This window comes from Aristolochia californica, unplaced genomic scaffold, assembly GCF_029961685.1.
Source record: "Aristolochia californica isolate CCGP_79_NKW_82.1479 unplaced genomic scaffold, dmAriCali1.0.hap1 SCAF_14, whole genome shotgun sequence".
Classification (NCBI taxonomy): Eukaryota; Viridiplantae; Streptophyta; class Magnoliopsida; order Piperales; family Aristolochiaceae; genus Aristolochia; species Aristolochia californica.
The window spans coordinates 8,606,391-8,743,786 of record NW_027181815.1 but is presented as its reverse complement, the minus strand read 5'-3'; the positions used below and the strand labels follow the sequence as shown (position 1 = coordinate 8,743,786).

At 37.5% G+C, this 137,396-nt stretch overlaps 14 protein-coding genes, 1 long non-coding RNA gene and 1 pseudogene across 36 annotated transcripts; 5 read left to right on the top strand and 11 right to left on the bottom strand.

Annotated features, from left to right (window-relative positions):
- Window positions 1-3,156: 3,156 nt before the first annotated feature.
- Window positions 3,157-9,161, bottom strand: LOC137950484 (pentatricopeptide repeat-containing protein At1g73400, mitochondrial). Its single transcript, XM_068796968.1, has 2 exons — window positions 6,969-9,161; window positions 3,157-3,842 (listed from the first exon to the last, which is right to left on the bottom strand). The coding sequence occupies exon 1, from the start codon at window positions 8,940-8,942 to the stop codon at window positions 7,065-7,067; it is 1,878 nt and encodes a 625-aa protein (XP_068653069.1). The 5' UTR covers window positions 8,943-9,161; the 3' UTR covers window positions 3,157-3,842; window positions 6,969-7,064.
- Window positions 9,162-9,518: 357 nt separating this feature from the next.
- LOC137950010 (nudix hydrolase 20, chloroplastic-like) lies at window positions 9,519-16,605 on the top strand. 3 transcript variants are annotated; one of them, XM_068796338.1, is made up of 9 exons: window positions 9,519-9,828; window positions 10,060-10,124; window positions 10,274-10,460; window positions 10,704-10,784; window positions 12,026-12,151; window positions 14,357-14,436; window positions 15,146-15,261; window positions 15,944-16,064; window positions 16,247-16,605. In XM_068796338.1, exons 1-9 carry the CDS (start codon window positions 9,601-9,603, stop codon window positions 16,314-16,316), a joined length of 1,074 nt encoding a protein of 357 aa, XP_068652439.1. In that variant the 5' UTR covers window positions 9,519-9,600; the 3' UTR covers window positions 16,317-16,605. The 3 variants fall into 3 exon arrangements, with proteins under 3 accessions (XP_068652439.1, XP_068652440.1, XP_068652441.1); XM_068796340.1 differs by having other exon boundaries at window positions 9,740-9,828; window positions 10,243-10,460; window positions 16,247-16,604; XM_068796339.1 differs by lacking the exon at window positions 12,026-12,151.
- A 3,135-nt stretch (window positions 16,606-19,740) lies between these two features.
- Window positions 19,741-26,415, bottom strand: LOC137949621 (3-hydroxyisobutyryl-CoA hydrolase-like protein 3, mitochondrial). Of its 3 annotated transcripts, XM_068795726.1 has the most exons (11): window positions 26,157-26,415; window positions 25,734-25,835; window positions 25,493-25,537; window positions 25,277-25,329; window positions 23,632-23,766; window positions 23,440-23,536; window positions 22,835-22,964; window positions 22,260-22,438; window positions 21,137-21,264; window positions 20,936-21,037; window positions 19,741-20,279 (listed from the first exon to the last, which is right to left on the bottom strand). In XM_068795726.1, exons 1-11 carry the CDS (start codon window positions 26,404-26,406, stop codon window positions 20,178-20,180), a joined length of 1,323 nt encoding a protein of 440 aa, XP_068651827.1. In that variant the 5' UTR covers window positions 26,407-26,415; the 3' UTR covers window positions 19,741-20,177. The 3 variants fall into 3 exon arrangements, with proteins under 3 accessions (XP_068651827.1, XP_068651825.1, XP_068651826.1); XM_068795724.1 differs by lacking the exon at window positions 25,277-25,329 and having other exon boundaries at window positions 25,473-25,537; XM_068795725.1 differs by lacking the exon at window positions 25,493-25,537.
- A 459-nt stretch (window positions 26,416-26,874) lies between these two features.
- On the bottom strand, window positions 26,875-29,394 carry LOC137949356 (syntaxin-132-like). Its single transcript, XM_068795430.1, has 13 exons — window positions 29,377-29,394; window positions 29,172-29,276; window positions 28,545-28,601; window positions 28,414-28,462; window positions 28,247-28,335; window positions 28,094-28,167; window positions 27,938-27,980; window positions 27,790-27,850; window positions 27,679-27,704; window positions 27,520-27,597; window positions 27,349-27,429; window positions 27,210-27,275; window positions 26,875-27,039 (listed from the first exon to the last, which is right to left on the bottom strand). Exons 1-13 carry the CDS (start codon window positions 29,392-29,394, stop codon window positions 26,875-26,877), a joined length of 912 nt encoding a protein of 303 aa, XP_068651531.1.
- A 9,300-nt stretch (window positions 29,395-38,694) lies between these two features.
- On the top strand, window positions 38,695-47,181 carry LOC137950760 (uncharacterized). 2 transcript variants are annotated; one of them, XM_068797368.1, is made up of 5 exons: window positions 38,695-38,885; window positions 39,081-41,559; window positions 42,104-43,786; window positions 45,208-45,448; window positions 45,737-47,181. In XM_068797368.1, the coding sequence occupies exons 2-5, from the start codon at window positions 39,145-39,147 to the stop codon at window positions 46,315-46,317; spliced, it is 4,920 nt and encodes a 1,639-aa protein (XP_068653469.1). In that variant the 5' UTR covers window positions 38,695-38,885; window positions 39,081-39,144; the 3' UTR covers window positions 46,318-47,181. The 2 variants fall into 2 exon arrangements, with proteins under 2 accessions (XP_068653469.1, XP_068653470.1); XM_068797369.1 differs by having other exon boundaries at window positions 38,695-41,559.
- A 1,921-nt stretch (window positions 47,182-49,102) lies between these two features.
- LOC137949966 (uncharacterized) lies at window positions 49,103-54,239 on the bottom strand. 3 transcript variants are annotated; one of them, XM_068796257.1, is made up of 5 exons: window positions 54,186-54,239; window positions 52,696-53,876; window positions 51,227-52,122; window positions 49,993-50,049; window positions 49,103-49,526 (listed from the first exon to the last, which is right to left on the bottom strand). In XM_068796257.1, the coding sequence occupies exons 2-5, from the start codon at window positions 53,690-53,692 to the stop codon at window positions 49,281-49,283; spliced, it is 2,196 nt and encodes a 731-aa protein (XP_068652358.1). In that variant the 5' UTR covers window positions 53,693-53,876; window positions 54,186-54,239; the 3' UTR covers window positions 49,103-49,280. The 3 variants fall into 3 exon arrangements, with proteins under 3 accessions (XP_068652358.1, XP_068652357.1, XP_068652359.1); XM_068796256.1 differs by having other exon boundaries at window positions 54,093-54,205; XM_068796258.1 differs by lacking the exon at window positions 54,186-54,239 and adding an exon at window positions 53,976-54,017.
- A 2,216-nt stretch (window positions 54,240-56,455) lies between these two features.
- On the bottom strand, window positions 56,456-58,960 carry LOC137950699 (probable esterase KAI2). Its single transcript, XM_068797298.1, has 2 exons — window positions 58,513-58,960; window positions 56,456-57,146 (listed from the first exon to the last, which is right to left on the bottom strand). The coding sequence occupies exons 1-2, from the start codon at window positions 58,893-58,895 to the stop codon at window positions 56,723-56,725; spliced, it is 807 nt and encodes a 268-aa protein (XP_068653399.1). The 5' UTR covers window positions 58,896-58,960; the 3' UTR covers window positions 56,456-56,722.
- A 5,314-nt stretch (window positions 58,961-64,274) lies between these two features.
- On the bottom strand, window positions 64,275-69,644 carry LOC137950197 (fe-S cluster assembly factor HCF101, chloroplastic-like). Its single transcript, XM_068796582.1, has 15 exons — window positions 69,485-69,644; window positions 69,283-69,405; window positions 68,495-68,637; window positions 68,357-68,407; window positions 68,089-68,244; window positions 67,367-67,510; window positions 67,146-67,288; window positions 66,950-67,019; window positions 66,712-66,807; window positions 66,508-66,597; window positions 66,362-66,415; window positions 65,567-65,690; window positions 65,199-65,323; window positions 64,915-65,037; window positions 64,275-64,756 (listed from the first exon to the last, which is right to left on the bottom strand). Exons 1-15 carry the CDS (start codon window positions 69,552-69,554, stop codon window positions 64,697-64,699), a joined length of 1,572 nt encoding a protein of 523 aa, XP_068652683.1. The 5' UTR covers window positions 69,555-69,644; the 3' UTR covers window positions 64,275-64,696.
- Window positions 69,645-72,641: 2,997 nt separating this feature from the next.
- LOC137949813 (VIN3-like protein 1) lies at window positions 72,642-77,878 on the bottom strand. 2 transcript variants are annotated; one of them, XM_068796004.1, is made up of 5 exons: window positions 77,761-77,878; window positions 77,189-77,254; window positions 74,742-75,357; window positions 74,316-74,626; window positions 72,642-74,181 (listed from the first exon to the last, which is right to left on the bottom strand). In XM_068796004.1, exons 2-5 carry the CDS (start codon window positions 77,217-77,219, stop codon window positions 73,010-73,012), a joined length of 2,130 nt encoding a protein of 709 aa, XP_068652105.1. In that variant the 5' UTR covers window positions 77,220-77,254; window positions 77,761-77,878; the 3' UTR covers window positions 72,642-73,009. The 2 variants fall into 2 exon arrangements, with proteins under 2 accessions (XP_068652105.1, XP_068652106.1); XM_068796005.1 differs by having other exon boundaries at window positions 72,642-74,178.
- Window positions 77,879-79,526: 1,648 nt separating this feature from the next.
- LOC137950534 (uncharacterized) lies at window positions 79,527-81,448 on the bottom strand. Its single transcript, XM_068797064.1, has 2 exons — window positions 80,771-81,448; window positions 79,527-79,947 (listed from the first exon to the last, which is right to left on the bottom strand). Exon 1 carries the CDS (start codon window positions 81,249-81,251, stop codon window positions 80,781-80,783), a length of 471 nt encoding a protein of 156 aa, XP_068653165.1. The 5' UTR covers window positions 81,252-81,448; the 3' UTR covers window positions 79,527-79,947; window positions 80,771-80,780.
- Window positions 81,449-81,897: 449 nt separating this feature from the next.
- LOC137950833 (heavy metal-associated isoprenylated plant protein 36-like) lies at window positions 81,898-84,090 on the bottom strand. Of its 3 annotated transcripts, none has more exons than XM_068797462.1 (4): window positions 83,538-84,090; window positions 83,053-83,128; window positions 82,464-82,628; window positions 81,898-82,250 (listed from the first exon to the last, which is right to left on the bottom strand). In XM_068797462.1, exons 1-3 carry the CDS (start codon window positions 83,739-83,741, stop codon window positions 82,501-82,503), a joined length of 408 nt encoding a protein of 135 aa, XP_068653563.1. In that variant the 5' UTR covers window positions 83,742-84,090; the 3' UTR covers window positions 81,898-82,250; window positions 82,464-82,500. The 3 variants fall into 3 exon arrangements, with proteins under 3 accessions (XP_068653563.1, XP_068653564.1, XP_068653562.1); XM_068797463.1 differs by having other exon boundaries at window positions 81,898-82,132; XM_068797461.1 differs by lacking the exon at window positions 81,898-82,250 and having other exon boundaries at window positions 82,334-82,628.
- Window positions 84,091-86,124: 2,034 nt separating this feature from the next.
- Window positions 86,125-95,326, bottom strand: LOC137950761 (protein MLN51 homolog). 6 transcript variants are annotated; one of them, XM_068797372.1, is made up of 13 exons: window positions 95,153-95,326; window positions 94,472-95,009; window positions 92,785-92,887; window positions 92,416-92,624; window positions 91,417-92,252; window positions 91,140-91,254; window positions 88,440-88,565; window positions 88,160-88,215; window positions 87,988-88,033; window positions 87,828-87,899; window positions 87,660-87,742; window positions 86,818-86,911; window positions 86,125-86,728 (listed from the first exon to the last, which is right to left on the bottom strand). In XM_068797372.1, exons 2-10 carry the CDS (start codon window positions 94,981-94,983, stop codon window positions 87,872-87,874), a joined length of 2,031 nt encoding a protein of 676 aa, XP_068653473.1. In that variant the 5' UTR covers window positions 94,984-95,009; window positions 95,153-95,326; the 3' UTR covers window positions 86,125-86,728; window positions 86,818-86,911; window positions 87,660-87,742; window positions 87,828-87,871. The 6 variants fall into 6 exon arrangements, with proteins under 6 accessions (XP_068653473.1, XP_068653474.1, XP_068653471.1 ...); XM_068797373.1 differs by having other exon boundaries at window positions 86,125-86,736; window positions 94,472-95,326; XM_068797370.1 differs by having other exon boundaries at window positions 94,472-95,326.
- A 1,891-nt stretch (window positions 95,327-97,217) lies between these two features.
- LOC137949750 (probable ADP-ribosylation factor GTPase-activating protein AGD14) lies at window positions 97,218-112,037 on the top strand. Of its 6 annotated transcripts, none has more exons than XM_068795926.1 (15): window positions 97,218-97,431; window positions 97,698-97,818; window positions 105,953-106,014; window positions 106,152-106,239; window positions 106,400-106,461; window positions 106,537-106,624; window positions 106,716-107,156; window positions 107,603-108,157; window positions 108,243-108,293; window positions 109,119-109,289; window positions 109,371-109,475; window positions 109,580-109,669; window positions 110,409-110,550; window positions 110,632-110,677; window positions 111,433-112,037. In XM_068795926.1, the coding sequence occupies exons 2-15, from the start codon at window positions 97,720-97,722 to the stop codon at window positions 111,566-111,568; spliced, it is 2,136 nt and encodes a 711-aa protein (XP_068652027.1). In that variant the 5' UTR covers window positions 97,218-97,431; window positions 97,698-97,719; the 3' UTR covers window positions 111,569-112,037. The 6 variants fall into 6 exon arrangements, with proteins under 6 accessions (XP_068652027.1, XP_068652026.1, XP_068652029.1 ...); XM_068795925.1 differs by having other exon boundaries at window positions 106,537-106,633; window positions 109,586-109,669; XM_068795928.1 differs by having other exon boundaries at window positions 97,219-97,431; window positions 106,537-106,633; window positions 108,255-108,293; window positions 109,122-109,289.
- A 1,031-nt stretch (window positions 112,038-113,068) lies between these two features.
- On the top strand, window positions 113,069-122,817 carry LOC137950612 (uncharacterized). Its single transcript, XR_011111978.1, has 3 exons — window positions 113,069-113,225; window positions 122,153-122,375; window positions 122,486-122,817. It is a non-coding gene; the product is annotated as an uncharacterized lncRNA (long non-coding RNA).
- LOC137950110 (pentatricopeptide repeat-containing protein At4g04370-like) lies at window positions 113,294-116,411 on the top strand (annotated as a pseudogene).
- A 4,898-nt stretch (window positions 122,818-127,715) lies between the features above and the next one.
- Window positions 127,716-134,118, bottom strand: LOC137950341 (uncharacterized). 2 transcript variants are annotated; one of them, XM_068796746.1, is made up of 15 exons: window positions 133,888-134,118; window positions 133,586-133,673; window positions 132,106-132,457; window positions 130,989-131,062; window positions 130,264-130,423; window positions 130,132-130,156; window positions 129,911-130,000; window positions 129,654-129,825; window positions 129,492-129,565; window positions 129,326-129,395; window positions 128,849-128,920; window positions 128,638-128,771; window positions 128,440-128,513; window positions 128,131-128,192; window positions 127,716-128,044 (listed from the first exon to the last, which is right to left on the bottom strand). In XM_068796746.1, exons 3-14 carry the CDS (start codon window positions 132,323-132,325, stop codon window positions 128,134-128,136), a joined length of 1,224 nt encoding a protein of 407 aa, XP_068652847.1. In that variant the 5' UTR covers window positions 132,326-132,457; window positions 133,586-133,673; window positions 133,888-134,118; the 3' UTR covers window positions 127,716-128,044; window positions 128,131-128,133. The 2 variants fall into 2 exon arrangements, with proteins under 2 accessions (XP_068652847.1, XP_068652848.1); XM_068796747.1 differs by lacking the exons at window positions 127,716-128,044; window positions 128,131-128,192; window positions 128,440-128,513 and having other exon boundaries at window positions 128,660-128,766.
- Window positions 134,119-137,396: the final 3,278 nt, after the last annotated feature.

Here is a 137,396-nt window from a genome sequence, read left to right as displayed (position 1 = left end):
AGGGGCTCTGGCCTCCCGTGCTCTGCGACGGAGGTCGAGAGAGGGAGGAAGGAAGGCCGACGGGGGGGAGAGGCGGAAAGAGAGGGAGGCCGAGGGGCTCTGGCCTCCCGTGCTCTGCGACGGAGGTCGAGAGAGGGAGGAAGGAAGGCCGACGGGGGGGCGGAAAGAGAGGGAGGCCGAGGGGCTCTGCGACAGAGCCTCTCGTGCTCTGCGACGGAGGTGGGGGCAGAGGGAGGACGGCCGACGGGGGTGGGGGCAGAGGGAGGAAAAAAAATCGCGGAGGGGGGGAAGAGAGGGAGGCCGAGGGGGCTCTGCGTCTGGAGAGGCTGAGGGGGGGGGGGGGGGGGGGGGGGGGGGGGAGAAGCAACGCGCGTCGCGCGTGGAAAGCTGATGATTCGCAAAATAGGTAGGAAACAGCTTTCCCCCGTTTTTGCCTGAGCGAATGAAATGGTGTTATCTCACTTCAATTCAAGTCATTCTGGACTAACGCCATAAATGGGATGAACTAAGTAATGCGGGGGGAATTTATTCCACTTCATATTGGACTAACCCCCCCTTTGTAACACTTGACCCAAAGGTGCACTAACATGCCCTAGGTTTAGGTTGTATTATGACATCTACAAAAGATCACTTTTAAGGTCAATTATAATGCTTACACGGACTTCTTCTACTCATTTGACCACAACAACTAATTTACAATGGCATACACTCACTTTGATTTACAACAACAACTAGATTATCCAACTAAACCTACGAATGGATTTTCCAGTTAACTAGGTTTCACAAGTCTAAATCCTACATAGGGAGTTTTGCCTCTTCGACTTCATAGGTTTCTCACAATTAAAGTGAGGTATAGACAATCTTGCCTTACCAAGGCTTGACCCAACAGTGTAAGAGAAACTATACTTACAATTTAGCCATTTACAGTAATTTCTAAATTAGGCAGATTTTGCAATTCATGTACAAAAAATAAACAAAATCAATCTAAGCTTAATAGTTCTTAATAGCTTGATTTCAAAATATAAGGTCAAAATAAATCTCAAATTGATTTTTTTTAAATCAAAGGGATACTAAACTAGAGTAGAATCTAAGCTTTAATAAAAGATCACAAAGAGCAACTGTATTAGTTTAATGTACCCGTTCAAGTATGATAAATAGATTTGGACGTAGGTGCATGTAAATACTTCGATTTTTGAAATTTTGCCCCCAAATGTTAGTATATAAAAGCTCCTTCAAATTCAAATACTAGAGTAAATACTAAGACTTCAAAATACAAGACAATTATCTCTAGCGTAGGATGTTTAATAAATAAAGATTTTAAATTAGAAGCTAAGAAATACTTAGCTCAAGGGGAAAACCTTTAAATTTATTACTCCCTTTGATGTTTTGAAGGTAACACAAATTCTCAATAACAATGTGTGAGGGATTAAGAGACTTGGGGTTCATTCTAGCAAAAGTTTTAGGTTGTTTTAAACAGATTTTGGTTAAATAGAAAACTCTCCTAATAAAAAAAACCTAGTGGTCACGACTAAAAAAATAATCTTTTTTGTCATTTAGGAAAGCTAGGTCCAAAAAATTATAAAAAACATGTATTAAATCCTATTTTTGTTGTTGAACGTAACGGTACGTCTACAATTTTTAGAGACCTATAACTCCTAGATCAAAGCTTGGAAGATTATAAAAAAATGAATTTCTAGACAAATGTGTTGACTCCTTTCACTATGTTTGATACTTTCAAGCTTCAGTTCTTGATTCCTTTCTCTTGAAGAGGTCAATTCCTTTGCAAAGAAACTCCTTTTTTTTTGTGTCAAAACCCGTTGTTTCTAGTGGTTGACTCTTTTCTCTGACCTCCAGTTTGAGGGAGAGTGTTGGAAGATGAGCTCAAACCCACACAACCAAGGAACACCCACATATCCAAGTGTATTGGAAGATGGGTCCAAGGCTAAAAGACCAAGGACGGCCCACACATTCAAGAGATGTAGAAGATGGGCTCAAGGCCCATAGACTAAGGAGAAGGCCCATATGCCCATACAAAAGTGGCATGATGGTAAATAAGGAGTCATCTCATAGAAATAGTATTGATGTAATTAAGTTAAAATTCCAGGGCTATAATTATAATATTGTAGTTTGATTAATCTATAAATTGAGCTTTAGGGGAAGGGTTAGGAAATAAAGTCCATAACCTCTCTTCCTCTTGTTTTCTCCCAATGGGTGTCTTTCTCTTTTTCTCCATGAGCTAAATTCATGCAATCCTAAAAATCAACATACTCTTCCTAGTTTTTTGCTCTTTTTGGGCTAAACATTTTGACATATGAGCAAATGATCTTCAACATAGATTTTTCTTCGTCCTCTCAAATCCAATAAGCTTGTCTTACTTGTTGTGTTGAGAGTTTCATACTTTTGCCAAAATTTTCCCTTAAGTATTTATTATCATCAAAATTACCGTTGATATAGATCTTAAGACTAACATCTTAATACCTAAAGTTTTATTTAAGATTTTTACACATGGTCTTTCCTCCACTGAAGAAGTCATTCAATTACAAAGGGGTGTTAATGTATTTAAAATTGTTAGACTAGAATTCTTTTATTTGAAATCTATTATTGGCATATGAGATTTTAGAATAAATATTTTAATAATATTAAATTCCAAAGTTAGAATCATAGCTAGAATTCTTATATATAAAATTTTAAATACTATAAATATAATGTTATTATATTTAATTAAATCAATCAAAATAATTAAGATAAACTTGGTAAAATAAAAAAAATTATTGTAGATATTTAATTAATTTTATTATTACTAAATAATTTATAATTTAAAGTTATTAAGAAGGTATTCATTTAAATATCTTAAATTTAATAATATCTAAGATTTGATCAAATGAGTAAAATAATTAAATAGATTAGATAATATAAAGTAAACCAAACATATTTTCATTTAATCTTAAATTAGTGTATTTATTAATAAAATAATAATATATTTTATGATAAAATAATTTTTACCATATTACTTCATATTTTGATCATGAATAAATATTATTAATTATATATTTAAAATTTTCTATTAACTGTAATTTTAAAGATATTTTTAAAATAATTTAATCATTTAATCTCCTCTCCTCAAAGCAGCACAAACACAGGAAATATTTGGTCAAATGGAAAAAGAATTCCTGCCACCTAATTTACCCATTGATTCCAAATTTGTACAAACATTCCCTTAGACATGAATATTTGTAAGTGCCACAGGTTTCCTGAATTTGGAAGAACTAGCATATGTCCCACTAGATGTTCTAAGTGAATCTCACTAACCCCTTCAACTACAACACCTTCTAATAGAAGGAACCAGAACCAACTTATTTGGATTATTGTCTACTGAGATTCAAGACCTTGAATGTGTTGTCATACACAATGGTTCTATTTCCAAATCTGTAGGATTAGAGAAGATTTAGACATTAATGGCCAGCCATCTTCCACATCTAATCTTGCTGATCCTGTCCTGCTATATCCAAGCTTATAAAGTAATCAAACTGAAATTACCCATAACCACACCAAACCAATCTACAAACACATGGTTAAACTTAAGTAAAACGAAGACTACCTCAGGTGCATGACATCGAAACTATGTTTTGTAGCGGAAATCATGATGCCTGTCTAGCACTCTTTAGTGCACAAGAACCCAGGTAAAGATTGCAGCACATTGAGACATGCCCCAGTGGATTAGCACAAATACATTGATCAATTCTCTGCAATCTGATATTTCAGATTAAGCCCCTCCTAACCTCCCACATCTCCAGTAGCAAGGTTGCTGCCAGTATCAAACTGGATTGCATATATGATATTTCCTGCAAAATAGATGCATAAGTTTGTAAATAAGCCTGGCAATAGTTTTCAGGATAGCTCATTGTAGTTACTAAGGAAAATGAGAAACACAAAAATACCATCTTGTCCAGTCTGGGAATATCCAAATTACCCACCCTTGTTATTTCAAACATCCATTTTATAAGTAAACGAGAGAGACCAAGAGGAAAGAGAGAGATAATAATCAGGATAACTCATGGTAAATAAGCCTAGCAATAGTCACCATCACAACCCAATCCACAGAAAGGGAATCTCCTGAGTATCCACCCTTATCATTTCAAACAGTCAAGTTCATAAGCAAATGAGAGAGAGAGAGAGAGAGAGGACTAATAAGCTTCAATTATCAAATAAGACGGTGTAAGGAAACAGTACATTGCACAAGATGGCTTTAATAACTTTTAACCTCACAGTACCATTTTATATAGCACAATTTACTTACACAATCCGCCTCCATAATTTCCATCCTATGATCCATTAAGTCATCTCAAACACATGACTACGATGTTCTGTGGCTACCCACATACAATCACAGATATCAATGCCTACACATACATTTTCATCGATCTGCTCTAAAGACAAGTAGTTCACCGTTAGATGGCAATTAATTGGATCTTTCTTCTCTCTTGATCTGCTTTAAAGACAAGTGGCTCGCTGTTAGATGGCAATTTATTGGATCTCTCTTCTCGTTTCTTTTCAGGTTTCTTCCCCATACCAACTCAAGCACTAGGGTACCACATAACAAGAGGAATGTTCTTTCCTTTCTACTGTCATCTATTTCTCAGTTGAAGGAGTTGCTCGCCTTTTTATGACTACCATATTATGCTGTTGCACACACTGAAAGCCAATACAAACTACTTAAAACTATGGTTAGATGACTCACCAGGTCCATTAGTGACTTGGTAAGGTTCACTCAGATTTGGGAGGGAGCTGATTGAGTTGGTGGGTTACACTTGCCCCTTCTTTCTCAGCGAGTCCCCTCTATCTCACTCCGAGTCCAGCTCTTCAACTCGGTTGACCAGACTCAACTCACACAAACTGACCTGGACTTCACCAGCCCGAGCCGTGTAACCCTGCTTAAAACTAGCAAATATTTAATATTCACTCTAATTGACTTGCAGTGATGCTGCTTACCGGCATTGTGTCACAAAGTGAACTAGGTTCCAGTTTCACGATCCAACTAGTAATTTGGATCTTAATAGTCTGAGTGACACAGCTATAGAGGATGAATCAAGACTGGAACAGCATAGACTACCAAAGGAAGGGGAAAAACAAATCGAAAAAGATCATCCTCATGCAAAACAATTTAGAAGATCTGCTAGGATATTAAAAAAGCAATTGTAACAAAAAATACAGTTCTCAGAACCCTAGGAGTTTCCTTATGTAGTTTAGTTTTGTTAAAATTGGAGGCCTCTTTCCAACTAATAAACATAGGCTTCTTCAGAGCCCAAACTAAGTCGACTTGTTTTCCCACACATAACAATTCATTCTAAAAAAACTAGCCTACGATTTAAAGCACATGAATATCTGTAGCATAGTGGACTTCTGTACCATAATAAGCCCCTTCATGTCCAGGCCTAAACTGATAGCTTGACTCAACACATGGAAAACATATACACATGCGCCAAACATACAAACATGAGCTTGGATTCGATTTAATATCATGTTAAAACTAGGCCAGTTCTTCCCAAAATAACTAGTCAAAGTTACAAGACTCTTCCCAACTAATAAATATAGGATCTTTTCTCCCAAACTAATGTGGGCCAACTCTCCCATGTACATCAACTTGTGCTTTTAGACAAATAGCCTAGGATGTGGAGCACATGGACAGCCAGACTTTTGGACATCACTCACCAAAAAGTTTTAATTCTTGAGTTTCTTTGTTTCATAAAGTTGTCTTTTGTTGTTAGAAATTTTCTATATTAGAAAGCATCTTTGCTAGAGAGTCTCTTCTTCAACAAGAATGTCTTTTCTTTTCACTATAATAGTTTCTTATTCACATCAGTTTCTTTTAGATTGTTGGAAGGGCCCAAGCTCACACGACCAAGGAAGACTCACATATCAAAGTATATTAGAAGATGGGCCCAAACCCATAAGACCAAGGATGACCCGTGGAACCAAGAGAAATAGAAGATGGACCCAAGGCCCACATATCAAGGATAAGGCCTATAGGCCCATATACATTGATAGCAGGATGGTAAATAAAGGGTCATCTCATAGAGATGGCATTGGTGTAATTAAGCTAAAGTTCCAGGGTTAAAACCCTAAACCCTTAAGTTCAGGGGTATTATTGTAATATAGTAGTTTCATAAATCAATAAATAGAGTTTCGGGGGGAGGGTAAGGAATAATCAATTCCATAACCCTTCTTCCTCCTGTTTTCTCCCAATGGGTTTCTTTCCCTTTTTTCTCCATGAGCTAAATTCATGGAGTCCTGAAAATCAACATAGATAATTCTTTTGTATTTTACAATAGCTTCTTGAGTGAGGCGTTTCCTAGTTGTACTACTCCTTTTTGTCATAGAGGCAGGTCAGACTTTTATTTTAGCAATCTTGTATGCAAATTTTCAAAAGGAAGAGACTGTTATAAGCTTTCACCGGTCCTTTGACAGGATATCTTATTTTTTGTCTGCAATGAATAGAGTTCTTCTAAGTTATCCTTTTATTCATTGTAAATTATATTGCATATAATTTTACAAATCCCATCAAAGGCTAAGTTATAAACCTAGAGCCAACAGATTTCAAACTTAAATTCAATAGTTCTGTGTAAAAACGTAGCACAGTTGTTTTGTTCATCAATTGTTGCACCACCGATTATGGTTACATTATGATTAAGTAAATGTCTATCAGAGTGTGGAGATATGGCAAGTCCAGCTACTTGCAAAGATGGTTTGTTAGATAACCAGAAACCCAAGAAGAACAGCATGATCTCCAATTAATAAACTTGTAACAATCACCTAGAGTCTGTAGGTTTGGGAATAATCTTGCCACAATTCTAAGAGAAGACATGATGAAAGCACTGCAGACCTGAGTGCGAGCTGACTTTGACTGTCTTCAATTGTAAATAACCAAAAATATTTGGTACTATTAACATCAGGCTTAAGGTTCAACTTACAGATTTCAAGAAGATAGGCTGAGTTTTGTCAAGGATTAACTCGTGTAGTCAAAACAACCATGTGCCATGCTTGGCCAAACACAATAGAATTCAGGACTACTTCCTTCTCAAGCTCATACTCTTTCGCTTCTGGCTGACAGCAAATCGTCTTGCCATAGCAGTGTTGTAGAACTTTCTCATATACTCTGAAAGAGTATGTATGGCACGGAGATTACCCAATTCTGAAAGGTGCATGAGAAATGAATCAAACCTCTGGTAGGGTAGTTTAATTTCCTGATTCACGACATCTTCCAAAAGAAGACATGCATCTTCTACCTTACTGCTCCCAAACAATCCCTCAATCATCACACAGTAAGTGTCGACATCTCGTGCACATCCTCTTTTATCCATCTCGTGCCATGCATCAAATGCCCCATCAGGTATCCCCATCGTGAAAAACATACTGATCAGCATATTGTAAGTATGAACACTAGGTTCACAACCAACTTCAACCATTCTATGGAAGAGCCTCATTGCTTCATTAGCCTCCTTAAGGTCACAAAGAACCTTCAGGAAACAATTGTAAGTAACAATATCAGGAGGATAACCATTACTTCCCATCTCTTCCAAGAACCTGTAAGCTTCATCAACTTTTCCTGCCAAAAACATCCCTTCTATGAGCTCCTTGTACGTTGAAACATCAGGAACACAGCCACTAGTCCTCATTTCAGACAGAAGCTTGAAACATTCTTCCATTCTATCACACTTTGCAAGTGCTACTATCATAATACAATATGTCTTTGCAGTGGGAGATGACATGGTAGACCCCTTATTTTTCATGAATTGGAAAAGGTCGAGTGCCTCAGATACCATCCCAGTCTTGCAGAATGAATCCATTGCAGCATTGTAAGTAAAATTGTCAGGAGTGTGGCCCATTTCAACCATTTTCTCCAAAACCTTCAATGCTTTACCTGGGATTCTCACTCTGCACCACCCAAAGAATAATATATTGTATGTGTTTCCATCTGGGATGACCTTATTCTTAACTTTGTAAAACATGGCCTCTGCTTCCTCAACAAGACTGCACTTGCATAGAGACTCCAAAAGTAAATTAAATGCATTAATTTCAGGCTGCTTCTTTACCCTTATTCTCTTCTTCTTAGTGACCTTTGAAACCTCAGTCAAATGTGTTTCAGTGTATTTTCTCAAGATTGTAAGCACAGCATCCATAGGAATGGATGTCTTAGTCCTTCTCTTCATGTAGTCCAAGATCTCGCACACAACACCAAATTGTTTTGCCTTGTACCTTGTACAAGATAGTATGTCAATCATATTGCTATAAGCCTGAGGTTGGTGACTATAACACTCTTGCCGACCAGCCCATGTAAAAAACCTGAAGGCCAACTTTTCCTCATAACGAAATCTCTGAAGAACATTATCTACTATTTCAGTAGTCAATACCACACCAGTTTGTGAAAGAGCTTTCTCCAGTCTCCAGTCAGAAGTAGTGTTATCTATGATAACTTGGCATAACTTATCGGAATCAGTAGTACAACAGAGTGAATCACTTAAAGTACAATATTTAGTTTGGCCCAACGACGGATTTTTGAAAGAGAAAGCGTATATGAAAACGGTGTTCTGAGGAAATGTAAATGGCAACGTCAACAAACTCACTTTTTTACTCAAAGAACAATATGGGACGGAGAAGAAAGACTTCGGTGACTTGACTAAACATAAGTCCCAGGGATAGGGGTGAAATAGAATCGAAGATAGTGACTGCGAAGAAAATGAATACGAAAATGCTTTGTAAAACCCAAATGAAATTAATGTATTTGACATTCTGTAACTTGAAAGAGAATGAAGAAACGGTGGCCAAGGCCCAGAAAAACAGGAGCTTGCGAATCCCCTAACAGCAGAAACTGGTTCATGTAAAACTGGTGAAATCAGCCACGATGAATTTCTAGCAAAGAATATGACATTGTTTTTTATTTTCATTCCTCAAATTCCACAGTTTGAATGAGGAAAGGAAGGGTTTTGCAGTAGGAAGTCCAGATTACCTAAATATGGCCGAAATTATAGATAAACAGCAACGGAGAGAGGAAAACTCGATTGGAAAAATTGTCTTCATCTTTTCCCCCAGAAAGGGAATAGCCAAAGAACCAAGTTCATTGTCTTGTACTTGCATTCAATCTTCATTTGGCAATGGCGCAGACATGGGATTTCCGCTCCGGCGCAGAACCAGGTTTCTGAAAATGAACGTCGAGTAGAAAGCTCCGATCGGGTAGACCCATGTTGATAAATATCGACTCGGTTACTGACCCGGTGATGTCACTGGTCCGATTGAACTCAGATGGTTCTGATTTAACCAACTTTTGACCCATAATATAATTAAAATAAAACAAGATTAAGTAAGAACTAATCTTTTCTGACTCGACTCGTTCATTCCGAACTAAACCTTTCTGATTCGCTCGGAGTCCAGTCGGGTGCTGAGTCCGAGTTGGGAAACAGTGTTCACCCTTATATCAACCAGGCACGAAGCGGACCGGCAATTGCCGGGCTTCCAAATTTGAAGGTAGGACTCGAACCTCTCGGCTCTCACTCTGGCATAGTCCGTCCTGCGGTCGGCGTATAGAGGCACTTTCATGCTCGACTCATGGCGGCTGTCGTTCCTTCTTTCGCTCAGCGATTTCCCCTATCTTTCTTCACTTCGAGTAGAACAGTAACCCGTTTTCCCAGAATCTCCAATTTCAGAAATATAAATGTCCACTCTCTCGCCGCAAATGGCTTCAGTTGGGACGATGTGTTTTCAGTGTCTAAAATCGACGATTCCCTCCATCTCCAGGGATACTTGGAGAAAGTCAAAATCTGCAATCGTGGATCTGTAAGTTCGGTTCAGATTGAATGTCTTTTTTCTACTTCGAAGTTTGGCCTGCGTTGAATTCGGCCTTTGGCTCAATGACCACACGGGGGAGTTTGCAGTGTGAGGTCTTGGATAAGTATCACCGGAGGAAAGGGGTGCTGTGTCCCTGTGTACTCAACATTTGCTAAAGAAAAAGTTCAGCTTGCATTTGAAATTTGTGTTCGGTCTGATTGTTGATGGGTTTCATTGCAGGAGAAAAAGTCTGAGTTCGTTCCGTTTTTGGTTGGGAGTCAGATTGTAGGATATGTTCACAAGGGGTAAATAAGATGAATTGGCCATTTTCTTTTGTTGAGATGATTTTATCCAATTCTGGTTCAAGTAACACTAGGTTACCTTTGTTTTCGCATTTAATACCGGTTAATTTTCGTTTCTAAGATATTGATGCTTCCCGCAAAATCAAGTACAGCTTCCTGGACCATCTAAAGAAGTTTCAGGATGTATTTACGTTTCCAAAGGATGACCATCAGCGCAACTTTGCTGGTGACTTTATCGCCCTTCATCCATCACTTGATAGGCCTGATGTCAGGACAGAGGCTGTTGGAGACGTAATTAAAGAATTAGGTAAAGAAGTGATTCCAGGCATCCGTAATGAGGTAGTCTTTCTAACCTTATTGTATGCTGGGTGTCGTTTTTTTCTCGTTGTCTTGAATTTGTACTTATCCTAATTCGAGCTCATAACCTGTGGTTGCTTACTGTTAATTTTAGAGTTACTTTGATGAAAGAAACCTATTTTCATTGATAAAGGTTTCTTGAAATGGTTGTAGTTACTGTTGCTGTTTCGGTTGAGTTCCATTATTTCACTGACTACCTTCATTTCGTTCCTTTCCTTCTATCAGCTATACCCCGTGACTTCTTCATTTGGAATGCCAATATTTTTCTCTCTAGAACGTGCAGCTGCTCCATACTTTGGCATAAAGGTCAGTATGGTTTTTAAAATCTCCATAAAAACTTGTTACTTTATAAATTTGTCTTTTGAGTTACTTTGAGCCAATGGTCACATTTGGGTGGTTTTCTTAATTTAAAAATCCTACTTCTAGTCTCTCTAGTTATTTCTCTCAAATATGCATTCCTGCTTGTGTACATGTCATATTTTTTTGAGGCTTTTCAAATAGGAAAAGATCAATGTTCTGAAAATATGGAGTACATAGAGTAAAGACCTTTTGATATTGTTTTGCACTTGATTAATGTCTTGCCATTTTACTTCGTTGTGACTGATGGGATTTTATAATAGAAGCACCTAGCTTTGAAGATTGATATGTTGACTACGTTTACGAAGATCAGTTAATTTATTCCCTTACTAAGTATTGATAATGCTATAAGTTTTGTCCACTTAGTGAATTCTGTAATCTTTGTGAGCAGTTTAAATGGCCCTATGGGCTATATTGGATCAAATTCGGAAAATAGAAGTGTCTCTGTGTGTAAGGTCCTTCTCACCTTAATGTAGATTCAGAAGAGATGATCACTGACTGTAGAGACGTTAGTAGGCAGACAGTATGTGACATGTAGAAAAAGTTGTGGCCAGTTTGGGGTGACTTGTTTTTGGGTAAGCCAGTAGACTGGAAAAAACAAGATATAATAGCAAAGGACAAAATAGTAATTTCAAAAAGAGGTTAAGTTTTTTACTTGATAACTTTTATAAGGGACACTTCCTTTGTAAGGGATCAGCTTAATTAGTTGAACGGTTTCACTCCTAGGTATAGTTAATGCAGATAGCCGTAACTTTCTTTTTCCCTGGATCAAGAAACTTTGGCTCTTGGTGCTTTGGATATTTTGAAAAAAATTAGAAGGATAATAAGGTGTTATAGTTTCTAAAAAATACTTTATATTTGTTCATTGTGGGGATTGTGAATGAATTGCTACAAAAAAAATCTGGTTTAAAATTTCAATTGGGTTATTCATATTTATGTGAGATGCGAAAAATTAGCATTTGATAAGATCTGCTGAACAAGTATGTCTACTTAGTCAAAAGTAGTGTCTTCCTACTAAATGGTGAGCAATCTAATAAATAAATATTCTTGTATTTTTTGCCTTATAGATGCAGACACATATAACTAATTTATGAAGTTGCAAACCCTTTTGCATTTTCATCTTGGTATTTTGTTTTATTTACTGATGACACTGCTCTTTTTTAATATATAGATATTTTTTTTAAGGTTAGGCATATGGTGTTCATATGAATGGCTATGTGAGAAGAGGCAGCCAGAAGTTTCTGTGGGTAGGGAAAAGGAGCAATTTGAAGCCCACATTTCCAGGGTTGCTTGATCATCTTGTTGCTGGTGGACTTGTCAGTAATTCCTCTTCTGCCTTATTTACTGTTGCATGACCATCTCTGACGACTTGGAAAACTCCGACATAACATTGATGTGTTGCATGCATACTCTTAACACATACCATCACAGCTGATGCATATTCTTCTACTGTTTTATTTACCTGTTACATGACTGCTTTGGATGCATGGACTTTGATGCTTTAGTAGTCATGTACCATCAGAGCTGATGCAAAAAGAATGCCATTAGTGGCAGAACCAGAAATTTAGAGCCAGTTGGGTGAGGTGCTGCATGTCTTATTATGCAAATGGAACCCACCATAAAATAGGTGTTTATTTATTTATCCTTATTATTTCTTCTTTTTTCGTATTTCACTCTTTTTTTATTCCTTGGGGGGGAGGGGATTGTTTGAGGGGACATTACACCTTTTTGACTTTTGAACTTTGTGAATTTGTGAGAGATTAATGACGTTTCCCAATTCCTGCTGATGACATGTTTAGTAATCTGAACTTACCTGGAAGTTTCATGATAAGTGCTCCCTCTACAAAAAGTCTTTTGTTGAGGTTGAGGAACCGTGACTTCACTCAAGTACAGTTGACAATAGGCATGCTGAGGGATGTTTATTCAGATTGTGCTTTTTATTTCCTAATAGTTAAGTATTTGGTTGTGATTTTGGAAAGTTGTCTGTAGGTCCAAAAAAAAAATCTTCATTGATGACATTTTTGTATATATTCCCATTTGTGCTTTGATTTGGAAGCTTTCTTTCATTAGGGGTTTTATCTGTTAATACTTACCTAGGGTGTTCTATATTTTCTTTCTGAATTTTGCATGATGTGATTGACATGATTCCTCCGAGGTTGTTCTTTCCTAAGAAGGAACTGCTCTTGACTCTGCTGAGTATATATGACTTATTTGTGCCTGTTCATCGTTGAGAAGCAATTTCCCTTCACTTGGTGAGTATCTAGGTCTTCTAATTCGTCCAATTAGTGTCAAAATTGTTGGTCACTGTCTATTTAATTCAGCAGTCAGCTTTGAGACATGGTTATATGTTGTTGACCCACTGGGTGGAGCCGCCACCCTTTTTCATGGGTTGAGACTTTGCCTCAATTCATTTTTCAGTCTGCTTGTTGTTGAGGGTGATTAGGTGGTGGTAATTAGTCTGGTTTTGAGTCACTCGCCTCCCCTTTGGCACGTGCACCAAAATTTTGATGAGATTGCTGACTTTACGTCCTCACTTCATATCACTTGGCTACATAAACCGTGTGTAGCCATCCAGCTTGCTGACTCCCTTGTGCAGAATGGCATCTCTCTCAACAGCAACTTGTTGTAGGAGATACTTTTCCTTTTGATCATCCTAAGTGGTTACTGCTTTTCTACTTCTTTTGTTGTGATATTTTTGTTGTTTTATTGCTTGTGTTATTTCTGTAGTGGTTTTTTTATTTGATATTTGTACATTAATATTTGGGCTCCTCATGATCCCTCTCTTCCTCTTCTTAGTAAATTATTTCTTACCATTTTTCCAATGTGTTGCTATATTATGTTTCTTTTAGGATTTAACCTGTTCCTGCGTCATTTTCTCTTCATTTTTCTTTATCCTTGTGTATCCTGTAGTTAATATTCTCTTGGTTTATCTGTCTTCTGCATGTGAAAGGTTAGTTCTTTACTTCCATTTCTCATTAATGAAATGTCAAGTAATCTGTACTAGAAGGAAGTGTCAAAATGGGCACTCTCAATTCAAAATTTTTGTTGATGTTGAGGAACATCAATTTCATGCACTATATATGGTCATGGGCATTCCTGGGATGTTTTTGATATATCAGTTTTAACTCGGCTGAGTTGTATGTGCTTGTCTAAGATTATTTGCTATCTTGGGTGAGTATATTTTCTTGTTGCCAGTCTGAGGAAAAAAAATTACTTTTATGGCTAACTGGCATTCAATTCTCCCTGAGAAGGACAGGCCTATGAATGAAGGAAGGTGAAGCTTTTAATCACTGCCCGAGGCATTTTTCCTAAAAATAATAAATAAAATTTGTTTGGCTTGCTATTTCAGATTGGATTTTCCTAGTTTAGTTATGAACTTTTAAACACTTTATTGGCCAAGTTTTTACTGAAAATCTTGACTAATCATCTTTTTGCAGCTTATTCTATTTTTGCTCCATGGAATTAGGATATATTAAAGCAGCCCCATTTCTTATCCAAGCTTGTCCATATGCTAACTGCAGCCACATGGGATCAGTTGTAAGAAAAATCTTCTGAAGGAATGCGAGGAGGAAGCTGGAATTCCACCATCTATCAGTGACACGTAAGTTCTTTGTACTCCTTGAGATTGGTCAGAAAATAAAAGGTAAAGACAACATGAAAAGTTTGAATGCTAGGATGATTACATCTAAACTGTAATTACATTTAATACAAGCATTCCACTAATTTGATTCTGACGCCGATTTTCATTTTTTGACGCCTGCCGACCTGGTAGTCACCTTATTATTTCTATTTCTTAGATACTGAACATTGTTTTGCTTCATGTGTCTGTCCTACGTGTACTTTTTATCAGAAGGTCTTTCTGTAGACAGGTCATGTGGGTTGTGTATCACATACTCCTATCATATTGTCAGAGTAGAATCTACCCAATTTTTAAAATAAGCTATTTACAGAGGTAGGTATTGTTAGATATCAAGAACACATCACTGATTGCGGTATTTGGGTATGAGAAGTTAATTGTGTCCTTACCTCTTATTCCTCTTATTGGTTTTCTAGTTGACTCCACTTTTAACTGATAATTCATTTATTTGTATTTTTGTTTTACTGTATTGTTTATCTTAGTTGATGATTATTTGTTTCCAATCCATGTGAAGCCTTGTTCTATGCTTGTTCTCTTATTCTGTTATTCATCCTATATCGATCATTTTTATTATTTAGTTCTTTGTTTTTAGTTTTTACTGATCTGGGCACTTCATAGCTATGCTGTTTTATGCTTGATCCTGTAGAGCCAACTGATGGTGCTTGCTTGACAGGGCTGTATCAGTTGGAGCTGTTTCATATGCAGACATTGATGGGCATAGGTACAAAAGGGATGTTCTTTTCTGCTACGATTTAGAACTCCCCGATGGATTTATTCCCAGCAATCAAGGTGAGTTCCTTCTGATTGTAACAACATTCTCATGTGAGTTTCTCAGTTCTTTGTTAAAATTTTGGCATTGTTCTCCTACAATTGTGGCACGCACTGGGACTAAAAATTGATGCTGGCACAGTTCATCTTTCAATGTATTGCTCTTCATGTTGGTTTCTAGTGACTCAAATGCTTGCAAAAACGTATTTTAGTCAATTCCTAATGCATAAAGCATGGTGGAAACTATTTGTGCGAGTATTTTGAACAGCAGGAGTATGGCTTCCCATCAAAAAGTCGTTTCTAACTCTGTGTGTTTAATATTACTCTTGGCTCTTATGTAACGCTTATGCAGCTGAAAATGAGAAAAAGGCCTGTATATAGATCCTTTAATTATATCTTTTTAAGAATAAGATTCTTGAATTTATTTCTTTCCCAAAAATTGATTAGGGTTTTGTTGGTTTTGAGTTTTTGGACACAGCAGCAGTTCAGCTCCTAACCTAATGTGACAGAATTCTTTTGTCTTTGGTATATTATTGGCCATTAAAACGAATTTGTTGTAAAGGCATGATGAGGTTATGGTTTTTGCATTTTTATGAATACAACTAGTTGACACGATTGTGTCTGTAGTGGAATAAAACAATTAATTGTCTCTGCTGTTTGAGTGATTCTTTGCATAATTGAATGACTTGGACCAATTTAACAGATGGAGAAGTGGAAAGTTTCAAGTTGATCCCAATAGCAAAGGTTGCTAATATCATTCAGAGGACGGAGTTTTTCAAGCCAAACTGCTGTCTTGTCATCATTGACTTCTTAGTCCGCCATGGGTAACTTCACAGTTATTTAATGCTATCTGGTTCTCCAAAAGCTCATTGATCTGTCATGGGTGAAAACGCATGAGAACTTTTTACTAATAGGCCAAGGGCTATTGAAGCCAATAAAACCTCTTATACATGATGCATCTTACACTTTATAGTTGTGATCTTTTCTATTTTTTTTTTTTTTACAGGTACATCAACCCTGATGATTATGGTTACTTACAGCTGCTGCAGTGCCTGAGGGATGGAGATTGCTCTTAAGACTCTGAGATTAGACGTCTGTCTAATATACGTAACTTTCTTTTATCCAAAGTCCATTTTTTTTTTTTTTAAAATTTTCTAGCTTTTCGATCCGAGCCTGGAATATGATGAAAGAAGAACAAATATGATAAACCAAATTGGCCAAGCCTGTAATGGTCTTTATCATAGCTGCCCTTGCTGCTAAACTATTCCATGATTTTCAGTAAGGGCACTTTTGTTTGGAGATTGAAGAAAAACCAACTAATCTAAAATGTCTTAGTAAGTGACCTCCTTATTTGATTTGTATTATTATAATGAGTAAGCCATTGATGATACTAAAGACACTTCTCCTCTTCTGGCTTACCAGTCACTCGGGCCATTTGTTGATTCTGAGGTAAGTTCTTCTCCTCGTAGTCTTATCCCTTTTGGCCCTCACTGTGACACTTAATCCATTGCCCTCTAGAAAGAACCTCAATCATGTGACACTTCAAGGTCCACTACTTCTCATCCAAATTTTCTCTCAACTCATCGAGTATCTCGAAGTTGTCAATCCTTTCTCCTAGCCATTTTCTCCATCTCTCTTCTTAAAGATTATCAAGGAGCTCTACAACATCTAGGATGGAAAGCTACCGTGAAGGAAGAAATGACTGTTACTCATACCAACAAACCTTTTCAAAGATTGTTAAAGTTTAACTCGGTACATCTCCTTCTTTCCCTTACATCAAAATTTCAATGGGATCTTTATCAACTCAACATCAAGAACAAGTTGAATGTGGCTTCAGCCAACCAGTTTAGCTTGGGGAGGGCTGTGAAAACAAACAATGAAATCAGCATGTCATCTCTCAAGCCATCTATACTAGGGATATAGCCCAACTCATGTAACGGAGGACATCCACATGCATTGGCTCCACAGCAGCCATCTTTTATGCAAAAAGATGACTCTATAAAGCCTTCTACTTGGGCGCCATAACAAGGATTTTCAATCTCACAAGATCCTCACTCTTAAGGAGAAATACACCGGACAAGAATCTTTTACTCAAAAGAGAAATCAATCAAGACAAATTAACTACCCATAGTTCCACCAAGACTACGCAACGTCAGTTTCTTTCCCAAGCTTCTTTGTCTCTTTCAGTTTTTCTCCATACAAGTATGAAGAGAAACCCCAAAGAAATGAAAAATAGTTCTTTCCACTCTTTATGACATGGAAAATATAGTCCAACTACAATTGCTGACTTTGATGCAACTTTCCTGCATTTGTTGTCCATCGCTCGTTTCCTTCTATCCTCTAGGAGGATAATTGTTGTCTTTTATGTGGAACCTTCAATCCGATCATGTGCATCAAGTACCTCATCATTCTCCAGCCCCTTTCTCTTTCTCCAAATTCGTCACTCTTCTTCCTCTCCTCTTAAATCTTCTCTCCACAACTCTCTTTCTTCTTCTTACCCCTTAATCTTCTTCTACTTTGATTATACATCATGAAATCTTAAGTTTTAACACTAACATAAATTAACTTACTAGTATTTCTTTCGTAACATCAATACAATTACGTGTTGATAGTTCTTCCCACTCTTTAAGAAATGGAAAATAGTTGCCTATCCTTGCATATAGTCCAATTACAATTGCTAACTTTGATGCAACTTTCCTCATTGGTTGTCCATCTACCATCACTCATTTCCATTTCGGACCTCTAAATCATGTGGAACGATTTTCCTTGTGATTTTCCTTACATCAGACGTTTAATAGGCTTATTTTACATGAAACTATATAGACGTGCATAAAGCTTAGATGGACGTGCAAACTCGGTTGAGTTGGTTCTTGTATGGAAAGGGGTCCATGCATCCCCTACCCATCCCATTAGACCCTGTGAATGGTGAAAATAAGATCAATGGGAAAAAGGATAAAAATCAGACAGTTCTATTAAGGCTAAAATAATTAATGACGAATTAACTTTTGATTTGGAGAATAAAAAGCTATATTTTAAGAAAATTTTAAAACAATTTCTAATTTTTTTTAAAACATGAATGTCGGTTTAAAAAAATACGTATTTTGAATAAAATCAATGACAATATTTTTTTAAAAAAAAATTGAGGAATAATTTCATTGAATCGAGTTTGAAGACGAAAGATGAAATAATAAATAAATTGACAAGAAAAGTTAAACCCACCCTTCAATAAGCACTTTCTTTTGCCACCCACATGAAACACAAAACTAGCGAATACCTTCCAAAAGACTAAATAAAAAGAAATTCGCCTAGTGAAAACTCTCAAATGAAAACTCTTAATTAATGTTCCCAACAAAGACCGATACAAGAAGTATGGTGGGATTAAAAATTTTCCTAAGAAAAAACAAAAGCATATAATTAATTTGAATTTTTAATATAAAGGATCAAAAATAACATAAGAAGTCAAAAGAAAAAACCAAAAAAATGTGGAATTTTTGAAAAAAAAAATGAAAATGGGATAAAAAGAGAGTAAAAGGAATAAAACTAAAAAGAAGAATAATCAGACCTGGTTCAAGGTTAACAATGTGGTTCAGGTAGAGTAATTCTCGATGGATCGAAGGGTAGTATGGAGCATAATTTTAATTGAGTTGAAATGGTTGGTTTGGTTCACAAAGAACAAAAAAAAAAAAAAAAACACAGTAGGATAAATGAGGAACAAGTCGGGCTAGATCTTGTTCCTTAATCATAACTTCATAAACATAAATTCTTCAGTTTCTTCTTTAATCTTCTAACAATATTAGAAAAACCTCAAGCACATTCTTTAGCTTAAGGAGAAGACTACCAACCCATATAATTTTTCTAGACTTAGTTTGAAGAACAATACCGAAAGAAGATGATTCATCTTTTCTAGACTAGAGACAATCTACTTCGACTTGGGTGATGATGATAACTCACATTTTTTAAAAACCCTCATCAGTTTCTAACTCTAGGTAAAAAAACCCTGATAAATATTATTTAACCAACAAATTGGTGAAGATTCATTCAAATAACTGATATTCTCAAAGGAGTTACTCTGCTTGTGAATGGGAGAATACTGATGGTGAAATCATGGAGTCCCTTGCTTGGATAATGTACATATAACATGATTATGGAGTTTTATCATGATCGAAGTTTTTTTAATAATTGTGAGGGAAACATGAATATTGTAGCTTGGAGAGTACTAAATCCAAATTGTTTCTTATCCTGTTACACTTATGTTATATCTAGTATGGAACAAACCTAGAGGGGGAAAGGGGTTTGTTAATTTTTCTACTAATTTTTTGTCTCATATGTTAATTTCTTTTACTTTAGATCTTGAGTCTATTTACAATTTCATACAATTTAATGTGCAATGTAAATATTAAAATCAGAGTTCAAGCCAAAGTGAACATACAAACAATTAAACATAAAGCACACAGAACATTTATAATGGTTTAAATCCTATCTTGGATTGCTAATCCACTTTCAAATAGTTTGCACCTCGGACTTAATTCATCAAGTTAAGGTTGTATTATGACATCTACAAAAGATTAAGGTCAATTATAATGGACTTCTTCTACTCATTTGACCACAACAACTAATTTCCAATAGCACACACTCACTTTGATTTTCAACAACAACTAGATTATCCAACTAAACCTACAAAGGGATTTTCCAGTTAACTAGGTTTCACAAGTCTAAATCCAACATAGGGAGTTTCATTTCCTTATTCATCTCATCCTCATTCATCAAATGCTCCTTGGGGAATCCCGTTTTGAAAAACATACTGACAAACATATTTTAACTATAAAGGGCACTTTGGTTTGGAGATTGAAGAAAAGCCAACTAATCTAAAATGTCTTAGTAAGTGACCTCCTTATTTGACTAGTATTATTATTACGAGTAAGCCATTGATGAAGTGCTTACACGTCCAGCTCTGCAGTATCTGGCTCCAAAGGCTCAAATAGATAAGCCACCTCCTTCATGTCAACATCTTCCACCCGTGGAGGATTCCATTTTGGTTTCTGCAATGAATGAACACAAATTAATAGGCAATCCTTTGATGATATGACAAGTGAATTACTACCAATTTCCAGCTTTTTTGGGGAATCAAATAGCGGGTAACATTGCTTGCATTTTCTATTACTAACAATAAAAATAGGACGACTTGAAGGGGAAAAAACTCCAAGAATACTATGACATGCATCTTTTCTCCGAATAAAACAAAGCTCCCATCAACAAGGGGGCCAATAAAAGCAACAAAAGCAAAAACCTTAAGGAACAAGTAAAGAGTGAGAGCCGAGAGTACCACCTCCCTATTAGCAGAAAGGGAAATATGCACCTATGAGATGGATAGAGAGCAGTAAATGTCATGAATCTCATAAATGAGAGGGATGAACAGCTTGGTGGGGTGAATACTTTGACTTCTACTGAAGCCACTGCAAGAGAAACAGCTGTCACTAGAGAACATGGGCATTTATCCCTGGACTCGAAAATATGGGCAACCATGCTGATTTCCCTTCCTTTTTACAACAAGAGCCAAATCTCAGATATCATGGACACCACAACACACCTATCCCATAGGAGCTTGCCCACAAGAACTTGTCCAAATTTTGGATACCTAACTAGAACTTCAATAGCTTTGTAGTACCATAGAAAGAAAGTCTGGGTCTAAAGAAACCTGATCCTTGTCCACCAAGACTGCACGGACACCTTCAGTAAAATCATTACGAAGAGAGGACCTTACAGCTATCCGGTACTCGGTCTTCATCACACCACCTAACTGCATGCCACAACAACAGAAAAACACATGCATTTTAACTCACCTTCAAACAAAAAATATTTGAAGCCAAATGAGAGAAAAAGAAGCTTGAACACTCACCTTAGACAGAGGATGTTCACAATTTCCTTGTGCTGAAGCAACTTCCGAAAAATGTTTTCCTGTTAAGCAGAGAGAAAAGGGAGCACCCCTTCCCATTCCTTGAATTGCATCATTAGCCCATCCTACCACTGCCAGGAGAAAATCAGAATCAGCATAAGTAGAACAAGGAACTGCATTGTTAATAAACACTGAATCACTAGAAATGCTGATCACTTCATAACATGCCAATAGAAGCAAGAAAAGCACATTTTTTGAAGGTGCAACAATACAACAAGTTACTGTTTTTGACTTTCCACAAAAAGACATCATTCTGAAGTATTTTCTCTAAACAATATCAAGTCTCTACCTGAATAGCATGACACCCATGTTTTTTTTTTTTTTTTTTTTTTGAGAGGGCATGGCGCGATTCGAACTCGCGACCTGACGCACCTAATGTAAACAGAATACCACTAGACCAAACGGCCTTAGGTAAAAAAAGCATGACACTCATGGTTAAGAACAAGAAAATACAATGGTATTTTTTACCTTATAATAGTAAAGCTCTTCAACACACAAAATTGACTGCCGTTTTAGTTTCAAATTAAATCGGATGAAAGCTCAGATAAATTTGAAGCAATACTAGGATATAAAGAACAAAATGTAAGATAAAAAAGGAGATTCACAATAAAAGAGGCCTTTTAAAGTGTGAAAAAAGGTGTTAGGTGTTTATGCAAAAAAAATTTCTCAATACTACTTGTAGCAAATGATGAAAATGATTCATATCAAATAGATGTTACTCTCACAGGATTTCTGTCACTCTACATTTTAGCTATTGTTTTTCATTGATCTTGACAATGAGCGGTAGATGATCAATCTATAAATTCCCTCCTGGCCAACTTGTCTGCCAGGCCATTGGCAGACACATTTACATGAGATCAGCTACAAACACAACCCTTACCTAGATTACAAACTTAAAAATAGGAACTCCTCTGTCTTTCATCGTTGTTGACCTAGCGCTTCACATTTTTGCTCAGATGGAAATGTCTTTCTGACTTATGAGGATTTGAATATAAATAGATGGAAATGGACATCATTGGCTACTTTCCTCTGCCTAAAACACAGAGTGATCAGAATATTATCGCACCTTCAGCTTCAGTGCACTGCAGGTGTTTCTTCAACTCTTCAATAATCTCAAGAACAGACTTGTGCCTTCCAAAGGTTGCAACTATTTGAGGTAAAAGCATCTTCAATTGTGACTCTGACTCAGGCTCCTTTGCATTTCCTGCTAAGAGAGCCTCAACATCCTTGTGTGGGTCATCTGAGCTGAATGAACCACTTAACTGTTAATGTGACTAGAAAAACTTAAAAACATTTCAATAAATGCATCGAAATCCCAACAACTAGATAACAGAAGATTGATCCAATGGCAGGGAAAAAGTCACATTGCATAGTTAAATACAAGAAAACTGCATCCTCTGACAATATAGTGAGTACAATTGTCAAAATAAAATACTGACATGAGTAGATGAAAAAAAGTAAGCTTCATGTTCCATGGTTTGCCACATCCCAATTTTTAGTGAAGAAAAAAAAATTTTAAAGTCAATGTTGTCAAGCTTGAATAATCATATCAGCAAAAGATTGACAATCAGTTTCAAGTAATGCAATTGGAACAAAAACCTTAAAATAGAAACTACCAATAAAAAGGATTGCAGAAATTACAAGATGAGCTGAAGAAGTGCCCCCTTCAGTGAACCTAAGTTTCCAGATGGAACATAATGAGTTCCAAGGCCTACATAGAGCGCATCAGCAGGGGATGAGATCCTTTTTCCAGTCATACCAAGATAAGCACCTGCCAGAAAGTTAACAGGGTTGAGGCCAGCAAATCAGCATAAACAAAAGCATGCATGACATAGAGCAAAATTCTCAAGCCAGTAATCTTGACTAAAAGAGATAACAATGAACAAACTTATATATTAATGGAATAATTTTCTCTTTATAAGATTGTTAATAGGTAACTCCCAAGAAAAGGTCAAGAGCAAAATTGCAGCTTTTATCCATGAGAAATATCAACTATTGACAAAATGCTTTTTAATTTGACCCTAGTCGACTTGAACGCAAGACCTCACATAGGAACAAGGCAACCCCCCAACCCCCGGTCACGAGCCTAAGGTTCAATCCACAGATACATTCGTGCATGTAATACTAAAAGGTTGGAGAAAATGAAGTTACCAGTTTAAAAGACAAACATCAACAACAAGGATAATAAGATAGAAATGAAATAAAGAATAGAAAAGGTATAATGATCAAAAGTTTGCAAGGAGTACCAACTGCTCCTTCGCCGGGACTTTGAGCAGCTATATAAGCAAAGCCAACATCGGGGAATAAGCCAATACCATTTTCTGGCATTGCAAGAGTAGTTCTCTGGTATCATACCAAATGAGATTATCACATTTTTTGCCATAAAAACAAAATACAATGCAACTCTTTACTGCACTCCATATGGGTAGCAAAAGTACCTCAGTGACAATGCGGTAGCGCCCATGACCAGAAAGACCAATTCCAAATCCCATTGTTACACCATCCATGAAGCAAATGTAAGGCTTTTTATACTCGTATATTTTGCATATCAGCGAATATTCTGCAGTAAATACCTGCAAGAGTGCACCCAAATTTAGCAAGTTTAAGAGAATGACCCAAGTGGCAGCTTTATGGAACAACGGGAACTATCAAACATAAGTATATCTACATAAATATATTTAGTGAAGAATAATATAAAGCAAGCATAACAAAAAAAAAAAAAAAACTGTAAAGCTAACTTAATCAGTTAAACATGAAACAATGGAGTTGGGGTATTTCACAAAGATGAAGATGCCAGAACAATCCCATAAACAGAAGCAATTCAAGACCTTGAAACCATAAGAGGGTTTCAAGCAGGGCATTAGTACAAGTTCATTCTTAAGTGTAACAAAGGTCAGTTAATCTGTAGGTCTGTCAAAGCCAGATCCCAACAGGCAATGAGTCTTATTCAAGCTGTGGGAAGGCATCTCTTGTAAAAAAATTTCCATCTCCTCATCAGCTTCACTTGTATTTTTTTCTCATTGTTTGCTCTTCTTTTCTGAGGGAAGCCCAAAGCTGGCAACTGTTTAACATATCTGTAATAATCTGAGTCACACAAGGTTAATGAACTAAGGTTGCTCGGAAAAGTAGGCAATAAAAAACAGAGATAAAAAAAATTACTAGGAGATAGATAGAGAGTTTGCCAGGTGAAGACTAGGAGAAGAAGATGGTATTAAGGTGGGTGTTTACTCCCAGCAGTCATTTAATCAAAATCTACATACTTCCCTGTTTGAGTAAGATTCAACAAGCCAATAACATAAAACTTACAATAAGACAGAAACTCCTAGCTTAACTTCTATACGTACTCGATCAAGCAAGGAGTTTTTTTTTTTTTTTTTTGGAAAAAAAAAATGAAACTCCTAGCTTAACTTTAGTACTTAAACAGTACTCCTAACTTAACTTCTATTATTACTTGGACAATTTCAAAAGACCATCTATAATGATGATTATATTTTCAAAATCCAAACCTTTACTTTTATGAAGAACAAGCAATTCATTATTGAAATAGAGAAATTAATCAGGAACTTAGTGTTCTTCTTCTCAGAATAAAAATTGAGAATCTTAGTTTATAATTGATTATCTGATGTAGAGCACTAAACAACTGTTTGGGGTTTAAACAACAACCAGTAGGCAATAGTTTCAGGTTCTTAAAGGATTCAATGAAGATTAAAAAATAAAGAACATTATCGGTAATATTTGACGGGTTCCAACGTTGCTTAATTTGGAAGGTTTTGATGTTCACAGAGAAAACAGGGAACAGGGAAGAGAGAGAGAGAAGAGAGGTATTCAAGCTTGAAGTCTTGATCCTCTCCAAAAGCAAGGAGTTGTCATCTATTAGAATGAATTCATCATGTCAAAGATGAACCTAGTAGATACAAGAGTGAGTGTGCCAATCTCTCTCTCCCTCTCTCTGTTTCTCGCACACATGCACATAGACACAAACACACACATATATCACACAAATGATATGGCACCATATAAGAGTGAAATTTTGGACAAACACAATGAAGTTCAATTGTTTGATTATGGAATGCACAAATTAACCTCAATAATGTCTGATATTTCACGTCTTGTTGTGATCTGCCTCACATCACCACCTGCAGATCACACTAAGACTCGGTTTATCAATTGTTAAGAATTGAGAACAACAAGAGAGTAAAGAGTAAAGAGTGTTCGCATCATTAGTTAAAATAAATGGAACACAAGCACTCATAACACAAAATATACGAAATTAAAAGACCTTCTGCACAAGAGGTGTGCTTTTATCCTTTCGAACTTCAGCAACTACACCTTTAATATCCATTCCTGCAGGCCATATACATTACCTCAAAACCTACCCAATGCCCAGAGGGTAACCGAAAAGCAGAAGACTAAAATAAATACAAAGAGAAACTATAAGACCAAACAACCTAAAAGGAGCTAGAAAATATAAACCTTATTTTCGAATGAAAACTATAAACTTCTGTAAAGAATTCCAGCTCCTTTTCTTTGTTTATCTTACCTGCCGAAAATGCTCGAGGTGAACTACCTTCAACCAGAACGCACTTCACTTTTGGGTCTGCTTCCCACTCATCTAAATAACTTTTGTACTTCAAATCCATCTCTGCAGCACAGATTAGAAAGTTTTAGACTCACAAATACATTTCCACAGAGCAACCAAAATGATTAGAAGGCCTGATGTCTTAACTAATCGAAGTCTGAAAACGTATCAATCAGCATGAACAATCTGAAAATACAAATGAAGAGAGCATATCTAAAAAAACAAAAATAAAACTATCCAAAAATCAAATAGAATGGCCTCAAACAAGATCACTCAAGAGCAATTCAACAATAACAAGCACTAATATGAGACAGTGATAGCTACGATGGCAACTAAGTGGAGAGAATCTAGTGAAAAACAAGTTAAAGAAATAAATCAGAAGACCTAGATTCATGGCATTGAGAGCTTTGGGCCGATCCAGGGTGATGACGGCAACTCCGTTAGGGAAGACATTTCCTTTAACGAAGTCTTCACTTGCCGCCATAACGGTAAAAGTTCGAGCACTATCGGAAGGCTTGAAGCTTCTGCACAGACGAAAACGACTGAAACGAAGATCTCTGGGTCCGTGGAGAAAAGACGCAACAGCAGCAGTAGAAACCTTGAGGCTGTGAAGATGAGAAAGAAAGACTCGCATTTCGTTGGAATTTGGATATGAAGCACATAGCGACCGTCAGCCGTCAGTGATTAACATCAGCCTTTTGGGAAAAAGCGAGGAGGTTAGTTTTGTCATTTGACAACAAGCTATACGAGGAAACGGGTCTGGCAGAGAAACCGGTGGCTGCGAAACGCTTACCGTGCTCATGTACATCCTCGATTTTTTTAAATAATATCAAAAAATAAATATCCAATAATCAAAATCCATTAATTTACATATTAGATTAGGTTTTAAGAACAGGGGGAGGAGATCGGGTTGCAGAGTCACCGGATCCACATCTTCTTATTAATTTCAAGCTGTGAAAATGTCTAATGAAAACAAGAGTTACATTCTTCTGCATTAAGGTAGACGATCATGGATGATTTACATATAAGCTTCTCGTATAGTCTAGCTTAGCCTCTTTTGCAAAAAAAATGGTCACTTGCCCACTTCCATCTCCGTTTCTGCTTATACATTTTTGACAGACCTGAGAATAGCAGGAAAAATGACGATGATGATGATGACGAGGAGAATAATAGCAAAGCACATATATTTCTTCTTGCTCCGTAGAGACTTCTTCCCCTTTTGTAGGACGACTTGTGCTGAGTTTACGTGATCCACAGCATTCGAGACCTGAACAGATTTGAGACTAAAGCAATGAGGAAACTCTTGAAGGTAAGATTTATGAAGTTTTTTCTCGAGTTTGAGCTGGGTTTCAGTTAAAAAAAACAAAACATCATGGAAAAGAGATGGGATTTTCTCAGTTTTCTGTTTTTCATCTTCTGTTAACCAGTTCCCGTTACCTGGGTCTCAATATTATCCAGTAAGTCTCCTTGTGCGTCGACCAACACAGAGAGGTCCATGAACATCTACAACACAAACACACTTCATAAGGATTTAAAAGCCATTAGTGTATGAATGGATAGAAAGAGAAGAAGATACCTGCTGCAAATCATAAAGCTTCTTCTCAATCTCCCTTACTGTGTCACACCGTTCTTGAATCTCTGCCAGTGTGTCCATAATCTGTAAAAAAAGATTGGTTTTTGAGAAATCACGATTCCAAGACAAGTCCATTTCCATTTCCAAACGTTTTAGTTTGCTTTGTTGCTTAACCTGTGCTCTTCCATGACACTGAACGGCCTTCTCGTATATCTGCTCACTGTTTCCTGTCTCAATGAGTTGATCAATCGTCTGCAAGATCATCATTAATTCGTTTTAACAATGTAAATCACTCAAGTTCCAAAACCGGGATAAAAAAAAAAATGCTCTTACGTCTTCATCTGGTCGAGTTCCGGTGACTGCTCCAACAAAAACCATTAAATGGCATCAGTAGCAATCTACGGTACAAAGTAAACTTATTCGATACGTCAAGAGATAGAAAACCTGTATAAATTCTTCTTTCAACAACTTGGCGATACTCGTTGTGGATGTTTACTCTCAGATCCTGGAAATTTGAACCAGACAAGAAGATATCAAGATCTAAACGATACAAAATCTTGGCCTGGTGTTGTAAGAGAGAGTGATGAAGTACCTGAAACTCAGTGACACGATCCTTCAACTTCTTTTTCAGTGCCCTGCATGGTAATGGTTACCAGGGGTTTATGTGAAACTTCTATATTTTCAAATAGTTGATGTTTAGAGTTGGAGATCAAGATTAATGGTGTGGGTAGTGATGCAGTTGACTTACACTGTCATTGCCGTTCTGGATCGATCGACTCCTGAACCTTTACAGCAACCTGGTTTTTTCCTGTTCGCCATATTCTGCATAAATACAACTGAACGTCCTTTATTTGGTTTATTTGGTTCATCCCTAAAACCAGTTCAAAGATTAACAACTTACATCTTTGTCCATCTCTTCAATGGCCATTTTAAGCTTCAAAGCAATCTTCCCAACTTCATCAACATCTCTCTCCATTTGCTGTTTGATTGCTGGATCAGAGGAGAAGAAGCAGTTAGGCTACAGAAGCACAGTGGCCAATAAACGATGAGGGACTCTCCGTAGATCACCTTTCATGGCGGAGGCTTTTGTTACAGAATGTGATTCCAGATTAGCAGCCTGTGTTATATGTGTGATGTTAGATGTCACCGAGGGCCTTCACAGCATAAAACTGAAATATATGAAATCGTAAATCTGGTACCTGTAACTTCTGCAAATAAGGTCCGATACTCTCGATCTCTCCCTCTATTTTATTCACCTGCCAGAGTACAGTTATTAATAAATCTGTGAATCTAATGCATGCATAGAGTCTTGAGAATTTCTAAGTGACATAGACTCTAATATCCAGTTCTTCATTTCTTTTCTTGTGGGTGCTTCTTCAAGGTGATGACACACAATCGAAGCTTACGGTCTTAATTTGGTTATGCTAGTTCTTTTGCACCGACCTTTGGTTTTTGTCTTTTGAAGGATCCAAATGACTTCATAAATGATCGAACGGTTGAGATAGCCGTTTCGCATGTTTCATACCAAATGATTTTTCGTATTGGATCAGCCGTACTTGAAGGATATGCATCTAAAATGCTAAATTTTTTATTTCTTAGAACAACTAAGTGTTGCTATCATCAAAACATGGATGAGAGTCAAATGCCCATTAATTATATGCTAGAGTAGAGTTATTAATAAATCGGAGAATCTAATAATATTCTCATACATCTTGTTTTTTCTTTTCAGAAATGGGCATTTCTTTCTTCAAGAATGAGGACCTATTAAAAACTTAAAACAGCAAACATGGGAGAAAGAAATAGATAGAGACTGCATTAGATCTAACCTGTTTGAAAAATCCTTCCATCCCCATATCTGAATCAGCATTCTGACGCCCACTTTCAGTATCTGCCTCTCTCGAAGGTTGGCCTCTGGCCATTTCAAGCGATCGCTATGGAAACACAGAGAAAGACTCAATAATATTCTTGTCACATAAATGTTTCTTTAGAAACCTTAATCCATAAGTGGGGACTTAGTTTGAAGAACAATACCGAAAGAAGATCATTCATCTTTTCTGGTACGATTCTGTCAATCAAACAAGAGCGTCAAGAGAGAGAGAGATAGAGAGTTTGAGGACGTAAGAGCTTCTCCAAAATTCTTATTTCCATGGACATTCGCTTGAGAAGAAAGACTCTCTTGATCCAAACTCGATTATGGTTTTAAAGCTTTGCAGCTTAATCTCCAACAAATTTGTCAAAGCGGTCTTTGATCTTAGAGAACACCGATAAAATAGGAGATTTAGAACAACTATTTTTAAGAAACTACAGTTATCTTTCTTTCAACCAGTTTTCTTTTCTTAGTAACTGGTAAAAGGACCATCTTGAAGAGGAGACTCGGTTCAACACAAACTAGATGTAGACACATTTACATTCAATCATAAACAAAGAAAATGTAAGCTTGGTAACAAAAATATAAGCATTATCATAGCATTTACCTTTTTTTCGAAATAATTCCAAATCATTCATCTACTTTTGGGTTTTGAAGTTCCCAAAGTTATTATGAGTGTCACATAAGTTTTTTTCTAAAATTATCGAAATTCTCATTTAGAGGGGGTTTAATGTGTTTAAAACTGGATTAATATTTTTTGGCATTCCCTTGATGGAATGTGGTTTCTAGAGTAAATATTTGCTCCCCAATAAGTCTGGCTACACTAACTATGAGACTAATTCAATTAGAATTGGAAGTCTAAGATAACACAATTGGGGTAGAGCAACTCAAATTGAGTTTTAGAGCTATGGATAAAGTAATAAAATTTCTAGGTAGTTGAAATTCTCTTTCTCCAATAAGACCCATAAGTAAATGGTAGGATACATAAATCTTGTGATAGAATAATAATAGACCTTGGTTCAATTATTGGTTGGTATATTTACTTTATTAAATTGAGATCCTATACGATGTCTTTCCCGTTTGTAGAATAAATATCATTGTCATCGTGTTAGAGTTTTTGACGGTGTTATAAAACCAAACCAAACCTAACAGGCTAGTTAAATTAGTTTAATATTATGCTCATGTTATGTTCATGTTACTCAAATTATGCTCCTATTATATTCATAGTATGCATATATTGTGATCATATTATGTTCATATTGTACTCACATTAGCTTATATATTATGTTCACCTTAATTTCATATTACACTTATATTTTGTTCTTATTATGTTCATAGTATTCTCATATTATCATCATATTATCTTCATAATATGTGCACATTAGCTTAAATATTATGTTCAACTTACTATTCTTCTATGATGTTTTTCATGTCTTATACAATACAGACCGATAAGAAAATCTCAATGAGTACTTTACCCATTTAACAAGATTCTTGTAAGAGTGGAAGATTGCCCAACCTTACTCCACAAAGATTGTTGTTCAGTAATGACAAAGAGAGGAATTAGTTGGAGCTATATGGCTTGCTAATTTATATCCATACCTAGATGTTACCAAAACCCAAATTCTAAGTTCATCTACGAAGCCCTCATTTGACGACATATGTGCTACAATGTTTTGGATTCTAGCCAAGTAGACTGAGCAAAAAACTGAACCTTGTAAGACATCAACCATGTATCAAGGAATGGGCCAAGGCAAATGTTTTGAAATTAGGGATAGGGGTAGAAGTTTTAAAGAGTCTTCAAACTTAGAGACTCTTCTACTCCTCAGTTTTGTTCTTATTGTGGGTTGAACAATCACTGGGTTGAGAGATGGTGGAAGCCACATGGTAAACCTACACATATGAGTAAAGTGGTTGGCATTTCAAAAGAAAACAAAACCTTCCCACCAACAAATTCTAAGCCATTTACTATTAAAGATTATGAAGTTCTTCAAAAAATCAAGAGTATGTTGGCTTCTTCTTTTGGTACTCTTCCAACCACTATTGCCACTATTCGTACAAATATGTCTTTTTCTTTTTTATGCTTAAACTCTTTTTGTTGGATTATTGACTCAGGTGCCTCAGAACATCTTATTGGGAAGTTAGGTAATTTATCTATTGTTCTCATGCACTATTAACCAATTTGTGTCTATAGCGAATAGCTCACAAACAAAAGTTCAAGGGATTGGTTCTTCACCAAAATTGCCTTGTCAGATGACTTATTTGTGCTTCAATTTCCATTGAGTCTCATGATTGTGAGTCAAATTACCACGAATTTAAATTTTTTTACTACTTTTCACCTTTTTTATTGTATTTTTCAAGACAGCCAAACCAAGTAGGTGGTTAGTGGCAGCCATGAGAAAGGAGGTCTTTATTTTTTTGGATTTTGCTACGATTTCAGCAATGTGTGCTTCATCAAATAATGCTCTTCAATGGCATAATTTGTTGGGGCATCCTTCCCTGACCATATTGAAGTCACTAGTTCCTTAAAGCCAATTTCATCTTTACGTTTGTGAGTTAAGCAAATATCACAAAAGTTCCTTTCCTTCTCAATTTGAGAAAGTTAGTTTGAGTCCTTTTTCTTTAGTAAATTTAGATGTAAAGGGATATGTTCAAGTTCCTAGTGTTATCTAATTAAAATACTTTGTGATTTTTTAGAAGATTGCACTCAAGTCACTTGGTTATTTTTAATGAAAGATAGATTTGAAGTCTTTGTTGTTTTTGAATCATTTTACTATATGGTTGAAACTCATTTTTAAAAGAATATTAAGGTCCTCCCTTCTAATAATGCCAAAAAATATATTTCCTCTCAATTTCAATAATTTTGTCAAAAGAAGGGTATGGTTTATCAAACTTCATGTCCTCACACACCTCAACAAAACAATGTAACTAAGAGGGAAAATAAGCATTTACTAGAGGTTCCTTGTGCTCTTTTATTGTCCATGAATGCTCTTCAATTTTACTAGCCATATGTTGTGTTGACTAATTGTTTTCTAATTAACCGCATGCCCTCCAATGTTATTGGTCATAAGTGTCAGATTTGGTAGTCTAGGTTAAGTACTCTGCTTTCCGCACCTAACAGGCTGATCTTTTGAGTAGTATCAAGCACCTAACCAATACAACCCAAAAGACCGGTCTATTAGGTGCGAAAAACAGAGTACTTAACCCAAACCACCAACTCTGACAATAAGACTTCATTTTCTTATATTGTACCCACACAACAACCCTTTCCCATTCTAACTCGAATTTTTGGGTGTGTGTGTTTTAATTCATAACCTCTTCCAAGGAAAAACTAAACTTGATCCTCATTGCATAAAATATTTGTCTTTACTCATTGTTCTTAGCAATTAAAATAAATAATTGTAAGTATTTTAGAAAATTTCTTGCACTTGATTTGCCAATTTTTCTAAAAGAAAATGGTAATTTTCTGAGAGAAAACAACTCTAAACATGATATAAACCTCTTCAAGGTCCTATGTTTTAAGCTTTCAAGAACGGAAATAGGGCTAGAAGTCTTAGGAAAAGACTGGAATGTTGTGTGTGAATGGAGTGCTTTGATGGAAGAGTATAGATGAGATGATATAGGGGATAGGGAATTATGTGTGTGAGCAAGGAGCTCTTAGGGGCAAGAGGGACCACTTGAGGATCTTGGAAGAAGCAAGCAAAAAAACTTCTAGGCAAGGGGAGCAAAGAGGGAGAGACGAAGAGAGGTATAGATGCCAAGAGGGAGAGAAAGGGAGAGAGAGGAGGGAAGGCGAATTTTAGGAGACTAAGAGAGGTTTGGGAATAGAAGATTATTTTTTCCTTCAACCAAGACCCTTATTCATATTTTTTTTCATTACATGTTTAGGGAAACTCCTCAATCAATAGGCTCCCTAATTATATCAATTAAGGGAAAATTACAAAATCAAATAAGAGAATCCAAGAAACTTCTAAATCAATTACAATCTTATCTCTAGAGATTCTAGGAATCCATCAAAAAGTGGAAGGTTGGACTCCCATTTCTACCCCTCTTTTGCCCTTAAGTGTCATTTTTCCATTTTTTGTCCTTGAGCTCCAATGCCCCCATACATGTGCATGTGTCCATATGTGTGCCACCTTTTCTCTTGCTTCTTTTTCCTTCTTCCTTGATGCTTTTGAAGATTTTGGGTTGCTATCAAAATAACTAGTTTTTTTCCTATTCAATCAAGTCTTACTTAAATGATTTTGCGCCCTACACTTTTCACCAAGTATTGCTATAGTGAAGCAAAGAAAAATTCAAGCTTTCCCAACTTTCCTAATGTTTTGATATATTCAAATCAAAGAGAAATGGCTAAAAAGAGAAAGGACTTTTCAAAGAGCTCGAGTATTAGTGCTTTTGATTTTAAATCCTATTGTGTATGCTTGGTATTTTTTGTGTTGAACCTTGCTTGAAAATATTTTAAAATCTTTAGTGTTGAATTCAATTAAGTTGTTGTCAAGTAGTCTATCAAATTAGATTATTCATTGGACCCTATTATCAACTTTTCAAAAACTTTGATTATTGAGTTTTAAATCATATTGAGCTCATACTTTGTTGGAAGATATGATGTAATTAGTAGGGGTGGCTTAGAACAGAGCCGGCTCGCGAGCGGCTTGGTACCGGCTCGATTCAATTCGTTATTTATCGATCTCGAGCCGAGCTCGATCGAAGCCAAGTTCGGTTCATCGGCTCGCGATCCGGCTCGAGGTGAGTCGGATCGGTATCGGGAACGGGGGAGCGGGAGTGGGATCGAGAGCGAGGGGGGAAAATTTTAGTCCTCCCCTCGTCATCGCCGAGCCCCTCCCGTCAGCTGTTGTCACCGCCTCTACCGTCGTCGCAGCTGTTCGCCGGTCGTCTCTACCGCCATTGCAGCTACTCGCCGGCCGCCTCTGTGGCCAACCGTTTGATTTTTTCCTCTCTTCGTCGTCGCCTCTGTTTCCGTCGCCGCCGCTTCCGTCGCTGCCGCCTCCGTCGCAACCGTCATCCCCGACGTCATAACCCCCTTCCCTCCGCGTCGTCTTAGCAGAAACCCAGAACCTAAGTTTAGGGGAGAAATTAGGGGAGAAATAATCTCCCCCCTCCCCCGCGCGAAGATGATCTGGCATGTGCGAGATCATAAAGTAAAAAAAAAAACATTTTCCAATCGAAAAAATTAAAATTTTTTTTATAGAAATAAGTTTCTATAAACTATTAGTGTCTCATTTTTTTAATCATTTTTCTAATTGAAATTTTTTATTAAAAATCATATAATTTTCTAAGTAAGATTTTCATACCAAGATGGGGTAGAAAACTGTATAAATTTTTTTTGAATAAGTATTTAACAGTTGATGTTGTAATACTTTTAGCATGAAGCAATTTTCATTATAATTTTGTGTTTGATATTTTATTTAATTAAAAATTTATCGATAAGTATAATAATATATTAGATTGATTATTAATTTTTATTTATTTCTCTAGAAGAGGCAATAAAAGGTCCATTTAACTTTCCTAAGAAAATTTTAAAATATTTCTTGTAATTTTCTAATAAGTCACTAATAGTAATAAAACTTTATTTAAGGTTTTTTTGGGAATATGTATCATAGGAAAAATATTTTTAGTTTTTCCTATAATATAAATTTTCATCTAGGAGCACTATGGTGGCCATAGTAAATTTATGGCCAGATTACAAGCTAGACAACAATTGGAGTAAAAAAAATTAATATTGGTGCATTTTAATCCATTATTGAAATTCAATCCTGAACCTCTCCTATCATTATATTTTTTTAAAATGTATGTATAATTTTATATATAATTTATTCAAATGCACCCCTATGTGCGAGATCATAAACAAGGAAAAAAAAATTCTTTGTCCCTTCCTCGTGGCTCTTAAAGAAATTGAAAAGATATTTTAGTAGAAATACGTTTCTAAATACTATTAGTGGTTTTTTCAATAAATGTTGAAAAGACATTTTTAGTAGAAATATAGGGACCATTAGTGCCTCATGTTTTTTCAAAATATTTTTCTAATTAAAGATTATTTTTAAAAAATCATATAATTTTCTAAGTAATATTTTCTTACCAAGATGGGTTAGAAAACCATATAGAAAAATTTTGAATAAGTATTTGACAGTTGATGATATAATACTTTGAGCATGAGGCAATTTTCATAGCAATTTTGTGTTTGACATTTTATGTGATTAAAAATTTATTGATAAGTATAATAATATATTAGATTAATTATTAATTTTTATTTATTTCCTTAGAAAAGGCAATAAGAGGTCCATTTAACTTTGCTAAGAAAAATTTAAAATATTTCTTGTAATTTTCTAGTAAGTCTCAAATAGTAATAGGATTTTATTTAAAGGATTTATAGTTTTTATTTGGGTGATTGTAAATTGATAGTGATATTTCATTTAATTTTGTTGTATTTGATTATTGTATGAAGTTTATTTATAATATTATCCAGTGTATGGAGTTTTAGACTATTTTATGGAGTGTATAAACAATTTCATGGAGTATTTATGGAATGTATAGACAATTTTATGGAGTATTTATGGAGTGTTTATGCAAGTATTATGTATATTGATTATGCCCAATTTTAAGTAGAGGTCATGCCGAATTTTTTACAAGTATTATATATATAGATAATGCTTAATTTTAAGTAGAGGTTATGCCCGATCTTATACACGTATTATATATATAGGTTATGCCCAAATTTATGTAAAATGTATTTTATATACATTTTATTTGATATATATTTTTTGAAAAGTTTTAAATGTATATTGAGGCTCGAGCTTGGCACGAACTCGTTGGGCTCGAGCTCGATAACAATTTTAGGCTCGAGACGAGGCTCGGCTCGAAATATTGAAATCAAGCTCAGCTCGAACATAAGGAGGGTCGGGCTCGACTCGGCTCGATGCCACCCCTAGTAATTAGGGTGACACTGATGTAATTAGTTTATGATTTATGTCTCTTATTCACTCTTATTGGGGTGAAGAATATTAGTATATTTAATATCTATAAATACAAGTTAAGGGGGAGGGTTTGGCTAAGTCCAATACCCTAATGTCTTTCCTCATCTTCCCTTGACATGCATTTCGCTCCTCTCTCTTGGACGTGTATCATGTTCTTTCTAATTTGTTCTTCCTCTTTCCTCCTTTTTTCTCTCCTTTACTTAACCTTATTACCTATGGAATCCTAAAAATCAACATGGTATCAGAGCGGTGATTGATTTTCAGGATTTTAGTTGCTTTTTTTCTCTACCCAGTTTTTTATTAGATGTTGCTTGGTGAATGAGTTCTTCTCTCCGTAAGCATTTCAGATGCCGCTTGGTGTTTGATTGACTTCTTTATCTTTTTCTTTGTTTTAAGATGGGAACCCATGTCATTACTCTACTCATGAAGTTTGTTTTTTTATTCCAAGAAATCAAAGAAACTCTACATGGAGGAAAGAAGACTATCATTTGAACTCAGACATCATCACTCTATTCAGTTGAGAATGGGTTTGCTAGTGGCTTCCATTGTTGTTGCTTCGGTATTGTTGTGTCAACCTTGATTTTGAATCCTCTTTGTTATTTCCTGACCACCTCCACTTGTTTCATTGTTGTGTCTTGACAAGCCCTTCTATTCGAAAAGGTGACTGCAAACCAGCACACCATTGCCATTGTATGTTTCCGTTTGAAACTTGCGGATTGATGAAGTTATCTTGGGATAAACCAAAGCTATTCCCATTGATTGATGAAGTTACTTCCATTGACAAAAAAAAATTATCGTCAAAGATATTATAGTATTAGTAGGTCATTTTTTCTGTTTGGAAAGTTTCCGTTTGAGTCTCGAAAGATCAGGTAGAGTTGGTAGTATTTGTTGTTGCTATAAATCCAAAAATCACGCCACAAGATTCATTCTTCAGAATTCACAACTCTTTCACCCTGTCCCGTGATTCCTTGTTGGAAGTCTTTGAAGGATTGGTATTTATGATATTGCGCTAGTTCGTCGGGATTCTAATTTTTGGTTGATTTGGATTGGCCTCTATCGGTGTTTATGATTTTTGCTTTATTTTTCAATTTGGATATGGAATGATCTTGTATGCTGATTACTCTCGGTTCCTTATCTTGCTTTTCTCTTTGTTTTTTAGAATATTTGTAGTAGGTTAATTTTGGCCAACATGGAGAACTCCATGCAGTGTTGGGAGTAGAAACAAAAGAAAAGATTTCGTGGCATTCAACAAAAACATAGAAAAGATTTGAGATAATCAACATTCAAAATTCTAGGTAAGCATTCAACAACAACAATAACATTGATACGTTACTGTTATACTTCATGCTTCACGTTACTGCTATACTCCATGCTTCTTGAAGCCAGAATATAAATATTTCAAAATTCCTTCTTTGTTAATCAACACATTGTTACTAGACATAAACAATAGCAAAACACATGTCACCTGCTTTGATAAGAGAAGCAGTTGTTGCCTTTTCTACTCTCTTGAATTCCAACACTTGGTCTCATTGCCGCTCATGTGCAATCCTCGTGTTTTAATTGAATCATACACTTTGGTGTTGAGATAATTGGATGACGTTGTTGCTCTTGTTTTGTTTTATGTAGTTGGTGAGTTAGCTATTATAATCAACAATGGGTTTAAGAAGCCTGCTTTGATTTATTACTGAAACAGACCTAAAAAAAATTTCTACCCTAATTTCAAATTAAGATCTCTTTAAAACAATATGAAGCATATTTAAGACTATAAAATTAATTACTTAGGTCTTGGCCCACTTTGAGATGATTATCAGACCCACTTACACCCGCAAGGTTAGTCAAACGGACCATTAGAATGGTAGGTTGGCTCGTGCGCAACCGTCCACGTTTTTGTCCACGGGACGTCATTTTCCCTGCAAATTCACTCCTGACTTCTGTTTGTGCCGTATACTAAGTGGCGTGCCACCTGGCGTTCGAAAACCGCCCGAGGCGACCGTCTGGCGTCGTCCTGCGGGTCACCCGAACTTTGCTCCTCTTCCTAAATAACTAACGAGTAACGAGATTTGGATTTGGGGGCGCGGTCTAATAGTCTATGCCTTTTCAAAACGTCGACTAGTGGCATTTGCCGATATTTTATACAAGCCGCGGGGTAGTTATGTTTTCCCTTTTTCGGGTATTAGATAGAAAAAACACGGTAAGAAGACTTAGAAGGCCTTTTCCCAATTTAGTTCCGCCTGCATAAAGATCGAACTACTTGAGGGGGTTAGAGTTTGATCTTGTCCGTCCGTGTCGTCTACTCAGCGCATCTTGGCCGTACACTTCTCTCTCGTCTACTCCGAAATTCTCGAAATCCATTTAATGCTATTAGGGTTTTTCTTAATCTGGGAATAGATCGTCACCGTTGGGGCCAGATCGTGCGTCAGTCGGACTGGAGGGACAGCGGAGCCCTATTTTTTGTTCGTAAAATTTATGTTTTTTTCTTTTTTTTTTTCCTGTCTAATCTCTAAACCCTTGGTCTCGTGAAATCGACGAAACCCTAACTCTGTTTTCGTTTCTGGGGTAAAATTTGAAAAACCGAAACAAGTCGTGGATCTCGCGATTCGAAGGCGGGGAATGATGAATTTCTGTCGGCAAATCGCGGTGGACGGTGGAGAGCGCGTTTGCCCTTGACAATTTTTATCCGGGTACGTGTTTCTTCGTTTTTTTCGGGGGCCTTGATGAAACGAAATGATTTTAGGTAAATTGAAGGGGCCGGATCTTGCCACGGACGGGTTTGATTGCTTCGCTGGCGTTATAGAATTAAATTTCCTGTTTTTCTTCACGGATCGTGATTGTCGAACATAGATATCCTGTCTGAAATGCAGTTTTGATGCGTGCAGCATGTATGATGGATGCTGAAAACTGGGGGTTTTTGTTTCTTGCACCCGGGCTGAGGATCGCTAGATGGAAAGTAGCGTAGAAAGATCAGATAGTATTAGAATCTCGAAACACTCTAGATCTTTGGATCTGCAGAGTCTATATGTGGATAAAACTAAATTATCAGTGGGAGGAGATGAGATAAAAAACCAAGGTTCGAGTCTGGGAGGCAGGGGAGTGAAGCCGGAGCATGGATCTTCCCCCAAGGAGTGGAATCCTAATGCACAAGTGAAAAAGAGGAAGAAAGGTAAAAAAGAGGTTTCGCTCAGTTCTTTTCAAACTTGCATTGGAAACTCAAAAGAGGGAGATGACGATTCTTTTCCTTCTGGATCTCCTGATCTTAAAAGAGTTGGTTTGAAGTTGAATGGGTTTGTTTTTGAAGGGAAAAAGCTGAATGCAAAGAAATACAGGTCAGTGCCCTCAGAAGAGAATTTACCGGATGACAGCATTCCTTCTCAAAATTTGGAGGATAATAATGTTAAATCAATCCCACAGCATGCAAGGGGTGTCTTTGGCAGAAAGAAATTAGATAGCAATCATGTAAGTAAGCCAGCAATTAGTTCTGGTTCTAAGAGAGTGACTAGCCTCTCAAATTCTAGTAGCAGAAGCAGTTCTGAAGTCCATAAAAGAAAGTTAACAAGCAGTAAATTTAAGAAAGAGAGGATTCTGGAGGAGTTTAAACACGATGGACTCAATAAAACCATTTCATCTTTGAGTTCCAAAGAAGAAGATGGTGCTGTACAATTAAGTGGGGCCTCGGTCTCACGAGAGACTTCAGGAAGGGCTCGGCATAGTCAGAGGAGAAGGCGAATATTTCCTGGTGAAAATCAAACTATCAAGGCCTCAAATGAGAAATCCAATGGGACTTTTAAAGACTATGAAGATGATGATCAGGAGAACCTGGAACAGAATGCAGCGAGGATGCTCTCTTCTCGTTTTGATCCAAGTTGCACCGGTTTTTGCAGTAACCCTTCGGAATCCACCACTCAATCAGCCAATGAATCTTCATTTTACTCCGTTGATAGAAAACGTAAAAGCTCATCTGATGGCACACAAGGCAGAGTGCTGCGACCAAGAAATCAGTGGAAGCAGAAAGGACTGGTCCGGAAAAGGCGTCATTTCTATGAGTTAAGTGTTGGGAATGTTGATCCCTATTGGGTCATAAACAAGAGGATAAAAGTTTATTGGCCCTTGGACCAAAGTTGGTACTTTGGGCTCATTAAAAATTATGAACCAGCGACGAAGTTGCATCATGTCAAATATGATGATCGAGATGAGGAGTGGATTAACCTTCAAAATGAGAGGTTCAAGCTGTTATTACTTCCTACTGAAAAAATATGTGTGGAAGGAGGATCGAAGGATTCTGCTGGGAATGTTGGTTCTGTTGGTGATAATAGTAGTGGTGGGTTTATGGACACGGAGACGATCATATCATGGTTGGCTAGGTCAAATCATCGAGTAAAAACTAACTCTCTTAAAAAGTGGGACAAACCATCTTCATTGCCTTCTGTTTTGTCTGAGAATTCAGGTGGTACCCCAGATGGGTGCTTGGGTGCGGGTTTGTCTAAAACAAGTAACAGGTTATTGGAAAATCCTCTGGGCTGTGAGGGAATGGATATTAGAGATGTTGCGGGAAGGTCTATGATGGCATTCTCCAACAATAGGAAGGCAACTCTTGTCTATTATAGAAGGCGTTACCGTCAGAGAGAATGGAGACTGGGTGCACTATTGGGGGAAAACTCTAGACATGATGGTCTGGCTAGAGCTGGTTCTGAAAATTTTCTACAATATGAGTACGATGGTGGCTTTCAACATTGTAATGTGAAAGAGTTGAATTGCTCAGATGTTATATGGTGGCATGGTGAAAGTTTTGCTTCTCTCAAATTATCTATACATCCAGTCAAATCAGGAAAAGTAAAGTTGGTATCTAATTTACCACTGCGACGTGTCTTTAAATGTCCCACTGGTGCCAAATATTCTTGGTGCTGTTCTCCTCCACAGACTTGGTGTGGCACTGTGATGATCTTATGGCCTCAAGTCCTACTGGAGATGCTCTTTGTGGACAACCTTGTGGGGTTGAGGTTTTTGTTGTTTGAAGGGTGTCTAATTCAAGCTGTAGAGTTTCTTTGTATGATTCTCTATGTTTTCCATCGGTCCAATAAGAATGGGAAGCTTGTGGATCTGCAGTTGCCTGTCACCTCGATTAAATTTAAGTTTTCAGGTTTTCAGGATCTAAGCAGGGAGCTGGTATTTGTATTCTACAGTTTCATGGAGCTTAAAAATTCAGTTTGGGAATACCTGGATAACAAGCTTAAGCATCATTGTAGAATTATGAAGGAGCTACCTCTCTCTGAATGTACTTATGCTAATATCAGGATCCTTGAAGAGGGAATGGACAGAAGACCTGGCATTTTATCATCTGGCAGGAGGGTATCACATGAGGTACTTTTTGGTTCTTTTGTTCAACACAGTTGCTGTGTTCTTAATGTGTATTATTTTTTGTTTTACTGTTATCATTTTCTTTATGGATACTTATGCACCATTCTCAAGTTAAAATTTTTCTGAACCAATAGTTTGCTTGAGGAATTCTGGTGAGTCTCTTGCAATTACATGCACCATAAAATGGTTGTTGAAAGTGGTAGATCGTACTTACCATTATAATAATATAAAGGGTCTCTTTTCTTGGTATAGACTGTTGAAGTTCCTATTCATTTTTTTGACATATGCTTTAGAGGGTTTCAAACTGATGATTTTGACCACATTGGTTGGGATTCGTCCAAATGATCAGTTTTAAAACATCAATAGTTGGCATCACAAGTTTTTTGCACCTGTGATGAATATGAGCATTTTTTTGGTGAAACTGGCAGAAGGTCTCTTTTTGATACTTGAATACTTGACACTAATTGCAAAGTGGTTTGATTTGTTAAGTACAGGTTTGGCTGTAACTTTTAGTTACATTTTGGTAGTAACTAAATTTTTTATCCAGGTTATGGTGAGAAGGTCCAGGCTTTGTGCTACTCATTTGGACTGCTCATCTCGCTATCATGTTGATAACTTTCGAAGGCTTCCTCCCTTTGTCCTTTCTTTCTCTGCTGCTCCCACCATCTTTTTAAGTCTGCATCTAAAGTTGTTGATGGAAAACAATGTTGCTTCCATCAGCATCCACAATCATGATGAAACAGGTCCAAAAGGAGGTCTAGAGAACGCTATTCCACTGACTGGTCATGACTGTTCCTTTGTTGAGGGTTTTTCAGGCCAAGTTCCAGGAGTTACAGTAACTTCTAGATGTGTACGTTCCAAGGTTGAGACTGATGTTTTTCGTGTAAACAGCGATGGTGATCAGACGAAGTCAAAGGGCTTCTCAAGCAGTGAATTGAATGCCATTGAAGCTTCTGTTGAGGAGCATGGTTCAGGAAAGCATGGAAGGAGTCCCAGCCAGGTGGGATCATGGCAATGTGATGAGTCACAGGCACTTTCTTCAGTTCCTGAGGAACAATGTTTACCAAACAGGTCAAAAACAGGATGTTTTATGTGTTGTTTAAATGCATCACATGGGCAAGATGAGAGGTCTCAATTTTACAGAGAAGCATCGAATGCACAAGAGTCTTCGACAGATTTGGCGTGTGCTGTCCAGAGTCCTAAACCAACCGGACCCAGAAGTGCATGGCATCGAAACAGGATTGGCTCTATTTCTTCTTTTGGTTATCGTCCTAAACTGTGGTCAGATGCGAGGTCTGATTTTTTCCGTGGTGGCTTTGCTAATGGTACCCAGAAGCCAAGAAGTCCAGCTTCATATCTGTTACCTTTTGGGGGTCATGAATTTGGTTCAAAACCCAGAAGTCATCATCGTAGGGGTCGTCCTTACAAGAGAATAAAAACTGATAGTGCAAGGTGGACAGCTGATGGTTCAGAAAGCCCTCAGAGAGACCCTGAGGCTTTCTCGTGTATTGCAAATATCTTGATCATAGTTGGGGATCGTGGGTGGAGAGAATGTAGGGCAGTAGTTGTTCTTGAAATGGTTGATCACAAGGATTGGAAACTTCTGGTGAAATCTTCTGGTGTGACTAAATATACACATAAGGCACACCAGTTTTTGCAGCCTGGAATAACAAACCGTTACACACATGCAATAATGTGGAAAGGTGGTAAAGATTGGACTTTGGAGTTTGTGGATAGAAGCCAGTGGAATATTTTCAAAGAGATGCATGAAGAATGCTATAATAGAAACGTCCGCGCTGCTGTGGTTAAAAATATTCCGATTCCTGGGGTTCGTCTGGTTGATGACTGTGATGATAATGTAGTTGAAGTGCCATTTGTAAGAAGCTCTCCAAAGTATTATCGGCAAGTAGGAACTGAGGTTGATATAGGTCTAGACCCATCTAGGGCAGTATATGACTTGGACAGTGATGATGAAGGTTTCATTTCAAAAATGAGAAATTCTTCAAATTTGGAGGGGAATGAACCAACAGACATTTCTGATGAGTTGTTTGAGAAAATCATGGACACGTTTGAGAAAGTTTCTTATGCAAGACAGCAGGATAGCTTCAATCATGATGAGATAGAGCAGGTTATGGATGGGTTAGGCCCAACATATCTTGTTAAAGCAATTCATGAGCATTGGCAGCAAAAGAGGAAGAGAAAAGGGATGCCTTTGATCAGGCAGTTTCAGGTCTGCATTTTTTTCCACTTTTTTTGTTTTTGTTTTTGAATACTTACTGAAATTTATATTGAATGTCATACCAAGTGTTTTGTCTAGATCAGTTTGATGTGTACCTTAGAAATAGGATGTCGTCTTTCTTGCTGAACCTGTAGGAAGAATTAGTAGAAGGCTATATAACTTGGCCTACCTGAAACATATTACTGATTTATTTGTAATAGATTTGCTACTTTAAAACAGATTTGCTGAGCCATACTAGATATCCTGCATGAAAATAGGAGTAGAACTTTACTACATACTAATGGTATTAGTGGTTGTTATATCCTAAGCTTTCTGACTCAAGTGTTTCATTTCCATTTTAGAAGATTCTGTAAGGTGTTCTGCGTGAAAATGAATTTTCTCAAATCTGTTTTCCTCTTCCTTTGGTGGATCATGCTGTTCTGCCCCTGAATTCTCATCTAAGACTGCTTCATTTCTGCATTTGTTTGAAATAAGCCTAGTGAGGCATTCTTTTGCAGTCCACCATGTTTTCGGGGTTTTGTTTGTAGTTTGTCTAATAAATTTGATTTTTGTTTGTGCTTGTGCTATTCTCATCTTGGTTTAGTTTATATCATTATTATCAGAATCTATTCCCACTTATGGCTGGGTTCAGTTTGGCTTCTTTTATGCATCATTTGGATTGCTTCGTCTAGTTTCTTTTTTGGGTTTGGCAAAGCGCACAGTGAACAATTTTTTATATCATTATTTTTAGAGTCTATTCCCACTTATGGCTGGGTTCAGTTTGGCTTCTTTTATGCATCATTTGGATTGCTTCGTCTAGTTTCATTTTTGGGTTTGGCAAAGCACTGTGAACAATTTTAGGTCTTAACATTACATTCATAAGGTTTTCTCGTGGTTTTCAGTTTGTACTGCTGCACCCTACTTCTGTGTCTGTAAAATAAATATGCATGTGTACTCAATATACATTTTGTCTTGCATGTCTAACTCTTGATGTACCTTTCTGCTTATGTTGGTATAGTTGAACTTTGATATTGATTTTCTGAAAACTTTCTTTGTTTCTGCGAAATAAATATGCATGTATATGTAATATACGTGTTCTGCTTATCCTGGTATAGTTGAATTTTGATATTTATTTTCAGGAAAATCGTGTGAATTTGTGCTTGAGAGTTTGATGCTTTGATTTTCGCTCAAATCTTTCTAGTTTGATTTTGTTGTCTTTAGCCTTTACCTTTTTGAATAAAATTTCACCTTCACTATTTTCTTTTTGTCATGCTTATGATGAACATGTCACTTGGCTGGTAGAAAGCCTCTTTTCTGTAAGTGTTATTCCTACAGTGTCGCAGAGTTGAATTTGGTAGTGAACTTGTTAAAATTCTTTAACTCGATCAGTGTTGCACTGCTTTTCTCATTGTCTGTCTTTATGCTGGATTTAGCCTGCATTGTGGGAGTGTTACCAGCAGCAATTGAAAGAGTGGGAACTGGCAGTTAGCAAAATACCCAGCTTTTCAAATGGATTCAAAGAGAATGAGCTTCAGAAGCCTCCAATGTTTGCATTCTGTTTGAGGCCACGTGGCCTTGAAGTGCCCAATAAAGGTTCAAAGCAAAGGTCACAAAGGAAGTTAACTGGACATAACGGTGCTTTCTCCAGAGATCAAGTTGGCATTCAAGTTCTCAGTAAGTACCATTTCCTTCTTTTGCATGAGCACAATTGCCTTACAAATGCTCTGAAAATCAAAGTTATGTGCTGGATTTTCTCTACCATTGTGATGTTCATATTGACACTGTCCAAATGGAGCATGGACCGTTCTCTGTTTTGCTGATTCATGACATATTTTGCAGTGTCGTATTTTGAGTTGGTTGAATGCTCTGTTCTGTATCAACTCTACCTGCCTGAACGTATGTATTTTTTTTTACTTCAAATCCTTTTCTAACTTTGTAATGCTCCATTCTTTGTGTCAATAGGTAGGAAGCTGAATGGCTTCTCCAATGGGGAGGAGAAATATGTCATTTCTTCTCATAACCATGAATCTGATGCTTCCTTGTGGTATCAATCATCACCAAAGCTTTCTCCAAGAGATGTATCATGGCCTGGAGTTATATCTACGAGCAGTGGCAGGTCCGAAAGGATTCAGTATCCAAACTTCCTCAGGAGCAAATCAAAGAAAATGGGGATGCATACATCCTATGGTGGTTCTACAATTGTTGGTGGGATGCTTGATAGTCAAAGATCCATGGGTAAGAGAAATGGAGTATCTCGGTATAATATGGGTTTGCCAGAGTGGCCTTCTGTGAAGCACCAGTACACACCAGATGGGTTTCAAAGACATAGAGTTGAACAGATTGGTGGTCTAGATTATGACGAATTCAGGTTGAGAGATGCTTCTAGCGCTGCTCAGCATGCAACAAACATGGCTAAACTAAAGCGGGAGAAAGCTCAGAGGCTATTGCATAGGGCGGAAGTTGCACTACACAAAGCTGTTGTTGCACTTATGACTGCAGATGCAATGAAAGCCACTGAGAAAGAGTTGATTGGTGATGGATAGAAGTCCAACGCAAAATTCAGACACGTGGCCTATGCTTAAAATTATTGGATTGGGGGTTCAAGCATTTGACCTGGCAGCCATTCAGTGTCTTGATGGTTTTTGTGTCTATCACTTGGTCAGAGCTGTTCAACCAAATGAAAAAGCACAATGTTGTTGTATCTTAAATGGTGGGTTCTAAGACAACCCTGGACAAGACTGCTGTTCAATCTCATGAAAAAACCATGGATGTTGTTTTGTCGTAAATGATGTTCACTCAGTGAACTCTCGGCAGGGTGGCTCTGCAGGGTCAAGACAGATGGGAGATATTTGCTGCATTGCTGGCAATGGCTGTGAATTGGTTGAGTTAATTGTGGGCCCAAATTTTGCAGGAGGACATGTTCTCTGTAGGGAAAAAGGATGTTGTGTAGAATTTTGTTTGCTGATCATTGTACATAGATATATCTTTTCTTGCTTCTTACTCATTTAATAATAGTGCTACACCAGAGAAGTCAGACCATTTTTGTATCAGAAAACCCCCGAAGTCTAGTGATGGTTGATGGTGTTGGTAGGACAAATTGTACTCTGAAACTTTTTACAGGTGCAGGCAGGGAGGACCCTGCTGAAGTGTATTTCGATCGGTCTGATCACGAAAGAAGTGTAAGTATCATGTATTACATCTCAAACTGAGTTTCAAAATGCAGCCTTTACCTCGAGAATGGGTGGTAATGTATAAATTCTTCCACTGGTATGTATAAATTGTAGGAGCCAATAAATTTTTTACTTGACTGTATGATTGGAACGGGGAAATTTGTTTTGGACATCGGTTGCAGAACACTTGTGAAGTACTTTTTTTACCACATTATTGCAGGACTCCATACACGTGAATTTGGATCTTTTGAAAGGAATAATGGTGAGGCAATTCTGTGAAAGACACAGCCAGGATGAATGATTTTGTTGTTTTAGATTATGGAACTTCTTGTGCGACTATCACAGCAGCTATGCTGGTTTTACTGATGACAGAGAGAATTGAAGTGCAGGGTGTGGTAGATCCACTAAGCTGAGGATGACAAGGTGGGTTGGGGCAAGTTTTCAAAAACCTGACTATACCTCCATTACCCGTTTCTAGAACACCTTAAATTTCTTGATTTGAAGAAGTAAACCCAAGTGCATTTCTAAGTAATTGCTGTCTTTGCAAACCATGCTAATGGTGGGTGGGTTTGGACCTTCGTTTGACATTGCATGAGGAGATTACAGAATCGTTCTGTATTGTCTTAAGAAGGGGCAGTACATAGTTGCAACAGATTCTCTGCTTATAACAATTTTCATTTTTTCATGATTTCGTCCTGGGAACTTAATCTTACTTTGGTAAAAAAGAGACCTCATTTTCTTTGTTTATCCAATGAATACTTATACCAGGGGTGGCATCGAACCGAGCCAAGCCCGAACCTGTTTATGTTTGAGTTGAGTTTGATTTAAATATTTTGAACTCGAGTTTGAGCCAAACCTAACCTCGATCCTGAAATTGTTATCGAACTTGAGCCCAAAAATTTATCCAAGTTCGAACTGAACTCAAGTTTCAACATTCATTTAAATTTTTTTAAAAATTATATGTCTTGAGTTCGAACTCCAATATACATTTAACTTTTAAAAAAATACATGTCAAATAAATTATATATAAAATTATGTATACATTTTACATAAAATTAGGCATAAGGGTACATCGAATCCAACACCTTCCTATGTTCGAACTAAGTTTGATTTAAATATTTCGAACTCGAGTTCAAGTCGACCTAACCTCAAGTCTAAAATTGTAATTGAGTTCAAGCCTAATAATTTTAACTGAATTCGAGTTCGTGATTAACCTACATAAAATATATGTCAAATAAATTATTTATAAAATTATGCATACATTTAAAACAAAAAGAATGATAGGGGAGGTTCAGGATTGAATCTCGATAATGGATTAGAACCCACCAAAATTAATCTTTTTTACTCCAAATGTTGTCTAACTTATTTTGTAATTTTTGAATTTGGCCATAAATTTACTATTGCCTCCTTAGTGCCCCTGGTTGAAAATTTACAGTCTAGGAAAAATTAGAAATATTTTTCCTAGGGTACATATTTCCAAAAAAAAATTAAAATAAAATCATATTACTATTAGAGACTTACTAGAAAATTACAATAAATATTTTAAAATTTTCTTAGGAAAGTTAAATGGACCTCTTATTGCCTCTTATATGGAAATAAATAAAAATTAATAATCAATCTAATATATTATTATACTTATTGATAAATTTTTAATCAAATAAAATGTCAAACAAAAAATTGTTATGAAAATTACCTCATACTAAAAGTATTATAGCATCAATTGTCAAATACTTATTCAAAATTTTTCTATACGACTTTCTAGCCCATCTTGATAGGAAAATCTTACTTAGAAAATTATATGATTTTTTAATAAAAAAATTAATTTAAAAAATATTTCAAAAAACATTAGGTACTAATAATCCCTATAAACGTATTTCTACTAAAAATATTTTTTTAGCATTTCTTAAAAATACCACTAATAGTCTCTAAAAACATATTTCTACTAAAATATATTTTTAATTTTTTCAAGAGCTATGAGGTAGGGACAAATAGTTTTTTTTTTTGTTTTTTTTACTTGTTTATGATCTTGCACATGTGGCTTTCAAATCACCAAGGTATCGATACTACAAGGTGTATAAGCACCGAAGGCATACTAAGCACCGAGCCGGCTCAGTTCGAAACCACCCTTACCGACAACACAATACTATAGATTGAATCTTATAATATTAATCATTCATTTTTTTGTGTCGATAAAAAAAAAATAGTCTAACCCAAACTCGGTTCTAGATTTTAAAAAAGAAAAAGAAAAGAAGATGGGCTAGTCACGACTTCAGGGATTGTTTTTGGCAAATCAATCAACTTAGAACATAGCAATTTTTTTTTCTTCTGAAAAGCTACTATTTGATTTTCATGCACTTAACAAAGACCTTCCCTAGTTTCTGATACATGTGGTTTTTCAAGAACATCTTCTTCACCTTTCTCCTTCCTCTCATTCCCATCTCATGCCTCGCAGATTGGTTATTTAATAAATACTGGATATTTTGGGCCAATAATTGAGTACCTGGACGCCCTACGGGGTGAAGAAGCCTGGTGACGTTATTATCCACAATCTCTTGGGTGCCTCCGGCATCTGTCCCCAGTACCTGCATTAAGAGCAGAACATGTAAACAAGTTATGTCTGTTTTAATCATTGGATGTGAGAAAGTTGTAAAATTTCAGATACACAAATGACAGATTCATTCACAGACAACACAGGAAATTTACTTTAGGAGAAGTTTAACATTCGTAGCACTCACTGATGTGTCTCAACCAAGTAAAAGACTCCTATTCTACTCTCTTTCAGTAGACAGAGAACCAGCCTTAATGTGAGCTGTCACATAACATGTAAGATGACCTTGCATGCCCACAAACATTGGGTTTCGATTCATACTGTGAGTTCTTAGTTTTTATGCCAATTATCAACCAGCAAAATCCTCCAAAGGGCAGAGAACCAGAAATTGATTTTTTTTTTTTAACTGGTAAAGCTTCAGCCAATATATATGGGACTAAGTAGGGTAGCATAGAAATAGATGTGCACTACAAGAAATGAGCAGATAGATGCAGTGTTACCGGTAGACCAAATGCCATTGCTTCAATCGTCTCTCTCCCAAACGTTTCTCCAAGTCCCTAACAAGCAATTTAACAATCATCACCAAGAAGTTTGCAGAGAATGACAAAGGAATATACAGACTGCACACAAGGAAGATTAGAACAAACTTCTATTTCCTTTTTCTTGAAAGAAACACACTAAATTTAAATGGTACCTGAAAGTCAACCTGGAAAAAAATGACAAACAAGAACAAATCATAAAATGAAAATTCTGATGCACTCTTTTAGCTTCTCAGATTAGATGATTTGATCCACTCCACTCTCGTTCGTTGCAGACTATAACTAGTATGACATAAAAGCCATTTGCTATTATATCATTTTTTTAATACATTCAAGCATTTACACAGTTTAACATCTTTTATCTGCGAAAGTGTAGTGGCCTGTTTTCTGTACAGGAACCAATGGAAAATGCATTCCAAAGTACAATAGATTTAAAATATCGTCTCATGGTGGAGGTTGATATTTCAGTAACTCCCAGATCTTGTGAGTATTGGAGGTTAAAGAAGCAATAATTCTGATGACTACTAAATTCACATGGAAGGAACAGGAATTGTGAAGGAATGTACAGCTCCACTGGACTGATAATTGAAGAAACTTTCCATCTTATTCTTCTTTGAGATATTAAACTACCTGAATTTCGTCACTCCCCCAGAGGCACCATGATCTTGTACAATTACGTTCAATTATTAGTCACTGTGTGTGTCTGTGGGAGAGAGAGAGAGAGAGAGAGAGAGAGAGAGAGATGCTTCCAATTGAACAGTTCGCTTCTATTTCACACAATTTATATAATTCATGAGCAAAAATTTGTTTTTATAGTTGTGAAACAAAAAGAGTTCTCTTGGATAACATCTTCAAAAGGGATAAATCCCAGATAACGTTTTTTTTTAAAGTTAAGGCTCACATTTCCGCAGAAAAAATAAGGACATCATTTTAGTTAAGGTAACAAAAAGCATTGTTATCATAAAATATGAAATAATATGACAGATATCTGAACATTATAAAAACAAGGAATAAGCTCACGTTCATGGCCAAATACCAGCAGATAACACAAATAAATAAGCTGAAATATGTAAAAGTTTTTATATTTCAGCCTGAAACGAAACATGAAAACACTTTTTCAGCCAAAAAGAGAGTGGTATATGGATGTATTTTTAGGCTAAATATATAAGTAAAGGTGGGGTGGAGCCCAACTCACCTGAGCGTTTATTACATAAATATCAGCTGCAGCATAAAGTGAGGCAACACGAGTAGTTGCTGGGGTCCATAACACCACCTTTGACAGTACAGGGTGCTGAGATAAAAATTTCAGAATTTCCTTAACATAAGGCACTTCATTGCTCTTAGATCCAAGGGAGCCAATCAAAACTTTAAGATTATGCACGTCCTCATTGTTTGATAATAATTTCCTGAATGTTTTATCACCAGTGGGGATCATAGAGTTTGTGGAATTAACCGAGGAATGACGGCCATATAAATTGGAAACTTTTTTATTTTTACTTGCTATAACACCAAAACCCCTTTTAGCTTGGTGAAGTTGGTCTGTAATCTTGCTAGTGTCTTTAACTTCTTGTAACAAAGCCCTTGAAAGCTGGCTGTTGTCAACCATAGATTTGTTAAGATCAAAAGTGACTCCTGATGCCTTCCAATCTCCTATAAAACCTTGAACAGCCATCCAAGCAGACTCAAGAAACAATAACTGGCCTTTTCCTGGGTTGATACTACTTAGAGACATGACTAGCACATTATTATCAGTTAAACCCATCTCTTTTCTGACAGCATCCCGCAGTAGATGCTTTTTCTCCAGCATCTTCTCCACACTAAATGATGGGGTATTCAGAGAACAAGGAATGCCTGCGACAAACGCCAGTTCATCGTTCACGGAGAGAGGGACAACCTGGGGAAGTGACTTCAACTTAATATGTTCTTCTTCACACCAGAGCAGCCACTGCTTCAGCTGCGAGTCTGACAGAAACATCAACATTTTGACTCGATTGAGCATGGTTTTTGCTTGATCAAAATATTCCCGCTGATTCTCCATGATCCACCAAGCAATTTGATTGAATCCCACTGGGAAACGTGAGAGATATTGTTCTGACATAAAACATTAAAACTTTATAAGCAGATGTTTAAGTTAGATAAAGGCCTTAAGAAATAAGGGGTTGTTTCTCTCCTTCTCATTATGACAACAACTCCAGACTACTTCATGCATTGGTGGAAAATGACTCAGTAAGACAACTATTATTCACTACCTTTACATTGCAAATAAATACACCATAAAAATAGGTTAATATTGAGACCCAGGCATTCATTAATCTGCCAGTACACATGCATTCATCTTTCAGAAATCAACTTCTAAAACATTGTTTCTGTGTTATGCTATTTTACCGTAGAAGTCTATGCTTTGCCATAATCATCATGAGAGTGTGCTTCCAACTATCTAAGACAACACAGCAGCATTGTAAAGGTAAGGCTAGAAGTCAAAAGTTTGTTAATATTATTACAAGGCAACCAGCATTTTTGTGAGCTATTGGTGAAGAGAAAAGTTCCTTGCCATATGTAAAAAGAATGCAGTACAACAAGTATCCTACCGTTACAAATATTCTTTCAATTGTCGACAATTACAAAAATGTGAGCAAATACTATAGTCAGTGGAAGATTCCTCACCAATCCAAGATTCACATAGAGCTGATCCTGCTATAACAAGATGTGCTTTCATGGCAGCCTTGTAGCTAAATTCAGTCTTGTCAGGTAACACTTTGATCCCTCTTCTAGAAAGCTCTCCCATCAGTCCACCTTTTTTGCTAAGTACAACGACAGATACCGTGGCCCCACAGCTCATAAGCTCAGTTGCCAGTTCCATCATTAAAAGTGGTGCACCTATCATTGACAGGTCATGGAGAACCAAAAGGAATTTTCTAGACCATACAAGGCGTGCAAATTCCCCTTTTCTGTTACAAGTACCACTTCTTTTCTCGGGACTCCAATCCAAAATGCTATCCTCTATCTTCCCAAATGGACCAACAATTAACCCATATGAAGTATTTGTTCGAGGAATCTCCTCAACCACATCCTCACTTTGGTTCTCCATGGCTGGATTTCGTTTGATCTGTATATTTGTACCGCGCAAGTTACGTTCAGTTATTCCTCTTTTACTCTTTTTAGATGATGCTTTTCTATGCGAAGAAACACGTTTATGCTTTTGAGCTAAACTCACATCAAGCGGCTTCAAAACTTTGGCTTTCTGGCTTCCTTGGCCAATGTCTTTATCATCAGAAGTGTTTTGAGCTCCAAATCCTGTATGATTACTGAAACTGATTGATTGATTCTGCTCTGCAACTATTTCACTAAAGCCAACTTTACTTTGATAACCAATGAAGCCTCCCTTGGCACTATCATCAGCATGAGCCCATCTAGATTGAATATAAAACCCTAGATATGTCCACAGTGTAATCAGAATCAACCAAAACACCAAGCGACTTTCCTGAATTGATAAAAGAGTACTCTTCTTGCTTCGGCCTCTAGAATGCAATTTTCCAAGGGAAGGAGAACCACTAGGAGTTGATCTCCCTGATAATGTCGACTTCAAGCTACCACTCGGTCGTAGAGAGGATAGTCTTAGTATATTTCCTTGCATATCACCTCTATTCTTGTTTTCTTCCATTAATTCCACCTTAGATTGCAAAATGATTCACTATCGTTCTTCAAATCCTGCTTTTGTCCCAAAAATGCCAAGACCATTGTCAGACCAAAAAATAAGCTAAGCAAGTCACTCAGTCCAACTAAAAAGAACAACCCCAGTTAAACCCTCAGAGCACCGACAGCTCATACTGATCATTCTCGAAACCCTGCCTCCACAAAACAAGAAAACTGAAATCACTTGACAACAGAACTATAGCCAGAAAACATAATTTACGGAGAAAAAAAAAAAAAAAACAGAGTATAACATCTTCTTCTTGATTATCACCAATAACCACACAACCATTCACCGACTAGAATACTCCTCAACAAGAACAGATCAAACCATATCACAACATACAGTGTTCTGAAAAAAAAATACTAACCACGAGCTCCTTGAAATTGAATTCAAGATCTGAAGAGAATGCAGAGAGAAAAGAAATCAAAAGAGGAAGTGGGAAGCTACAAAATGAGCTCACCGCTTTTCGGATCCAAGGGAAGATTGTGACACGATAGAGACGGCTACTGTGTAGTGAGCACTAATCGAGGAGTAAGGAGTGGTAAGAGTAAGACCCGACAAATCCAACTTCGCCATATGGCCCCAGTTTTCATTTATTTAATATTATATATTTTTAAAAAACTAATCTATATAAAATTATATATAATTATATTTTTTTAAAAGAGTATACAAATTAATTAGGTCTCTGATATGGAAATGTCACAGTTTGGCGTTTTGCCAGGTGAGTTGACCCAGATTTTACCCGTACAGGATCGGTTACAAGCGGCGAATACCCGCCGACTCATCCTGAATAACGAGAGTTTGGCAGAAAGATGGGAGCCGCCGATTCCAAACTCTCCGTCCCAACTCCCAACTGTGTCTGTCCTCTTTGTGTAGACTGAAAAACCAGAGAGCAGTCACGGCGACGCCAAGTAGCAATCCCCTTTTCTCAAACGCTGCTGCGAAGAAAATCTGGCGAAAAATCCAAACACAGAAAGAAGAAAACGAATGGGTGTTTTAATTCTAATAAGATTTAGTAATTTCCCAGTTCACAGTCCCCAATTCTCTGTTTACAGTTTCTTTATCATTTTCTGTCAAATCGGGATTCTTCGTGTCGTCTGCCAAAGAATGCTCAATAAATTGCGCCCACTTCCCTCTCCCAAAATATACTTATAAACAATTGAAACCCATTCTGCTGCCTGGAGTTACCTCGTTTTCATTCGTCACTTCCATCTCTCTCCTCTGCTGCTGGGACCTCGGCGCCGTTCCTTTTCGAGGTGAAGATACGAGTTAGGAGAGGCCAAAAGAATGGCTTAAGGATAGAGAAATCTTGGAGCCCATGGAAGGTTAAAAGTGAAAATATAATCTGGGCCCGAACTGCTTAATCGGAGCATTAAAGGCCCAAATATATAAATGATACTCCTAACAACAAATGAAAGGGCTTACTTACCTTGTTAAATTATATAAAAACTTTGTTCATAATTCAACCTTCACCTTCATTAAATAATCATTTAATAGTTTTTTTATAATAATTAAATACCCTTAATCAATAAATCTAAATAACATGATTGTATTTAACTTTTAACTTATAATTTACCTCTTTTTAGTTGCAAATTTTCTAAATTTATATTACATAAATAATATAAATTATTACATAGAAATAGAATATTTAAATTTTGCCTATAAAAATTACTAGGAAGCATGTCTAAATTTATCCCAAATTTTAATTTAATTTTTTTATGAACGAACAAAACATTACAGGTAGAAGAAGTAATCAACCGACGAGAGAGATTATTATTACTACTTGCGATAATTATTTCACCAACATGGTAACTGACACTTCCGATACCACAACAAGGTTAAGAGAAATGCAATGCTTGTTACTTCATTAAAATCCACATAATTTGGTAGAAAAATCAAAATAAGGGGGTTAATTTTAACCATTTACTAAATTTTTTGTTTATCCATTATTAAATGGAAAAAAATCTTACCTAATTAGGTATTTAGGTAATTTTACCTAATTACTTATTCATTATTAATTAAATTGAAAAAAAAATAAGTAGGGGTTATCTTGTAACTTGACTGAACAATTACGTACCGGATTATATATAAGAATGATTCAGTTAATATAAATTTGAGATTAAACATTATTCAATTATCGTTCTAAGGATTTTTTAATGTTCTTTAATGTTTTTTATACATTAAAATGATATTATTCTTATACTTTTATTTATATGATGACGTATTTTTTTATATTTTATGAATCTAGAATTTTTTAGGTATTTTTTGTTATTATTTAATTTATATTAACAATTACATGTTCTACCCTTTGACAAATAAACAAACAATAGACATATGGAATAGCTTACTTCATATATATACACACCATTGATCCAATACGAAAAGTCTTTTGGTGGAAAACATGCAAAATGGTTGTCTCAACCGTCCGATCATGATCGGACGACTGAGGTAGCCGTTAATCATGGTCGGATGGCTAAGATAGTGTGTTGCATGTTTCACACCAAATAGTTTTTTGTATCGGATCAGTCATATATATATATATATATATTAAATAAGTTACATATAAAAAGAATGGTATTTAAAATAGATGGAAGTAATTAAAAAGTGCAGATTTTGTTTTGGGTTAGATTTTTTAGATCAAGATTTGCAGTAAATTATCTAGAGATTGAGATTCTTAAACATTATCTATCCATTCGCAGGCCTGATAGATCCCAAAATCATGCTGGTTTGAGATAAAACAAGGGAAAAAAACCAAAAAAACGAAGAAAGCAGACTGAAACGAAACAAAACAAGCTTAGATTAGATTACAGATTTCTTCAAACGACACTCTTCGACTTATTTTACAGCACCAAATTACTAATGCCAAGCCAAACCCAACTATTTTCTACATCTCAATGGCGTAGGAATGGAGATAGTGTAAGTATAGTACGTAAAAACACCACCAATCGATTCGTCTTCTTGGAAATGGAAAAGCCGCCTAGAGTTTGTCTGAGCCCATCAGCAACACCTATCAAGAATTTGAATGAGTCGTTCAGGAGCTGTGAGCTGAGGAAAATGGCCGTGCGTCTCGATTATTTCCACCGACGAGTCGGATTTCAGCTTCTTCTGCATGTAATGGGACACAGAAAGCGGAGCTACGATGTCATCCATTGCCTGGATTATGGTGCATGGAACTTCAACTTTCTCCAGAATCTCTCTGTAGTCTCCTAGGAAAATGGTTTTTGCTAATGACAGTGCGATATCTGGTCTCATTTCCTGCAAGCTTTTCGCGAACTTCTGGGTGGAGATGGGGTCGTTGGTGTCCATAACCAGAGATGGGAAATTCAACGCCCATGCCTGGAAGTTAGATTCTATGCTGGATAAGATATCGTCAATCTCTGACATCTCAAACCCACCTACATAGTCTTCGGAATTCAGATACCTGCAGATCAAACTAAAGAAGTTTAGCTCCGAACATTTAAGCTGGAAAGGATTATTATCCTCTGATTGATATTACCAAACCAGAAAGAGAACTATGCAGGCTGTTCTGAGTGTCGAATATCGGTTTTGTTTGATTCTATCTATACATTTTGTAAATTTGAAGATAATTTCGTGCACGACCATGAATTGTTTCTGTCTGCTTCAGTCCTACCAAAGAAACAGCTGAGCTACTACAGCCTCCCACATGGGATGTTCCAACCGCATTGGTATGTTCACATATGAATATTAAATTTCAGTAACAAGAATGTCTGAACATGACATATCTGCATTCTCCACACCAAAGATATTCCTTCATGGGAGCTGATGCAACCGATACTCTTTAAACAGTTATGGAAATCAGAAAACTAGGTACTCATACGGTGAATTCGTACTTTAAGAAAGGAAAGTGTCTTCTTCTTGCTTTCTCCCTTTAATAATGCTGTACAATTGTAAGCATCTCTTCTAGACAAGAGAGACCCATTTGTTGAGTAAAAAAATGCAGTTCAAGTTGGAAAACTCGTGTTACAAGTGGAAATCCTTGGTTCTAGGCCCTGGTTTTTGGACACAGCTAGTCTAAGAGAGAGAGAGAAAACATCAAATTAAGGAAATCTTTCTCCAACCAAACAATACCTAACCATGTGATATTTCTGAGTTCATTAAAGACTGATACCCACCTTCGCTGCCACTGGAGAACTCGATAAATCTCAAGTCAGGCAAGCTTTTATTGAGCGCTTGATACTTGACCCACATGAATTAAGGGCTGTGATGCCGTCTCATGTGAGAAAGAGGTTCAGAAAATCCCAGGTGCCTCCACAAGGCTCTCTGGTCAAGATGTACTTTTTTTCTAATTGGTAGATTGGATTGTCAGTGTGGTAGATGGAAGTCTTAAGTTATGGTATAGTCTAGAGAAGCCTCTCAGAGATTTAAGCAGAAAAATTAAAAAGCAAATTATGTTAAACAACCACTGTATGTGGTGTTCTCTTGAACCCCAAGAGTATGTTGAAGAGTGGAAATAAGTTAAAAACCATTGCAACATGGACAAGTATTGTTAACAGTGGCGGGAGTACAAGCACAAAACACAGTTCAATGATCCAAATCATAACACTTGTTGAGAAAGATGCGTTTTGGGCTGTCAAATATATTTACCCAGATGAAGGGAAAAAAAAGTAATTACTAAACAAGAGTAAGCAAAACTTCGCAGTTGCAATTGATGCGTAAAAGATGGAAAAAAAAGTGAAACTGCAGGTAAGAGAACGGCCAGGGAGAGAGAGAGAGAGAGAGAGAGAGAGAGAGAGAGAGAGAGAGTAAAAAGTGTAAAAGTTAGTTACCTGGGAGAAGCTCCAACAAAGATGAGGCGCTGGAAGAGCTCAGGCCTTTTGATGGAAGCAATACATCCAATCATGCCGGACATGGAGTGTCCAACAAACACAAAGCTCTTCAACTTTAGATTTTCGACAAGAGAAATGAGATCGTCGGCGAAAGCATAAAAAGAAGAGTAGACGGAATCGTCAAAGAGGTTGGAGTCATCGGCCGGTCGTGAGAAGTTCCAGTCGAAGACCAACACTCGGTGGGTCTGAGAGAGATGAGGGAGGATTTTGTCCCAGATGGATTGGTCTGTGCCGTACCCATGAGCGAGGACGAACGTCTTATCTCCTGACCCGACGATCTTCGCGTTCGTGGCCAAGGAAAGGTCACACTTGATCATCACCATGGCGAGCAGAAGAGAAAGATGAACACCAGCCCAGAGAAAGAACAAAAAACTCGGAGAGAAGAAGCTGCTGCTGCTGGAGGGGAGAACCGGGAGTAGTGTTTGCTTGTCCGGAGGGTGCTAAGTCTCTTTTATAACAGAAAGGGGTGGGGTGTGTGAAGGCCGTTGGTATTATTATTGTGAAAGAAGAAAAGAAAGAACAACCAGAACAGTGGGCTCCAATGGAAGGTATAAATATCTGCTGCAGTCATTTAACATTAGCAAAACAAGTAACAGCTCTTGTTTAGAAATATTACTACAACGTATCCATTTGTTAGTCTGAACAGGCCTTAAGAATTTACCATTGGAAAAACCAGAACAACTACCCAAAAACATAAAATAACAATATCGCCACTTCTTCGTGTATTCTCTGAGCTTAATCCTTCGCAGTCAAAAGTGCATTTTTAGGTGAGGGCTTTGTGACCTATGAAGATCTTCCTCTCGTTGCTTAAATACTAGACATCTAATGAGGTGGAGAGTCAAAAAGAGGGAAGAACAAAAAAACAAAAAAATCAGAAGAAAGAAACAAGAGAGAGATGGGAGAAAGAAAGCAATCACAATTAGACAAGTTATATGCAACAGAGCTTTGAACAATTCAAATCTGAGAAATGGTCACCACTTACCGGCCACCTTCATCCATCAATGGAAAAATTGTCCAGATTGTAGATAGAAGTAACAAGCTGAACTTTATCCTCAAAGTAGTTGCAAAGAATGTTTTCTTGAACCAGAGTCTGCAGAGAGAATGACTACTGCCTCCAAACTCCAAGTAACTTGTAACAGGATACCGGGGTAAAATGCAGGGAGTGAAGGCTGGAGTCTGTACCATGTAGCAGAAAAGCCAAGGGTCATGCTGTTAAAACTTAAAAGAAGTTAGCCACAAAAAAGGTAGAGTTGAGAAGCTTTCAGGGACTGCCAGAGTCCTCTTGTCATTATTTGGTTCTCTTCGAGGTAAGTCCAAGACCAGCCTTTTCTGGCCATAAAGCCATGGACCTACCACGTTCTCCTAAAAAAAGAGACACAACATCTCACTCACCCACTCACTAAATGCTCTCCCAACCACACTTCCACACATTATCATTAATATCTGTGTCGAGAGTGAAGTGTCAGAAGTCAAACAGGAAAGCTTATCTACTCCTGGACACTTCTGATGATATTTCCGGTTTCACATCAATCCAGGGATTCAGTAAGCCTGGTTTGATCTAGGTTTAGTGAGTAAAACAGTAAATAAATGACAGTAACATCCATGTATATTTGTCAAACATCTCAACCCAGTTCCTGTTCATTGCAGAAACAGGCCTATTTATGAAAGAGAAACTCCAGAAATGACCGCAAGAAAAAATAATAATAAGGTCCAAAAAGGAGCAACGTTCTCAGAGAAAAAATGACAAACACCTTTTAGGCATCATTGCCAATGGACGACTACAAGCTTCCAAGAAGTTCCCTTTCCATCGCCTCAGATGAGGATCACAGATCCTACGTGTGGAGAGAAGAGATTCCGCCTCAGATTACCCATCGTTTAACCCTTTTTCCTCCTCTTTTTAGCGACTCTTTCAAATAGAAAATCTTTTTCTTCTAGAAAGGGAAGTCGGATCAACACACAGATGTGGTTTTGCACCGGGACAAAGAGAAGGATTTGGAGTTTCGACGGCCCGCGACCGACGCGTGTTGGAGACCATAATGGAGCTGCCATTAAACTCACAGACGTGTTCCTCATTTTCATTCATGTTTTAACACCTGGGGCATACGGAGCATCTAATTCTATGAATACTGTCTTCTTCCTTACCAGATTACTGTTTGATTTCATGGAGCTTTTTTTTTTTATACCCAATTTCGTGCAAGTTCTTCTGCCAATTATCTGGTAACAATAAACTAGACTTTTATGATCAATGGGACAGGAAACGTAAACGTAAATAGTTCTTCTGCAATTTTCATGTACCAGCTGTTATCTGTTTTCTTCTTCTTTTATAAATGGCTTAAAAAAAAATCAACATAGGAGGTATTTTAATTACATCAAACTAAGAAACAAATTCAAAATTTATTACAAATTAATCTTCCTTAAACATTTTTATGTATATAATAAAATTATTTTCCCTCTAATTAATGTGATTTTTCTTTAATTATTTAACTTTTTTTCTCTAATCATAGTAACTATGTCAAGTAAAAAAATTAAAAAAAAAAACTTAAACCCTAAACCATAAACCCCATATATCCAAAATTCCAAGGGCCATGAAATCATAATGACTATTTCGAGTAAAAAAAATTTTAAAAAAAAAAGTTATTAGTATCAATGAGTTGTTCGATTCCGATTTCCTTCGACAATCCTATGAACCTCACTTAAAAATTCCGTCATTGTCAAAACTCATCGTAAATTTGGAAATCTAGCCCTAGTACCTATGACAAGTTTTTGTGGCGATAAGTTTTAATGGGATGACAATTACTTAAAACCGATGACATATACAAGAAGGAGACTAATTTGTAACATGAGACCTACCTAAAAATGAAACAATGTTACACATTTGATAAGACATCTATCTAATTTCATAGTATTAATATGTAGATGCATCTAATATATGCTTATAAATTCAATAAAAAGGTCCTACCAAATAAGCAATACATTAAAATCTGGGGTCACCTATTTCATGATCATAATGTTGGATATGAACCTGTCTAATTGTCAAAATGTTAGGCCAACAATAATGGGTTTACCTATAGTGGACATGCTCCAAGGATATGGACCCAACCAATGTCTTAAAGATATTTTTCATTATTAATAATCAGGTGTATATATTTACCTTATAAAGGTATTTTAGTTACTTAGCTTCAGAACAAACATCAGATAAAAAAAAAATCAAATAATAGACTCTTTTAAAAGAAAAAAGAGGTATTTTTAAGGAAAAATTCGTCGATAAAACCTCTGTAGAAGAAGGGGACCAAACTTGAGCTTATTTCTGAAAGACCGACAAAAAACAATGCAAGGTGGGCTTCATCCCTTTCCCTTGAATAAAACTTTACGATAAAATAATAGGGTATAATAATTATAATAATTATTTCAAATTGTTGTTAGGATACACCACATGAGACATTCTTCATTAATCCATTCTCTAATTATGCAAATTAGAGACATTAAGTATTAACTTAAATAAAAATCATATTATGATATATATATACACATAAGTCTAAGAACAAAGTCATTCTAAAGTGTAACAAAATCCTTTAAAAAAATGTTACATAATTCTAGGAAAAAAGACACTTGAATCATATTTTATCTCAAACATACTCAATTACTCTCGCATACACGATTAATCGGATATAGAATGACCCTTATCAATTCCAATAAACGGTAAATATGTAATCGGGTAACATGATCCAAAGGCCTAATTTGGTAAGAATTTTATTCCATTTAATAAATGATAAACAAAAAAAAATGGTAAATGGGTAAAATTATTGATCTTACCAAACCCTTTGCACTCCACCAATCAAGGGCCCTTCATTTTCAAGTTTCAAAATTATGCCTTCCCTTATTAGGAGGGGGTTGGCAAATGAAAATCATAATGGAGTTGTGATAGGTGTGTAGATTTTCTAAGGTGCATATATATGGGCAATAAATGAGAGTGTGACACATAAGTCTTTCGTAGTGTCGCATTTGACATGCATGTCACATTTCTAGTAGCCATAACTTAGATATAAATTTTTTCGGAAATTTTTTTTCTCTGTGACCTAATTTTTATATCGATTTCTCTGTGTAAAAAAATGTGATATTCCGATATTTAATTGGGTAGTAGAAACATGATAGATTGATAAGAGAAAATCTAATGAATTTATCCTAACTTTAAAAAAAAAAAATGTGGTTGTGGGGGCAGAGGCAGGGCAGGTGACATTTAAGAGCAATTAATTAGTTTAAGTCTAGGTCAAAATTATAAAGAGACGTAACCCTAATTTTATCAAAATCCACGTCAGCAGGCAACACGTGACGCAACAAATTACGAAAAAGCTCAGGGCCCACCGAAAGCAGCTTTTCTTATTTATAGTCCACACACGGGTACACTGTTATTGATTAATCATAAATACGTCCCATTCTGTTTCCGTCTTAATTTCAAAAAGTCGGTGCGATCTCTTTAAAAATCGGCCACTCAGACCTGATAAAGCTCCTTTTCGGCCTTTTCCGGCCTTAATTAGTATATTAATTCGCCGGCGAGGTGGGCCGTCCGAGAAAATTGCCTTTTTCTCGTCGGACGTCTCTTTAAGAGAAGTGACAGGCGACTTTTTGTCGTGTTTTGCTTTTTCCGTCGGCTGTCTGTACCCGGAGACCGAATCATCGCAGGCGTGCGCCGGATTGGACGGGTGATTTGACAAGGAAGGTGGTGCTGATCTAGACGGAACGCTGACGGTTGGGATAAGTCGACAGCGGATGAGATGGCGACTTATCCATGTCACGGAATAAGCAAAGATAAGGAGTGACCGCGTCATTTAGGGAGGGCAGGGCGTAGGATTGAACTTTTTAAAATTAGGGTTTACGAGAGAGTGGTGGATGGCTCGATCGACTGTTTTACCTAATTTGTAGCCGGATTTGTTGGGTTCAGGCTCCCCTATTGAAGGGATTTGTGATGGGAAATGCTCCCTTTCACGATCCCATGGACTGAATAACCAAACAGAATGGTGAAGATGAAGATCAACGTTCGTCGATGGAGGTCAAGCACCGGAAGGGTTGAGGTTAACAGATGAAAAAAATCAAGGAGTTGAATGCATTCACGATCCCATGGACTGAATAAGCAAACAGAATGGTGAAGATGAAGATCAACGTTCCTCGATGGAGGTCAAGCACCGGAAGGGTTGAGGTTAACAGATGAAAAAAATCAAGGAGTTGAATGCATTTGCTTTTACGGTTAACGGGTCACCACCTTCTTCATTGATCAGAGTCAAGTTTGAAAAAAACAGGCTCTGGTGAGCATGCAATGGATCCCCTTCTTCACATGCATGTCCCCTATTACTGTTACATCTTAACATGTTAAAGGGGTCATCACGGTCACAGAGGTTGATGGGGTTTTGGTTTTGGTTTTTGAAAGCTGCTCTTCTTTTTTCTTTCTCTTTTTTGTCAGTAAAAACAGGTGTTTTCATGTTATTATATGGGTTATTTTATAATATTTTATGACTTTATTTATTATATTTAGAAAATTACTGAAAATTGATCCCTCATTAATTAACTTTAATATATTCAGTTTTTAAGAAAAGTCTTTGGATGAATCGAATAGGCAAAAAAAAATTAAAGAACAGACTTCTTGAGATTGATATGGCCAAACAATTAGTCCAATTACACCTTTTTCTTGCAGTATTTATCATCTTTATTTGATTAGATCATAGAAAGATTTTTTATTTGAATCATTAGTAATCTGGAGGATTTCAGTTCATTGAGACAATTCCAAGCTTGAACTTCAGATGCTTGGTTCATCTGCTTCAACTGATAAGAGGGGACACATTTGTACAGATTAATGATAATGATTCATATATAACTGAAAACCTCAGATAGTAGTTACAGCAATTAATCCTTCATCCGTAAGACCAGGCAACAACTACTGAGTGAATTACATTATCATTTCTTCTGAGAAACCCATCTATGAAGATGATTGTCATTTCACTCATAGAAAAGGCTCACTGTAGCATGGACTCTTGTCTTGAAAGCATCCTCAGTCTCTTCTGCCTCTCACTTGGTAGAAGTATTTTTCATCCATGGTCTCCAACACAGTACATTGAAATTTCTCAAGTATGCTCTATATCTGTGGAACCTCAACTAACCGCTCCATTGTTTGTAATTGATCGTAAGGCGCAATCTGCATTAGGTATGGGAAAAGTGAGATACAAAAGGTGTTCCTAATATGGTTCTCTCAATGTTTTACAGAGGTCGATAGAAGCAGAATCTCCACTTCTAAGTGTTCTATCTACCAAAAGAACACAAATTTAACATGTTTTTTCAGATATTATGGGTTACCTGATTAAACCCATCTGGCCATGTGATGGATACTGCATAGTTTCCCATTGGCCGGATGTCCTCTGGCTCAATATCTTCAGGAACGTCAGCAAACTGCAGTTTTTGCTCCCCTGTCCACTCATCCTGTTACAAGCAGAAATTGAAGTGGGAAAGGTGGAAATGCCAAGGACTTCGAAGCTAAACTATCAAAGTAAGATGACACCAAAATATTTAAAAGAAAAACACTAACTTGAAGTGTCAACAGATGTGGTTGTATAGACCTGTAGGGAAGATGGATAACTTACAACACTTTGGGCAGATCGATCATTCCGCCTCACAGTTGCAGGGTGTAACAAGAACTCTTCGTTAGAATCTGGCACCTTTACTCTGATTGTTCTCAAGGACTTGTCATAGGTCACTGCTGTTGAAACTGAAAAGAAGATTTAGCAATCAGAATATGGTCAAGCCATATTTTTGTCAAACAAAAAATGTTGAAGCACTAATTTTTCAGACATCTCAAACAATATTAGAAAAGAATATCATCTTCTTCAACTTCTCTCTCTCTCGCTCTTTATATATCTCTCTATCTATCTCTATCTCTATTCTCAAAGTCCCTATCTTTAATCCAGTTTGAGAAAGCTACAGGTTATCCTGTTTACATGAATCCAATTACCTTGTTGCCGAATTTTTGCACATTGTTGAACAACACAAACTCCAAGCTCTTGAAATGTCTTCGACACGTCTCCTTGTGGATCAGCCACCACCTCAGGCATTCCGCTATCTCCTGAAGCTGACAACTGTCATATCAAAGTGAAGCTTGCCGTAAATAAAATAGGTTCAGAGAATATTTAACAACGTTGCTTTGCCTAGTTCACATTCAACCAGTAAAAGGCTATGGCTCAGACTGCCTCAAGTATTTTGGTCATTTTTGACATTTCCTAACAGACCACCTACGTTTAGGGCCTGTTTGGAACCCACAGAAAATAAAAGAAAAGAAAATGAGGGAGAAAGCTATTTTCTATTGTTTGGCAGCAGAGAATCATCGAGAGAAAAGAAAATAAGTGAGAAAATCACTTTCTCCCTTAGTTAATAAATTTTCTCTCACAAAATGAAGGAATTTGGGGAGAAAAAAAAAAAAATAGAAACTTGAGAGAAAATTTCAATCATAAAAAATTTAAAATATTACTTATTTTATTTTCGTTTTCTTTTTCCACGTGTATCCAAACAAGAGAAACTATATTTCTCTTCCATTTTCTCTCTTATTTTCCATGGGCATCTAAACAAGAGAAAAATAAACCTTTTTTCTTTTCTTTTCTTTTCTTTTCTTTTCTTTTCTTTTTCTCTTTCTTTTCTCTTCTTTTTCTTTTCTCTCCACTTTCTGTGTTCCATACACAACCATAGTAAAAGCCAATTGTAAACTACTAATGACCAATAATGAAAGCAAATTTGGATATAGAGGAACAATTACAGTTGGTCTAATGGGCAGATCAAAGAGGTGTGGAATGCCAAACTGCTGGACCACCTGTAACGACGTGCATGAAATTTAAAATTTATCAGTTTTACATGAATAAAACTTGGGGAAAAGATGTGATAAGTGCAGAGCTAGCAACATGCCTGTGCACCTGATCCTTTTCCAAACGGATAGTAGCGTTTTCCATCCGCATCAAAGTGGCACATGTTTTCAACTACAGCAACACAAGGAACCTACAAAATGGAGCCAAAACTCCTGATATACAAATACATGAATAAAATAACTTTGGAAGCCTCTTTGACATGAGAAGCTCATTAGATTGTTTAATATGTCCATAAATATCACACCTTAAGTTTTGAAAACATGCGAACTCCCTTTGCCACATCAATGAATGCCAGTTTTTGCGGAGTGGTAACAATCACTGCAGCGGTTAATGGGACCACCTAAAAGATGAAATAGCTTTCCTCAATCAGAAGGATGAAAACCTATTCCTGTAATAAGTATGGCTATGGCTATATCTACAGGATGAGATTCAAAGGTGAATAACTTGTTAATGTTAGAATAAATGAAGGGAGAGATAAATACCTGGCATAAAGTAAGCTGTATATCACCAGTTCCAGGGGGCATATCAATAACCAAGTAGTCTAGTTCTCCCCTGTTCAGTTTAACAAAAATGGCAAGAGGAAAAAATATTAACATATTGGGAAAACTGAAAAACCCAAAAAAATTTGGCTGCAAGTGAACAAGGAAAAAAAAGTAATGCAAGTAACATGTAATATACCACTCAGTTGTAGTTAGAAGCTGGTTTATAACCCCAGAGACCATTGGTCCTCGCATTATTGCCCGCCCTTGTCCAGCAAACCCAAAAGAAACCAACTTTACACCCAAATAATCGGTTGGAATTATAGTTTTCTTCTCTGGGTTCTAAAACCATCACAGTTGAGGTCACTATCTGCAACAGTCAGTAAGAAACGAGCACCACTGCCAACTAAAAATACTTACCATTTCTAACAGCCGATTTTCAGGGGAAACCATTGTCGGCAAACTTGGACCATAAACATCAGCATCAAATATTCCAACTCTAGCACCCATGCCAGCTAGGGTATAAGCAAGGTTAACAGCAACAGTGGATTTCCCAACACCTCCCTGCACAATTTATATGAAATGTGACACAAATTTTCTTAACAAGATGACTTTAACAGCAAAATTAATTGCTACCAGTATCTCTCACTGTCATATTGGTCAAGTGACTTGAATCATCTCACTAGGTTTCAAGTTAGGAAGAAAATATCAAGGCATAGTAAGTATCAAGATAATAGGACAGGTGGCTGGGCATATCTTCAAAGTCCAGCAAATTCCATGAAGATTTAGGAGGCAGATATGGTTCCAAAGAACAAGTTCCACAGCAGATATTAGTTAAAGTGGATGCAAGCATTCACGTTACCCGTATCTAAAGAAAAAGGTTGCGGCCAAACTCCTACTTACTAATGTATTATTAAGTTATAGGAAAAATTACTTTAACATCATACTTTGTTAATCTACACACAGTGTTAGCACATTCATAAGTCTTAGCAATATCATTGATTGGAACATTTATGTTAAGTTACATGTAATTAAACTTTTCAATGAGTTATAATTATACGCTTCAGTGAGAAAGAATAAAGCAATTAAGTATCAAATAAGGTTTATAACAGAAGTAAACATGGCAAGAGAACAAATAAAACCTTGCAACTTGAAACTGCTATGATACTTGATATAGTTTGTAAACCCTTTGGCAGCTGCCCAGCAAAGACAGGTCTTGCAGGCTGGGCAGACATGGTCACGCTGACTGTTCTAACCCAGGGAAGCTCTGCCACCACCTCATTCGCCTTTTGCTCAAACTGTGAATAACATTTTCTAAATCTGAGAAAAAAAACAGAGATCTACATACATATATATGCATGGAAAGTGGACTCATTCATGATCAAACACCAACTCGTTATTCTGAATTACCATGTCCTTGATTGGGCATGCAGGTGTTGTGAGCTCTAACCGAAATGAGACCTGAAGAAGCAAAAGTTCAATCTGTCAACATATTTAATAATCTTACAAGTTTCTATGATTTCTAGCCTCTTTACTGTTCTTTATCACCTTGCCAATGGCTTCAGAAATATGAAGATCCTTCACAAATCCACATGAGACAATATCAGTCCCAAAGTCTGGATCTATAATCTGGGACAAGGCAGACAACACATCCTTCTCAGCAGTGACTTTTGATATTGAGGAAGTTTCAGCTGCATTGGAAGAAAAAATTGCAATCATAGAAACAAGCATGAAATTTGAATACAGAGACTAGGTAGAAGAAAAGAAATACTAAATATTCCATCTTTGACAAAGCCATTTTGGATACTCACTACATGATCAACTATTTAAAGCTACCTCATTGATAAAAGGCTTTCACAATTACCAAAGGGGAGAAATAATTCATGTGGACAAACAGGTTTTGTTCGCGCAGATTGTATGCATATATTCTTCTCTGATAACAGTAAGAAAAAAATATAAGGTTTTAGTAAGTTAGTTCTGTCACTTAATTCCTCAGTTACTTTGCAGCATTTCATGATGTCCCAGGTAAAGAATGAAGTGAGCCAAAATGCTGTCTTGTCTCGAAGCAAAGTATATGCCTTTTTAAACGTGAATTCGCCTTCAATTGACAGGTTCTGTTTTCTCTATACGTACAGCCTATTTGACTCAAAACTGAACAGCCAGCATATTTTTCAACAGAAAATACTGAGATTATCAATAAACGAAGACAGAGAAAAGGGTTTATTTTTAATGAACAAACCAAGCTCTATGAAAGCACATCTATTCTGCAAAATTCCATAATTGCGTCGTGCGGAGTGACGACAGAAACATGGGTCAATCTTATCGGTGGAAATTACCTTCAACAGAGGCCGCTTTGGTGAAAACAGGGCTGCAGACAGGCCGATACTGCAAACGGAAGGTATGTCTCTCAGGTGTCTGAGAGCCACTCGACGAACGGGAAGACAGAGGTGAACGAATTCCTGCACCAAGACTCAGGAAAATATGGAAACATCGAGTAAATAGAGACAATAAAAGAGTCCGGAAAACAGAAATGAATACCTCCATTTGCAGGTAATCTCAACAATGGAGAGGTAACGTTCGGAGAATTCAGCGTCTGTAGCAGTTGCATTTTAGATCGAGAAGCCAACACCGAAGTTTAGAGCAGTGAAGCAAAGTGTGAACGAGTGACGGCAAACGTCTCACATAGCAATGCTCCGAGAAGTGTTGATACGCGACGGAGCATTATGAGCCTCACGTTTCAATACCAGGTAACTCCAGAAATCAGTTTATTTATAAAACCGGCTGACTCAAGACTCAGCTTGTGGCTGCGATTTCCTGGTGTCGTCATGTTCGGAAATTTGGAGAGCTTCACTGGCTCCAAATAAAATTTTTGATCTGGTAGTAAACTATCATGAGTCTCATGAAAGGACAAGCGATCCCATTACGGAACTTCATACAGCAAAGCTACCCAATTATCCAAACCCAATGCTCTTGGCTAAATAAGGTTATTTAACTTCTTTATTAGTAAAAAATATTTATTTAAAATCAAAATCAAAATAACCCAAGATTCTGACAACATTGCTTTGAAAGTTTGATCAATTTTAAAGCTCTTTTCTGTTTTCTAAAACTTTCTGTCCATTGGCATAACCAGAGGAGACCATGAAACGATTATAAGCAAGTTGGAATATGGCGAAACCATGGCTTCAATTACATCAGAAAGTCAGTTTGAAAATGAGAATAGAATAGATACATGTTAGTTCTAATCCTCTTTCTCTTCTTTCTCATCTCCTGCCAGCTACTGATTAAACCATGTGAGCTTCTGCTATTGCGTAGATCCTGTTTCCCATCTAATCAATTTATTGCAGATAAGAAGTTTCTGTACAATCAACAATACTTTTTACATGAAAAAATAGCAAACGAGACTTTTTGATTCGTGTAATCAGGTAATCAACTTTGAACTTGGATCATGAGAGTTGGAGGGAGGATCTGCAGAGAGGACACGTAGTCGCTCTGCTCAACCAAGGAAGAAGGCAATCTGTGTGGAAGAGATGAGAGCAGGGAATCTCCGTCGCCACCTTCGTTGATCCTCTGAATTCTTCCAAACAAACCGCGCACGCCTCTCCGGGAGCTATCTCGCTTAGCTCCTTCGGCTTCATCTTGTGGCCGAGAGAAGCCTCTTCTAATGGCGACATTGACTCGGGGTCCGTTAATGTAGGAAACTGTGGCGGAAACGGTGTCGGATAGTAGTCGGTTTCGCTCCTTTCATGCACGTCAAGCGCCACATCCAACCTCGTAGACCCATGCCTCAACGCGTCCTCCGCCCAACGAGCTCCATGACTACAGAGATGCGAAAAAAGGAGGGTGTGAGCCACTGAGCTGAAGGCGAAGTGGGATAGCATCCCGGAGGCCGTTTGATGCCAGAGACTCCGATTGAGCAATAAGAAAATCGGCACAGGGAAGCGCTTGGGCGGTGTAGAGAAAGTATGTTCTTCAACATGGTTCCCCTCCGGCGTAGGACGCATGAAGAAGTACTTCCAGTGATGGCGGATTGAAATGACGACCGTGGGAGTTAGGGCCGTGGGAAAGAACGAAGGGGTAACAGTGGTCGTAAAGGAGGGAGGCTGCTCTGGTGGAAATGGCGGAGTAGTGACGAACGCATCAGGAGGAGGAGCTCCATTGAAACTTGCCCGGTGATTAGCCATGAATGGTAGTGAAGAAAAGGAGGAAGAACTAGTGCAGTGGAGTGGAGTACGTGAAGCTGAATCGGAAGCGTTTTTATTGGAGGAGAAGGATTTCAACCGCGTAGGAACTTTCCTTAACAGAAACGAGGCGTATCAGTCGGTTTTCAATTGAAATTGCTCTCTACCACTTTCCCAAAATAAAAAACGAAAATGAAATTACCGTTTTGCCACTAATCGTCTCTGCCTCGTCAATTTCCAAGGGCCTTCCTCTCCTCTTCTTCTCTACTAGAGGAAAAGCTAAGTTCCTTGAGGCCCCACCCTATTTCCTTCCCTTTCCTTTCCTTTAGAGTGTGAGTGAATTTTTTATTATAAAATTAAATTAAAATAATATATAATTATATGTAACATATTATATTATTATAAATTTATTTTAAAAACAAGTACTTGTAAAAATATTTATTTATTAATTTATATTTAATAAACAAAAAAAACTTAGGTAGGCAACTCCAATGGAAAGGCAATTGGTGCCTCCTTTGCCACTCTTCAACCTCTATTTGAATTTATAGAAAAGATAAATAATTTCTTTGATTTATTGTAATTTGAGAATAATAAGCTTTTATTTGTAATAAAGGAAAAAAGTAGAATCTAATTACGATTAAACTAGCCTAGTCCCGGCTATACCCAAAGTCAAACACTAAAAGATAAGTCATAGAACAATTGAACATAAATAAAAGACTAAAGGTCAGTATTGAATTTCTAGAAAAAAGAAATAATTCACTGACATATTGTAAATTTAGTATAATGAGCCTCTATTTATAATAAAGTAAATAAATAGAATCTAATTACGATTAAACTAGCGTAGTCCTAATTACACCCAAAGTTAGACATTAAAAGATAAGTCATATAACAATTAAACAACTTAACATAAATAAAGGACTAACATAACTAAAACATTTTTAATTGAGACTCTTCTGTGAGACCTCCTCCTCCGAGATTCCTCTAAGACTCCATCATATTAATAAGGTTTTGTAAACCTTCTTGTTGTGAGAGTCATATAAGACTTTTCCATACTTGTTCTTCAACAATCAACTATCTCCTCCCTTGTTCTTTTCACTTGGGTAGGAGAAGGCTTATGCCTGCATAATGATTTAGGGAAGAGGAAGACTACTCCTTCTCCATGTTTTTTTAGGGAGACCTCTCCTAGCTATAAGCCTCACTTAGAAAAATAGATTTTCAACACTTCCCTGCAAAAGGCATTAATGTTAAGAGTATTATGATTCTCAATGAATTACAAGGACAATAGGTAAATTGGCATGTCAAACCTCTTGTTTGTATGTCATTACTTCATAGTATATGGGTTTCTTCAAATGGGAAATTTTGTTGCATGCATGTCTTCTTAGAGGTGGAGTCATTTTCCTTAAGTTCCTTTATAATTGCAAGTTCTGAACATTTGACTTGTATTGTGTTTGTTGGAAAGTGATTCAGAAAGGCTCTGTGAAGTTGGACCAAAACGACTATGGCAATTCGGGGTGGAAATTTGACGTTACGATAAATGAAATTATAAATTGAAAGGATATCTGATCTAACAGTGATCCACACCTAAATAAACCTACAAGTAAAAGAATGAACCTGATCTCTCTCAGGCTTCTTAACATCAATAGAATTGTGGTCGGCAGTGAATCGGCATCGCAGTTTCCTACGCGAAGCCCCTAAACAATACCGAAGAATAATCTCGACAGGCAGCAGCACAGCAACTTCCAAGTCTCCCCTCTCGGCACTGCCACGCTGACGCTACATCCGATGAATCTAAGTTGTGAAATGAATACCTGTACAGGGAGAGTATCCGGGATCCTACCAGTGGAAACCTTTGGGGAATGTCCTCCTGCCTTTCCCACCACTCTCCTCAGTGCCAGAGTTTACTACAGAAACCATTCCGAGGTCTCTTGCTTGAAATAATTTCCTCAAAAGAATCAAGCAATTGGTCTGCCAAGCTACTTGGGTCATCTTCTAGAGTCCTGATAAAAGTATTCACCACTCTCCTCTCCTGTTCCGTTGCTCTCAAGCTAAACCATGTAAAAAACCTTTCTCTGAACTCCTTGTCAATGTGAGCCCCACGTTCCAACCACCGGATTGTCTTCACACAGTGTTCATAATTTCCATCCAAACGGTTGGGTCCCCCCATGAATAATGCTGGCCAGTTTATCAAAGTACTATCACCATCACAAGCTTCATCTTTTACACCAGGTGTTTGCTTCATGCACAACTGCGTTCTAGATTCAACTGCCGGCACTTCTCCAATCTGTCTGGTAGAGTCCCCACTTCCATTTGATCTAACTTCCCCATTCTTCTCACCCCCACCATAATTTCTGTCCTCCTCTGCCACGATGATTCTCTCTGAACTACAACCATTGTCACCTTCATCTCCAGATGACTCTAAAGGCAGAGTAACCTCTGCATTCAGATCAGGTACAGTCGTGACATTTAGATCAAGCTGGCGAGAGACAGACCTAGGTCTCTCTGCTTCCACAACTTCAGGTTTCACCTGAATCCCGCCAGATGAGTCATCTGCGTCACAACTATAAAACTCATCAAGGCAACCTTCTTCTTGAGCCCAGGCTATCTCAATGACTGTACCCAGGTCTCGGACCTTGAAACCAGAAGAAATGCTACTCAGTGCCTCTTTCTTCGCTCTGAATGAGCTTCCATCTGTATTCAGGTCCTTGTTCTTACTCTTGATATCCAGCGAATTGGTAATTTTGTGCATTATCTCCACACTCTTTGTGAAACACTTTGCTTCAGAGTGTCCCAAGTCACCTAATTCTGTGAAGGAAATAATTTGAAAAGTATACTCTGTGCATGGTTGCAGATTTGATATAAGAAAACGCCGCTGTGTTCTGGGGAAAGCACAGATAGGTTCTTTGTGAAGAAGTGGTTCTTCTTGGCTCTTGTAGTACCAAAGCTTGTAACCTTTAATATCATTGGTGGACCCAGAAATAATTTCTTTCAAAACCATCACTAATGAAGATGAGTTGACATCTTCAAATTGAAACCTGCAGGCAGCAGGGAGGGAGTCTACTGCATGCAAGAGCAACAACAAAATGGATTTTATTCACAAAATTTGAGAAGAAGAAGAAGAAGAAAAAGAAGAAGAAAGAAGATGATAGTAAAGAAAAAGAAAGGAAAACACAGTAATGAGTATCTAAGCACACCTCTATGATTCTGGTCATCATGAACACTGGTGCTCAGCCATGCATCAGCCTTCTCAATAGCGAGAGAACAGAGTTCCTGAATGTCACTGGCAACTGAGAGCCTGCTGACTATGCCACGACCCATTTTTGAGGAAACACCATTAAGTGGACCAACCTCATCTTCTAGTTTGTCCTTAGCATCTTCCACAATTTCATAAAGCTCCTTAAACCTAGAAGTGCCATCAAGGAGTCTGTGGCTCAAGTATATCCTATAGCAGAGAACATCAACTCTTCGGGCATCCTTTGCTATTATCAGTTGCTTCTTCCATGATCTGCAATAAATATTACCATCAGAAGATAATCAAACCAAAGTGAGAACCCACCTCTTAACTGGAAACTTATTCTAAATACATCTTATATTACATGAACATGTAAAAGTGCACTCACTCAATTATTCCAGACACTTTGCCGCAAGAAGCGCAACAGTAGCTTCCATCCAATTGCATAAATTGCCCAAGGTCAACAACTCCAGCTTTTCGACGCAGTAGAGAACATTCAATATGGCAAGATAGTCCACAAGAATCAATTCCTCCAGACTCAGATGTACAGACCAGCCAAAGACTTGGGTCCTTATTGTCATCAAATAGATGACAAATGCAACATGAACATCTCTTGCAAAATGTGTCATCTGGTGTCAAGAAGGCCCTACATGCAGAGTTTTTACATATCAAGCTATTACTGGATCCATCATCCACAGAGATTTCAGGGGAAGAAGGAAGTCGAACAGGATTCTCTGCTTTCCTATGTTGCTTCTTGGGTCGGGCTTGGTTAGTAAGACCAGAGGGCTTTCTTGACTCTTGGCTCTTGCATCCTTTGGTAGTTGCTTTAAGCAGATGCTCAGTCAATTTTGTTTTTGACGATACATAGTGCTTCCTTTCTTTCTCAAGACTTGTCCATACAATTTCTTTTTTGGGCTTGAGAAAACTTTGGCCAATTTCCTGACCGTTTGGTAAATCTTTCACATGACCATTCTTCTCTGGAATGGATGAAAGAGCCTGTAAAACTAAAATTGCAAATTGAAAACTGCTTTAGATTATAGACAAATTATTAAAAATATTATTGGAAAACTCATCTTTGCACTGGAATCCACAGTTTCCAATATACTAAAATAACTGAAACCCCACTCTCAAGCAGGAAAACCAATACAACATTGTTGAAGAAAAGCACATGAAAAGTTGCCAACTTCGTGATTGAATGTCATGCTTCATGGGTAAGAGTTGAAAAGCCAATGATATTTAAGAAAAAAACAATGAGGAAAATGTAAAACATAACAAGGCAAACAGCGGTAAACAGATGTGTTGCAATAAAAAACTTGCACATTTAACTAGAGAGCAAACCACAAATGACAGGAAAAAAATAGAAGTTAACATTGTTGAAGTTGAGATGATTCCTCCCATAATAATTAGCTGAAGTAGGAAGCCTCTTCCCATCTAATAAACACAGGATCTCACCAATCCCATCGCTCTCCAATATTTAGCTTGACACGTGGAGTACATTCACATATACAAAATGATAGGAACTTATAACAACAAACAGTCCTTTCATCGTCTCTATACGTCTAAATAGACAACCTAGCCCACAATGTTGAAAACATAAGCACAAGCCACAAAGAACATGTGCAGCCCACGAAATAGAAACAGATGACCCTGGACTCAATCTGGTACCATGTTGATGTGGGATCAGTTCTCCTCCTCTTCTATGTCTAAATAGACAACCTGGCCCATCATGTTGAGAACATAAGCACCCCAGAAAGAACATGCACAGCCCACTAAACAGTAACAGATGGGCTTGGGTTCAATCTGGTACCGTATTGAAGTGGGATCAGTTCCTCCCAAAATCATTAGTTTCAAACTAATAAGAGCCCAAACAGATGTAAGGCTATTTTCCAACAACAACTTCTTCCACTCTCAGACAAACAGCATGAGATGTGGAGCACAGTACAAGTATAAAATGGTGGGGCTTTTTTTTCTAGGTCAACAAAAATAAACCAGATAAAGTCGTCACTGGACATTGAGGAATTAGCTTTAAAATACTAATGTCTTTCTATATATTGTAGTTCAGTATGCCAATTGCATAGAAGACATCTGAGTGCACCTGAAATGTCCTTGAGCTCAAAGACGTGCTGCCATTCTGTAGAAAAGTTCATAGCTTTTAAAGATGAAAGTAGATCTGTGCTTCAATTAAATTCTAATCGTTTGGACTGTCCCATCAATGATATCCAAGTCCATAAATCAGACATATAAAAGAATTTTTTAGTAGAAATAGTAGCATATTGAAGAAATGTGGCCACGAGATTGCATCTACTAATGACCATCCTATTCCAAAACCACATCCTAATGACATCCTCTAGCACCAGAAACCCACTGGAATCCATCTAGCTATGCATCTGGGGCAGAAAATTCCCCTTTCACACTCCGCTCAGATAAAACTTCAATAATTTCTTTTGGTAGAAGGCCCAAACCGAGATTCTTGAAAAGAAGGAAGAGTTTATACCTTTGTTGTACCGATATTTTATGGTTTTTATCTTTCATGATCATATCTAAATTATAATGAATACAGTGAGACAAAAGGAGAAAAAAGAAAGATTGTAAAGGCAAGAAAAATATTGTTAGCAAGATCCTGATCATATATGCTCTCAACTTTTAGGAGTTCGAAAATGAGCCAGTAAGAAGTGAAGGAGGAACAACAACAAGAAATGTGTGGTTAGAATCAGTTGGTGAAACAATTGGCATTCAACTTATTGAAAAGACAAATAAAAACTAAAAAGAAAACAAACCCCTTTTTTGTCATAAAAATCAAAGAAGAAGATAGTTGCACACACTATATATTTGTACCTTTAGCAAGCACTGTATCGTCTTGTTCCATACCAACAAAGTCAACAGAAGTCTTCAGGCATCCTCCTGAAATAAGCAGTAAAAGAAAGATTACAAACAGTACTCTAGAGGATCCAAAAAAGAACACGACAAGCACATTTTGGTTGGCCTCCTCAAACGAGCAGTTTGGCTTTCAAGAAATGTCGTTATTTTCTTATAGCATATTTAACTCTGCATAAATTCCATCTCTTCTCACAACGAGAAGAACATTACCAACAACATACAAGAGGCCAAGTTAACACACTCATCATTATCAGAAAAAAACTAAATATAGTTCAATACATAAACTAACAAAGCCAAGAGCCTTAAAATAAAACCACATCCCCAATATCTCATCTATGTTTAGCACCAAACAACAGAAAATTTAGTCACAAATGATGCAGAACAAAAATAAAATTAAAAAAACGAAAATTAAGAAAATTAACCAGCACGCCTCCGACTTCTACCACATCGTACATACACAACAAAAAAAAAAAAATAACAATAAAAAGACAAGAAATTCACTGTTAAGCGCGAGATCTGATAACAAATACCTAAAAGATTAAGATTAGGATTTCCGACAAAGAGACTACAAAAACCCTAACCCTAGCAGAGAGACGGAGGAACGCGAGGCCCGTGTGGCGTGGCAACGTGAAGCGAACGAGGCGACGCAGAGAGAGACAGAGAGAGAGAGCGACACAAAGAAGAGAGAAAGCCAAATGGACGATTTCAGCCTTCGGTTGGACAACGGAAGGCACGAACAGGTGATCGGTAATGTCGCATTAGTCAATTTGTATAAATACAGGGGTAGTTCAGTCACATAAAATACAACCTCAGCGAGGCGCTGGCCAGGCCCGATCTCGTCAATGACCTCCGCGCTCCTTACATTACCATAACACCACCAGATAATTGAAACAATGGCTTTATGTAAATAAAACAAATATAGCGGGCTATTACTCAAATGAGAAGACACGCGTCATGTAACGAAGTCGATACAGAGGGAGGCAACGCACGTTGTTGACGGTCCGTCCGCGGATTGGATCATGCAAAGCTGACGTGTCAAGAATCTACACGTATGGGGTGGTTTAAGAGCAAGGATTGGAAGACGCAAAGCGCGCTGGAATCCACGCGTCCACCGACGAGGGCGACATTAAAAGGTCAAAAGTGTGTAACGTGTGACGTTGAGTGTGACATGAAGGTCAGTGGTTAGTGATGAGTGAACGAGGGGACTATGTGGCCTTTACTTATTGGTGTGGGCCGTGTGAGGGGAGGCCCAGTGGTTGTGGAATCCACTTAAAAAGATGAGGACAAATATAAAACGAAAAAAGGAAACCCTCGCTTATGTGGGTGGCATCTAGTCGAGCCGCTTGAACCTGTATATACGGGAGTTTGACCTAGAATCTAAAATTGGAATTAAAATCAAGTTTAAAATTTTTAATCGAAAATTTGAGCTTTAACTTATATTTAAAATTATAAAAAAATTATAAAAAAATAAAAAAAATATTGGGATGAAGTTAGTACAATTGAACTACAAGTTATCGCAGGAAAATCTCAAGACTTTGTAATGGAGTATACTTAATCAGCTTAATAGACCTAAAAGAAAGAGTAAATACCTCCATCAATAGTATTTATTTCATTGACAAACAACAACATTAGAGGTTAAAGGACCTAAAATGACTGAACTATTGATCGTCTTTGAGGTAAATAAGAAATAATATTTTCATAAAAAAAATTATGTTAATAAATCGACTTATGAGTTAACAAGTTAAACTTGGAAAATCTTGAGTTTGGCTTGTTACACTTAACGAGTCTTATTTCAAGTTTTAACTCGAGTCAAGTTCCAGTAAAAACTGAACTGAACTGAGTTTTTTTTAGTCGAGCTCAAATAATTTGTGAACCGGTTTAACTTGGTGCCAACCCGATCTAAACCAGCTCAGCATAAAAAATAATCGGCCTAGAAACCCTTTTAACAAGCTATAGAAGAAGAAAGCTTTGTGCAAAAACAAATCAGATTAATAGGTAAACCCTTTGGATTTGTTTGAATCCTCTAGAAAAGAAAATGAGAATTTGATCATTATTATTTTCAAAAATAATTAATAAAAATAAAATAATAATCAAATTATCTTTTTTACTAGCTATTTTTTGGAATAATAATGATCAATTTTTTTCTCTTTTCTTTTCTTTCTCATAGGGTTCCAAACATACCCTTTCGGGACGAGTAAGAAAAGATCGATAAAAAACCCTTCACCTTTGCTTAAGTAAACAAGAGAAATAGAGAGTCAGGTCCGATAAGGAGTTGAATAAATAGTATATAGGAATAATAAGTAATAATTTTTCAAATATGATAGCATTCTCTCCGCAAATACTGCTTCAAACCTTCAAGGTAGCAACAAGAACAAAGAGAGGATTATGTGATGCTTTTGCTTCTGTTCCTTGTCCTGTACCAGGCTTTGAAATGCACATAAGAGCCACTTAGGCTGTTTCCTGAACCCATGCTCCTTCACTAACCCATTAATTTGCAAGTTCATGAAATTAGAAAGAGAGAGATTCCATGGAAGCCACAAATATGAACTAGAAACAGTTGATACACTGGATACAACATAACAGTTTTAGCTTAAAGCCATAAATTACACACTACATGAAAGTTTTAACTATTTAGACAGTTACATATGGAAGCAGGACTTAGCTTGAGACATGAAGGCTACCTACTCCATGTTTCCCCTGAAGTAGCAATGAAGTTCCTTGAAGAAGAAGAAGAAGAAGAGTCAAATGGTTTGAGTTTAAAGATTATCATATCTGATGAAACCATGAAAAATATTTCTGTACTTGTATGCTTCTGTCATCACATTTAAATGAACAATGCAGCAAAAAACATCTCGGTTTATCTCCTACCCAAATTTGGGAAGACCAAGAGCAGTTGTTTGAGCTTTCACAGAATAGTTGTTTGAGCTGAACTTTTCTAGAAATGATCGTTTGTGACTCAACAGAAATGCCACATTTTGAAGAACAAATCAGCTGAGACCATATTAGAAGCTGTCACCTTCTGTAAGTAGCACTAAAATGAGAAAGATGTGAACAGAGACTGAGAAATCAACTTGAAGGATAACAAACAGAATAAGGATTTATTCACTGTTCTTCCTTCATCTCCAACCACATTATGAGTTTAACTACTCTGTGCAGCTTAAAAAAATTCAACCTGTTTTGTTTAAGGTGCTTCACCCACGAATCTCAGTATGAGCAAATACAGAGGATATTATAGCAAATATGAAGGTTCAACTATCAAATCACTAGTATCTACCTTTTAGAGACAGGAGAGACATGAACTATCCTATGTCGACTTGACTATTTTCCTTGACCAAAAACGTTTTCCTGTTTCTGTATTTTGCTTCTCAAAGTCACTTCCCCATTTCAACATAAATTACGAAAATCAAAAGAAATCAATGAGCCACACCCTACTTCTTGGCACCTTTTTCTGTGAATCGCCATGAAATTATTTACGAAAGTATAAAACAAGCAGGGAAAAGGAAGAAACAAATAGAACACCATATATAAAATAAAACCCACCTCTAATGTCTTAAGAGGAAGATCTCCGGCCATTACACTGTGGACTCTCATCGAAATTCTTAGAGGGGTATTTGGCCGACACCACCCCAACCTCAAAAACCAAATTGTCACCACTGGTTCGGATACCCGTGAGGTACCACCATTTGAAGAAAGCCCAAACCCGAATCCCATTCAATTCCGTCATCCTCCCATCCAGAAGCTTCCCGGTGATTCTCTTCTCATAAGTAGCCAAATAGTTATCGGGCGGAAGCTTAATCTGGCATGCATCAACGAGGTCTACAAAAAAGTCCCCAGAAGTGCGATTGAGAAAGTAAGACAAGACACCGTTGGGGAGCAATCCAACAGGGAAGCCCTTCCTCTTGAGCTCGCCGTGAGCCGAACGAGGGTAAGTGTCGGCGTTCTGAGAAGTGTCAGTAAGAGAAGACGAGTAGTGAACAAGAACAAGGAAAAGGAAGAGGCAGGGGAAGAAAGCCTTCGTCATTCTGTCCGGTTCGATTCCGAATTCGGAATCAGTGACCCTTCGTTCCTAAATGAAATCTGTCTGAACTCTGAAAGTGGAACGATCTTTTTGGGGATGGGATTAGGTTTGAAGTAGAGCTGTGATGACGCAAACTACAAGATATTGACAGGTGTAAAAAGGATTCGTGAATCCAGGCCACGAATGGGAACTACCCTTGATTCATGACTTCAGGGAAGCAGGAACTGGTTAGGAGTTGAGAATTTATACCAGTCAAAGAGTTGATTATTCAATTATTATTAATTACGTTAAAGTTTGAATCTTAAACGCTACAATGCATCCGATTCAACTTGGCTCGGACTCTTAAAAAAAACACCCAATAAAACCCATGACGGTGAATTTAAGACATCAAATCTATGAAGTTATTATGCTTAATTAAATTTTCTAAAAAATTAACATATATTTAAAAATTAAAAAATAAATGGACAGCTTAGAAAGAGGAAGGAATCCCATTTTTCTCTTTTATAATATTCATATTTACTAATATTCAAAAATATTTTATAATTTTATTTTTCTGGGTTTTCACTGATGAACAAAAACTCTGGAACTACAATTTAAAACATGAATTTCTGACTCGTGGTCAAATCGGATCAGAATTTTGAACTGGAAAAAAAATAAAAAAAGAGAAGAAAATTCATAATAGCTGAGCTTCAGAACTCCTGGTTTCCTGCACTCTCTCGGGAACTGCCTCGCACAGTGGAGTGGATGGGTTGATCATCAAAGATTAAAAGGGTTTTTCTGCAACAATGCCGAGGTAGAAAAATCTTTCTCTTCCATTTTAATAATCGATGGGATGAATGTCTCGAGTCTTATCCCACCGTCATATCAACTGTCTCAGTCTCTTCCTACGGAAAGTTGACGGGATACAGATTAGACTTTTGAAATAATTGCTTGAAACTTGGCACCAAGCTGGTAGTTGCCTCTAGCTGGATCACTGTCTGGGGCTTAAATGATCAGATTTGACTGCCAAAACCCATCAAAATCAGGATCGATACTTCAATTAACAGCAAAAATTCACAATCAATGATTCGAAACTTTCCATCTTATACAAACGTGAGCACGGGAAAAGATTCCAGTCCTCTTTGGTTTCTGAATTATGTACATTTTACTCTCACCCCAAACAAACCCAGAAGGAGACTATAAACCAATCGAAAAGGATCAAAGAGGGTAAATTACTGTAGTTAGCTTTCGGAAACGATGGATTCAGTGTTGATCAGTTGACAGGGAGCCAAAGCTCTGCAAACTTCACCTTGGAAACACTCTCCAACACTTCAGAAGGGACAATATCCCCCACTACTACCACTTTCTTGCTCTCCAAATCAACTTCAAATGAGGTCACTCCTGCACAGACAAGAGATTGTAAACTCAACCCCCTCTGTGATGAATTCACAAAAGAAAAGATTAAGATATAAACAAGGGTTTAGAAGAAAAACAAATCAAAACCACTCAGGAATAGAAATCGCCCAGATGCAGAAACAGAGTTTTGGTTGACATCATGGACCATTACACTCCAGAGAAATTTTAAAAATCAAGAATTGCATTGACATTAGGTAAATGCATGCTCTGAGCCACTGATTGGTCCCTAGGAAAAAGAAAACAATACAGAAACAATTTTAAAAGTGTAACTCCCCAGATGCACATGTGAGGAAGCTTTCTGGGCATTTGATCATAAGTTATCCATCTACTTATTTATGTATCTGGACTTGTGTAGAGTTAGATTTAAGAGGTTGAATTTTGATTAAAAGCCAGTATTCAAATTTCTTACCATTCATTTTGGAGATGTGTTTCTCAACTTTTCTTGCACACCCATTGCAATGCATCGATACCCTTAACACTACCATCTACACAAAACAAACAGAAAAAATCAAAATCTAAACATTATAATAAAGACATTTGCATAGTTAAAAAGGATAATGTCTCCAGCAACCATTTCTTTCAAACTCTCTTCTCAACTTGGCTATTAGCTACCTCGAGGAGGCACATTTCTCAGCTCAAGTTAAGAAAAAAACTATCAATAACGTAAAAATACGAAATGAAAGTGAATGTAATAAAAAAGATGCATAGATGGATGGTCAGATGAACTATAACGTAATATTATTCTTCAAGCCAAAATGAAATAGAAAAAGAATCAAAATTTCCTCCAACATAATCCGTTGGCGTGACAACAAATTGCCAGAACCTTGATATAATCTAACCTGCAACATAGTGGAGTAAACGGAAGAAAAGCAATGAAGTAAGAAGAAACATCACCTTGGGCTTTAGCTGAAAAGCGAGAGTCTGGTTTCCATGAACAATGTCCCTGATTCTCACCATCTCGCCAACTTCACTGCCAATGAGTGCCTTTCTCTCGATTGCATCTTCGTCATCAAATGAATTCATGCAAAAGCAAGATGAGTTTGAGTAACTGGAAAGACACAGGCAGTCCAATACCCGGCTAAAACTTAACTTCCCCATGTGGTTCAGCTGCTCAAGGCCAACAAAGAACTCCAAACAACCCACAGAACCCTCAAAGAAGAGCAATGACTGATAAAATAACTGACACTGGCGGTCGCAGATGGTCCTTAGATTCTTCAAATACAAACATATAAAAGCCTAGAAGCGAAATCTTCCCAAACATCCCCCAAGAAGAAAAAGGAGAAACTCAGGAGCTAAAGAGAGAAGACACAAATGGAGTAAGATCCATTAGAGTGCACTCGTCACTCCTTCCTCCTGAAGACCAGTGGCAGATAGGAGCATTAATATATGTAACCACTGAGTGGAAAGAAGAAAAACTACCGGAAATTGCTTATTCAAGAAAAGAATCAAAGACCCATTTTTTCATGTGACTAACCGTCAAAGGAAGAGCTCCCGGAGTCGCTCCAAAAAGTCTTCCTGGGGAAACTTCAAATGACTTAGTGGGAACCTTCCCCATGTGACAGATTAGAAAGGAAAATCGAACTAAATTTAAGAACCCAATGCAGGAGTCCCCTGTACTTGGACTCTTGCAAAGCCGCATAAGAGGACTAAATTGGCATCAAAAGCAGAAAAAGATAACAGATACACTGATATCACACGAATCAAGTAGAGATGCTCTAGCTAGCTTCATGAGAGCCACAGTCGAAGCTAGAGAAAGAGGGAATTTGTAAGTGGGCGTGGAGAAAGAGTCTTCGTAGTGATAATTATGAGGATGGGACCATGCTCATGATCATGATCACATCTGCATGAGCATTAAATTGAATGTCTTGGGTAGATGAAAGGAAACCCAAGTACTTTCCTACATCCCAGCCCAGAAAAAAAAACACACCTCTCCATCAACTTTTTCCAATGCTCATCAAGATTCAGATCCTCAGGGGTAGAGCAAAAATTACATACGTTGCAATGTCAAGACCAACATAGAGATTCATTTAAGAAGCACACAGAGGCTGACAAACCAAAAAAATAGACCCTTTTTGTCGGGTTGGCTAATCAGGGAACCAGTAATGACTCCTTTACCGGGATTAGAAGACTCCCAGCTCCTAATCTTCCAATCACTGCACATTTTCACCCAACCAAACACCCATTTTCTTTTTTCACCATCCCATCTGCAACCCACTAATGGGGAAATGTCTTTACAATCCATAACAATCACCATTATTTTCCAGGCGACTGTTTTAGCAGCCCTCAGAGTCAATATGGCAAACAGTATATGGGCATCCAAAAAGCCTTTTGTAAGAGGGGGTGATCCTTCGAATACAATAGACAAATTAATAGAATCCTCAATAATCAAATAACGACAGGAAGACTTGTAGCTTACCGGGTCTTGTCGTGGCCTCAGTTTCTTTAAAGAACGCAAAACAGAGAGAGAAATGGAAGTTCAATTATTGAAAGCACGAAAAGTGGGAGGAGAGGGTTGATGTAATTATTGAACAACTGAAATCATTGCTTTCGTTTGATTAACTTTCCTGGTGTTTGTTTGAGGAAGATGGGGATGAAGGATGTCTCTACAGGTTGGTCCATGTGAGGAAGCTTGCCTAAGCCTTTTATGTCATGTTGTGCATGTGTGGGACACATGAGGCTTGCCACCAACGGAGCACGGTGGACGGTGGCATTAAGGCTTTCATGTGGATGGGATTGCTGGGCCATCTTCGATGTCTGGGCGACGCTTCCAAGCTATCTCAATTGGTTTGTGCCACTCAACAATTGGCTGGCTTATCTCATTTTATTTAGACTGTGTTCTTCATTCTTTGGTTTTTCTAATTGGGATCCATAAATCAACCTGGAATTTAAAATTTTATATTAAAGTGGTGAATTTTATATTCTAATCTCTTTTTTTCCTTTTGTGGTTCATCTCTATCTTCTCATCTTTATCAGTTATCCCAAGCTTCCCTAATCCCATTTTCCTTGGCAAGGGAGAAGCTAGTGAGGTTTTTTCTCTGATCAATTAGTTCACATGGAGGGGATAATCTGTTTGCTGTATTTACCGAATACAGAAGATTAAATAGGAGAATATCAGGAGGGAATTCTGCTCAGTCACTTCAGTAGTATCAGCACTGGACAGTCAAGTGAGAGTAAGACAAAGAAGAAAAAAGAAAATTCTCAGTTCTTGACGTGTTCTTGATAGAAAAGGAGCACAAGACCTTTATTTGATTTAGCCTGAGCATCCAAAAAAAGTTATTATAAGTTTGTGCCACCATTTTAGTATTGTGCACGTGTAAAAAGGCATAATGTCAACGGTATCTAGGGAAGGGATTACAGGATCATATCCGACACACTATAGATGACAAATATGTATCTAGTGAAGACACACCTCAGGTCTATTAGAAGTATTATTTAATTAATTTAAATTCTGTGATTAGTGAAGCGGTTTGGAGTAAGATGATTAGCTTTGTTTCAATCGGGTTAGACCGGGTTCAAGCCTATACCTGGTCTAATTCCGCCACCTTCCTATTTTTTAATGTTAGACATGAATCAGTCTACTGGATCTTGGCTTTGGATTATATTTCTAGTAATATGTTCCCTCCAGACGGAGCAAACTAGGGCTTAATCTCCATTAAGCAATTAAATATGCCACCATCACCACTTTGACGAGTCAGTAAGAAGAAGTAATGTAAGACTTGAGTTGGAGTTTTTGCAGAATCCCACCTAAAGTGAATACCACAGCATGGTGCCTTGGCGCTTTTGGGAATTGTCAGAACCGAAACTCTTCCAAGAACTTGCAACAAGCGGTTTTCCAATCTGAGATCCAGCTACAGAAACACACTAGATTATGAAATCGGACAACTACATACATAAAACAATAGAGTCCAAACATAGCTCAGGTGCTCTCTCGACTGCCTGCAAGAATATCCACTATTGTGCAGAAACAAAACTGAACCTAATCACAGCCACAGCTGAGACATTTCCATATTAGGATTCTTTTTTTCTTGGGGGGAAGCCCGCTTCCATTTCTCACAAGCTTCAGCAAAACCACAACCAAAGAAAACCTGAAACGCTAGGCAAAACCGATATTGGATCAGCGCACAGATCCAGAATAGGCCTAGATTTTCTGAAGGGGCTTTAACCTCCATCTTACCATTGTTTTAAATAAGGAATTGCCACCCGTCCAGCTGCAATGCTCATCTCTCACACCAATCGCAGCATTTACCGGGCGTTTTATAGCTGTAACACTTGAAACAGTAGACTCGTCAGGGGTAAGATCAATGGAAACCAAGAGAACCAGATTATATATCACCAAAATCAAACTCAAACATAAATGAAGAGGTATTTTGCTGCGGAACCACCGAAAAAGGAGATGGCCATTTCTATGTATGAAGGTAAGATCCACCTAATGCACAAAAAAATTTTAACTTTTTTTTTTTTTCATGACAAATTATAATGTATGAACCTTTTGTTCACCATTTAGTTTCCTGATCCTCAAGAAGAAATGGCAGCTAGAAGTTATAAACACTTATTTAACCACACGACTCCTTTACAACAGAATCTTTAAGCTCTATCAACCAAATGATGCAAGTTGGACAAGTCATGCAGACATTTATCAAAGCATCTCAATCATAACATGCCTGGATGAAAACAACCAATTTCATACTTAGAATACACACATAATAACTAATCATGCGCAGGAAAGCTTGAGCAACTATAATGAAATGAACTAGATTAGATTTCAGCCAGATAAATGAATTTCTCATCGAAACCATGCCAGCTCAACAACTCAAATCTTTAAATGGACTACAAATTATTTTAGATCATTGTTGTAGTTAGCTTCGGATTGAAATTCTGTCTTTCCAATACCAAAATAAATAAATAAATACTAAAATGACATAACTGAAGAATGCCATTCCGTTAACATGTATAATGAGATAATTCCACTATTTTCTTTACTTCATGTAACCCACTCCAGCAAATTTCAACATTTACCTAGCATATCTTGGACCATTAAGCTACCCAAAGTGCTCCAGGACCACAGCTGGATATCACAAAGGGCCATAAAAGAAAGCCTGCTGCATTAAACACAATGCAACTGAGAAAACAGGTAATGATATACAAAAAAAAAAGACACTTTGCCGGAAAAAGTAGAGAACTCACATTTAACTGCTTATTCAAATACACTCAATCTCTATGTATGTAGTTCACTGACCAAAGTTCATCTCTGAGTATCTGCATAAATAATTCTCTTCAATCACATAAGAAGTATCTTCATATAACCTAGAAAAAAATAATCAGTACGAAAGAGTTGTGCGCTTGCCTGCGGGGTTTGTTTTGTCTTTGCCCAAACTCATCGTTAACAAGATCTGACAGGCAAAAGACCGAATTTCAAGTAAATTCAAGACAATATAGATAGAAAACAAGAAACAAGATACTTCATGCAGCATTTTGAATGTCATTTTTGTGCTTGTCTATAAGCCCAGTAGTGGTACCAGTTCTTTGGGGAGACTTCCACACATTATTTGCAGATTTGTTTGTAGTTGTTTCTCTGCAACATAAGAATTCAACACTTAGAAACTCCAACCACATAAAATAAATCACCAAGTTCAATCAACTTGTATAACCCATGAAGATACTCAAAATAATATCATGTATGACAATTGGATCGAACATATTTTTCAGCTACAGCCCACAAATTTGCATCAATCATAGAATCCAGTAATCAATCAAAAAGTCCATGAACTTGCTCGGTGTAATCAAGAATCATCTTACTTCGAGGCACCCACAGAAGATGCTTGCCCAGATGGACGAGCATAGTAACCACCATCAACAGCAATATATGGTGAACAGTATGTTGCTCCCAAAGCTCCAGCAGCAGCACCCGCCAAAACTGGCACCCTGCAGATGAATATGGCAACAAAGATAATCAAAATAGAGAACAACCAAAAGGAGTTAGATCAGCAGCAACATTAGATAGGGTAGGGATGCTTTAAGGAAGTTTCATAGAGCAATAACATATTTTGCCAAAATGCACATTTGGAGAGCAAAAGTCATGAGACAAATTGAAGATTAACATTGAAAACAACAGACAGCTTCTTTTTTTAAATAAAAACAAACAAACATTTTCTCTGTCTTATCTTCAAACCTTCTTTACTTTCTTGAATAACTAATTGTTACTCATCTATACTTCAAACTCATGTAACTAGAACTGCCACATCTTTTCCAGAACAGGAGATTTTTTGTGGCTCAAGAATACAGGACCATGCAACATGAGCCACTCAATTGCACCCACTGTAACCTCTTTGTCATGGAAATAGAGCCACATCAGCATTCTAACCACGTGATCATCAAAGCCAGCAAATATCAAGAATAAAAAGATAAAAACACCCATGTATCCTCTCCAATGTGTTTTCTCTTCTTGATAAAAAATTAAAAAAAAGAAAGTATGAGAATTAGGAGGAAGATGAATCAGAAAAAGGAGGACTAGCAAAGAAAAAAATGAAACAACGACCAATTATGACTTATTACAATCTCATATTGAGCACAAAAAATCTGATAGAAGCCATCAAAAAAAGGGAAAAACAAATAAAGGATAATATTAAGAAAAGAAGCAAATATAAGGAGCACAGGAAGATCAAATAAAAAGAAGCTGATCAAGAAGCGGATGGATAGAAAGACAGTTAAAAGCATATTTCTAAAAGATTAAGAGAACTTAACACAACATTAAATAAGATAAAGATTCCTTATAGGGGATAGAAGATCTAAAACCTCATTTGTGAAGAGATTTTTCTATGCCACTTAGAATATCTTATAAAGTTATCAAGTACAAAATTTCCTTTTTACTTCTGTCAGAATAGTTTCACATAGATCCAGGATTAGAAAGATTCTGTGTTTATTACTTGGGAAGAGGCCCCCTAACTTCAGCTAGTCATTTTGGGATGGATTAGCACCCTACTTTGACATGGTATCAAAGCAGTACTTATATGTAAGCCTCCACCTAAAAATTAACCACTTGTAGCAGCCACAACCGACATGTGAGGGGGAGTGTTAGGATAGTCCGACAAAGATCTATTGATAAGAAAGATCCGGTGCTTCCATTGCACAAGGATGGGTCAGAACTCAATGTCATCAATTGCAAATTTTTACAAATATGTTCTTATGGAAATTTGTTACATTTATCATAGTGCAAGCATCTCTTTAACTTCTTGTCGAAGATCAAATCTTTTAATTTTGTTAAGGAATAGTCCCACATGGATTAGTGAGTTCAAAGATCTTGAGTTTATTAGTTGGGAAAGAATTTCCTAAGTTGGCTAATCATTTTGGGATGGGCCTTGGATCCAACTTAATAGGGTATCAGAGCAGGTACTCATATGTGGGCCTTGGATCCAACTTAAGATGGTATCAGAGCAGGTACTCATATATTGGCCTTGGACCCAACTTAACATGGTATCAAAGCAGGTACTCATACGTGGGCCTTGGACCCAACTTAACATGGTATCAGAGCAGGTACTCATAAGTGGGCCTTGGATCCAAATTAACATAGTATCAAAGTAGGTACTCATATGCAGGCCTACACCTAAACTATCCACTTGTAAAACTACAAAAAATGGCCTACACCTAAATTATCTACTTGTATAGAGCCACAAAAGAAGGCCTACACGTAAACTATCTACTTGTAGAGCCACGAAAGAGGGCCTACACATAAAATTATCCACCTGTAGCGTCACAAAAGAGGGCTTACACCTAACTTATCCACTTGTAGAGCCGCAAAAGAGGGCCTACAAGTGAGGGGGAGTGTTAAAGAGTAGTCCCACATGGATTAGTGAGTACAAAGATCTTGAGTTTATTAGTTGGGAAAGAGGTTTCCGAAGTTGGCTAGTCATTTTGGGATGGGCCTTGGACCCAAACAGCAGCCTCTTAATCATAAACTAATGAATGTTTTTATGTTCAGTTCTCATAGTTTAGTTTGTGGTTGCAATATTGGCAGATAGAGGGCTGCAGTAGTGACAACTCAATACGAACAGTCAACTGAAGCAAACAGATGACAACTGCCTATTGAGAAAAGGAGAAAACAGATGAGAATCTAGGAAGGAGAAAACAAGGAAGAAACAAAAGCAGAAATCAACAAAACGATAAGAAAAAAAGATGGAAAAAGACAAAGAAGATAAAACTTTCAAGTAAGAAGTAACCACTGGCCAATCTGGTATTTATCAAAAGATGCCTAAAAATCTTTTATTGCACATAGCATGGCAGTTTTATCCAAAAAAATTAATACTGGGATCTTCCTGACATGGCAATATGTCCACATCCAAGTGACTACATTGGAGGCCAAGCCAGTGTTGACTACTATAAATGTGTTTCTTTTTAAGTAGAACAGTACCAGTATCTCCCACAGTCTCTCTCTCCAGTACTGCACATACTACGAATAAGATTTGAGGCAAAGTAGATTAGCTGATAAGTGGTCTTGCTTACCAAGTCATCTCAGAATTCCCAAAACCAAGTTGTGGTTGTGCAACATATCCAGGAAGTGCCATGCCCACAGCAGGAACCCCAAGACCACCAGGATGCTGACCACCAAATTGCATAACTGCAGTTGTAGATAACATGTAAATTTCAACATGGATACCAACCATGCAAAAGAACACACAATAATTCAAAGAAGATAAGGTGAAAATTGTTAAAACAAACATTAATAACCAGCGAGAAGGGTTGTGTATGTGAAATTATAGATGCCATTCCAAAGAATTACCAGGTAATAGTGCTCGAGTTGCAGTAAAACTTTGATCACCATGAGCAACACCCATAGCCCCAGTAGCACCAATAACCTGTGCCCCATTATACAGAAAAGAACCCTTCCCAGTATTTTGAACACTACTTCCTTTTCCTTTTCCAACCAAAGCTGCCTTAGATTTACTGGATCCTGGTGGAGACTCCTGATCTCCTACTTCAGATGAAGCTACTGATGAACCCTGAGGTGGAGATGAAGAATGACTAACGACACCTAACTGCTGAGTTGAGGCTCGCAAAACAGGTTGAAGATTTTGAGCAGGCTTTTGCGACAAAGAAGAAAATTGTGCTGGGACAGGAGCTCTGCTGACTTGATTGACAGATGAGCCATGAAGATAACCAAGCGGAAGTGAGATGGCCAAATCCCTCCCTCCTTGAGCCCTGGTATTAGGAGACTGCTTTGTGTTCCCAGGGTGCAAGGGTGTGATGGGTTTTCCAGCAACCGAGCGGAGAGAATCATCAACATATGCCTGATCTTGAACAACTGGATCAACAACACTTTTGCCTCGCAGCATTGTATTAGCATGCAATGTGGATGGGAGACTCTCTTCCAATGGCCGAGAACATGACAGATTCTTATTTGCCCTTATGTTTTGTGGAACCCTTTTCTGTGTTCCAGAGCTATCTTGACTGGAATTCCCAGATGGGTAGAAAGGAGGAGAAGCCGAACTCAAGCTTGATGCAAAAAAATGCTTCCGAGCAACTGCTTCAGTATGAGCATTTGATACATTTGCAGATGCTTTCACTGAATTTGTATTTGATGTTGTCTCAGGAGCTTTCCCTGCTCTGTGCAAGAAACTAGAAGAAAAGTCAAAATTCGTGTTCCACATTGAGGGACATAAATAAAAAATTAAAATTATAAGAATTATAACCATTTACTATTCAGAAAAACATTACTATAACTATTAGATAAAAGAGATATGAGAGAAAAGAGAGCAAGAGAGAGGAACTGAAAGCTTACTGCTTAGTTTGTGCAGGGGGGATCTCGCCATTATTTTTTGGGGGAGGCTCATACCTCCTAGGCCCCCTTCCCCTTACGCCCTTTGGACCACGGTTTTGATTATTATTTTCATCATAACCTCTAGATCGGCTTCCCCTAACATATCCCCTCTGATCTGGACCACGGTGTCTACCCCGACCTCTAAAATGACTTTTCCTGATTCTTTTTTCCTGTAATAAAAAGGAACAAACTCCCATGTCATACAGCCAATGTGCTCACACATGGAACCACTATTTGTTTCTATTTATCCATCTCTTCCATGTTCACAAAATAAGAGAACTTGAGATAACAATTAGACCATTTCAAACTGAAAAGTTCAGGACCAATTACCTCATCATAGTGTGCATCTTGCAAACTCAACTCTTCAAACCTATCATGAACCCATGCTCGATCTTCTTTAGATTCCCACAACTTGCGCCCACCAGGAGTGCGCCTGAATAAGATATGAGACGACTTGGAGTCAAGAACAAAAAGAAAGGTGTTCAGAGAAACAAAATGCAGCACACATACATCAACAAGACACAGAAAGTCATTACATAAATGAGTAAAAGGTATCCCAACAGATAAAGTCACCATATAACTCACCTAAACTAATCTTAAACGTTTTAGAACAGTTGTATTCATATATCGTAATATTTTATTTTCAACGGACTGTGCATGACTTGAATGCTTAATATAACCAATTTTAGTTCTTTACAAAGACAACTAATGCCCGTCACTGAAAAGTTACTTCCACGAGAATGCCTTGATGTGAATGTGCTATCAATTGTAAAAAGCCTAAAAAAAAAAAAAAAAAGTCCCAAGGAGATGGTGGTGAACTCTCTTCAAATCAGGTAACCACAACTGAAATATCTTCCAACTTAACCCAAAGAAGAAAGGAAAGCGCACCTCAGAAAATAAACTTTAGCTCCAGGCAGCAGATCCAAAACATATATAAACCAAAAATCACTTTATTGATGTTTGAAATAACAATATATATTTTTCTGAATGTTGAACCCCCTTTACTATAGTGAGACTTGCACTACCCAGAACCTCAAATCCCATGTGGACATTGAGCCAAAGGCCCAATCCATATTAACAACCGAAAGATATATAATAAATTATGATACTTAGGTTGACTTTTTTTAATAGAACCTCAGATCCTCATGAGACTTAAAGTCAAGATCTCACGCTAGAAAAACCCCCATGCAACCACCAAGCCAAAGGTCCAATCCACGACACTAGAGTTGAAATGAGTAACCACCTATTAAATTTAACTAAGTTTGACCTCTTGAACAATGTGTTTTACCAATCAAAACAAGCAAAGCACTAGAAAATCAAAAAAATAGTACATAAGGTATACCTGGAAGGGTTGGTTGAATAAGACTACAGAGACGAGAAACGCATCTCAAGACCGAAGGCAGAAAAAGTTGAATAATCGACAAAAACTAATATTGCAAGCAGAAGTAATCCAATGTTAAAAATGTCACAGATTCCCTTATTTAAAAAAATCATAATATTACTTCCAATATTTCTCACAAACAATTACCATATGTCATTGCCACACTGCCCGTTAAACATTCTTCAAAATATTTAGAAAAACAGCTGCCAATAGAATCAGTGCGAAATTGTGAATTGTGAATAAACCATTGGGGCCATAGGTGGTAGGAGTGATCAAGAACTAGAACTTTTTTTTTTTTTTTTTTTTTTTTTTGCCTGCAAAAACTGGATTTTTTTCTTGCATGGAAGAACCAGAGTTAAAATTAATTAACTTTTAGAAACAAGACTATTGCCTCAATCCTTCCCGCTTTGCTGCCCTGATAAGCCAAACGTGGTAATTCAGGCATTAGAAACCTTACACATCAAGACTTATATTGTCCATGTTTCTTTGTTCTATACACTGAGCAGCACAGAGGTCAATAGTTGAGACTAGGTTGGACATTTCTAACACTGCAGCATAAAAATCGACAGTGACACCAAATTGAAATTTAGGTCGAGTCCGTAATTCTGATAAAAATTTCGTAAAAAGCGGACCCACCTATGTCGACCACCACCGCTGTCTCTGAACCTATCATCATGCATATAGAATGCTCCGGCAGTGGGGACGGCGAACGGTTCATTATCCTTCTTGTCTTCCACCTGATTAGCATTCTGATCCTTGTCGCGATTATCTACTGGCATCCGGCTCACCGGCTCAGGTTCTGAGCCTCCAGTCTTAACCTCGACGTCTCTAGCATCTTGTGTCCTTTCACTTGCCTGCTCGTCAAATTCCTCTTCCTCTACTTCTTCCAATTCATCTTCTACCACTTCTTCCTCCTCTTCCTCTTCAATTTCCGACTCCTCATCGTCATACACCTGCGCCCCACCCTGACCATCCGATTCATCGTCAGAACCAACCCCGGCCCTCGGATCGAGCCTCTGCGGCTTGCGACGGTCAACAGAAGCATCACCTTCCTCCTCGTCGCTCGCTTCTCTCCGCCTCAACGCGAGAGGCAACGGCAATGTATCAGGATCGCTCTCGTACTCCGCCTCTTCCGCCTCCGTCGCCATGTATCCTCCCTCCCAAAACCCTAACCCTAATTCGAGTAAAACCTCCAAATTCGTCAACGAATTTCAAACCCCAAGCCGAATAAGCAAACAAAGAGAATCCCACAACCCTAGATTTGGCGCTTCAGCACGAGAACAAGGACACTAATGGAGATGAACTTGATTTGCTTACCTCGACAGGGGTTTAAGTGGACGGATCTAGGGATCCGCTGCTTTCTATGACGAATAAATAAATGTCTAAGCTTCGCGAGGAAGGAGAGACAAGAAGAGAGAAGTTGTTGTTGTTGACGAAGAATGGCTTCTTCGGAACAGCGTTGTTCTGTTGCAGCGGAGGTCTCCCCACGCTCTACGGTAGCTCTAAATTAGATGTACGGGATTCCATGAATCTACTGGTGCCTACGCATACACAATGCTACCCAAACCAAAGTTAACCCCCGTCAATATCATCCCGTTGAGACTCCAGATGCCACGAAATATTACATTCTTTACCCTTTTTTTCGTCCACGGCTCCGTCGGATACTTTTTTGACTGCGGTGGTGCAACCCGGTTTTCCTCCTCGACGACCCTGGGCCGGGTCAGTCCAGTAATATTCTTAATATAAATATATATATATATACATATTTATATGCTCATAGAGTTGATCCAATAAGAAAAGTCATTAATTTTATTAATTTTTCAATTAAAGTATTTACAAGTATTTGTTGTCTTTTATAGATAGAGAACTCTCGCATTGATTTGTTTATGAGGTTTTAGAAGAGTAAAATCCAATTTGGATAAGACCGATCATAACAGATAATTGAAAGTTGTTCTATACATATTTGACCAATTAAAACTAAAAGTCAAGTAGTAGTATCTATCTTAATATCGCCCTCAAGCGAAAAACGGTTGTAATCTAAAGCTTGAGCTTGTTTTGAAATAGCTAGAAGTGCTTGTTAGAGGAAGAAGCAATAACTTTCCTATCGAGACATGTTCTCAAATGAAACGATAGTCTATATCGATGTGTTTGCTTTGAGAGTGAATGACTAAACTTGCTACAAGAAAAGTAATTATTAGATTCTCACAATAAAAACAATGGGGGTATAATAGAATAAGTCAAATGTAGATTATGTAGTACGTATGCATGATATTCGGCCTCTATACTCGAGCAAGATATAGTAAATTATTTCTTGGCAAACCAATAAACTAATTTGGGTCCAATGTATTTGTCATATCCAAAAGTGGATTGTCTAATTGTAGAACATCCTACCCAGTCGACATCAAAGTAACTGACTATAATGAAGTATATATTTGGTATAGCAAAGAATCATTTTAACTCGTTGGAAATAAAAATCTTATGGATCGTGCATAAATCGAGCAACTAAGTTTACAATATAACTAAGACATGGCATGATGAGAGTGACACATTAAAAATCTTCGACCATAATATGATAGTAAACAAGGTTACAGTAATAAATCAAGAATGTTAAGACAGGGGTACAACATATTATCTTTAAATTGAGTACTAAGAATATAGTATTATTAGTCACATTTTTCATTTTTTTATACTTATTGAAATATTTATATTTTTATCTCGATTTATTTATTACTTTCTATGTGAACCCAAAAAAGAAAAACCATAATTTTCCATTAAAATAATAGTAAATAAACTTCACTTGTTGACATGCATTTTGTTAAATGAGTTATATTATTATACCTTGATAAAGGTTCAATTATACTTTTCTACATTGAGCCACATGTTACACTTTGTGACATGAGTTGTCACACTCTAAAAGCACCAAACATTGAAATGACATATTTATTGTGTAGATAAAAGAGGCCATACTTTGGTCTGGCCAATTAATCATTTAATCAGGAATTTATATTATTATGTAATTATTTATATATTTATTTTTTAAAATTTCAGTATATAACAAATGGCACTAATAAAGGCTCCACCTTCATGATTGTTATCACGACCTAACAGTCGTTCAGGGGTATTAAAGTCAATATACATCACTCCAACAAGAGGTGGTGGACCCCGCTAAATGCCACACTCGGTGGGGTCCATTGCTGCATCGGCTGGAAAGGCTCTCTCTTGATTACGGGATTCACGTAAAATGACGCAGAAACGACGCAGCTCGAGGGGCAGTTTGGGTCTAAACGGGGGCAATAATTATATCCCGCACCGGCAAATACCGGTCGTCTACCGGCAAAAGAGGCGACGATTCCTGTTGTTGACCACAGGTTCAAAGTGAGAAAAAGACCTGTCTTTCGCTCGCCATTTAGGAATAACAGAAGAGTTTTTTACTTTTTGTTTAGGTGGATCGTTGCCCCAGACCCTAAAACCCACCGAAATTTCCCAATTCGATGCATCTGTTGGATCTGACACTGCTTTCGTCGTCGCTGGTACTGAATCTGCGGGCCATCAGTTGAGCTCTGATTCTCGAATTCCTCCATCGGCGGCCGAATTTGGTCCGTTTTGTTTATTCCTTTTCTCTCTGAGCGAACGGCGTACTAATTGCATTTTGAGCTTTTTTTTTTATTGATCCTGCTTTATTGACTGATATCCGTTGGTTGTACATTTGGATCCGAGATTTAGATCACCGGGAAAACGTTGTTTTTCGTTGTCGTTTGTTCTTATTGAGTTGATTGTTTCGTGATGAATTGCCAGAAAATTCGATCTTCTTAGTCTCTGTTTTGGGTGAAATCCTTACGGTTTTTTCATTTTGTTGCCACAGTAGTGTGAGAAAATTGTCGATAATGGCTAGTCGAATGAAGGAAGACGAGAAAAACGAGAAGATTATCCGTGGGCTTTTGAAACTTCCTGCAAATCGGAGATGTATCAATTGCAGTAGTCTGGTATGCTCCCGTCCTTTTGTGAACGAGATGCACCAACATATTAAGTTTCCGATTTCCAGTGTTGGTGTTCTTGCGTATTTGGTGGCAACTGATCTGTACTCTTAGAGTCTCGTAATTGTATGTCCTGTGCGCAGTCTTTGGTGAAACTACTTTTTAATCATGAAAATTTGGTGTTTCTTTCGGTTGATATCAACCAGGCTATATTAAAATACAAGAGGCACAGTCTGAATCGTGGCGATTTTTATTTTTAGATGTTGATTAAGCACCAAGCGACACTTGCACCCAGAGAGACTTGAACCTAAGACCTCACGCTAGAATTCCTCCCATATCGCCATTGACCCCGAGCAGCAATCCACCTCATGGAGCATTAAGCTGTTAGTCTTACAACGGACAGTTATACTTCACTACAACAAGAAAGCTTTATACTTTCAGCTAGGCCACTTCTCTGTAAATGGTGATTTTCTTACGTGTATCTGTCAGGTTGCTAAATATCTTTCTTGGACATGACTCTCTGCCTTAGGCATCATGGTTATAGATGTTGAATTGTCCAAGTTCAGTGGGACCACTTTGCAGTATTATGATGGTTATGAATTAGGCAAGGCTAAAATAAAGTTAAAAGAAAGCCAGGTAACATGAAGTTAAGATATATCTACCACCAATCTTCAAGGAAACTGTTTCTATAAATAAGAGGTTCACTACAAGGGACTCTTTTATGCGAATTGTATGTTCAGTACTAAGTGTAAATTTTTTTGTTTGTGGATGCTCGGTTATTAGTAGTAAAATATTAGACGGCAGAGAATGATTGTTTTGGCTTGCTGAAAAACCATTTGAACAGGTTTTGACAATAACAGCAATGATGACGCACAAAACAGTAGCACAATTATTGTATTGTGAATATTTAAAAAAATAAATTCTTGTGAACAATCTGGTATGATTCTTATGATTGCATGGTCTTTGTGCTTGAACAATTTGTCCTTGTTCCTTAGGATTCACCCTACCCTATCTTTGTCTCTTTTGTATAAAAGGGCAGATGGTGTGTTGGAAGAAAGTTGTTTAGTTTGTTTAAGATGGATTCACTTGGTAATTGATTCCTTTGCATCATAATGATGATGATGAGGGTGGGATGTGAACCTGAATGGTGGACTTCTGTCATGCAAGCTGTATGATCACGATTTACATCAAATTAAGGGCTGGCTGGCTTTGTATTGTAATTTTTCAAAATTTTGGTAATCTAAGTATCCCTGCCAGCATTTTACAGTCTTCCTCTGGATGTATTCAATAAAGAAGCAATCTTCTTCATCTCAAAGCCTTGTTCTTATCTATTCCTTGAAATCAGTTGGTATCTCCTTGATTAGGTAGTTTTGACTATAGAAATCCTTCCTCATTCTGCTTCACATGTTATGTACTCCATTCACTTGACCTTTTTTTAAGCCTTTTTCCATCACTTCATCCAAGATTCTTTTGACCTTCCTTTATTTCTTTCGGTCCATTCACCCACTTGTATCGATAAAATCTATGGTATCTATCTATACCACTCTATCTAATGCATTTATTTACATGTCAGAAGAAAATAATTATTTCTCATTTTATTTTCCTAGTTTATCGTATCCATATCAGCAATAACATTTGAATGTTGACTCTTTTCAGCTCAGCAATATAATCCATATGTCTGATTGAAAATCTGTTTTGTGGATTCTGGTTTTCACCTTTTTTCTGCTTGCACCTGTAACCTAATGCTATTTTTGATTTTCTTTTTGAAAAAGGTAACTACCAGAAGCTAAGGCATATCTCAGATGAAAGCAAAGAAATCTGCCTTCCTTTTTGTTGGATCACATTATGTGTTGCAAACAGTCTAGCAGATAAATTGGCTAAAAAAGGGGTTTCATGCCTCAACTTTGTATTTAGGGTTTCTATCTCCCTTGAGGGTTAATTCTAATTTCCTATATGATTTGTGCTGTAATCTTATTTATTAAGATCAATAAAACATCGACAGTTAAAAATGGCAATTTCTCGGAGGAGGCGAGGGCCTGCCCACTAGTCATTCCAGAAAGCAATGCTTCATCCGTGGCCAATCGAGTGTTTGATAGCGGACTAGAAAGATGGGAGGAGGAAGAGGCCACGCCAAATTGGGGAGAGGTGGTGTCGAGGTCCTCCGGAGGCCCACCAAGGGGAGGAGAGCCGCAAGTTGCTAGCAATCATGGCTTTTCAGAGGGTGGCGGTGGGAAAGTTGAATCTCCAGAGCCATTTCAATAGGAGGCTAGAATTTATGTCTCAGACAGGACGAATGTCGAGACCACCATAAGACTTTGGCCTATAGACGTCCTTCCAACCAACTGTGATATTTGAAACTGTTAAATTGGGTCCAAGGCCCTATCCCAAAATGACTAGTCAACTTAGGAAACCTCTTTCCCAACTAATAAACTCAAGATCTTTGTACTCACTAATCTATGTGGGACTATTCCTTAACACTCCCCCTCACGTGTAGACCATCTTTTGTGGCTCTACAAGTGGATAATTTAGGAGTAGGTAATTTAGGTGTAGGCCCTCTTTAGTGGCCCTACAAGTGGATAGTTAGGTGTAGGCCCTCTTTTATGGCTTTACAAGTAGATAATTTTTAGGTACAGGCCCACATATGAGTACTTGCTCTGATACCATGTTAAATTGGGTCCAAGGCCCTATCCCAAAATGACTAGTCAACTTAGGAAACTTCTTTCCCAACTAATAAACTCAAGATCTTTGTACTCACTATGACTTTGGCCTACAGATGTCCTTCCAACCAACTGTGATATTTGAAACCATCATTGGTTCCACGCCAAAGAAAGTGTCACTTCAGATACTCAATGTGTTGATGAACAACACCGAGGCAGGGGAGGAAGGATAGGTAGTAATTGGGGAGGCCGGAAATGCATGAATTTAGCAGGGTGAGGCACCTGGTTTTTGATAGGAGATGACCCTTCCAAGTAGCAAGTAGCAAGTTGATGCTTGATCCTTTCCATCATAGAAATCCAAAGGCCCATGTGGGAACGACAGTCAAAGAAGGGAAGTCCCAAATGGATACCCGGGAGGGATCCGATAGAGCAGCCAAGAAGGTCAGCCATGGTGTAGAGGGTCTCGAGCGGGCAGGAATCCAGTGATGGTAGATTTGGTCCAATTGACTTTCTGACCAAAGGGGACTTCAAAGAGGCCGATCAGGGCCTTGATGCGTTTGAGCTGATTGATTGAGGCCTCATAGCTCCATAGGGTGCCGTCAGCATATTGTAAGAGGGGGATGTCGAATTCAGATTGCTCTACCACGGTGGAGAGCCATCCAAGGTCCTTTGCCACGTATACCATTGAAGAGAGGTATTCAGCCACCAAGTTGAAGAGGAAGGGGGACAGGGGGTCTCCTTGCCTAATGCCACGTGAGCCCGGGAAGTAGCCGCATATTGTCCTCAGGACGAATTAGGAGGCCGAGGTGATGCAGGATCAAATCCATAGACGCCATCGTTTAGCAAAGCCAAAGCTAGCAAGGAGATGATCAAGCAAATACCAATTGACCCTATCAAAGGCCTTCTCTAGGTCCAGCTTGAGCATTATAGTTGCCCGGCCAGCTCGCTTGAAGTAGTCTATGAGTTCGTGAACCACCATTGCAGAATCCAAGATGTTGCAACCTTTGAGTAAGGCACTTTGGCCGTGGTTGATAATGGATGGGAGGACAGTCTTGAGTCGTCTAGCAAGGAGACTGGCGAGGATCTCGTAAGGACTTGAAATAAGGCTGATTGGCGCGGTCCAAAGGATGTTCCACAACTGATATCTTTGGGACCATAGCAATGAAGGAGGCCCCCATCACACTGCGAGTAAGGCCCTTGTGATAGAAGTTGTGGACCATGCTGAAGATGTCATGCTTGATGGTAGTCTAGTAGAGGCAGTATAATTCGCTTTGAAACCATCCGGGTTGCGGTCACCTGCCAACACAAGGGCAACAAGCTCAATTTCCTTCAGGGAGAATGGGAGCTCAATCAGAGCAGCAAGAGTTGGGGAGATTTTGTTGAAGGCAGGGAGGTGAATGGTGGGACGGATAGGGAGGTCATCCCGGTAGAGCCCTGCCAAAAAATTGAGAATTGCATTAGAAATAGAGGGTCAGTTTGAAGTTATATCGCCATCAACATGGAGAGAAGAGACGCGGTTGATTCTCTGTCTATCTGAAGCAACTACATGGAAGAACCTTGTGTTAATGTCTCCCTCAGCCTGCCAATGGAATCGGACTTGTTGTTTACAAATGGTTCGCTCTAGGTTGGAGGAGTGGAATGGATGGAGAGAGAGGACTGGAGATCGGATTCTGCACTTGTGAGAGGCCGTTGTTCTTCAATGGTGTCAAGAGAGGAGATTTGGCTGAGGAGGGCGGATTGGTAGGTGGTGTGTGTTGCTCTCAGTTGTGAGCCCAAGCGTTGAGTGTGGCCTTTAGGGCCCGGAGTTTTTTTGGGAAGCGCCTACCGATGGGGCCAATTGGGGAGATTGTCCCATGAGGAGCAAACCAGTGAGTCGAATTCGGCCACGACGAGCCATACGTTTTCGAATTGGAAGGGTGAGGCTCCCTAGTGATTCATCATGGTGTCCAATTGGATTGGCCAATGATCCTAGAATGGCTGAGAACCTTCCCGGAGGAGTTGGCGTAGAGCTATGTTCGGTCACTAGTGGCCAGAAAACGATCGAGTTTGGAAATGGTTGCGGGGGAGCGGCCATTGGACCAAGTTAAATTCTTCCTGGTGGCTGGGATCTCTTTGAGTTTGCAGCATCTGATGAAGTCAGCAAAGCCACACATGGAGGAGGTAATACGGTTGGCTCTTGGGGATTTGTCATTGCAGTAACGGGTGATGTTGAAGTCACCAGCAAAGAGGTAGGGGAGTGGCTCCTCCCAAAAGGCCGAGTGCTAGAGAGAGAGATAACAATAGGCCTGGGACATGAAGATCCTGAAATTAGTAAGCTGTAACATGAGGCCATGGAGAAAGAGCTACCGGATCATCTTATCAGGTTAGTCGTGCTTGAGATAAAGCTGATTTAGGTCCTTGATTAGGTTGCACATATCAATGGCCTCGGCATCGTTAAATTCATGTCAAAATAGGGCCTCCGATTGACTTCCTGAAATCCACCATTGACAATAATGCTAGATAGGAGAGCTTCTTGGTTGCAGGCAAGGCTGAGTAGCCGAGGATAGCAGGATTCCAGAGAAGCCGTGTTGACACAAAGATTGGACCAGAAATCCAGCCTTTCTCCTATTACCTGCCAGGAAACGGATATGCAGCATGAAGTGGTTGAAGCTATGTTAGATGTGTTTCTAGATCAAAGAGAGCCTACTCGCTGAACCTGCATGCAGTCACTAACATGCATTTGCTACCCCATCTTTCTAGTAACAAAAGGAGCCCAAGCCAGAGGGTGCAAATATTTCTGCTTTTTTATTTCAGAATATCTCTAGATTGATGAACATATACATTGTTGTTAGTGAAGAATGTTCTCCTAGGGACTTTTTTTCTTTTGAAATGGCCAAGGGACTTCTTCAATTGGAAATAAGTGTGCTTGCCAAAGAGGTTCGGCTTTTTGGTTATAAAGATGACCTTAGTGTAAGGCCCTCCTCTTGAAATGGTTGTTAAGATACAGTGTAGTACTGTTTGGAGGCGCATTTCAAATAACAATTATCAGCTTCATGATGAAAGTTGTTGGCCCCTAATACTCATAGGATTTCTCCATTAACCTAAAAATGATCTTGTTGCTTGTATTTATTTCACAAAAGGAAAGGGTGAAAAGTCGGGTTTTAGGAGGACTGCTGGTTTGGTATTTTTCCCTTGGTTGATGCAGAGAACTTTGTTAGAGTGGTGAGAGGCCCAAATATTTCCAATGAAGTTTCAAAGACTTTTGGTTCTTAACAAGAAAAGTTGTTAGAAGAAACTTAAAAATCATCTTGGGGCATCTCTGGCCTCTGCTAGCATAATTTGTTGCCTTTTGTGATTTATGTGTTCAAGTTCTCCATGACATCTAGCTCATACTAGGGAATGGTACCCTCATGGCAAATTGTCGCTTAGCTTCTTGCTGCTATTCCTTCGTCAATTTTCTTTCCCAGCTTCACCCTCTGGAAGCTTAAGGGTCTGCCACTACTTCAACTTGTGTGCCTCCAAGGTAAGGTTCTCATTATCGATTAGCTTGAGCTAAGTGGGATGCAGCCCCTGCGACTGATTCTGCAAGCAATGTGAAAATTGAGATGAAACAACTGATTATCTTCGTCTTCATTGCCAGTTCTTTCTTGAGGTTTGTGGCACTATCCTCCAAGGATTTGGTATCATTATGCTTGTGCTATAAAAGTTTCTTGGTCTATGAATTCTTACCCTTCCCTTGATTCTGATAATATTTTTTAGCAAGTCTTCTTTCTGAATTTCTATAGTGGCTTTGGAAAGAAAAAAATTAAAGAACATTTGGGCAAAGCCTTGCCCATGGGGAACTCATTGAACATTTAACCATTAAATCCTTTCGTGGGTATGTTTAGTTGGTGAGTTTAATGAGTTTCCTAGTGCTTTGGTTACAAGATGTGCTCATGTGGCCCACCATGTGTACCATCCACTTACTATCAAACTCAGTTTTGATGGAAGCTCAAAGGTGAAATGTGGCCATCAAGATGTTCTGGTGTTTTTAGATCTTGAATGAGACCTTCATTATCTCATTCTGGCTCCCTTTCTTTTCTTTTTGGTTGGGAATTTTAAATATCATTTATCTGTTCCCTCCAAGTTGAATGTGATTGTTTTTTGTCATGAATTTTGCAAGAAGTCTCAGACTCCACTTGAAGAGTATGAACTTTTTGTGTAGAGATCGAGATCTTATATGTTAAGTGCATATTTCTTGGTGCCACTGCCTGAGATCATTCAAAAGCTTGTCAGTTCCCTTCTTGTGGAGGCGAGTGAGAACCAACATCTCAATGTGTTTCCCCCAGTTTCTCATTCATAGTTTTTCCTTTTACTATGTATGTTCTCTGTTTCACTGTTTTTGCCTAGATGATTGTATTGCCTCTGTTTTCTTTGCCTTTTTTTTAATGTAGTTAGAACATTCCAAAAAAAAAATCTTTAGACTGTTTAATTTGCAGTATGTTGTTTGCGAAGAATGTACAAAGAAAACACGTAAACTATCAAATTTTTTTCCCTTACATGGTAGGATTTTATTAGAGAAATCAAAGAAATACAAGAGAGAAGAGAAAGGAAGGTATAGCAGCTTCATAGAGACACTGTCATTGACAACAATAGAGGGTGGAAATGGAATCTGATTACTCAGGAATGTAAGGCTGGATCACAGGAAAGCCATATTAAATCTCATTGAATGGCAGATGTTCACTGACATACAAATTCAATCATCAACAACACATGATGAACTGTTAACCAATTATCTTCAGAACATGCTGTTATCCAGCAATTTCTGTTAACTTTGGACTGGTCTGTTGAAACTTCTGCATTGATGTGAGTTTTGAAAACATTATCCTGAGTACATATTTTTAAGATTATACAAACAATTTCACCATAAAATTATGTTTACCCCTCAACATGGTTTGTCATTGGATATGGCCTAACTGGTGAGTCCTGATGTGTCATCTATATGTGTTTCAATCCCCTCTGGATAAGGCATATTCTGGTAGTGTTCTCTCCGGACATGTTACTTGGTGGGAACAAATGGATTTGTTAGTTCCAGCATGAGCTCCATCTCGGTACAACAAACCTTTCCAAAGAGAGCTGTTGATTTCTATTCCATTAAGGACATTGGGAAGATAGTTCAACTGTGAACTTGAGGACAGTCTTTCAAGTTTCTTCATTTGGCTTTTTGATCTGCTGTCATTCATTCCTTATTTCTTCTCTATATTTTACTTTATAATTCAGAGGTATTTGTCACTTGCATGAGTGAAGGTGTTTGCTATGCATTGGCAGATTATTGTAACTTTTGGTGATGACATTATTGGTCACTGTTTTCATTTTGTCCCTGATTTAGTATCTTGGAGTTTTTAATTAACAGAAGAAAAGATGTGGTTCAGTTATTTAATTATCTAGCTTGTCGATGCTGCCTGAAGTAGTGTTTGGCAAAGCATTCTAGTGATCCAAGGTGATTTATACACTTTTCTGGCAAACAGGGCCCCCAGTATGTGTGCACAAATTTTTGGACGTTTGTTTGCACCACCTGTAGTGGAATTCAGTAAGTGCTAATGAGAGTTCCTTGCAGTTTTCTTATTGATGCTAATGATTTTAGTTTTATACGCATATTTCTTTTTTTTTCTGCATTAGTGCCTTTTTCAGTTTGTGGCTTATGTTGGTTCTTTAATACATTTTTAGTCGGGAGTTCACTCACCGTGTGAAATCAATATCCATGGCAAAGTTTACGACCCAAGAAGTTAATGCCCTTCAAACTGGGGGCAATGAGGTAATAAGGAAATTCTTCTTTCATAGTTTGTTGATTGTCTATTCAAATCTATTTTTTTTTTTTTTTTTTGAAATAAGGTGTGAATATATTGCAAGCTGAAGAGAGATATTCCAATCTAATTCACATCATTGTTTTTAACTTTTTTTTCCTCATTCTACAGCGTGCAAGGGAAACATTTTTCAAGGAATGGGACCCACAGCGGCATTATGTACCAGATAGCAGGTATTTACCCCATCCATGTATATCATTTATGAAAATTCACATTAGCTGAAATTCTGATCTAATGCTTGTACGTAGCAACATTGAGAGACTTAGGGATTTTATCAAACATGTATATGTGGATAGAAGATACACGGGAGAGAGGGATGCTGAGCGTCCTCCAAGGGTGAGGATGGTATGCAATGTGTTCCTATCTGTTAATGAACTGATCAATATTTAGCTATATCTTTTTTCATTTTGGTTAAAAAATGCTGCAGGGTGACAGAGAAGATTCCTATGGAGACATTAGGAGATTTGATACATTCCGTGGTGCTTCTCGAAGTCCACAATATGAAGACACATATGCACGTCGTTACAATGACAAAAATAGACATGATTATGATGAGCGAAGAAGTCCTGGATATGATCAAGAATACAAGAGAAGTCCTGTACGCTTTGAGATTGTTGATGATAGGGTTCGAGAAGATAGATTTAGAAATGGGCCTCAGAATAGGAGATTCGAGGACCGGCAGTTTCCTGATGGATCACCAAAGCCAGTTGTGAGGTCACCTAACAATCAAAAGGAGATGGATTTGCCAAGTCCTCCAATGGTACGACCCGTTAGAGATATTCTGGGGGAGGATGTTCCCCCTCTTCGGGTGGGAGAGCCTCCCAAAGCAAATGGTGAGAGAGTATCTGATGGTCCTGCACGTACACAGGTTCGTTTGGCCACTATCTGTATCAATAATTCTGTATATGTGAGAGTGACTACTGCTAGTTTATCCTGTACTTTTTTGAACATGTTGTAGCTGAAAGTGGCTGCTTTTGGTTCAGGCAGCTGAAGCTCTGAGTGACTGGTTTATCTTGTCGTTTACATCTCTTTTTCCTCTACTTATTCATTAAACAAGTGATTGTGGCTGTCATCTCTGGTCCAGTTTTAAAACCTTTGATCTTTAATTTGGCTTTATTATTTAGCAATGGCAACTAGGTTGTGTGATGGTTTTCTGTAGTTATTGGACTAAATTCACTACTAAGCTTGATCTGCTTTTGATTTTTCTATGCCAATCTAGGAGGTGTGGTGGTGGTCTGCAGTTATCTGATTAACAGCCATTAGAATGCCTGATCTGCTTTTGATTTTTTCAAATGTCTTTTTACCTTACTGCAGCGGACTGCATCTTCAAGTAGCTTGGGATCCACAGAAGGGAATCAAACGGAACTTAAAAGAGTCAACTCAGGAAGCTTGATAGATTTCAATGCAGATCCTGAAACTCCAGCAGCTACGGCCGCAACAAACGACCTATTTTCAGGTCAACCTGCTCAGCAGCCATTAGCAGCCCCTCAGTCCTCTTCTGATGGTAGCAATTGGGCATCTTTTGGCTTGAATACTGAGGATAAAGCTGCTGCGGCTCCTTTAAATTCCTCAAATACACTGGAATCTCAATTATCACAATTATCAGCTCCAGCACCAGGGCCTGTCAGCCCTATGTCTGTTGGTGGTGTTGTGCAAAAAGTTCCACCAAATACGAACAACACTTTTGAATCAGTATTTTCACAATTGTCAGTACCGGCAGCACCAGCAGCACCACCTGTTGGTCAAATGCCTTCCTTGTCTATGCCGCAGCAGCAATTGCAATTGCAGCAGCCTTCTCTATTCCCTACTGCTGATGGTCAGTCTACTTTTCAGCAGTTTGCTCCAGCTGCTGGAGCTCCTACTACTCAGGTAATGATATTATTTTCTTGAATGGTTTTATTTTGACAAATATATTGTAACTCGGATTTCTGAGTTTCCAACTGCTGATGGTCAGTCTGCTTTTCAGCTGTTCACCTCACCAGCTGGAGGTGCTCTGGGCAATCAGGTAACGGAAGCATAGATTTAGTGAACCAAGACACTATATCTGAAATATAGGCCAGTATCTAATGGAAGAAAGTATGTTTCTTTTAAAAAAAAAAGAAAGTATGTTTGATGATGTGATCACCTGATAAGATGAACTGCATGAGTTTGAATTAGAAATGGGATGTCTATATTCGATACTGGGTTATTTTGGGGATTATACATCCCATGTCCTATATTCCATGCTCTATTATTATGGGGATTACACATCCCATGTTCTATATTGAATACTTTGTTATTGTATTGTGGTATTTAGTATAAGCGAAATATGAATTCATCAGACGTTTGTTTATGTTATTGAATCTCGTTTTTTGGGAAATTATTGATGTTTTATTCCATGAGTTTTACCTATTTTTTATATTTTAATTTAGTTATACAGTATACTGAAATTATTTTTACATGTTTTCTTAATACTTTTGATTTTTTTTTTATGATCTTGGGTGGGCTCTGGCTCAATGGTCACATTGTTAGGGGGGGTGGGGGGTGAGTGGGTTGGGGTTTCTAGTGTGAGACCTTAGGTTTAATTCTCACTAGGATATATGAAGTTCAGCATTTCAGAGAAGAAATAACATTTTTGATAGCCCTGAGATCACTCTGATTGTTTTCTAAAAAAGAAAAAGATTCTATTGTATGATTTATGATTTGATCGAAATTTGAATCCTGATATTAACAAGTAGGTTATCTATTGATATTGCAATCTTAAGCAAAACCGTACTTACATTGAGGAATGTGATATTTTAGACTAAAATGACGAATGTGATATTGATTTTGTCTTTTGCATTCATATCAGCAGTATTGGAGTGCTCCGCTTGCATCAAGTGCTCAAGGACTTGCTGTTGTTCCTCCTCCTGGACAACCTTCCCAGGCTGCCCCTAAGCAACTGCAAGGAACAAGTGGGTTTCTATCACAACCTGCTGCTCCTACAGAAGAAAAAGCTAGTGGAAGAAAAGCACTTCCTGAGGTATGGGTGTTTGTAACCTAGTTGTACTCTGGAGTCTGCACATGCATCAATTACTATTAACATTCGTACAACACTTTACAGGATCTTTTCACATCAAGTTATGCCCCATCTCATGTACCAATTCAGCGTTGGCTAGCTGCTCCACCAAATGCCATGGGATATGGAATGCATTATCCTGCTGCAATGGTACTATTTTGAAAACGCTGATTTATCATGCTTATCTATCTTTGCTTTCTCATGGGATTAGTTATGGTACCTGATTATCACTGTTCATTAATTGAGTGTTATAGTTACAGACTGTGCCAACTTTTCCGCAACCATCTAAATCTACAAATCCTTTTGATGTCAGCACTGACCCAGCTCCTGCTCAAGCTCCCATGGTATTACAGCTATTCATTCTTTTGTTCGTCTTCTCTCTCTCTCTTGTTCTCTCTGTTCTGTGTATGCTGAACATGTACCATGATGTAGCATGAACGGTCATGTTTTTGTTTGTTAAATTACTGCAAATTGTTTGTTTGGTGCTTGAATAGGTGCTTCTGTTGGAGCTTCTTGGCATTGTAATACAATATTATATGCTTCTCTCTCTCTCTCTCTCTCTCTCTCTCTCTCTCTCTCTGTCTATGTGGGTATATAGATATATATTTTCTTTCTTAGAAAAGTCATTATTTACAAAAATGGCAATTACTTCATATATTTACAATTATGTCATTATCTCCATTTTATTGTTAAAATGATAACTATAATAAAATTAACATCAATCATGAATGCTAGGGTAAGAAATAAATTTAGAATCAGAAAAAATTAAGTTTTAAGTCATTCAATTCTAAATTGATGGTTAAATTAAAATAGGTGCAGTTAACTTAGATAGACTTTATACTTCTTCATTAAAAAAAAAAACTTAGATAGACTTAGGTTCGTACTCCTTTTTCCATATGTGTGTGGGTGAGTGGGTGGTGTGTGTATGTACACACATATATTTATGTATTTTGTAGTTAATTTTGTTGAAAAGAAGGAATGATAAAAGAAGCCAACCTCTTTAGAAGGAAAACTGCAAGATAAGAACAAAAACCTAAACAGAGTAAACATTAAGACTTATCTAATTGATGCCCTAATTTACAGTTTCCATCTATGGCACCTCTCCAAGGAGCACTTCCAAATATAACAGCTTCTTCTCCCATAATGCATACACCTAGTTTTGGCTCCCCTTCCCCGCAGTGGGTTACGTCTCAATCGCCATCTTACCAGTCGGTGGTGCTGCCAGGTAAACTATGTTACAGCCACTTGTCATAGTTGACCTTAAACTTTGTCTCCATGTTCCTGATGTCCCATTCTGCTATTTCAGGTGCGTACATGGTGCAACAAACACCAAGTAGCATGTCACAGTTGGGGTAATCTTTTTGTTACTTCTGTCAATACTACTGCAATTTTTTTTGGGTTCTATTATTTATGCTGTATGTATACTTTGTTAGTTGTATAGTTATATTTGTTATAAAAAAACACAAAAATCTCTGTTGGTAATGGTGAAAGTTGTCTCCCCGCTCTGTCTATTGTTTGAAGTATTACAACTCTCTGTAGTTACTTTAAGAAGGACCACATCTAATTGGTCCAAGTCTTCTTCTTCTACTTCTTTTTTTTTTTTTTTGAATCACTATTAGGTCTACACTGACAAGAAATTGTTAGAAAAAAAGTATATGATGTAATGGATCAGAGGGCTTATAATACTCATTAATGGATACCTCAGTTTCTACACAATACTTGTGTTTTTGACTTGGTTGACTGAAATATCCTGACATGAAATCTGGATTGTTCCATGCATCAATAATTTGCAATGAGTGATACATATAAATGCTCACTTAATCTTTTTTCTTTTTTCCTTTTTATTTCTGAATCACTGACGAAAGAGTTAAATATAGATTGTTCAGAAAGAGGAAAAAAAAGAAAAGAGTTGATTAAGGAATATTTGTCTGTGAATCTTATGACCACAAGGAGGCAATGTACCAGTTCCCCATTTAACTGGGAAGTTGAAAATAAGCTTAAATTGGGTTCCAACAGTGTGATGCCAACTTCGTTCTGTTGTTAAAAATTTCTCTTTTGTCCATTTTTTTTGTTCCCTACTCCTATTTATCAGATGATAAATTTGCAGACCGCCTGGAGTAGGATCCTTTGGAAGTGGGGGAACTGCTATTGGCGCTGCAGGTGTGGGTATACAGCCAGCTGCTGGATTCCAACAACCGTCTACTCCAAACTCGTTCCCTCTCGGAGGAAATCCTTTTGGATAGACTGAAGAGAGGAGAACTTTCTGAACTCCATTGAGGATCAGCATCTTGCTGCTTCTAATTCTAAATTATCTCAAGGAAAAGTTGGTGTGGTTTCTACTTGGATGAGGTTTGAATGAGTGAGTTGGTCGAGCAAATGGGACTTTCACGGTGAATTTTGAGAGCTTGTGTCAGTTTTTACTTGGCCTTTGTTATAATAGGAAGGGAGGATGCTCTTGTATCATTGATAGGTAGGGGACGAGTGCAATTTTTCACAGCGATAAGTTTGGTGTAAATGTTTTCAGTCGTATCTTATTGGATTTAAAAAAATTTCTTCCAGACTGTTTGAGCTGCTCTCTGGTCTAGGCTTTGCAATTTTTGTAATTTTCTTTTCCTTTTTTAATATATATAATTGTGGGTTATTGAATTGGGCCTGTAAAAATAATTTCTGGATAGATTTTAATTAATCTCAGTAAATATTTGTTTAGGTTTGTCCATGTACTATTTTTTGAGGTGAAGTTTATGTCTCGTGGTTGCCTGGCAGGCCTTTCCAAGCCTGAATCATCAGAATCGACTGGAACCAGTCTCCACTTAGGTTCTGAAACCATTCGAATTAGCATCCTCAATAGGCCGACTTCCAAGTATGGCAGGAAAGCTACCTCCAAATGGTAGATTAAAAGAAAAGGAAGAGTGAACAGAGTAAAGGTATTGGTCTTTTAGATAATAATACAACCATAAAAAATTGAACTTGAAAACAACAAATATGCAGGCATGGGGTTCAATATTACCTCCACACAATTCAAAGCAAGCTAGAGCAACTATGGGAGTAGTGGCTGAATCACTGCCAGAATTTGCAATTTCTGTGTGGAATCTTGTTCAATTGAGTTAGAAACAAAGCTACTCAAGCAAGTGGTAGTCTATTCCCGAGTTAACAGAAGGCAGATATCTTATAAACAACTGTTCTTACTGCCAAGGAACCGTGACTAAAGACTCTAATTTTGATGTCAAATGCAAATACAGCAAGCCAAAAGATCTCCAAATGAAGACAATGGGGGACAGAGATGTTCTAGATAAGATTTGATCCCAAAGACTCATAGTCCATGGAGTCATTGTGGGTATGGCAAAACGGGAACAACTCATCTATGACCTCCGGGGGATACTAACTGATCCAATAAAAAAAAATATTTGGTGCAAAACATACGAAATAATTATCAGTTGTCCGATCATGATCAGTTTTGCATATTTCACGTTAGATGATTTTTCGTATTGGATCAACCCTCCTCTTATGGTAGATTCACTACATTCAATTCTCTTGCAAATTTTTACTATACTTACACTAAAATTCCAGTTCTCTGCATCTGGTTGTTACTTACACTAAAAATCCAGTTCTCTCCATCTGGTGTTTTGGCTTGCTCATCTTTTGCAAGGCACAGTGTTTCCATGACTCAGGCACCTCAAAAACCGAGTTAGATCAGAACTTGGGTAGACTACCCATCACTGGCGGGGTCTTCGGATGAACTTAATTCCGCTCAAATTGAGCCCTAGTGACCGCGACATGGGATTCGCTGCTCGCTCTGTCACAATCGGCTTCTGCCACACCTACATCTTACGAACATGCCTCCTGACCATCTTTACTAACGTGGACTACTTGATGCTTGAGAGCCCAGGGCCGCCATTGCAGGTTCGAGCTATCCGGCCTTCTTACTACCAAGCTCTTTCTAGTGTTTGATGAGTTTCTATCATTATTTTCGTTCTTGTTATGTTAAGAAGAGCTGCTTTGCTCGATTCCCGCCACCGTTTCAATTTCGTCCCGATTATTTCTCATCTCAGACACGTTCATATCGACAGACCCAGTAGTCTGTCGTTCTTCAATTTTCTTAGACGAAAAATCAGCGAAAAACGCTCTTGTTGTAGAGAGGCGAATATGGCGGATGTGTTAAAAATAATTGGTCCCCCAGAAAACCTGTTTCCCTCCCTACCGGGGATTTCTTTCTATGTGAGCTTGTTGAAAAAATGCATCAAAATCAATGACATTGTATTGGGTAGAGTAGTTCATGTTCATTTCATCAAGTTGGGATTTGGAAGAGACCGTTTACTGTCTAATGTTCTGTTGGATATGTATGTAAAATTGGGTTCGTCCACAGAGTACAGCCACCTGTTTGATGAAATTTCTGACAGGGATTTGGTTTCTTGGTCTACTGTACTTTCGGGCTTTGTCAGGCACGGTTTCGATTTGGAAGCCTTTCGGTTGTTCAAGCTAGCACATGTGTCTGAGTTAAAGCCAAACAATTTTATGATTGCTTCAGTTCTCAAGGCTTGTTCGGCGTCTGGAGTTCTAGAATTTGGCCTCCAAATTCATGGTTTCAGTACTAAATCAGGTTTTGCGTCTGATGGTTTTGTAGAGATAGGCCTCGTCGACATGTACGCCAAATGTGGTTCCATATATTATTCATGTCAAGTGTTTAATGAAACAAGAAGGAAGAACTCGGTTTGTTGGAATACTATGATTTCTGGGTTTGTACATCATGGGTTTCTGAAAGACGCGATAGTAAACTGTTTGGAGATGTGTCGCACGGGCTTAGTGATGGATTTGGTGACAATCAGAATAGCCATGAGTGTGGGATCTGCACTTGACAGGATTAGTTTTTGTAAAAACATTTTTTTATACTCCATCAAAACCGGTTTGGACTGGGATAGGACTATTATCTTGAGGTTTCTTAGGTCGCTCGGAAAGGTTGGAGAGGTAGTCTTTATGCACAAACTTTTTAATACCGTAGAAAAACCTGATGCGGTTTTATTTTCTTTTGTCATTTCAAGATGCTACCTGCAGGGTTGCAGAAGAGAAGCTGTCGTTTTAACTAGGCAGTTAATTGCCTCTGCCTTGAATTTTAAACAAGAAGCTCTGGTAAGTATTCTTAATATGTGCTGCTCTAAAGATGAGGGCACACAGATTCATGGCCATATTCTGAGAACTGGTTATGAATCTTATCTTCCTGTAAGTGATGCTTTGATCTCTATCTACATTAGATGTAATATAATGAAGGATGCATATTTGTTACTTTTTAAGATGCCGTCACAGGATCAAGACTCACGGATGACTATTGTCAGGAACCATGTCTGGAACCATCAATTTAGAGAAGCTCTTAAGCACTTCTGTGCTTATAGAAAAGATGGACTAAGTTTGGATCATTATTTAGTTGCAACTGTGATAAACGCGTGTTCACGTCTGAGGGCATTAGTTGAAGGGAAGCAAATCCATACTTTAGCTTTGACAATTGGGATTAAATTGTGTGATTTCGTTTTGATATCGCTTCTTGACATGTACGCAAATTGTGGCCATATGCACACCTGTTTGAGGTTATTCTCCTCAGCTGATTGCCCACATAATTTGGTCACAGTTAATGTGATGCTTTCTGGGTATTTATGGAATAAGCAACCTGAGAGAACACTTGAGCTTTTTATTCAGGAGTATAACATGGGTTTTGTTCCCAACCGATTCAGTTTTTCTACAATCCTGGGGGCCTGTGCTGATCTGCGATCTATTGAGACGGGGGAGCATGTTTTCTCTTGTATTATTAAAACTGGCTTTGCTCTCTTCGACATGGTTGTAGGAAATGCAGTAGTAAACCTTTACATGAAGTGCAGTAGCGTAGACCGAGCTTGCAAATTGTTCTGCAGTATGAAAGTTCAGGATTCAAAGTCTTGTGCTTTATTTTGGTTGGCGTATTTGAATTGTAAGTCTAGTGCTGGGTCTTTAACATTGACCTCTCAGATGCACGAAAGTAGGTTGAGTCCCAGCTCAGTTACCTTGTTGGTTGTCTTAAGAAGTGTTGATATAGTAGTTCTTAAGTCCATGAAACAAATACATTTTCCTATTCTGCGTAGGGTTGTGTTATCAGATAGCTCTATAAGAAGTGCCGTGGCTGGCACGTATTCTAAATCTTCATTCAAGGATGATTTGAGAGACGTCTTATCTAATATGGTGATCGGGGATGATTTCTCATGGAACACAACAATCACTGCATTTTCACAGATTGGAAACAGAGATGCTGCTTCTAAGGTGGTCAAATTGATGGGACACGAAATAAGTCAAGTCTATAATGATGTTCAGGGCGTTTTTAGCAATTGTGCTGGTGGAGAAGCTTTAGTGCAGGGTCTATGTATTCCTGGCCATGTTATCTGGGTCTCTCTTGTTTTGGATGTGCGTGCATGGAATGCTGTGGTTGATACGCATGGTAAATTCAGGAGGACAAGAGATTTTTGGAAAGTCTCTGGTACCATGGAGATTGGAGATTTGATCTCTTGGAACACCACGGTTTCAGGATATAGCCCACTTGTTGCAATGAGCCACTAAATCTTTTAAAACTCACAAGAAACACACACATAGGGGATTAAGCCAGAGGATGTTACATTTGTGGTTTTATGTCACCTCATAGTTATATGGGCTTTATTGATGAGATATATTTCATTTTTAAGTCCGTGACTAGAGATCAACAGAATTGTGATGGAGAATTGTATATGATCTTGGTTTATATTCTTCACCTATTTGGATGCTTGGATGATACTCATGGTTTGGAAACATGATGCATGGGGGCCCATAAAGTAATATGGAGGACTTAAATGGCTGCGTCCAGTAATCGCAAGTGTATATAGCTACTTGGAATGGCAGCATAATATAGTCTTGATGACAGAGATTGTTCAGCCGCTCATGTTTTTGTTGTTGCATAGATATGCAATCTGTGGATGGTGGATCAATATGGAGATAAATGAGAACAAAATAGTGTTGGGTCATAAAAGGCTTGGTTGCATTTGCATCAAACTAAATGAGGTCCTAAAGGTTTTCCTTGGAGTGTTTGGCTTGGAATAGTTCTCTTGGGATATGTTTGGTTCTATTTGGAAGGATCAAAATAGTCCTTTGGCAGTAGATCCTCTTTAATGAAGTCTTATCGAGAGGAGTCCCAATCTGGGAAGAAAGGTAAGTTGTTTTGTTACTCAACTTGTTGGTAGTGTCAAGGAAATCAACAACTTTTTCTGTAATTGATGGACTCAGTGGTATGACTAGAATTGCTTCCTAGAAAAATCTTTGATTGATTAATTATAGTCATTTGATAAAATGAAGTCTTAACATTTCATTGGTCTCGTCATATCCATCAGTTTGTAGACAGTTCAGGTGGCTAAGACTGCCACAAAATGAGAAAAAAAAGGACATACTAATCACTTGTTATTTTTTAGGAATTTTTAATATATATGTGTGTGTGTATGTGTGTGTGTGTGTGAAATTGACTGTATAAAGTCTCTCATCCTATGACATGCCAAATTATATTGTTAGAAATTGTATGAGGGGCAGTTTGGTCTTTTTGCATGGTCTGTATTTACTAGTGAGCATACTATCTTACTCAGCATGTTCAGACGCCTCTATGATTCAATTTTCATGTTATAAATAGTTAAGTGTAAGAGGGGTATATGTGTCATTGTCCCTCATGGTCACTTAAGTGAATAAAAAGATAAGGAGTCAAATTCTCACCCCCTAATGAGAGAGCTCTCTGCCTCTCTTTTCCAGCAGCTTCTTCTCCCTTTTTCATATTCCTCTCTTCTCACAATATTCTTTATTTTATCAATTCACATGGTATCAAAGTAGTAGGGTCCTTGTTTCAAACCCATGACCTTGAATACAGCGCCTTCGCAAGAAAGGGGATTTCGAGGTTTGATATTGACTAGGTGTAAAAAAATTGATTTTTTGAGTTCTTTCTCTGCCATAACCCTAAGGTTGATGGTTTCTATTGCCTATTTTGTAATATTTTTGGCAGTATAAGGTTGGAATGGAATGAATTTCATGGATGTTCTATGTTATTGGTGCATATATGTGTGATTGATGCAACCCTAGTTTTGTGAAGTGGGGCCTCCCTAGTCTGCAGAGGCATCTCGTCTTTGTGAAGCCTGTGGTTGGTTCTTTTGGCTATTATTTATGCTTATGGCTGTTTCTAGTGAAATAATCATCCCTTCAAAATAATATGGAGGTTTTGATGGTAAGTATAGGATCTTGATTACCACATCGAGGTTAAATGGATTAAATTACCTTAGTTGGTCCAAATCAATTCGTATCTCTCTCAAAGCCAAATGGAAGTCGAAGTTTATTAGGGATGATCCACTAGTGCCCCTTATTGATGATTGGGAAGCAGAGGGTAGTCAGGTCATGACCCTGTTACTTAATAGAATTGATTCTAGGTTAAAGAATCAAATTATGAATTGTGAGATTGCCAAGGAAATGTGGATATCTCTAGAAGCACTATATGCATAGAAAAGTAATCTATCTCGAGTTTATAGTTTGTATGCTAAGTTGTTCAGCCTTAGGGCAAGGTGAAAGATTTGTTACAAATTAATGCAGTGAATTACTAGGCATTTTGTAAGAAATCAACATCTTTCATTCTTAACTACTAATGAAAAGGAACTCTGAAAGCAGCAGGGGTAGTTACATGTTGTGAAATTTTTGGATGGATCATGACTATATTTTAATGCAGTCAGGGCCTAGTCACTTGTTTCAGATGATGCCCCATCACTTTCTATTACCTTTAATAGGAGGACAACTATTATAGCCAAGAGCTTAAAGGTGTTGACACATCTGCACTCTCTAAATCATTCAGAGTCTGTCATAGCTCACAGTGGTAACACTAGAGGTAGAGACAGAGATGGCTCCGGTAGAGGACAAGGCCAAGATAATGATAAGAGTGAAAGGAAGTGTATTTATCGTGGTTGTATGAATCACTTTTGATAAGTATTGGACTAAGTTTGGTAAGCTTGCTTGGGCAAATTCCCTAGTTCATGACAACACTGAGGCCTCTACTAGATATGTGGTAGGTATTCTACTAGGTGCATATGATGAATTACAACAACTTGCCCAACATATTACTTAGTTGACCGTGGCATCTTCCTCAACATCTATAACTCAACCTACACTTCCCTCAACTACTCTTGCTAGTTCAGGTACTTCAGCCTTACACATGCGTGCTTCATCCACCTAGGTTATTGACTCAGAAGCCTTCACTCATAGGTCAGGTATGTTATCCTTAAGGAGTCTTCATTTGTTAAACATGTCACACTTGTTGATGGGTCAATGTCTTCAGTCTAGGGAGTGGGCAATATTGTCTCCTTTCCATTCATGTCACCTCAATATGTGTTGTTTGTTCCTAAATTCCCGCTTAATTTGTTGTCAGTAAGTCAACTTACAAAATTTATGAATTGTTCAGTAACTTTCTATCCTTCTCGTTGTGTGTTTCAAGATCTCAGGACGAGGAGAATGATTGGTTCCACATATGAGAGAGGCGGACTATATCACCTTGAAGGCCATCCACAACCTCCTTCACCTGCTTTTGATGTTGCAATCTCACCCTTCAAGTGGCACTTATGTTTTGGAAATCCTTCCCTAGCGAAGTTGGTTCAACTATTTCCCGCTTTTACTTCAAGTATGTCATTTCAATATGACTCATGTCGGTTGGGCAAGCATCATCGGACTACGCTCTCTTTAAGCCAAACAAATAGTAGTAGTTTGTTTGAGGTTGTTCGTTAAAATGTATCCCACCTTGTCCTGTGTTGAGTATCTTTGGTTATAAGTATGTTGTTTCGTTTATTGATGACTTTAGTCTTACTATCTAGGTATATCTCCTTTGGGAGAAATCAAAAGTATTTGATGTATTTCAAAACTTTTGTAATAAAATCAAAACCTAGTTTAATGTTTCTTTTTCGTTTTCATATTGACAATGGATTGTAGTTAATGAAATTTTTTTGATAATTTCTATCAAAGTCATGGCATCATTCATCAGTCGTCATGTATATTTACTCCACAATAGAATGGAGTAGCTGAAAGTAAAAATCGTCTTCTCGTAGAAGGTGCACGCACGATGCTTATTCATATGAATGTTCTCAAATTGTATTGGGGTGATGCAGTACTCATGTTTGTTTTTTTATCAACAAGACCCATTAGTTCTTGTGGGTAAAATTCCAATCCAAGTGTTGAATCCATCTACTATTTTGTTTCTTCTTTCCCCTCGCATTTAGGTGTGTTTTTTTGCTAATGTATTTGGTCCCTTTATAGATAAACTGTCTCCTCATGCATTTCAAAAGTACTCTTGGACATGAACGGGATACAAATGTTTTGTCCCTTCATTAAGAAGACATTTGTATCTGTTGATGTGAAATTTTATGAAGATGTTCCTATCTTCTCTTAATCTACTACGGATGCTATGTAGCTTTTCACATGTCCCGGTCTTGTTGCTCCTGCTCCTATGGAGGATATTCCCAGTCCCTCACAGGCTATTTCTACAGTAAAGCCCTTGCAAGGATATCAACAAAGGCAACCCACTCAGCACTGAGCTAAAGTTCTTTCTCTCTTGCTTGTTCCAAAATCCTCTTGGCCTATAGATCCTAAGGTAACTGATCTACATCTCCCCATTGCTCTTCGTAAAGGTATCCATAAATCAAGTTGACATCCGTTGTCCATTTATGTGTCATTTGATTCCTTGTCTAACCGGTATAAATAGTTTGTTTTTTCTTTGTCTTCCTGCACCATTCCTTCTTCTGTGCAGGATGCTCTCTCATCTCCTCATTGGAAGCAGGCAATGGATATTGAGATAGAGGCTTTATGCATCAAATGTACATGGGTTGTGTTATATGCTTGTAGGTGCTACAGTTGTTGGATGTCGTTGGCAATACACTATGAAATATAGAGTAGATGGTTCCATGGAGAGTTATAAAACTCGATTGATTGCCAAGAGATATACTCAAACCTACGGTATTAATGTTTCCGAGACTTTCTCATTGGTAGCCAAGCTGACTTCTATTCGTGTTCTGGTATCTATTGTAGTTAACTAGGGTTGGCCACTCTTCCAACTAGACACTAAAAATGCCTTCTTATATGGTGATTTAAAAGGACAGGTCTATATGGATCAACCTCTTGGGTATGTTGCTCAGGGGGAGACAGGAAAGGTGTGTAGACTAAAAAAAACAATATATGGTCTTAAACAGAGCTCTAAGGCGTGATTTGAGAAGCTCAACCAGGTAGTCATGTCCTTTGGATTCTCTCGAAGCCATTGTGATCACTCTCTCTTTGTGATGAAGCGGCCTTCTTGAGTTGTGGTACTACTAGTATATGTGGATGATATTATTTTGTCAGGAAATGATATGGAGGGCATTAAAGAGGTAAAGGAGTACCTCGATATACATTTCCAGATCATAGATCTGGGTTCTTTAAAATATTTCCTTAGAATTGAAGTTGCTTGAAGCAAGGTAGGACTTGTATTAACACAAAGGATGTATGTTATAGGAATATGGTCTATTAGGCGTAAAACTAGTGGAGACACCTATGGAAGTCGGTCACGATCTTCATGATGAAAGTAGTGATGAACTCAAGGATAAACCAATTTTTCATGGAGTAGTGGGGAAACTGATTTATGCCACAGTCCTTTTTTGTGATTGTGGTCAACCAATTCATGGAGCATCCATGCAAGGTACATTTGGAGTATGCACAAAGAATATTACGGTATTTAAAAGGGTCAGTTGGAAAGGTTATTTTTTAAAACTCATGGTCACTTGAAGATAAAATCCTTTTCAGATGCATATTATACTAGCTCTAAACTTGACAAAAAATTCACCATTGGCTATTGTCTGTTTGTAGGAGGAACTTTGATTAGTTGGAAGAGCAAGAAGCAGAACATTGTGGCCCGTTATAGTACAGAAGTTGAGTATAGAGCTATGACTCATACTGTCAGTGAGTTGATGTGGGTGAGATCAGTTGTTCAAGAGTTGAATCTACAGAGTGCAACCTATAAGCATGTATTATAATAATCAGGCAACTATATTCATTGTTGGGACTCCAATGTTTCACGAGAAGACCAAACATATAAAAGTTGACAACCACTTATTCGAGATGCAAAGATGAGGAAGAAAGTTGTTACCTCCTATGTTCAGTTTGATGATTAAGTCGGTGATATGTTCACTAAAGCATTGGGTAAACATGAATTTGGGGCATTTTGTAACTAGCTGGAGCTTCTAGACATCTATGCTCCAACTTGAAGGAGAGTGTTAGAAAATAGTATAAAGGGCAATTTGGTCTTTTTACATGATTTGTATGTACTAGTGAGGGTACTATCTTACTCAACATATTTAGATGTCTCTATGATTCAATTTTCATATCATAAGTAGTTAAGTGTACGAGGGTAGATTGGTCATTTGTCCCTCATGGTCACTTAAGTGAATAAAAGGATAAGGGTCAAATTCTCACCCCTAACGAGAGAAATCTCTGGCTCTCTTTTCCAGCAGCTTCTTCTCCCTTTTCCTCTTCCACTCTTCTCTCAATCTTCTTTATTTCTTCATTTCACATATATGCTACTACTATTTATTAATTTTAGGAAACTCATGTCAAAAATGTGATTTGGAGGCATGCTTATAGTTTATCAGGTTGGTGAGTTGTTTGTTATTCTCATGCTTAGAAAATAAAATATTTATGTTACTGGTGTCAGTATCAGTAAATCCTATTAGATATTTCTAATCTAGAGTTTAGACTAGTATCATACTTGCCTACTGTTTGTTTTAACTTCTTGCATGTGGTTCTTGCAGGCTGGTCGTGCCATTCAGTTTTGACTGATACATTAAGACATATTCTCTACAAGACGATCAACTACTACATCATGGAAATAGCAAATGACACTGGATCTGGGCATGGATTTTTCTCTTTATTACATAAAACAATTCCATTAGCACAAGAGAGGAATTTCTCATCAACATGACCAAGCAGCATTAAACATTTAGAAGAAGACAAGTGGCTTCTTTGCATCCAGAGGTATGTCTGATTCACTGAATGTGGCTTAGAAATAATGATTAACTAAGTTGTTTCAACTAATCAAGGTTTTGAGTTAACGTTAGGTGTTTTATGTGATCTTGGTTGTGCAGATCTTCACTAAGCTTTGGATTCTGCCTTGTATTCCATTGCCTGTGTGAGTCGAGGTGCCTCACTCTTATGTGCTTCTTTGCAGTTATTTCTATTGAACTTGGTTCTACTTCTAGGATTCTGAGGTGCAAAAAGTTGAAATCTGTCAAATCATTATATGCTTTGCATGAGTTTTATGTCGTCCCACCATCATATCATTTGGTAACTTGTGACTTCTAGTCCATATCAATTAGAAATGCTCTCAGATATTTGGAATGCTATTTTTCAGATTTGGCAACTGCTTTAAACCAACTTATATAAGAGATACCTCTTTAAATTTTAGTTAAAGCTTATTTAGTGGTTTTAGGTTCAGTATGCGAATGCAGAGAACTAATTGATTAGGCAAAATAATGTGAACTACTTTTGGTGATCCAAGCTATTGTCAAAATTGTTTTTTTCTTTTGAAAAATATGTATTAATAAAACAAGAGAATTTAAAAAATTTGGGGAGCATGTCCCTTACAATCAGCGATTGTAGGGTAGCTCTCTGCCTGGCAAGCACATCTCTTGCCGAATTTGCGGATCTCGGAATGTGAGTCCAAATACAAGAAACAATTGAGGTATCCCAATGCCTCCACAGGGGAGAGGATGCATTCTCACACCAGCCTATAACCATTTTTGAGTCACCTTCAATATGAAGAGGCCCACTGCATTTATCTCTGAAGACGCGGAGACCAACTCTGTAGACATAGAGTCAGATATACCAAGAGGGCCAGCATAAGTGAAGAGTTGATTACCGGAATGATCTTAAATAACTCCTTCGAAACCAGAAATTCCAGCTATTGTCAAAATTGTGAGACTCATCTTTTTTCTTAACTTTTATTTTTTGGTAACCGATGTAATTTATTAGAAAAAGACAAGAGTTATGACCAAGGCAAGACAAGATTCTTGTTGCTATCTCTTTGTAATTTTTTACCTTTTTAATGAATTACATCTTTATCAAAAAAAGATGGGTCTGCTGCTTATTTGCTTCTTCAGTCTTAAGTTTATTTGATATAGAATCCCCTGAGTGATGGTGCCAGGTCCTTGAAAGAAACCAGGATAAAATAATGCCAGGAATCTTTGATGCTAGTGACCAATCATAGATCCACTTACATTTCCAGAAAGATACTGTTCTTGCCTTGGACTGTACAACATGTCCTTGGCTCTAAATTTCTGAAGTTAAGTGCCCTAATAATAGTTCCAAACTTTCAAACTTTAGGGCTAAATTTTGCTGCATTTCTATTTGTGTAGTTTCTGCAACACTCACATTACTATATTTTTCTTTAGAAGATTGTGTTACTCTAAGAGTTTCATGCCTCTATTTTTGCTATATTATCCAGTTCCTTTTTGAGCATTTAGACTATTAGACAATGATGGAGCATTGATGAGAATATACATAGACAGTCGTCTATCTCCTGGCAGCACTAGGTCAAGAGTGTACCCAACTCTTTGGTGAGAGCAGCTTGCTATCGGAAGCTGATTCCCATTCAGATAGTCTGTATTGCTTGTATTGGTTACCTTGTTTTTCCTTTAGGTTTTGGCTTTATAACTCTCTCATTCTGTATTTTTTTCAAGTAACCCTTGGGTCTTTGCCTTCTTAATGAATTCTTCTTCTCATTGCTCTCTCTCAAAAAAAAAAAATAATAATAATAAAAAACAAACAAACAAAAATAATCATGGAGCATAGACCCTTGATAGAGGGGAGCGTTTATGTAGCTGAATCCATTATAGTTGGGACAAGATTCATCATGATTATGATGAAAACCCTGTGAGTCTTATTGGCTGCTATTCTTTGATGTCTTTGGAAAGTAAGAAACAAAAGGAACCTCTCCTATGAAGCCTCTGACTTTGGAAAAGCCATTGAAAAAGCTATCTATCAAATCCTTTCTAGGGCATGTTTACTCCATGAACTTGAGGAGTTCCCAAGTGCAATGGTAGGAATTCAGCACATGTGGCTGGCCTTTATACTATCTGCCCCTGGTTTTCCCCCTTCTAACAGTATTATAAACGATTTTGTTGGTAGTTTCATTAGTTACTCAGGGACATCAAGATAAGTTGGTGTTTTACATCTTGTGATAAGGCATTCATTCTCTTTTGTTCTGGGCCCCTTAGTGTCGCTAACTCTATGGAGGCTGAGCTAAAATCCTTTCTTTCTGGGTAGAGAATTTTCAAAGATAGATTATCTGGTGCACTCAAAGTTGAAAGTGCTTTGTTGGTGGTCACTAAATTGGTGCTAGAAAGCCTTGGATCCCTCCTTGGAGACTCTGGGCTATTTCAAAGCGACTCAAAGCCCAAAATGTTCACGGCAGATTGCTTGGCATCAAATCCCGAGAACAGCCAGCATTTTTGCAGAGTCTTTTATTAGGCAGGCAGTTGAGAACCAACATCTCATTGTGTATCCTCCAATTTCTCCCATCGTTTTTTTTCTCTTTTATTTTGTTATCTTCTCTGTTTTGCAGCTTTTGCCTAGCTGCTTGTATTCTCTCTGTTTTGTTTGGATCTCTATAATAAAATTTCATGATTCCAAAAAAAAAAAAAGAATCTATAGATTGATCAATTTTGTATTATGTTGTTTGCAATAAATGTACACCAAGGACTATCTCAAGCATCTTTTAAGTACAAAAAGAAACATGTAAAATGCCCGTTTTAAAAAATATATCTAATGGTGTGATCTTAGAAGGAACAAAGAATACAGGAGAGAAGAGAAATCGAAAATAAAAGGATAAGATAAAGCAACCTAGAGGCTCAGAATCGCGGACAAAAAGTTGATGACTAACACCACTGCCAGCAAGAGAGGTGGCAATTGAATTTACAGCCTTGGGATTCTGAGGCTGGGCACCATAAAAGTTATCTCAATTCTCATCGACTAAGAGGGGAAGATTCTTATTTTACATCAACATAGTATGGGATAGTTTTTAAATATGTTACTTTATTTGAAGTTTACTAGTATTTAATAATCATCTGATGGGGGTATATCTATGATCTGTACCTACCTTGTGTTGTGAATTAATTAGACAGAGCTGGAGTAGACTAAAACTTAATTGGCCTCTTTTTCTCGCTATCTTATTTTCTCTCCTCTCTTTTCTTTACCTTCTTTTACTTACTGTCCCTATTTTGGATCTCTCTCTCTCTCTCTCTCTCTCATTCTTATTTCCTTGTTAAGTTTTTGAACAATTATTATGCTTGTCTACTGGTTCATTTACCATTGTCACATGTGATTCTTGAGGTGGTGTATACCACACTTATATTGGTTTGTAAGACTTTTTTTCTAAAGATGACCAATTACTTCATAATAGATGTGCCAAATGTTGGGTTGAGTCCAGTTCCATCCCAAAATGACTAGTCACTTGGGAGGCCTATTGCTCAATCTTATAACCCACTGAACTTTTTTTCTTATTTTTGTTTGTGGAACTTTTTTTCACTCAACACTCCTCCCCACGTTCAGGCTACACATAACGGGACGCACAGACTCCTACTCTATGGAGTCTCAACATACAAACTTCTAGCTCATAGAACTCGCAACATACAGGCTCCTACCTCTTGGAGCAACAACATACAAATTACTTGGCATGCACAAACAGGGCCTCGGTCCACACACACAACTTGCTTTGATACTATATTGGATTGGCCCAGTTCCATCCCAAAATGACTAACCACTTTAGAAACCTATTGCTCAACTTTACAACCCATTAACTTTCCTTCTTATTTTTCTATATTGGAACTTTTTTCCACTCAATAGCAAACAAAGCCAAATATTCACACACAGTTTGCTCTTTAATTCATTGACACAATTCCATTTGCAGTAGTAGAGAGGAATTTTCCATCAACATTAACAAGTTGCATTAAACATGTGGGTGAAGACAAGACAAGTGGAGGCGCTGCATCAATAGATACGTCTAAGACGTGGTAGCAATTGATTGTTCATTGAATGTAACTTAGAATTTACTTTTTAACTAATTTGTTTGGGCCACTTAAAGTTTTGAGTTTATGGTAAAGTGTCATGCATGATCTTGTTTTGGTAGATTTTAAGCTTTGGATTTTCCATTTATCTCAAGGCCCTTGTAATTAGAGTGCACCTCACTTAGAAATTCTAGGTGCTTCATTGCACTTATTCTATTGAACTTGGTTCTAATTTAGAAGTGTGAGTACTTCTTATTACTCCTACGTCCAAAAACGAACATCTATCTGTCAATGAAAATATTGTTTGTGAAATCATAACAAGTGTTGCATCATCCGAATTCTAGTCCATTTTCATTGGAAATGCTCTCAAATATTTGAAATGCTAATTTGTAGATATTATGGCAGGTTCCAACCAACTTATACAAGATACCATTTAAAATTTAAAGGTGAAGCTGATTGATGGTTTTAGGTGTAAATTTTAGTCTTATATGTGAACTTCTTGAGATACTCAGCACCTGGCAAGTGGTTGTTGGTATCTGAAGAAGTTTCTTAGAAAGGTGAGAGAGATGTATGACTAAGGCAAGATAAGAAACCACAACAGCTAGAAGCTGCCTGCTGCTTACTTGCTCCTTCAGTCTGAAGTTTTTTTTTCTCTAGTATGACATCACCCATGTCAAGAACCCAGCTACAATAATTTACCAAGCCCATATCTAGCAGGGTTCATTATCTACAAGATGACAGTGATGATTGCCTTTAAGAGTGAGTGGACTTGGAGCTGCAGAGGCCTCTTTAATGCTTCAGGAGTTGTAAGATGCTCCAGAGGTCAATGTGAATCATATCCCAACTTCCTCTATTCAGCTCTCATAGAGGCAACTCTTTTACCAGGAATAGTCGACCAAATGCCAGAGAGGAAGGGTAAAAGAGGCAGTAATGGGTGCTTGAATTATATCTTTAGCAAAAAAATGCCAGTAATCTTAGATGCTAGAGAAATAACCATATGTCAACATTTCTACAAAGATACTGTTCTTACTCCATTCACCCTAAAACATGTCCATCTTACTGAAGATTTTAAGCATAGTATCCAGTTAATTTCAACTTTCAAATTCTCAAGGTAAGTTCTCCAGCATTTGTATTTGGTTACCTTAACAGCACAACTCACTGCAATGCTCCACGGAAGGTGATGTAATAGCAAGGGTTTTTTGCAATTAATATGCTGTATTATTCACTTTTTTGAGCATTTTCTGTTAGATCTTTTGGAGCATAGATCTTTGGTAGAGGCAAAATTCATAGCCGTGTAGGGTGATTCAAAGAATAGAGAAACAAATTTCAGGTGGTGAATACAGCACTAATGTTTAACTGCTTCACATTGTAAAGCTTGCGGGATTGAAATCAGCTTTGACAAATTTCTTGAGGCTTATCTTCGTTGTACAATATAGGCACCAGATGCTCTTATCAAGTCTTGCATGGTGAAAATCTGAACCCATTTCAGGTACAAGAAGCAGATATGGGAAGAATCTAATATAAAAAATGAAAATGATATGAATACCCTTTGTATAAATGGAAAGGCTCATTTTCGGATTGCTTTATCCTGGATTTGTTGATACAGTAGTTTCTTTTCTCAAATCTGTACTGCTCGATAACCTGTTGAAAAGAACAAGGCGATTGATGAATGAATTTACTGCAAAGAAATTGTAATGAACCGAAACGAATAGGAAGAGCTTTTTAACTTTTTAAGTTGGTGCAACTGTTCTTCTACTCTTCTGAACTACTGGGGCAACCAGCTTCCAAACTGCAAACAATATTGAAAGCGGCAATAAATTCCAAACTGAGAAATTGGACCAGTAGATATGGCTTCAGTGTTAAGCTAATTATCACATTTGGAATAAGTATTGGAGTAATTGTGTGCTGTGGGCTACAAATGCCTCACGGAGTACATTGTTCCCATCAAGTATGCATATTCCTCTCAATCTATCAGGAAAAGGACATGGACATTCTATACTAGTAAGTCTTACATGAGGAGCCTTTGAACAACTTACTGTAGATGCAAGCAGCGAGCCATTCATTCACAATTTTGACCCAGGTGCTCGTCCAGCCCACATCTATCGTCCATCTGCGTGGAGCACAAATATTCTTTCATGATTCTCATTTTCTTTTGAGAATCCCTGTTGACTCACGGGTAACCAAGAAGAAAAGTAAAGGAAAAGTTTATATTAAGTGAGGTTTGTGGAGTATACTTTCGCATGGTATGATGCTCCTTCCAACCGATCAATAGCATGGCAAAGTACATGGCTCCCATGGCGAAAACAAAGTGGAAAAAACCATAACCATATGGCACGTCATCTTCCCCCTGCGCCACCTCCGTCCTGAACTGCACAGATTGTTCTCAGATACATTCGCTAAAACTGTTCCGAAAAAAATATATAGCAAGAAAGTGAGTGGGCACACCTGAAATGCTTTGGAATCTAATCCCGTTGCAAATGTTGCTATAACCATAGCAAGGAGTGCAATAATGAAGCTCTGTTCACAAATGAGCCTAGTATTTAGAATAAACAACTATAATATATTCAAGGAGACACTGAGTTTCTAAAACTTTAAAAGAACAGCACAGCCACAAAACCATCCAAAATTACATGGGAGTCCTTAATATGAACAACTAAGATTCAAAGTTCTTTAGAAAGAATTAGTTGAGCTCAATATGAAAAAAATGATTGTCTTCTTGGGAAATTATGAGGTTACAGTTATATTATTGTTGCTCTGGTTAATTCTGTTGACCGTTAACTCAGGAATGTGATATTTTGAAATCATATATATTGCTTTTGGAAGCCAAGGGATGCTGAGGTAGCGGTTGCCATAGTTCTTTCCTGCCAGGGCAGTTCTGCAAGCTCTATGGGACTCAGTAGAAGGAAAAAACGAAAGCATTACTATGATTGTGAGCCAGTCTTCATTGGTTGCTGCTTCTACTTTACTGTCGCAGACTTCTGTTGTTGGTTCACTGCAAGATGGAATCCATATGACTTAATACACGCCAAAAGGATAGGATAATCAACACTTTGGCGGAGACCATCACAAATTAGCGACTTATATATACCTCCTAAGAGCAGTCCAACAGATAAATACAACATAGAGACCCATCAAGCCGGGGGTGAAGAACCCTCCGTTTACCTACTTCCGGAGGAACAGTCAGTCATTTGCAGCAAAAACTCAAAATAATCAAGAATCGAAAACAGGTTTAGGGTCCTAATTGACTTACTCTTGGATGGAGTGAGGCACATGTCATTAGCTGAAGCAGCAGCAATGTCCAAGTTATGAAGAAGATATTGAGCGCACACGATAGCTTGGGTACGTACCAGATGTACATCAGTATTATCCCCGACAAAGAAGCAACATATGAAGCAGTAGACATTATGTGTATGTGGGCTTGACTGCGCTTCAAGAATTCTCTTGGATTAGCTTTAAGTTTCATTGAATAACAAACTCCGGGAAGAATTTTTGAGCATTCAACCTTACCATTTACTCGTATACTTCTCTGAAGTAAGACAATCATTCAGCCATGTTATGAAACTGATTATGCTGATAAGTTGAATAAGAAGGAAGACCCTGAAGTTTGTTAGGGGAAGAAAAAGACGTTCCAATGATTAGTAAAGTAAGCACGACGAGAGTTGTTTATTATTAATTCTGACAAGTGAACAAAGCAAATGACGGAAAAGGCGAATGAGAAGTGTTGTTACCCGGCGCCAAAGTGTGCTATTTTCCCTGCAAAAGCCAGAGACAGCTTAAGATGACAACCTGATGAATGAAAAAAAATTGAATTTATCTCATAGCTTCTCCTGGCAGTGTTTAAACTATAACGAGTTACTGACCATATATGTCAATGACAGCAGGAGGAACGAAAAATGGAACACCCATGAAAGAAATCCACAGGAATATCTTAGCGATCCACCAATCCGAGTGCCATGAATCTCGAGGGTGGTGTAACTTTGATGTGCCAACAGTAGAAAGAAACATTATAAAGTAGAATGTCTTCTTCAAAGTTAAGGCTAAGATAAGAGGTTGAAGACTCACAAATTAACTAGCAGAGTAAAGTTGGGACTAGACGTGCTTCCCGTATAATAATCAAATAGACAAGAGTTAAGATGTTATAATGATCATAATCTAAGTGTCTTGCTCCTTAACTGTGTATCTCAACTTAAAACTGGTTCTGAAACCCTCACACAAGAAATTACTTTCAAATGCATTCAAGTCCAGAACAACCAGGACCTCCGGATCACATAAACAAGACCATTAAGCATAGCAAAAGTGACCAACTCCTAGAAGTATAAGATTTATAACGTATAATACATTGTTATAAGAATATTTTTCTGTTTTTATAAACTAGAGTTAAGTTTTTAATGGTTGAAATATGTATACAATTTTGGTGATATTATTATATATAAGAATTAATTTAAAATCTAAGAATATATCAATTAATTTGCCATTTTCAGAAGGAATATACGAAAATAATTCTAAAATAATGAAAAACAACGAAAAAAATAGGAAACACCAAATGGACCCTAATTTTCGGGCAGAAGAACTTTGAAAAGGATACAAAACAGCCAAGACTGACTCGGAGCACGCCCTCAGTACCCAAACAGTAACGCGCACCTTTGCACCCTTCGAGTCCTGTGCCAGAGCAACCAGTAAGCGAATCAGCTCATCACATAACCAATAGACCAATCATTTGATAATGTGGCTGGAGATTCCCCAGTTGGACGAAGTGATGGGCCTGGATGCGCGTGAACTTTAAGATCATAACGTTCCCATCCCTTTGAAAAGATCGGAACACGAAGGGTGGGTTAGGAAAAGGAAAGGAAACCAGGTCTATCTGTTTGTCGGGAAAGATTCCATTCCTTAGAGCACAAGCTTGTCCAAAGTATCATAATTTGAATTGTTAACACCCACTGTAATCCTATAAAGCACAAAGTTGCGGGTCTATGCAGTTCTCCGCCTTTTCTTTTCTTTTTTTCCCTATTTTTCGTTTCAATCATCAATCCTATTCCTATAAAAAGAACAATTACTGCAACAACTGTTGTGGCCTGGATTCCATGGCAAATATGTCCAACTCATTTACCCTGGAAGTAACTAGATCGTTTTATAAACTACCAGTATCTGCTGATGTACAGTCGGAACCTGAGAAAAATTGATCCTGAGCACTTCCAGATGACCATTGGGTTTGACCAATTTCTCTCAGTTATTCTGGATTTCTAAGCATACCCCACTAGAAACTTCCCAATTTGCTGAGGCTCATTGTATACTTCAAAATCATAAATCCCCTCATGTATACATATTTAACAAATCAACATTGAATGATAATAAAAGTGAGCGCTTTCATTTAAATTAGTTTGAGTTTTGATTAACAAAATATAAATTACTAAGGAATAGCTTGGATAAGTCAAGTGTTGCAATCTTGAACACCAATAAATAACCAAGATAATTCCCACTTGATATAAGTCACTGTTTGGCTGTTTGGGACTTTCCATCTTTAATTTTGGATGAATCGTTAAGATCATGTAAAATTGATTTGGACCTATATAACTAGATTGCTCTCATAGAGTGCCCTACAACTAATTTGACAGTTTTCAATGTGCGTGGGATATTCAGCTGTTCTTGATATTGATTAGTAAATATTTTGAACGTCAAAGGCTAAGAGAGAGGAAGAGACTTACTCTCTAGGTCCGACAGAACGGGTTGGCCATAGTCTCGAGCCATCCAAGCCCAAAGGTTGGTAAGAAGAAACATTAAGCCATAGATGTACCTCGCCGTCCAAGGATTGTTACTGCACCAAGACTTCTTTAATGACTGCAGGTATCTCTCGTTGCTGATGCTCTCGCCGACTCTCCCACACTCCATCTGTGTCTCCATTTCTTCTTCATCTTGGCGCCTCATTCTCTTGCTCTCTCCGAGACCCGAGTTCTAGTTTCACATCACATATATCTCAGCAAATGGAATATATCCTACACCCTCTGTTTCCCCAGAAGAGGATGGCAAAGTTTCGCTTTCGCTCAGTTGCTATTTTCCCTGCACGGCGAATAAATAGCTGTCAATACACGTTTTTTTCTTTTTCAAGGATTGGTTAATCGATTGCTGCGGTCAAAAAATTTCTTTTCGCTTTTCCTACAGCTCCTTTTTTGGCAAAATTTCCTACAGTTGGGTACGGTTGCTACGCCACGCCATATACTGTTCCAGCAATCTGTTCGAAGCCGTCTATTGTGACCTTCCACTCAGTTATTTTTGTTGCATCTTAGAGAGATGACAAGCTTGGAACGCGACACTGGATTGAGAATCACTGAACAAATGTTCTTCACATAAATCAGAGTTCCAGCAGTAACAATGGGCATTATCTGCCAACAAAATATATCACATGACCAAACGACCGATCCGCCCTCTAGGTCGCCATGGAAGCTCAACAGAAGGAAACCAGCAGACAGGGATGCATCCACTTTTCAATTCTTTGTTGGTCCCACTATCCTCCATTCATCACATGCTTCCTGACTTATAATCTAATAGGTGGATTGTAAAGGATGCACAAGGAAAACCACGTTGGTGGATCCGACTGGACAGTCATGAACTATCACCTCAAGATGAGCAAATTTACCTCGTCCTTTGTGGACCACTTTAGAAAGTTAGAAAAGGTATTGTACAAATCATAAAATCAGTAAAGAAACCTTCACTTTTCTTTTTTGTTTTCTCAACGAGGCGGCACAAATTGCTGCTATGTGATTTCGACTTGCAATGAAAAGCATTAAGCGGTAAGGAAAGGGAAAAAAAACTACCACTAATGGTAATGAACTTTATATGTAATGGTAAAGAAAGAGCAGTACAATTTCTTTATGCCTTCTAATGCGGCTCTGTCATCCATTACGATCATTCTTGTATGTGGTCTATTCTCCGAACTCCATTTGATTATCTTTTTGGGTTTTTAGAATAGAAAAGGTCCAGAAATCCAATTTATTCTTTCTTCAAGCCGATTTTGGTGGAAACAGAACAATGGAAGTAACTCGTTCGAGATAAACAGCTCAAAGAGTGTAAAAATAAATCAATTGATTTGCGTCTACGTTTTGCAGAACTTTTACGTTGCCAACTTTAATTGCTTGGCGCCCTCAGTTATGATTAAATAGAAAAAAGAGAAACAAAAAAACAAGTTACCTTACACAATGCTGAAACGATGCACTAGAAGAAAAGTTTTGCTTACAGGAAACCAATGCCGTGATCTGCAAACTACGGCAATCGACAGCTGAAGAAACAGATTCTCAACAATCATCAAACTCATAAACAAGGACAATCACTCCATCTAAGCTACAAACAATCTCATAGAGCAAATACTAGCGATTTCTCAAACAAGCATTGTGATCGGAACCGAAAAAACAAACAATCATTCGCAAGCACGGTTAACAGAGGAGAGAACGACAAGAAGTCCCCTCTTCCAAACAGTAATCTTAAATCGTTACCTCAAATCGCAATCAAACTCGTCCCAGACCGTCAGCTTAGTTAACTCCTCCGCTTCGTGAATGGAATTGTCAAGAGAATAACCTTCAGATCTGCAGAAGAAATGATACTTGCAAGAGAAGCTAGTGGTGTTGAGGCCTTGGAGGCTTGAACGGAAAACGGAGAGATGGAGAGGGAAGGATCTTTGTCGAGGTGGCTTTATTTTTCTTTTTGTTTGGTTATAGCAAGCGAAGAAAGAGAGAGAAGCCAGGGTTTTGCTTTAGTTCTCTTTTAAAGCTTTATTTTCCCCTTTTTTTCCCGCGTATGCCTTCTGGCACGCCCCCTTCGCTTCAAATTATATATTATAGATTTTCTTTCTTTCTTTTAGAACAAAAGAGTGACAGCGACGGGGACTCACATGACGAGAATAGTAGGGGTCAATCCCTTAACAATTAATTTCACGCACATTATATAGTTAATTTAATTAAGCCATTAGTGGTGAACATCATCTGAAAACCACAGGTAATCTACTAAGGCTAACATAGAGCAATTGTGATTTAGTCCGATTTTCCAAATCATTCCCTTAAAGCCATATTTGGGATACGTCAAAATTTTTTTTTTTTTTCTCTTGCTCTCTTCTTCTTCTCGTTTTCGCACTCCCTCTCGGCCTCCATTGCAGAGTCGCCATCACTAAGCCTTCGTCACAGTTACCTATCGCCAATCCACCGTAGAGCGTCTTTGTTGCATGGCCTCTAGCATACCGTCGGGGTGCCGCCTTTGTCGCCGTTGCCTGTTGGTCAGAGTTACAACTCCCGATTCATCTTGACCCTTACAACCAAAAGTGACAGAGATGCAAAGATCTTGGAGAGGCCCACGCGGGGGATGCTCTTAGGGGAGAGCCTACAAAAATCAAGGGTTTTGGCTTTTTTGAAGCATTAAAACTGTTTTATGTGTGGGACAACAGTTTCCTCGTGTTCATCTGTCTGAATCTAGGCTTGTCTCCTTGCCACTATCGGCATCGTGAGAAAGACGATGTTGTGATTTAATTTTTCCTAAATTAGGAACAAATTAAACTAGCATTATTTATTTATTATATTTATTTTTTAATTGTCGTATTATATTAGTAATTTAATAATGGTAATTAAAATATTATTAAATCAAACACTTGATCAATTATTTTGGTTTAATTAACCTATTTTTATTTTTTATTTAATAAAACCTATTTTCCAACCATTAGAAATTTAAGACTGGTAAATAAAATATTGTTAAAGAGAGCATTTGAACAATTATTTTGGTTTAATTATCTCATTTTATAATTAATTAAACTAATTATTCTTAATTTTATAAAAATATATTATTAATTAAATATACTTAGAAAATCCATCTTCTGTTATTAATAAAATAAGTATTTTTATTTATTCATTATATTCAATTTGTAATTATTGCATTAAATTAGTTATTTAGTAGTCATAATTAAAATATTGTTAAAGTAAACATTTATCAATTATTTTGGTTTAATTATCCCATTTTTATAATTAATTAAGCTAATGGTTTAAAATTTTTTGGCAATATATTATTAATTAATAATACGTAAAAATATATATTGTGTTATTGATAAAATAATATATTTATTTTATTTTGAATACTATATCAAATTAGTGATTTTTAATGTTAAAATATATCTTATGTTATTAATACAATCATTTATTTATTTTTATATTCACTTCTGTTATTTATTTATTTATTTATTTATTTATTTATTTATTTTTATAATTTATTATAATCACTTGTAATTATTATATTATTTTATAATCAATTTTAATCATTAATTAATATAATATAGTATTTTATTAATTAATATATTAATATATTTTAATACTACATTAAATCACTTATTAGTATAGTAACCATGTTTATTTTGGTTAATTATTTATTTAGGTATATATTATATTTAAGTATATTATAAAAAAATTACTCATTCTCTTATTTACATCATATTTTTCATTTTGGAGCACTAACACTGGAATCTATTTTCCAGTGCACTTGAACTCGTGTATACTAACACACAAGGAATAATTGAAGTTGAATTAAATTATTGCCTTGAATTTGAAGTCTAACTTCAACTTCAACTTCAATGTTGACTAACCCCCCATAAGGGTTTGTTTGGAACCCATGGAAAATAAAAGAAAAATGAGAATTTGATAATTAATATTCATAAAAATAGTAAGAGAAAATGAGAATTTGATCATTATCTTATTTTATTAATTATTTTTAAGACTAATAATGGTTAAATTCTCATTTTCTTTTCTTTTCTAGAGAATTTATACAACGAGAGGGGGAGGCCCCTTGCCCCTGCTAACCTCTTTCACCCCCTTTTTAGGTGAGGGAGATAGCACCTAGCTAATGGAGAGGGAATGACCTTTGGTCCCTCCCATTTCTCCTTTTACATGGAACACTAATTCAATTAGGCCTCTAAATTTGGTAAAAGACAACCCCCCTACCCTACCCTACTTGAGAAGGAGAAGGGGAAGGTATCACCCCTCTTTGTTAGTTTGCCCATTTATTTACTGCTTCACCATTTACACGTGGGCAAACAAACAAAAAATGGATAAAATCATACGATCCTATTTTGGATGAAATGGACAATGAAGTCGGTGTAGGATAAAATGAAAATTGGATTACTCTAGGGTAAAAAATAATAGTTGTGAGATAGGAAAAAACAAAGTCCAAGGGTGTAATGCAGTTGTCATATTTTTGGATAGTATGTACTTCATGTCTTTGACTAAGACAAGTTGCATCGATTCTCAAGGGCATTCGGGCTGTTATGGTATACAAAGAATAGTAGTTATATTCTCAATAATACCCCTTGTTCTTAACTTGGCCAGTCATTTTGGGATGAGCCATAGGCCTAATTTCATATGGTATCAAAGTAGATGTTCATACGTAGGCTTCTACCAAAATTGTTTATGTGTAGGAACCACAAAAGAGGGCCTACACACAAGGAGAAGTGTTAAAGAATATTCCCACATGAATTAATGAGTACAAATATCTTGGGTTTATTAGTAAGAAAATAACCTTCCTAAATTGGCTAGTCATTTTGGGATGGGGCTTGAACCCAGTTTTACACAATATCAAAACATGTACTCATACGTGGACCTCCACCCAATTGCTCATACGTAGAGCCACAAAGGAGGGTATACATGTGATGGGAAATGTTAAAAAATTGTCTCACATGGATTAATGAGTACAAACTCCCCTTTCTCTCTCTCTCTCTCTCTCTCTCACACACACACACACACACACACACACACATCTCTCCCTCTCTCTCATCTTTGAAGGAGAACACTAGATATAACTACTTTTCTAGCACATCAAAGAAAGGCTTCAAGGGGGATTACAAATTTGCATCAACATAATAGTTACAAATATTTGTCAGAATAAAGGGTGATTTTATTTCTATTACTTTATGTAAAGTTTGTTGAAACTTAGGATTCTGTGATGTATAATCACAATAGAAGAGGATTAAGGGGGA

Bases quoted from the DNA above. Each gene is read 5' to 3' on its own strand.
- LOC137950341 (XM_068796746.1), bottom strand. From the start codon at position 132,325: ATGAGGCGCCAAGATGAAGAAGAAATGGAGACACAGATGGAGTGTGGG. The intron at 129,566-129,653 runs GTAAGTCAATTA...CTCCGGAAGTAG, and splicing joins GTGCCTCACTCCATCCAAGA to GTAAACGGAGGGTTCTTCAC. The intron at 128,772-128,848 runs GTGTGCCCACTC...CAATCTGTGCAG, and splicing joins TAGATTCCAAAGCATTTCAG to TTCAGGACGGAGGTGGCGCA.
- LOC137950534 (XM_068797064.1), bottom strand. From the start codon at position 81,251: ATGACGAAGGCTTTCTTCCCCTGCCTCTTCCTTTTCCTTGTTCTTGTT.
- LOC137950197 (XM_068796582.1), bottom strand. From the start codon at position 69,554: ATGCAACTGCTACAGACGCTGAATTCTCCGAACGTTACCTCTCCATTG. The intron at 65,691-66,361 runs GTAATTGTTCCT...TTGATATGACAG, and splicing joins ATCTGCCCATTAGACCAACT to TTGTCAGCTTCAGGAGATAG. The intron at 65,324-65,566 runs GTAATTGGATTC...TCTTCTTTTCAG, and splicing joins TGCAAAAATTCGGCAACAAG to TTTCAACAGCAGTGACCTAT.
- LOC137949750 (XM_068795923.1), top strand. From the start codon at position 97,720: ATGGCTAGTCGAATGAAGGAAGACGAGAAAAACGAGAAGATTATCCGT. The intron at 106,015-106,151 runs GTAAGTGCTAAT...ATACATTTTTAG, and splicing joins ACCACCTGTAGTGGAATTCA to TCGGGAGTTCACTCACCGTG. The intron at 108,158-108,242 runs GTAATGATATTA...GCTGATGGTCAG, and splicing joins CTGGAGCTCCTACTACTCAG to TCTGCTTTTCAGCTGTTCAC.
- LOC137949966 (XM_068796257.1), bottom strand. From the start codon at position 53,692: ATGGAAGAAAACAAGAATAGAGGTGATATGCAAGGAAATATACTAAGA. The intron at 52,123-52,695 runs GTGAGGAATCTT...GTTTTATGTCAG, and splicing joins TCTATGTGAATCTTGGATTG to AACAATATCTCTCACGTTTC. The intron at 50,050-51,226 runs GTGAGTTGGGCT...ATTGCTTGTTAG, and splicing joins TTTATGTAATAAACGCTCAG to GGACTTGGAGAAACGTTTGG.
- LOC137950761 (XM_068797373.1), bottom strand. From the start codon at position 94,983: ATGGCGACGGAGGCGGAAGAGGCGGAGTACGAGAGCGATCCTGATACA. The intron at 92,888-94,471 runs GTGGGTCCGCTT...TATCTTATTCAG, and splicing joins AGCGGTGGTGGTCGACATAG to GCGCACTCCTGGTGGGCGCA. The intron at 88,216-88,439 runs GTAAGATGATTC...CTTATGTTGCAG, and splicing joins TCTTCTGTGGGTGCCTCGAA to AGAAACAACTACAAACAAAT.
- LOC137949356 (XM_068795430.1), bottom strand. The intron at 28,463-28,544 runs GTACCAGATTTA...CATATAACACAG, and splicing joins CTTATTTGCAGAAGTTACAG to GCTGCTAATCTGGAATCACA. The intron at 27,981-28,093 runs GTAAGTCAACTG...ATTACCATGCAG, and splicing joins TCCAGAACGGCAATGACAGT to GGCACTGAAAAAGAAGTTGA.
- LOC137949813 (XM_068796004.1), bottom strand. From the start codon at position 77,219: ATGGAACAAGACGATACAGTGCTTGCTAAAG. The intron at 75,358-77,188 runs GTACAAATATAT...TTGCAATTTTAG, and splicing joins CGATACAGTGCTTGCTAAAG to TTTTACAGGCTCTTTCATCC. The intron at 74,627-74,741 runs GTGAGTGCACTT...TATTTATTGCAG, and splicing joins AAAGTGTCTGGAATAATTGA to ATCATGGAAGAAGCAACTGA.
- LOC137950484 (XM_068796968.1), bottom strand. From the start codon at position 8,942: ATGAAAATAAAAAACAATGTCATATTCTTTGCTAGAAATTCATCGTGG.
- LOC137950760 (XM_068797368.1), top strand. From the start codon at position 39,145: ATGGAAAGTAGCGTAGAAAGATCAGATAGTATTAGAATCTCGAAACAC. The intron at 41,560-42,103 runs GTACTTTTTGGT...TTTTTTATCCAG, and splicing joins GCAGGAGGGTATCACATGAG to GTTATGGTGAGAAGGTCCAG. The intron at 45,449-45,736 runs GTAAGTACCATT...TTGTGTCAATAG, and splicing joins AGTTGGCATTCAAGTTCTCA to GTAGGAAGCTGAATGGCTTC.
- LOC137950699 (XM_068797298.1), bottom strand. From the start codon at position 58,895: ATGGTGATGATCAAGTGTGACCTTTCCTTGGCCACGAACGCGAAGATC. The intron at 57,147-58,512 runs GTAACTAACTTT...TTTGATCTGCAG, and splicing joins TTTGTTGGAGCTTCTCCCAG to GTATCTGAATTCCGAAGACT.
- LOC137950833 (XM_068797462.1), bottom strand. From the start codon at position 83,741: ATGGGGAAGTTAAGTTTTAGCCGGGTATTGGACTGCCTGTGTCTTTCC. The intron at 83,129-83,537 runs GTGATGTTTCTT...TGTTTTGTGTAG, and splicing joins CTTTTCAGCTAAAGCCCAAG to ATGGTAGTGTTAAGGGTATC. The intron at 82,629-83,052 runs GTAAGAAATTTG...TTGTCTGTGCAG, and splicing joins ACACATCTCCAAAATGAATG to GAGTGACCTCATTTGAAGTT.
- LOC137949621 (XM_068795726.1), bottom strand. From the start codon at position 26,406: ATGCGAGTCTTTCTTTCTCATCTTCACAGCCTCAAGGTTTCTACTGCT. The intron at 23,537-23,631 runs GTACTTTTGCTA...GTATGATACCAG, and splicing joins GCTACCGCATTGTCACTGAG to AGAACTACTCTTGCAATGCC. The intron at 22,439-22,834 runs GTAATTTCTGCA...TGGTTCATTCAG, and splicing joins GCACTTCTTCAGCTCATCTT to CTCAGATGACCCACACAAGG.
- LOC137950010 (XM_068796338.1), top strand. From the start codon at position 9,601: ATGGCGGCTGTCGTTCCTTCTTTCGCTCAGCGATTTCCCCTATCTTTC. The intron at 14,437-15,145 runs GTAAGTTCTTTG...CTTGCTTGACAG, and splicing joins CCACCATCTATCAGTGACAC to GGCTGTATCAGTTGGAGCTG. The intron at 16,065-16,246 runs GTAACTTCACAG...TTTTTTTTACAG, and splicing joins GACTTCTTAGTCCGCCATGG to GTACATCAACCCTGATGATT.